Consider the following 143,655-nt stretch of genomic DNA (forward strand, 5'->3'; position numbering starts at 1 on the left):
ATCTGGAGAAGGCTTATGATCGAGTGAAGTGGGAGTTTCTCGAGTCCTCGTTGGTAAAGTTTGGTTTCCCTACTATAACAATTCGTTTAATTATGTGGGGTGTGAGGAATCCATCACTGACATTACTATGGAATGGGGGTGCCCTACCTTCTTTTCTCCCTGGCCATGGTTTGTGGCAAGGAGACCCATTGTCTTTGTATCTCTTTGTGTTTTGTATGGAAAGATTTGCATTGCGAATCGCGGAGTTAGCGCGTGAGGGGGTCTGGAACCCTCTACGTATTTCGCATGGTGGTTTGTCACTCACACATCTACTTTTTGCAGATGATATTATGTTGTTTGGTAAAGCTTCTGTCTCTCAGGTTAAGCTTTGTGGCAGAGGTATTAAGAGAGTTCTCTGATGCATCAGGTTTAAAGGTGAACTAGGGGAAGTCCAAGTTTGTGGTCTCAAGGAAGGTAACCCCATCGGCCATTGTTGAGTTTGAGAACATATTGGGGCTGGAGCATATGATGGAGTTTCAGAAGTATCTTGGCATCCCTCTAGTGCAAGGTCGGGTGAAGGCAGCACACTTTCATTCTATGGCAGATAAGATTAAGTCTCGGCTCGCGTCATGGAAGGGGAAGTTACTAAATAAGGCTGGTAAACTCTGTCTTATTAAATTCACAGTTACCTCGATTCTGACATACTGCATGCAAGTATTCATTGGCTCTCGCAAGCCATTTGTAATCAGGTGGACCGTGCCTGTTGCTCTCTTTTATGGTCAAAGAGTGGGGAATCCAGGTTTTGGGCTTTAGTTGATTGGGAGACTGATGGAAAACTTGTTGGAGAATCCGGGTTGATGTGGAACTCCCTTCAATTTCCCCCCTAGATCTTCGGCTCCTTGATTCTTTTTAAGCTTTCCTAAGGTCTCCAATGGAAGAGGAGACCTTAAAGTGAGCCTCCTTGGATAAACCTTCCTAAATAGGCCCAATGATCTTCAAGTGTGAGCCTCCTTGGATCTACCTTCACCCTTCTTGGTCTTACCTCTTCCAAAGGGATTCTTGGGGATTAGATTTCCATCAGAGACCATCTCATTACCTAAGGATGATGGGGGATTAGGCATTCGCGATGCTCGTAGAATGAACATAGCTTTGCTTGGCAAATTAATTTGGGATTTTGTGCAATACCTGGATAAGCCATGGGTGGTACTATGTCGACAAAAATACTTAGTTGACGAATCCATTTTTAGTGCTACTAAGGCTGTGGGGTCTTCTCCAGTGTGGTCAAGTATCATGAAGGCTGTTGAGGTACTTTGTGAGGGCTATAAGCCTCACTTGGCAGATAGGAGGTCCTCCATGTGGTTTGATGATTGGCTAGGCATAGGAAAGCTTAGTAATTTTGTTCAATTTGTGCACGTTAGTGACTCAGACAAGTGTGTCAATCACTTTTGGGATCAGGGCACGTGGAATTGGTCGCTCCTCCAAGTACTACAGATAATATTCAACAGGTACAGCTTTCGTTTTCTAGGGCTGGAGTGGACTCTTTTGCTTGGAGGGGTGATCCTTCTGGTTGCTATACCGTTGTGTTGGGGTACAAATTCTTGAGGTCTCAGGTTGGGTTAGTACATGAGGGTGTCTGGAGGAAGGTTTAGAAATTGCAGGTCCCCGAGAAAGTTAAATTCTTCATTTGTCAGGGGTTGCATGGAGTGTTGCCAACAAATCAGCTCTGCGTGGCCTGCCACATGGGCTCCGAGGCAGCATGCACCCGTTGTGACTGCCCACAGGAGACCATTCTGCATGTGTTGCGTGACTGCCCCACCTCACGTCAAGTTTGGTTAGAGTCAGGAATGGCCTAGATTGTTTCACTCTCAATCGCAGATGCTTTTGTTTGGCTACGTAGCATAATTTATCATAAGCAGGTCAGGTTTCTAGTTATGATTTTATGGTGGCTTTGGAGTTTTCTAATAACAGGAATTTTCAGGATACTAGTTGGTCCGTTAATTTCTTAAAGCGCCAGATTGCTACATCTAATGTTCAAAACGTGTTGTTAAATAGTAAGCGTAACCACTTGTCTACTGTTAGCGTTTGGTGCACCCCAAATGCTCCGTGTGTGAAGCTCAACGTTGATGGGAGTTGGCTACAACAACAACAGGCCATGGGTAGAGGTAGAGTTATTAGGGATGCTGCAGGGAGATGCAGGGGTGGTTTTTCTGCAGGTAATAGGGAGGGAGATGCCCTATGCGCGGAGCTTCTTGCATTAGAGGAAGGACTATTACTTTGCTGGGAAGAGGGGTTTAGGCACATCGTGTGTGAATCAGACTGTTTAGGGGCAGTCCAAGCTGTGCAAGGTAACTGGCGGGTTCAAGACAACTTACACAAGCACCGTGATAGTGTGAAGGACATGAGGACTTGGAATTGGGTCGTGGAGATTTCTTTAGTTCCCCGAGAATGTAACTCAATGGTGCACAATCTTGCTTGTTGGGGTGCTCGAAACTTGGTTGATATGGTAAAATAGAGGAATCCTCCTAATTTAGTGTTTATGGCCTTAGGAGTTGATTCCTTGTCAAGTCTGTAATCTCGTTTTCCTTTGTATTATCTTTCATTAATTTACCAAAAAAAATAAGATAATTAAGTTTGTAATAGAATTTGGATTAAATAGTTTTAATGAATGTGCAAAAGAATCTTATGTTAGAGGAATTATGTAATTTTTATCTTCTTGACTGAATTATTCATAAATTAATTTGAAAAAAAAAATTACACAATTATAAATGAGAATTAATATATATTTTCTATCTACTAAATTTCATGATATTATTTTTAGCATTATATATGTTTATCATTTTTTTTTATTTGTAGCATCATTTATTATTTTTATATCTTTAATTTCAATTATCTTTCAATTTATTTTATAATTGAGTCACATTTTTTAAACTCAAAAAACTAAAATCATAACAAAATTCAATGTCTTACCTATCTTCTTCTCCTAATTTCTCATCTTAAATATAATTATTATACATTTTTATTTTAATTTTTTAAAATATAATAATTTAATATAATTTAAATCTCTTTAAAATATAATATATACATTTCTTACTCGGGTCAACATCTAGTTAATATTTAATTTGGCAGAACACAATTAAAAATAAAAAGTAGTGGAAATGGGAATCAATATATAGCTACTATTCAACGTGCTTTTCAAGTCTTTGTAAAAGAAAGAAGTCACATCCTTTATGACCAAAACATTAATATTTAGTTTTTTTTTACAGGAGCATTAATATTCAATTAGTGTACAATTAATAATATAATGTATCAGATATGGACACATGTAATATACAGATAAATAAGCAAATTATTTAAATTTCGTTGGATTAAAAAATACTTTAAAATATATTATTTTAATATTTATTGTGTTAGTTTTGAACGCGATTTTTTAAATTACAATGTAAGCTTATATATGGGTCTTTGCAGCTTGTTTTTGGTTAAATTTAATTAAAACTCGTTCAACTTGATCTAAATTTTTAAGTTGGATTTTACAATTTTTTTAATTAAATTCAAATCAAATTAATTTGGTTATGAATGAGTTGAGTTGTGTCAAATTAATTTGATCATTTAATTATTTTTAATAGTTTGGAAATTGAAACCTTTTCTTCTTAATTTAATAATTCTAAAATACAATTAGAGAAGTATATATTGACCAATTAATTATTATTTTAATTTTAGGTAAGGCTTTAATCTCACAACAAATAAAAATGAATGAAAAATAGAAGTGACAATTTAAGTACCTTATTACAAGAAAAATAATATATGATATGGAGATTAAAGACACAGGTTTAGAAATTAACATGATAGCTTTTGCAATTATGTTTTATAAAAAACAAAATCATTAGTTATCCCAAATTGGTTATTCTTGCAGTTGCTGCAATTTTGTCTTATAGTTTTGTCACTTATGAGACAACAAATCTTGGTACCAGATACCAAGAAATTATTAGGTAATTTATGATATAGACCAGTTTTTATATGATATGTATTTCAAATTTTAAATTTATAAAAGATATTAATAACACTTAGTTGCTTCTATTTAGCGTATGTTTGGGTTGAGTGTTTAAGATATTAATAAAAATAAACATTTTTATAAAAAAAAGGTAAATCCAACAGTCGACAAGAAAAGCATTACTTTTACTTTTTCGTGGAAATGAGAATCAATTACTGTGCAAGTCTTTGGAAAATAGAAAAAGTAACGCGTCCTTATAACCAATATAATGATATTTAATTTGCTAGTGTCCAATTAATAGTAAAGAAATCAATAATTGAAATGGGAATCGGTAGCTAGTTTTCACTGTATTTTTCAAGTCTTTGAAAAAACTATTTTTTATAAATAGAAAAAAGTCACACGTCTTTTACAATCAATACATCAATCTTTAATTTGGTAGTGCACAATTAATTAACATTTTATAATACATAAATCAATGTAAAAGGAAGAAAAAGAAGATGCAATGTGGACTTGTTCCCCTCGAGTTGTTCATTTTATTTACGTAAACAAAACGAATGAGATTTGTAATAATTACAATTGTACTATCAAAATTCTTGGTCAGTCCTTGACCCTCCTTACAAAAAATAAACAAATATATAAGTTTGTAACTTTGCATTACGAATAATGGTGAACTTACACTATAACGAGGATATATAGATATATCTCTCGCTTTAATTAAATTATTAGTGTATATTTAAAAATATTATATTTTAAATTCTTAATTTTATATATTGAATTCAGTGATAATTATTTTTAATATTTTTATTTTATTCTTTATATATGTAATGATGATTATTAATTTTTATTTTTTTAAAAAAATTATTTCTATTAACTTCGAGTCTTGGATCCACCTATGATTGTGTCAATGGAAATCATGTCCAATTCATACATCTTGAAGAGCAAATTGGATCTACTTATTTTGCATGTTTCCATTCACATTCTGTAACTTCTAATTGCCCATTAAATCAGGTTTTAATATTTCATGTGTCAACTTGCAAAACTAATACAAAGTTTTGCAGTAAAAATGACAATGGTAAAATCAAGTTGGTAACTAGAACTTTCCACGATATTAAAGTTGTTGATACTGAATTCAGTATCTGAGACATAGAACTTGCATTGATATCTGATATACGTATGTGATTTCTAATATATATGCACATCAAAGAGATAAAAATTGCGTTGTCTACTTCAGATATAGATCTGTACTCTTTGTTTCTTTTCTTTTCTTTTTATAAAGAGGAAAATAAATACTCGAACAAATTGTTAAGAAAATGATATATGATAATATTCATAGCAAAAAATAAGCTTGCAACCGTGTGATGTGGAGAAAGAAATGAGATGAATTGAAATAAAAAAGGGAAATTTCTAACTAAAATCAGATAAAAAGACTGGATAAAATATAATGATGCATTTAATTCATTATTTAATTTCTATTTTAATGTAAATCTATCGATCATTATTGTTTTATTTTGTTGAGCTTTAATATTTTATTTCTTGTTAAAATTATTTTGTTATGAGATACATGTGAACTCTTTTACCATCAATGAATTAAATTCAAATTTTGACTGAATTTAATTTTATTTTAAGGTAGAAGAATGTTACACTTGATCATTTTAATTTCAATAGTTAAATTCTTTAAATTTGATATAAACATAAGTTATTATATGAAATAAGTTTAACTAAATTTATTTTAAAAATAAATAAATCTCTTCTCATATATATATATATATATATATAATTTAATTCTTCTCACTTTCTCTAATTCGAATTATATGTAGAACTAATAGCGATAGATGACAAGGATTCCAATTTACTTCTATCATTTGGGTCAAGTTAGAATCCTTTTTAAAGTAGTAATATATTATACTAAAGTATTACTTTGAGGATGGCCAAGACCAAATTATTACTTTAGTGGATCACTCTCCAAAAACTTTTTATAATGATAACATTTTACTTTATAACTAGTTTTTTTTTTTAATTTGTGTATAACATGTAATAAAATATGTCTTTATATAATTAAAATTTATAATAAATGTTTTAAATATAAATTCTATTATAATTATTCTTAATTAAAATTTATAATAAAAATAGTTGTATATAAATAAAGTAAATTATTATATACATGATTATTTATTTTTAATTACGGAAAATTTCTTTAAAAGATATTTAAATTTAATTTAAACATAGAAATGAAAGACAGTAAATTGAAAAAAAAAAAATCAACACAATAAAACATATAAATAAAGATAAAAGACGAACTACTTTTGGAATGATTACAACATTTATATTACCTTTAAAACTTGAAAATTTATATTATAAGATAATCTAATTATTTATATTTTAATATAAAAAATATATATTATGTCAATTTTTAGAGGTATTTAATAAATTTTTATCAATATAAATTTTTGTATATATTACTTAAGTAAAAAATAAATTTTAATTAATGCAACAATGAATTTTAAGAAAATATCATCTGATTAAAAATTATTGAATAATATAATAATTCATAAAATTTACATAGTATAATTTAATCTTTTTCATATGTAAGTGAATGACCAATTTTCATATATATATATATATATATATATATATATAAAAGAGAAGAGATCAAATCACACCAATATAACTATTACATCATTCAATAATTTAATATAAAAAAAACACACACCAATTTATAACATAATATAACATAACAGATAGTAAAGTCAAAATTTACTCATTTTTATAAGAATCAAAAATATTTTATAAAGACCAAATATAATATTTCTAAATTTTTAAAAGAGGAAAAATATAAAATATAAAATAATATTTATAAAAATCAAAATCAAAATTGTTGATTTTACATCAGACTTAAAACATTCTTAAGCTTAATTTTATCTCTCTTTTTGTAAATTGAGAATAAATGTGTTAAAAGAAAAAAGAGGCATAGTTAATAACTCAAATATTATTAATATTTTGGTTGTTTGATTTGATTTTCTGATTATATATTACATTTTTAGAGAGATATACGTTAATTATTAGTTTCTTTTTGAATATTAAAGTATAAATATTTCCTCAACCAATTGATTGATTTACTGAAAAAGGTCATGTTGGCGAATTGACTTTTAGGGTTTGTTTGTTAAAATTTTCTTTGATATAAAAGAATCACTTTATATACATTTCACAGTCACTTTTTTTATTTTTTATACATTTGTTTTTAGATTTTCAAAATAATCAGAAGTTAAAAAGAATATAAAATCTCATTAGAATTAGAAGTTATTTTGAAAAGTTTATAAAAAAACTTAGCTTCTTTAAAAAATATTTTTTAATTGTAAACAAACATAAATCGCCTACTTTAAACTTATTTTCTAGTTTTAAAAAACTAGCCCTTAATTTTAATTAAAAGGATTGTTTTTTAAATTGAGATGTTCTATATTGCGCTTTACAGTTAAACTTAGAAATCATAATTTTGTCCCAAAATAAATTTATTTAAAATATATTATATTATAAAAGTTTTTACATTATTTTTTAATCGCAAATTATAATTTATAATAAATTTATTAATTTTTATAATAATTATCACTTATTAAACACTTTTATAGGTCAGAAGTTTGATTTTCGGATAATAATTAATATGATTTTTTTTTTGGTAAAGAATGAAACATAAAACACTAGAAAGCTCAAGACACCGAGTCTCTTCCTAACTGTAACAGGATGAAATCAGGAGGACTCCTCCAGAATACAATGGAACTCGTGTTCCGCACCCCCCAATTGGCAAGCGTATGGGCTACTGAATTTATGTCACGAGGGATATGGCTAATGTAAACTACCCAGTCCCAGGCTAGCATGCACTGAATCCGGCGAATAACATCATAATGATTGTGCAAGTGGTCCCTTTCCGTTGACCTAGCTTGAAACAGCGAAACAGCTTCCAGACAATCACATTCACAACTCACCTTCCGAAACCCACTTGCCCAGCAAAGTGATAAGCCATCCTCCAAAGCCAACAGCTTAGCACGTAGCGCATCCCCAGTCGACGCTCCACGCGAGAAACCACCTCGCCACCTGCCTGTCCAATCGCGTATAACTCCACCCATCCCTATAGCAGAGATGTCACTCAAGCAACTCCCGTCCATGTTAAGTTTGGCCCACGGATGCTCCGGAGGACTCCATAGGGGTTGCTCCAGCCACAAACCTCGTTTAGCATTAAACACCTCGTTCTCCACCGTAGACAGTGTCACCTTCCGCCGGACCGCCGAGATCGTCCAAAGCTCACCGTTGAACAACATGTTATTCCTAAACCGCCAGATCCACCACAAGGTGAAGGATAGGGTAATAGCCTCCTTGTGCAAAATGATCCCCTTCAGCCACTGAAAACAATCCCTTTCCAAGAAGGACCACCCCGTACTAACCCCGCCAGCCATCAGCACCTCTCGCGAGTACGGACAATCCCGCAGAGCATGCAAAATGGTTTCATGGGGGCAAGAACATCGCGAACAGGCGCCGGACTCAGAGAGCCTCCTGTCAGCCCGTACCTGGTTCGTTGGAAGGGCTGAATGCAGACACTGCCACAGGAAGAACTTAACCTTCTCTGGAATCATTAGCTTCCAGACCCTCTTCCAAACTATATCCCCCTCTGTTGACAAACCCGGGGTCAGAAAACGATATCCAGAGGCCGCTGTGTAACAACCCGAGTTATCACCCCTCCAACCAAAGTGGTCCACTCCCAAAGAGGAATTGACGACCCGCAACCGTTGGACTGAACTAGTCAGCTCTGCCGGAAGAGCAGTATACAAATTATCAAAATTCCAAACTCCACTAACCCAGCAGTCAGCGACCGTTTTGTTGATGTCCGCAACATGAACGTACGGGACTCTCCCGCACCAAAGCCCAGTACCTGACCAATCCGTGTACCAAAGGGAGGAGGCACCCGACCCTAGCTGAGGCTCGAAACCTTCCCGAAGAGAAGGAAGAGCCTTAACTAGACTTGACCATATTGGAGAAGCACCTCGCCTGTTTTGAGCACATAAAACAGAGTTCCCGTGTAGATATAAACTCTTGAGGATTTGAACCCAAGGCCTCTGTGGAGCCGTCAGCAGATCCCATACTAACTTGCCAAGGAGAGAGACATTAACTCTTCGCGCCTCCCTAACCCCAAGCCCACCAAGCTCCTTAGGTTGAGTAACAACGGCCCAACTCACTGGGGACCAAAACCGTGTATTGTCAGATTTTGCCCAAAGCATACGTCGACAAGCCTGATCAATTTTATTGCACACTGCCTGAGGAAGCCACAAAGTTTGCATGCTATATACTGGAATAGAGGAGATGGTAGACTTCACCAGGCACAGCCTACCTGCCTTATTAAGGAGCCTGGACTTCCAAGCTGCAAGTCTCCCCTGGATCTTATCCATCACATCATGAAAATCAGCGCACCTTGGCTGTCCCTGAGTCATAGGAACCCCCAAATACTTTCCGATCTTAGCCGTGTGACCAATCCCGAGCAATCCCTCCAAAGCATCTATCCTCCGCTGTGACACCCTTCTGGAGCTCACAAACTTAGACTTGCGATTAAGTATTTGCGATTGAATTAATTCGCAGTTACTTTTTTTTTATATTTTATATATCTGCAATTAACAATTGGTTATTGACTTGACTCTTAATATGAGTAATCGATCAAAACGAAAGTTGCAAAAGCAACAGCATGTGATTCTTCTGCATTTACCAAACTCTATATAAAGCTCTGTAAGGAATAAAAATACCATCATCTATCTTCCAGCCTCCACTTATCAAAATGAAATATTTTTCTCTCATGTTTCTTGCATTTTGGTCTATATATTTCCACCTGTTTTCTCTCTTCACATTAAACTTATTATGGTTTGGTCCAAATATAGGTGTCTTTACATTAGAAAATGAGACCGATTATTTGGCACTACTCAAATTCAGGGAATCCATATTTACTGATCCATATGAAATATTCCTTTCTTGGAATACTTCTACTCACTTTTGTAACTGGCATGGAATCACATGCAATCCCATGCATCAAAGAGTTATAGAGTTGAACTTGCGAGGGTACAAGTTGAAGGGATCCATATCTCCTCACATAGGCAATCTCTCTTGTATGAGAATCTTGAGACTCTCAAACAACAGTTTTTTTGGGAATATCCCTCAAGAATTGGGACGGCTGTCACATCTGCAATATCTCAGTGTCGGAAATAACTCATTGGTAGGAAAAATTCCTACAAATTTGACATGTTGTACTCATCTTAAACACTTATTCTTATATGGGAACAATCTCATTGGCAGAATACCAAATGAAATTGGCTCACTTCGAAGGCTTCAAGAAATGTATGTTACTAGAAATCAGTTGACAGGAGGAGTCCCATCATTCATAGGGAATCTTTCATCTCTAACTGATCTCGTGGTCGTTGAAAACAACCTAGAGGGACATATTCCACAAGAAATATGTTGTCTTAAGAGCTTGACAATTCTATTACTGGATATCAACAAATTGGCTGGGGCATTTCCTTCTTGTCTTTATAATATGTCATCTCTTACTAGAATGTCGGCTGCAGAAAATATGTTAATAAATGGCTCTCTTCCCCACAACATGTTCCATACCCTCCCCAATCTCCAAACACTTTCAATTAGTCATAATCAATTCTCAGGCCAATTCCCATTTTCCATCACAAATGCGTCTAACCTTTCAAAACTTAATATCGGTCGAAACAATTTCGTCGGACAAATTCCAAGTCTGGGGAGGTTACAAGATCTTCAAAAACTTTCTTTGTCCTGGAACAATTTTGGCGACAATTCAATCAATGATTTGGAGTTTTTAAACTCATTGACAAACTGTAGTAAGTTGAAAGTCTTGTCTATATCTTACAACAATTTTAGTTGTCATCTACCAAATTCTTTGGGCAATTTATCCACCCAACTTCATCAATTATATCTAGGGGGAAATCAGTTTTCAGGTAAAATTCCAGCCGAGTTAGGGAATCTAAAAAACTTAATTTTGTTGACCATGGACAATAGCCATTTTAAAGGGATTATTCCGAGCTCATTTGGGAAATTTCAGAAGTTGCAAGTGTTAAGCTTAAGTGTAAACAAGTTGTCAGGACATATAGGAGCCTTCATAGGCAACCTTAGTCAATTGTTCTTTTTTAACATTGAAGAAAATATGTTAGAAGGAAATATTCCTCCAAGTATAGGAGACTGCCAAATGCTACAATACTTGTTTCTTTCAGGAAACAACTTTAAAGGAATCATACCTTTAGAGGTTTTGAATCTTTCCACTCTAATAAACTTGACTTTGTCAGAAAATTTATTGAGTGGCAGAATCCCGAAAGAAGTGGGCAATCTAAAAAATCTCAACTTCTTAGATATTTCTGAGAATCGCATGTTTGGTGACATTCCTATAACCATTGGAGAATGCATAATGTTGGAGCACCTTTATTTGCAAGGAAATTCTTTACATGGAATCATACCATCCTCTTTGGCATCTCTCAGAGGTCTTCAACGTTTAGACCTCTCAAGAAACTTTTTGTCTGGATTAATTCCTAAGGCTCTAGAGAACCTTTATTTCCTACAATATTTCAATGCATCTTTTAATATGTTGGATGGTGAGGTACCAACTGAAGGTGTCTTTCGAAATGCAAGTGAGTTAGTGGTGACTGGAAATACTAAGCTCTGTGGAGGTATTTCTGAACTGCATCTACCACTATGTCCTGTCAAAGTTAAGAAACTTATTGCCAAACCCCGCAAGTTCAAGTTGATTGCAGTAATAGTTAGTGTGGTTGCTTTTATTCTCGTTCTGTCGATTATTCTAACTATCTGTTGGATAAGGAAAAGGAATAAGAAACCATTTTTGGATTCCCCAACAATTGACCAGTTGGCTAAAGTTTCCTACCAAAGCCTATACAATGGAACCAATGGATTCTCAACTACAAACATGATAGGGTCTGGATATTTCAGTTCTGTCTACAAAGGAACTCTTCAGTTAGAAGACAAAATTGTTGCCATAAAGGTCCTAAACCTTCAAAGGAAAGGAGCTCACAAGAGTTTCATAACTGAATGCAATGCACTTAAAAATGTTAAACATCGAAATCTGGTACAAATTTTGACATGTTGCTCCAGCACAGGTTACAAAGGTCAAGAATTTAAAGCTCTAATTTTTGAGTACATGAGAAATGGAAGCTTAGAGCAATGGTTGCATCCTCTGACACTTGGTGCAGATCGCCCAATGATATTGAATCTTGATCAAAGATTAAATATCATGATTGATATTGCTTCTGCATTGCATTATCTTCACCATGAATGTGAGAAACTGATCATTCATTCTGATTTGAAGCCATCTAATGTCCTACTTGATGATGACATGACTGCTCATGTAAGTGATTTTGGCATAGCAAGACTTCTCTTAACAATCAATGGTACCACTTCTAAGCACACAAGTACAATTGGAATAATAGGGACTCTGGGCTATGCTCCCCCAGGTATGCTCTCAAATCTAGGTGTTTATATATTCTAATTCTCATTTTTTTTGTGTCAACTTGTTATTTATTAGTATTGTGTATATATTGAATTTTTTAGAGTATGGAATGGGTTTTGAGGTGTCAACTTGTGGAGACATGTACAGCTTTGGAATTCTTATGTTGGAAATGCTCACCGGAAAAAGACCGACGGATGAAATGTTTCAAGATGGTCAAAATCTTTGTAACTTTGTTGCAATTTCATTTCCTGATAATCTTTTGCAGATTTTGGACCCACACCTTATTCCAACACATGAAATGATTGCATTCAAAGGAAATGATTGGAATCTTAATCCAAATATTGAGAAGTGTTTAGTTTCACTTTTTAGGATTGGACTTGCTTGTTCTATGGAATCACCAAATGAAAGAATGAATGTGGTTGATGTCACTAGGGAGCTTAATCGAATTAGGAAGCTCTTTCTTGTTGGTGAGTAAATATAAATCTACTTAATTCTCCACATATAACTAGTCAACACACAATGGTTATTGTTGTAATTACTAGTTTTCCGTTGAAAAAAAAGTTTAATATATAGTTTATCTTTGTCTTTTATGGATTATTATTTATAAGTAAATGAAGTTTTCCTATTCAAAATTAATTAGTAAATTTGAGAATTTTTCGTGTTTTATCTGTATATGAATCTTCATAAAATAGACGTATTTTAGCACATGTATAGTTCAATGTAAAAAAAAATCATTTCATAATTTTTCTCATGACATGCATAATAATCTTTAAATAGATAATTAGATACACCTATAATAACTTATGATTACTAGCTTCAACTATTACCTGATTTTGTTTATATAGATAAATTTGATTTTTCTGACATATCTTGTACTATTTTTGAAAATTACAAATGTAATATAATATATTATTGAATTTCAGGTGTTGACACTTGAGCCACTTGAAAAGGATTACAGTTAGAATGAAATATCAGCTATTTTGGAAACAATTAAAGTGAATGCAATATGATGTGTTGCCAATAAAGTTAAATGGTGCAAAAATGCCTATTAATGTACCCGAATTTTCTATCATCTAAATAAACCAGTTCATCTTTCATGGAACATACATGTACTTAACAAATGTAATACTCCATCCAATTAGTAGTACTTTCATGTTTTTATTTCCTATGACTCGTAATTTTCCGAATTTTGTTGAAAAAACATAAAAATACTCTTGATCTAGCTATTTATCACCTATGTTGTACAATACCAATTTGTTTATTTTTCTTTTGGATTTGAGGGAGTCCAAAAACTCTTTAATAGTAAGTGTAGAAATGACTATCATTTAAGATTTTTTTCTTCTGACCTTAGTTTATGAGGTACTGAATTCGTAAAAGTTAATAAAATAAATTTATAAGAACTATGAATTTTACATTAATGATTACATCTAAAAAAAATTCAATGTATTTACTCTTATTTAATCCAACATAAGTATTCAATGTTTTCAATCCAATATAATTATGTCTGTTTTTGATAAGTTTTTCTCCAAACACTTATTGAAAAAGAAAATAATAAAGTAAAATAAATTAAATTTAGGTCATTCATAAATTAATTTATAAAAATTATCTCATTTAACTTCTTCAAAAATTGATTTAAATTTAAAAAAGAAGTTTTTTTTCTTCTAGAAGTGTTTATCAAGAAGTTTAATTCAAAAAGGTATTAGATACTCTTGCTTGTTAACTTTAGTACAGAGCCTCTCCAATATAAAACCACAATATATGACCATGGATTGTGTATAATTAAGTTAGTTATAAAACCAACAAAAATTATGGGAAAACAAACCTAAGTTTGGCCCCATAGTTACTGAGTATGTAGTAATAACAGTAACATTTACAAAAAGCAGCTAAACTAAAGCCACTACGGAAAATTCCATAAATGTTTGAGGAAGGTACTATCAACCTCTAACGTAGGATCCTTCACAAAAGACAACCATGAGGATTGAATTGGGGATTTGCCACTAATTAATTTGTTCTGCAATTTTCTATTTCTATGCGAATATATAGCAGCACAGTCTCAAGGCCATTATATGTCATCATATTAATGTGACTTATTGCAAGATTTGCTGACTAGAGTGTATGCTATATTTTCTTGCCAAAAGTCATACATTTGTTTATCTCCTAATGATATTTTAAGCACATGATAAGGTGATTAATTGCTGATAAACTTTTTTTATAGAATTTATATTCACTATATTTATATCCTGAAGAGTCTTAAAAAAATGCATGGTAGATCACGCAGCAACAAAGTGATAACATTAACACCTATTTGGTTTGCGCTTTGTGAGAAGGGCATAGCCTTCAATCAAATCTGTCGTAAAACTATTTTTTATGCAGACTTGCGGGTTGCCAGCATCTCAGTTCTTCAAAGGAAAAACTATTCAGGCTTTTCCATAGAATATTATATTATCCGTTCTCATACTTAAGTTTGAAAAAAAAAATTCTTACCTAATTTTATACATGCGTGATTTTAATAACTTTAATCCTCATTAATTAAGTGCATTTATATATTTTTTATCAATATTTTTTTTTAATAATAATAAGAAGGTTCAAACATAATGTCTTATAAATACAATTCACTAGACTGATTTCAGAAGTTGTTAAATGCACCTATGTATCTATATACACGTGTGATTACTTATATACCCAATCTGCCCCACTAATTACACCTTCATTAAGTGTATAGTCGTTAAAAAAGAAAGGTTAGACATGTTTTATATTCAATATTTAATTTAATATATTTATAAATTTTTATTTTATTTTTATTAACTATAAAATTATTTATTAAATTAAGTTTTATTATCAAATTAAAATTAAAGTTAAATCACATTAAGTTTTATCATATATTAAGTATTTATAACATTTTAGTATCAATGTATAAAAAGAAAATTTCATGTATGATTTTTTAAGGTATTTAACATAGTTGATATAAAATACAATTATAATTTTAATTTTACGCTACCAAAAACATTATTTTAATTTAAAAATTACGTTTAGTAATGAAAATAATTAAGACATTGTCAATAGTATTTTAAAAATAGTGCATATGTATCTAAAAATATATATTTTATATATAATTATATTTTTAGTGGAATATGAATTATTTATAAATTTTAATTTATATACAATGTGAGTGTAAAACTTTTTTTTTTGTTACATATATGTCTAATAAGCATAAAAAATATATTATAATAAAATTTGATTATTTGTATCTCTTAAATTCTTTAAAAATGAAAAATAAAATAAGAGATAATGGATACTATGCAAAAGTAAAAATAAGAATTAGGAGTAGAAGAATAACATCAAAAAATTTATGTGGAAAATCTTCTCAATGTGAGTGAGGACAAACTATAGGACCTAGTTCAAAAAAAACATCTCCACTATAAAAGTAAGATTACAAATAGTCTTTCTTGCTTAAGAGAATTATTGAAAAAATCTTACCTTTCTTAAATGATTATCTCTCAATTCTCACTGTGTGGTAGAATCAACATACTCTCAAAGAGGAATACAATAATTTTTTCACTCTATTTCACTCTTTCTCTCAAAAAAGGATTCTAGAATGGATTGAACTTTACTAATCTACTACCACTCCACAAGTCTATCCATTTACCGGGGATAGAATGACTGTTCCATTTCATGGATCTTCATTCATGATTTTTCATTCACAATTCTCCATTCATAACCCTTCATTTATGACTCTTCATTCATGACTCTCCATGAGATATTAATGAGTTTTTTAGAGAAGCACACCAAGTCACTATAGTATATAAAAGGAGTATGAGTTGTTAAATCTCACAGATTTGGAAGATATTTATAACTTCTACTATCCTAGTAAAAGCTTGAAATATAAAGATTCACAAATATTATAAACATGATGTTGTTCATAATTCAATATTGGAATTTGTTTACAGGGGAAATTGGTTTATGGATTCTTTATATTCGGACTAGCACGACAAATGTTTCAATTTAGGTATTTAGCACTTTTAAGAACAGAAGGCGAAGTAGAAAGAGTTAACAGTTACTAATTTCCAAATGTTCATCAATGATTATCAAAAAATAATGTTCATGCACATAAATACTAAGACGAACAGAATGAACAATGTATATATTTGCAATGCAAATCATGTTCAAGTTGCATAATATTCAAGCATTACAGTATTGAGATTCTATAACTGCGTGATTACAAGAAGAAAAGACAACTAAATGACTCCTAATTCTAAAAAGAGAAGAAAAATGGCCGAGAAGTGGTTATACCCAGAAACAGTTCCTTGCACGAAAGCCATATGCGCAAGCGGTGAGTACTTGAGAGTTCAAGTATGAGTTTTCTAACCTCGTGCATGAGGTTAAATACTTCTATTTATAAATCTAATCAATAGCGGTTGAATTTCAAGTTTGTGTGTTGTGGGGTTGTAACTGCTATCCACTATGCTTGACGTGGGTGTAAGTTATGCAACTTCTAGTAACCGTCTGTAATTTCTTCTAACCATTTTTCCCACGTATTCTATTTCCTTGACCTATGCTTTAATAACCACCCTGGTGCAACCATAAGGAATCTTCGATAACTTCCCTATTTCTGAAGACCGTATTTACTATACTTACTCGAAACAATTTCTTTTTGATCTCAAACACGAATGTATAAGAATTCTTCCCTATGCTTGGTAAGTGTAGGTGTTATCTTTATATTCTTTCGAGTAGTATCATATAAATTTTGACTCTTGTGATCTTCGAGTAGGCCTAACAGAATTATAAAAAGATAACAAATAAAGTAATAGTAAAACTGAAAGATAACAGTATGTAAAGTTGTTGAGATTGAGTTTTATCAATCTCACCTTAATGTTCTCCTAAAACTACATATATATGATTTCTATCATCAAATATCATTGAATTCATTAATATCATTTCAAATTAATTTCTTGCATTTAGAAATTCTAAGAAGTTTAACTCAATCGTTTCCTTCATTCATCTGGTTAGAAACCTTACATTAAGTTTGAAAACTTGTTCAACTAACAACTCTAAATCTATTCCTAATATTTAGAGTTATTAGGTGATTTGATTCAAAACAAGATGCAAAAAATGTTTCCCAACCAAAATCTAAATCAAAGATCAAAGATCAAAAATAAGTAATCAAATCACCTTATTATTAAGAACGGAATCAAAATTACTAACAATGAATAATAGATAATCATATATATATATATATATACATATATACATATATAATCAAAAGAAGTACATGATCTGATAGATTACATTCAATCTCAACTAAAAGAAAGGATCAGTCACTCATGATGATAAGAACCAATCCAAAATACATAAAAAAGAAAAAGTTGTAGAAGAAAGATCCCAGAATTTCCATTCCCAACTAATTCTTGAACTCCTTGCTTGCTCTATAATTTTCGCTCAAGTCTTTATGATAATCTCTTTATTTCTCCTCCCAATTCCTTATATAGGTGTAGCAAAATAAAATACAATATGAAGGAGAAAGAGTAAACCACTTAGCCCTTTCCAAATGACTGAATAATTTATAGAATTATTCATGGTGAAACAACTACATTAGTTGAGCCCTTGGGAATCTATTTAACTCCTGGGAAACCAAAATTCTACACCACTTTAGAGTCATTCCACTCGGTCATTTCCAAATGGTTGTGTGGTTTGACCTTTACTTCAAATCTTGTTCTCTGCCTTTGAAGGGCTCAACATCTTTTAAAATAGTTCAGTCTTTTGGAAACAACTCAACCCTTTTAAAAGGGTTCAAACCTTTTCCAAACATTTAAGCGAATTGAAATTTTTTGAGACATTAGATCTTCATTGAATCTTGCAAGACATAAAATAAAAGTTTTACTATTTCATCATCTCTATAAAGTAATTAATTTACGCAACTCTTTTGAATTTTGAAATATTTTAGAAATAAAACATATTTCTTTCAAATTATAGTTCAATAACAAAAGAATTAAGTTATTTAAATAAGATTGACACCTATCAAATATCACTTTTCACACAAATATTTATAAGATATAACTCTTCATGTAGTATTTCATTAATTAAGAGAGGAACCTCAACATATAATAAAGGGAAAAAAAAACGTGTAAGTAAAAGAAAAGATAAATAAACAAATGACTATCAGTATGAATGCATTGATCGAGTTAGAAAAGAAACACAGCATTATCTATAATTCCATTAGTCAAAACTACATTATATAAGTTGAGCAAATAGCTTATCGATAAGAAGGGATATAAAAAATAAAAATAAAAAGAAATAAAGTCATGTATCTAAAGTGCAACTTGCTCATATGAAAAATAAAAAAATAAAAAAAAATGTTTTCTAATAACATCTCAACCAGTCAACGATCGGTCAGCTGAGAGTAATCGAAGCCAGCTGGAACTTGGATCATTCATCACACATTCTCATATAGAAGATTCATGAAATAAAATAATATACTGTTCTTTTCCCCTTTGAACAAGCCATTTTTCTGTACTGACCCTATTTAAATATGACGCTAGCGCTAGCTCATGCATGTTTGACAAGATTTGACCTCAGTTGCAACTTGAGACAATTATGGCCTCTTTCATTTGGGACAATTTCAATCAAACAATACTTATATTATCAAAAATCATTTTGTATTTTTTTATAAGATTTAAACATGTTTAGTTTGTGTTAAATGAGTGAATTTTGTCTTTAGTTTTAAACTTTTAATAACATTTTTTTTTTGTTTTCCATATTTTTAAAATTTGAGTGTAAAATATTTTTTTTTATTTATTAAAAGTTGAAGTAATTATTTTTATTCTCTAATATTTTATTTTAAGGTGACAAATAATATTTTATAAAAAAATTAAGATAATTAAAAATAATAGAAGAGAAGAAAATATAAATAAAAAACGAATATATTTGTAAATTGTTTGGATTAAGGAAAACAAGAAAGAAAAATTAATGCATGGCATTTTTAATTAAAGTATGTTGGATGAAGTTATGTGTTTGGAAACGATTATAAATGAAGACTATAATCTAATTGATGAATAAACGCAGGTAATGTGAAGTGATATAGATTGAAACACAGTGCTGTAATGCATAGATGTTAAATAGGTAAAATCGCCTCAGCATGTAGGTAGGCCCTTGACCCACAAAAAATTGGCGGAATTTTTGACGGGTCGAATTACACATTTTATTTTATTTGGCATGTTTTGTCTAGTCTTTTCGACCAAATGATGGATTAGGGGTGGGGTTGATTTCTCGAATTCTCTAACAAATTAAATTAAATTTGTTATAATTTAATATATATTTTATTATTTAGATATATTAATTTATATGAATCTTTTAAGTATCGAAAAAAAATATATATTAAAAGAGGTACTAAAAATAAATATATATATATATATATATATATATATATATTTAATTTTTTTGACAGACTAATATGTCAATTTGTCAATTCACTCGTAGACGGACGAATCAAGACATTCAATCCATTTTTATTTGATAGATAAGTTTGACTTAACTTATTTTTGATAAACTGATTAAAATGGGTCATAACAAGTTGGACTGTCCCATTTTAACATATCTAATGTTAAAATTGGATCTAATTTATCAGATCAATCATTCTATCTGAAAATTGGTATGATGGTCAATTTGACAATTCTAAAATATAGGTGTTTTAGAACTAATATGATAATTCAGGAAAAAAAAATCAATTTTTAAAATTTAAATATTAAATATATTTAATAAAAAAATTATAAATTGTTTTATCATTTTTAATAATCTTCTTATAAAAATATAGTTTAATCATTATATTAATTTATAATTTTTTATATTTTATATTTAAATTTTATTTTATATTTATTTGAGATTTTTTACTCTAAATACAAATTGTTATTATTAATATATTGTTATATTTTATTAAAATTTAAATTTAATTTTTATATTTAGACTTTTATATTTTCTTTAAATATTAAAAATATATAAAATGATATTTATTTTAATTTTAGTATTATAAAATTATGATACTATTTTATGTTTTACTTAATTATCATTATTATATACACCTATATATAAAGGTGGTTTCCTAATTTTATGTACACATTATTTTTGATAATTCTAATCTATAGAAAAAAAATTATAAAAAATCACATACAAATTATTAATAAAAGTCATAAAATGAGCCACTAAAGTTAACTTAATGTGACTGCATATTGAAATAATATGTCCATAATCTTGCATTCGAATCTAATGTTATCATTATATAATTTTGATAAAAGTTACAAATGAATTTTGATATACACATTATATTTTGATAAAATTATGTTGTATAATAATTACGACACATTATTCTAATTGATGTATATTCAAAAGAAAGTACGAAGTATTTTTTTCATTATTTTATTAATACTTATTTAAATACAGTTTAATTATGATTAAACTATTAAAGTTTGAATTGGTCAGCTCAATATTTCACGTGAAGTGTTGGTCCAAAAATAGCAGCAAGCACATTAATATAGAGAGAGACGAAACGCAAAAGATAATTAAATGGAAAAGAAGTAAAGACAAATAAACCGCCAGAAGCACAACACCGCCATAATTTATTTGTTCTCTTTCATTTCATATGTCCATTTTTATTTTTCTTAGGTTCCGTATGCCATTTTACATTTCTTTTGATTAGTCCCCTCTCCCTGTCATCTGAATTTCACATGGATCTATATATGTGCTGTCATACATCTTCAATTCATTGAAACACATTATCAAATCAACAAAGCACAGAGACATTATTAATTTTATCCTACCATCCAACTTATTTTCCACCATTTCATCGACAGTAAACGTTAACTAATCCCAATAACTATGATCCAGATAGTTAAAGTCTATATCAGGATTCATGTGCCAACAACTTCTTACATAGAATACTTTAATTTGAATCTAATTTTGCTTAAAGAATTTTTTTTAATCTAATTTAATTTTATAAAATTAATTTATAAGATAAAAAATATTTTTTTATTTATATAAATATTTGATTATATTACTAGTCAACGTGAGATTTTTAAGATATTTTCTTCATATGAATATTAATCATCTTAAGTATGAAATTTATGAAAATGTATATTTATGAATGATTTAATAGTAACTTGATAAAATAACGATAATTATTAAAATAGACTTTGATATAATCTTAAAACAAGAGATTATGAATATAACTCAATTTTATAAAATTAATAATTACCTCCACTTATATATTTTATTTTAGTTATACTATTAGTCGATATGAAATTTTCGACAATACTCCTTCACGTTTTTAACTAATACTGGTTTGACGTGTGAATAAATAGTGTGTGATTCTTTTTAATGGATTTAAAATATTTAGAATTTTAATTTTTCTTAATACACTTTTCACACTTAATATTATTGACTTAATTAGTTTATGTATAAACGATGAATGGCAATTCTAAAATGAATATAGGATAATTTTGATACTACCTTAAAATGTGAGTCTAAACTTAACTCAATGCTATAAAATTGACATGTAAAGTAAGAATTATTCTCTACTTATGTATTTTATTTTGAGCATATATACTACTAATTCATTTGAGAAACACCTCATAAAAGGATTATAGGTTAAATTAGGTTTATAATTCACTCTTAAAATAATATCAAAAGAATAATTTTAAACAAAGTCGTAATCACCTAATGAGTATAAAACTAGCAATATAATATCCCACATGTGATAATGTTATGCATTTGACTCAACCATTGTCATATCGTTATATATATGCCTCTAAAAAGAATTCAATATATCAATGGTAAATAAAGTTGTCAAAATTAGTCACCTAACTCGATCCAACCCAATCCACCACAGGTTGATCAATAGGTAGGTCAACTCAATTCAACTTACCTTCCAATAAGCTTACAAAAAATAAACCAAACTTAACCTATCATGAGTTGGTGAATTAAACAGACTGACTCACTTAATTTTAGAAAATTAATAATAAAAATAAATGTCCAACAAGTCATAGTCATATTTTTTCTTTCTATTCTAATGTGCAATCAAAAGGCCCAAAACTATTTAAAATGTTTTTAGGTCACTAATTGATTTATGCGAAGGCTCATTCATATCAAAACAATGATTATATGTATTTGATTTGCTGCCAAACTTGTTGTTGTGGGAGTTTTTGATTTTTTTGTTTTTGAGTGAGACATGAGTGGATTGGTTGGGACTAGGGATGGCAACGGGGCGGGGCGGGTACGGGTTTCATGATACCCGTCCCCGTCCCCGCAAGTAAAACTCATCCCCATCCCCGTCCCCATACCCGTCGGGTATGGATTTTCATCCCCATCCCCATCCCCGTCGGGTATCGGGTATACCCGTACCCGTACCCGTACCCGTCAATTTTTTTATTTTTTATTTTCTTTTTAAAAATAATATTTTTAAATTATTATTTTTAATTATATTATAATTATAATTAGGTTATTTTTTATCTCACATTATAATAAATAATCATACAATTAATTTTTTTTAATATAATTAAATTAAAAGTGAATATTAAATTAAAAATGAGAACGGGGACGGGTACGGGTACGGGTACGGGGCGGGTAAGTACATACCCGTACCCGTACCCGTACCCGATTCAATATATCGGGTTTTACCCGTACCCGTACCCGTACCCGGTCAAACCGGGTATTCCCCGTCAAAGTCGGGACGGGTTCGGGTATTACCCACGGGTACGGGTATATTTGCCATCCCTAGTTGGGACCTCTTTTTTTTATTGGACTCCTGAATCAATTCAACTCACCACAGATTCAACTTGGATGAGTCAAATTCCTAATAAATTGGATTTAACTTTACCAATACTAAAATTTACAAGTTTATTTTAATATAATCCGACTCGAATTCATGGTTGGTGGCTGCTTAAGAAATAATAAAACTTGTGATTCAAATGAAGAGAGAAATGGAAATCAAAATCCAACCACATGATCTTTAATTGATCACTCTCTTAATTGAAATGGTGATTCCTCATATTGCATGTCACTTAAATGGAATGAATATGACAATGCTATCCCTCTTGTCCTAATGGGTCCTACACTTCACGTGCCCTTACTCATAGGGGACGCATTCTTATTTCGCGATATTTTGCAGCCCTTGCAATTAAACCACTAACCAGTGTTTTAAAACCTGGACTGACCCGGCCGGTCGGACCGGTTGGACCGGGAACCGGTGGTCCAGCCGGTCCGAATCTGAAGTTGGATCGGTTATGCAGTCGACCCGTTTCAAACCGGATTGAACCGGTCAATTTTCCGGTTCAACCGGTGAACCGGTGGGTCAAACCGGTTCAACCGGTGAACCGGTGGGTCAAACCGGTTCAACCACTTTTTTTTTTTTTAATTTTTTAAGGGACCATAAATCACAAAAATAATAATGAAAATTGAATCTCTTAATGAAAAAGCAATGAGTCTTATTAATTATAACAATGACTACTTGTTCTAATATATTTGTTTGCAATATATACAACTTAAATAACTTTTATAGTATATTATTAATTTTAAATTATATATTTAATAATGTAATATTTATGTAAATATTACATATATTATTTTTCTGATATTAATTGCAAGCATATTATATATGTACATATTATTTATATTTTTAATTTGTATTAATATACTGTTTAACATGTAATTTTTTATGTATTTTTTTACAAAATAAAAATAAAAATAATTTTAAATAAGATAGAAAAATTAAAATTTAAAATAAGATATGAATTTATTAAAATTTATAAGTATAAAATATATTTAATATGAATACTTTTTAATAAAAATAAATAAAAATCGAGTCATGCGGTTCAACTAGTGACCCACCGGTTCAATCTTTGACCCACTGACCCAATACCTTAACCGGTTCGATGACCGGTCCAATTTTTAAAACTATGCCACTAACACTAATTTGTTGCTTGCTACTACGCAACCATATAGGCCTCAACTTATTGGTTAATTCAAATAGTGAAGTCACTCTCACTCATCATAGGTTTATAGGTTGAAGTTAAGAATTAATAGTGAGGTCACTTTTACAAGTTAATTAACGTTAAGGCAATGCTTGATCCTTCTTCTTTTTTTTTTGTTATTTCTATTTCTTAAAAGGAGAAGACGAATATCTAACATATCTCTTAAAATATGAAAGAAAAATAAAAACAAATATTTTCTGAAAAAGAAGTACTTATGTGGTTTTTAGTATGAATTTTTATTTTAAAAAGGCAACTTCTCTTTCTCTTGCTTTCTCTCTACTCTATCTCTATCTTCTCTCTGCTTTCTCATTTTTCTTTGCCCAGTTTTTTCCATTACCTCTCGGGTCATATCTTCTAAATTAAAATGAATGAAATTTATTAAATAATTTATACTTGACTTCTAAACTTCTTATTTTAAGTTTTAACTTTAAAATAAATTTTAGGTAGAAAAAAAAAATTGAGAGCTAGAAATATAGTCTGTTTATTTGACTTTTTTACTAAATAAGTTTGGTTGATTTTTTTTAAAAGCTTATTTAATTATAAAAAAAATTCAAATCTCATACTACTAAAAAGAAAAGCTTTTAAATCTAACAAATAATCTTATTTAAGTAAAATAGAAGAAATATAATAATAATTTTATGTATACATAAGCTATTATTATTATTATTATTGATACATAAGGTTTATATATATAACAAATTTTAGTTTTAGTTTATTCATTTATATATCTGACCACTAATAAATGGATGTTATATGAGGAAATACACTTTATTTTCTCACGGATATGAAGGTTAGCCTCATGCTCCTAATATCCTTTTTTTTATGTTAAAATAATATTTAATCGATGTAAGTTATATTTTATAAATATAAATAAATATTTATTTGTCAGTTTTAGAATATGATGTGGATCATTTCCATAAAAAAAACACGAATACCTTAAATAAAATATACATTCGAGTATTATAGATAAAAAAATATAATTAAAAGAAAAAATTCTATTGAAAAAATTAATTTTTACACTAATAATGTAGATAAAAAAAATTAGGATAAAATACTTTTTAAGTCCCTATCATTTTACTTACTTTTATTTTTTAGTCTTTATAATTTAAAATAAATTTTTTAGTTCATATATTTTTTTTCTATCGCTTTTATTTACTATAGTTTAAGATAAATATTTTTAGTCTTTATAGTTGAATTTTTTAATTCATTTAGCCCTTGTCATCAGTTTTTTGTAACGTTATATCTTTTGTATTAATGTGACAAAGGTATTAAATCATTTTTGTGTGTCTAATATTAAATTTATTTTGTTAAAACTATTCTAAATTAAATTTCTTAACATTTTGTCTCTTTTATACTTTTACATGTAACATCATTGTTGAGACACCTTTTTTTTTATTTCCACAAAATTTAAAGTCTTTATCACATCAATGCAAAACTAACTTTACAAAAACAAAATTACAATAGGGACTAAAACAATTAAAAAATTATAAGCATAAAAATTAAAAATAAAATTTTAAAGATTAACAAAATTGAAAAAGAAAAATATAGAGAATAAAAATATATTTTTTTAATTATAGGAACTAAAAAATAAAATTAATGAAATTATAAGAAAAAATTAGTAATAACCAAAATCTATCCCTAACCTTAGGTGAGTCTCAATTTTTTGTCACCCATTTTCCTATGCCCTCTTCTCACGTCTCTTTCTATCACAATTTCTTATACTTGTCGGTTACTGGGTGTGACAAACCAAAGAGAGTGAAAAGATAAATATTGGCCTCAAAATCACACCTTCCCTCCGCGGCCCCCCCTATATAAAGCTCCTCATCATTACACATCTCAATTAGAATTCAGAAGAGAGTGAGAAAAAAGAGCACTCCTTTAGCTCCACAAAAACCATCTCCTAACACTAACCACATGGCTTCCCAATGCCAGAGACTAATGCACTGTGCAGCCTCTTATGGAGAAAGAGGGAGCCATTGCTCTCTATCTCATCGCCAAAGCTATGAATATCATCGAATCCAACCCCATGGTAACTTCAAAGAACATCACAACCTGGCACATGAAAAGGGTGCAAAACGTGCCACAAATTATAGAGGTAGACAACAAGCACAAAAGCTTCAAAGGTTGGGCTTCTCCTACCTTGCATCATCTTTTCTTTACATTGTCATAAAGGTTAAAGCCTTCTACAACGGTTTCCTTGGAGATGTTGCTGGTGAAACAAAAATGGGCATTGAAGCAACAATGAATGCTGAGCCATATTTCTCAGTGCCAGTTCTTCCAAATTAACAAAGCTCCTCCTTTCTAGCAGGGCAAACATGTTCTCATCATGTCTAGTTCACTAGTATATTGGAGTATATAAAGCAATAAATATCTTGAATGTTTATATTATTATTATTTAAATTGGGTAGAAGTTTGTAATTATGTTGCTGACTAGAGTTGTACTTCTATGCGCAGGTTTCTTGAGAAGTTCCCTGATAGCTTATGAAGTAAAATTACATCTTGGGGGAACTGAATTAACATGTAATGATGTAATAAATAAAAGTTTATCAAAATGTTATTCGTTCTACGTATTGGCGACCTCTTTTTTTTTTTTTTTTTTTTTTGCCAAAGGCTCCTGAAGTGCTAATTAATTTACTACATCAGTATATGTGCTAATCAAGATTAGCCAATTGCACTACTAAAACATAAGTTCAATTTTAACAAGTTTTGACCACGTAAAGTCGAGACATTAATTTTAAGAATCTTTTGAAGCCCAAAGAGCATCTCTTCTGATCAGTAAACGTATTCCAGAACATTCACATGTCTGAGTGGACACAAAAATGAAATAGTTCCAAACTAAATTAATGACACATTAATTCAATATGAGATTAGTTAACCCGCATACATTACATTCCTTTGTCAAAATAGATTCACTTGGATATATAGAAAATTCCAGAACTCAAATCAACGTATGTGCCAAAGTTCCCATTCTGAGATAAATCATGAATTTGTCACCACTCATCTTGATGGATTTGTTTGATTCTACACAGTGGCAGCTTTTTTCCAAGGACAGGGAAGCATGGCACCAAAAATTTAACAAATACTAATTTGTACCAGAAAGTCACATGGTTGATCCTATAGTGATCTTAGACCATATAATAATTTCCTCCCACCACCCCACAAAATGGGAAAGAAGACAATAGTGAGAGTGCAGGACTAAGAAACTTTTCGGATATAAATTTAAAAGTACTTTTTGAAAGTTTTTCTATTAAAAAATACAGCAGATGTGAAGCAGAGCACACAACAAAACATGAAACTGAAATGTGTGAATCATGAACATGTAAGGGAAGCTTAAACATTGGGTAATATGTTTACTGTATGCCTAGACTTAGGCCTGATAAGAAATTGGGATAAACTTATCTTTGTTTAAACTTAAAAGGTTCGTCTCTCGAGGATAGAATAATGAATTTGAGAAATTTTCAAGAATTTTCACGTGCATTAATTAGCACAACCTTTACTTAATCAAGATCCAGTAAGAAAAATAATTTCATAAACTGTGTCAAAATGTACTGAGCATTTATTTTGGATACCTCAAGAATTTAGTTCAAGCTCGAATCCGCTTCGTGGAAAAGTTAGTTGAAATGTCAAATATTTGATGTATCTCACGGGCCCCCAATTAAAGTTTTTGATGCTGACCCTGGGGATAAAGCCATAAAGTACCTTCCTGTACACTGTTTCCCAAGTCATAGGGAAAAATTACATTTACCTTCCACTGAAGACGGATATGCAAGGATCTTTAAACGCCATGTGCCCCACTTCCCCCACTTTCCTTTGGATCTGGTTCAAATTTTGGAGACAGGTAAATGATATCTAATGGCTTATATGACCATGTGATAATTTAATGTTTTAATGACCTCATTTTTGGCATTATATCGAAGCTTTTTTTTAATTTTGCATCAAGAAACTTTTGAAGATTTTACTAGGCATTATATCTAAGCATTAGATATGGCTTGTATATATAATCATGTTCTAGAACTTCTTTTAGAATAAAGCACTAGTTGATGCATCTAAAGCGTAACACATCTACACAGTTGACAGATTATATAGCTACCTTAATTGACAGTTTGACACGGAGCAAGATGCGTGGTTAACTACCAACCTTAAAAATATTAAAACTGCAAACAGGAATCTAAACCTACCCGTACCTGCCCAACTTGCAACTTGCAGCATTCGTGGTCCCACACTTGAAACGAATCCCTCCGATCATAACTGTGTGCGACATTCGTGAGGGCCCTGCTGCAGTCCAACGCTTTTATGATAACAGTAAAATGACCTAAGCATCAATCGAATAGATAGATGAGCGCCGTCCAACATTTAGATAATGCAGAGCAGAATTAGCTTTGGAACAACCTGTAATTCCAAGATTCCCTAGACTAGCAAAACCAGTAAATTGATTTCATTTCGCACCAACATTAAAAATAGGTAGTTAGCTACTGAAATTAGCAACTCCATACTGGATTCTGTTGTTTCCGTTCTTACATACGGTGACACACGGAATTTGATAGCAAATAGGAAGTGTATTCTCATATCATAAAGTAATGAGTTATGGGAAAAACAGTGATATACACAATCTGACAAGGGAATAGGCTAAGAACATTGACTTCTTAAATCAAGTGGTTAGTGTTTAACTGGCAGTCGTTATCGTAGGGCCATCAAATAGGGTCACAATCGTGATGATCATCAGATTTCTGTCTCGTTTGGGCAGCTTTATAACTCGCACCACAACCATGAAAAAATAATAACCACCAACCAAAAAGATGATGGTCATAATACTGAAGGGGGCAGTAAGTGATAGTGGCCTGAAAGAACATACCTGATGGGCAAAATTGATCACTTCAGATTCAAGATCAACAAAGAAAATTAGCGAAGATACTTTTTCCCCCCAGTTTGCCTTTGAAATAAATAATGTCATTTATTTACTCACAAAAATGTTATCTCCAAAAATAATACATAACAAAATATACTGTCTAAAATGAGATACATGTTTACCAAAATCAAAGAATAACACAATTTTTGAAACTATCGAGTCTGAGAATACAACATTAACAATTCTTTGAAAAGACTCGTGCAAATTTTGGAGGGTAAGTCAGTCAAACTCCATGAATTTTTCGACATAAAACAAAAATTCCCAAATAATCTTTGTTTTTTGGTGACTGTTCGGCCTTCTTGCCAAGTGCCTGTGTTAATATTATGACTTAATTCATTGTACACTTGCTCCCATAGCCTTGCTTTCATCTTCACAAAGGGGAGAGAATGAACATGAAACCTGATAACTCAAATAACACCTAACAAACAAGAACATTTATTCCTTGATGATTTCAAATTCAGCACCAATTGGTAGATGATCACTTGGATAACTGAAGTTTGGCAGTCCACCAACAATATCAGCTGTGTCGGAGTCTGGAAGCTCGAGAAAACTAATTAGTTTAATGCGATCAGTAGGGGAAAATAATATATAGTCGAGTGTTCCAGTGAAGCCAGGTGTGTAGTTTGTAAATGGTGGCTCTCCTCTTGTAGAAGCATAGACACTACATAAGGGAATAGGAGACTCCTCTAAACAGTTCGGCATCAAGTTTGATGAAGGATTGCCTGATACAAGGTACTGATAGACCTGTAAAACATGAGAGATTCAACAGATTAGTAAAACATTGCAGGAAATACAGCTTATATTTTGAAAGCACATCCAAAAACCAAAGCTATGAACAAGTACTCAAGCATGACTAAAAGCAAAACGGACAAACAAATTGATAAGAAAAGAGCTATGACAATACAAATTACTCACAGTATTGCAATTTTTCATTCTAATGCTGATCAAAAAAATCTCAAAAGATGCTATATTTTACATATAAAAATAAAAATACCTTTTGTTGTGTTAAATTGGTTTAGCTATTTATAGTCATACAAAGAGTTCTATATTTTATTTTTGAACAGAAATAAACAGATTTTAATCCATTGCTATCAACATTCAATTGTGTTCAAGATCTTTTGTCAAAATCCATAGAATTTGTACTTAAAGATTACTAGCACAGTTTGATCATCAATTAACTAGAAAAAATTATCTGCCATTTCCCCCCAAAAAGGAGGTAAAGTATGAAGCAGATTTTGTGACATCCCTGGACACATTTTGTGATTTCCCTTTGACAGAAACTACTTTTACGTCATTTTTATCCTTTCCTTTGAGTTTGAGGGTTAATCCATGGCCATGAGTTGGTGGCAGATTAATGCATCATGCAAGTATCTATGCAGGGATGGGGATATAACAAAAGAACAAGGATATCAGAAATCTAGACAAAAATAAGAAATAGGGAAGTTGAGATTTTAGGAATTATAGTACCATATCTCCTGGAGTAGAATTGAAATCACCAGCCACAATGACTTCAGGTATGCATCCATATCTATCTGATACCAGTGTTTTAAATTTTGCTAAGCGAGATAGAAGATATCTAGCTTGTGCAAGCTTGACATCAGCCCATTCAGGATCCCTGGGGCAGAAATTTATATGTAATTTATAAATTATAAATTCCACCACTAAAGTTAAGCAAAACACATATTACCATAACTGAATCCACTTTGAGACAAAATTTCAATAAAAGTCAAAAATGGAAAAAAATGAAGTAAAACACACATACACACTCACGAGTCACTACATTACCAATAAAGATGAGTGTTAGCCACAATAACAATATGACAAGAGGGACCTTTGAGTTTGAATGCAGCCATAATTCCAACACAATCACGCTTTAGTCTCACATGAGGATCATTGGGATCTCCACGATCTTCTGTATTCGATTTAGATCCTGGATCATATAATAAACAGATAGAACACTCTGTAATCTGTACAGGCATCCATGTAACTCCAATTTCTGTGTGTTAAAACAATGAATGCAGAAAAGAGCAGAAAATAAACTAAAAATAAAAACACAAGAAAATATATAGAGAATAAAGGGAAACAGGGGAACACAGCAGCAATCAAAATGAAGTAGCAGAAACAGAATTTTGAGCTTCCGCTAGTTTATCAGCAAGTTTATAACAACATCAAAAATATATGTTCACGAGTCAAGACATAGCAGTCTTTAATATTATTATTAAAAAGAAAATCTATATTTCAAACAGAATTATTTACTTTCATTTTGCATTTACCATTTTTGGGTACCACGTCCTTTTGTTTATCTGGCTGGACTGTCTGGATATTGGTGTGTTCATTATCATTTGAAGTGTTCCCATCGGGAACTGACTTCACAAGATCATTGTATTCAATTTTCTCCTCTAAAACCAACTCTGCACTAAACAACAAAAAGTAAGGATAAATTTGAACAGATAAAGGTACTACAGACTGAAAGAGCATCAATGAATATGTAATCACATCTATTAAATTTTTGGAGAAAAAAAAAATAACTAAACAATTAACCCCGAAATATGAGATGGGAAAGAGTGAAAAGAGTGATAAGAGATAAAAAGAACCATACTCATATAAATATTAATTAACAAATAACTAGCAGAGTACTAACATTGTTGGTTTTACGTTGGGGTTTTTGCATTATAAGCATATCATTAACTACATTTGCATCAGATCAATATTAAGAGTGTCCAAGGGTTTGCAAGTTTAAAGTTGGAATCCTTCCCAGCTATATACAGTAAAAATTACAAAACACTGACTTTGGACCTTGGATTAGCAAAGATGTTCAAGTTCTCCCCAACTCTATTAAAAAAAACTTGTATCCAGGTGCAAAATCCTAGCCACTCACTAGTTGCAAGTCCTGTAACTCTAGGAAAAATCTAATTATAAACCGCTCCCCTCCGTTCAAAGCTAAAAGTTGAGCGAGTTTTGCACAAAAGTTGAACATACCGGTCATGCTTGTAAAATAAACCACACCCATCACGCTTTTGACCACTTCTCTTCATATAAATAGAAGAATATCCTAGGTCCAGCATGTTTCCTTTGTAAAAGCTTTCAAATTCATCAACTTCCTGGAATGATTCATGATAAGATAAATAAGAAGAAACATATCATTTGATAATCAAGAAGCTGAAATGAAATATACTCCTATATTATAAAGAAATTAGAATAAACAAATTGGAGATTGAGACTCACTCGTCTCACTCTCTCAATTAGACATTCTCAATATTCTCCCCTTTGTATGTACATTTCACATCCTAACTAGCAACTGACCAAAAAATATCAGTCACGTCAAACTTCCAATATGTATAAATCTTGTTAATCACCCATCCCTTTCAATCATACTTCCTTTTATCTCTAAGTTAAATTTCAATAGGTTTATCAAAAGAAATCATCAATGGTTAAAATTATATCACAATGTAAATATTTTAATGTAAATCCAAAATATAATTTATATATTCAAATTATTATGAATCATAATCAAAATATAATTTGCATATTTCAAAATATTAATTTATTATAAATTTTAATTATACAAAAATAAACATGTATCTTGAGTATTGCACAATCTAAGATATTAGTGCAGACAACAATTTGGCAAGAAGAAATGGAAAAAAATAAAAATAAAAATAAAAACCTGTAAGCAGAAAATATCAGCTCCCAAGTTCTTGAGAACTGCCAAAATTGTGTTCGAACGAAGTTTCCATCTGCAGTAAGTAAATTAATCATGGCAAAAATCAAATTAGTGCAATTAATTATACTATTCTGATTCTCCTTTGCTGATACTTTAAGATACAAAGCACATTTATTACTTGAGAGACGAGGAAGGAGAGTGTGGGAACAACGCGCTCTTCACATAAGCCTACATTACAAATTAAAGTAAATAAACAAACAGTAATCGTATATTCGTCGTACAATATTCGAAACGGTTACAATTATCATACCTGAGCCAATATGTTATACGAGACAAGACTGAATCTGAAGCCTGAACAAAAATTCACAAGCAAGAGAGCGTAACTGAATCTGAATTGAATGTCGTGAAGTTCAAATGCAAAGAGAAACGCAAGGTTAGGGTTTTTTGTTTTTACCGTCAGGTTTACTTCTGGAATGAATATCGGCGCCTTCCACGGAAACGAACTTAGGAAATGCTGGTGTGGAACTCATTTTTCTTGCAACGCTTCATTCATTCATTCATTCACCACACACTGTCAAAAAGGGATTGAAACAGTTGAAATACATGTTAATGGAATTTGAATGCGTAAGCACGATACCTAGCGGGAGAGCTTGAGCATAACACTGCACGCGCAGCCACTGATTTTAGCATGTCTATCGTTTCGTTCGTGGATTTGCACTTGCAGTGCCATCAAAACGATGCGGCGGCGGTTTTTTTGTTTTTTGAACTCGGTTTCTGTAGCGTATCGATTCTCTCTGTTGGCCCAAACTAGTTCAAGATGGGCCACGGCCCAATTTGAATTTGTTTTCACTGGACTGGCCCAAACTAGACGCGGCCGAAAGTCCAAAACGAGGACCAGTTTTGTTTACTTTAACGAAGGATGTTAGGTTCACATTTAGCAAGTGATGTAGGATAAATCAATACCTAAAGATGGTGATTGTTGTGCAGGGGACACTATACATATACACATTGTCTGCTTTGGGTCAAGTTCTTACGATTTTGCTTTTGGACATCACATAAAAAGTCTCTCTACTAATGAAGACAACTGTGTATGTATAAACTTATATTCATCCTCTTATTTGAATAATGTGTGACTTTGTTTGCATTCCAACTGTGATAAATGAAAATAAATATCAACCAAACTATTTTGATAATTTGATTCATGACAGTGCACCCTCGTAAGCAATAGCTATTGCGGGACCAATGACGCCATAGTTTCTAGTCATTGAGGCAAATGAACGTGGATAAGCTGAAACTATTTGTCAATTCTTGTAGATAAGTTTCCACTTGCGTATCAAACTAGTCTTCAATTTTGGTTCAAGAGAGTGGACAATGTTATGCTTTTGTAAAATGGCAACAAATTCAGTGGACCTAATCATCGCTATCATGAAACATTTTTGTGCCAAATAAAACAGTGCGTTCAATCGAGGACTCAAATTTCTATTTGCAACGTTGATTTGTGGACGTTGATCTAGCATTATTTTTCTTCAATTGAGGGTTTAGATCAAGAACATGTTGTGTTTCCAATCAAATTGCATGAAAATGTCATCCACTATCGATATTCCATGTTGCAGTGTCCGATTACTAGCTACTTTACGTTGCATTGTTATCCATTAGGATAAGATCACATTAATGACGGCTACTATTTTAAGCTCTTCCATGGAATGTATTGTTTGAGTTTTGAGAATAATTTTAAATCTTCTAATTAATCCTTCTATTTTTGTTTTTTATATCTATGGCAACCACGGTGGACGCTATTAATTTATATCCAGAATATTATTAATGCATGATGGGCAGCAACCACAGAAATTCTGAGAAGCACGTTTCCTCTTTAATGTTAACAAACAGTTTCTTACTTTCTTACTGTTAAGACTTAAGATGATTCAATGCAAGCTATTAGGTAATAACTTGACAGGTGCAGTTGTTGGCTAGCTTCCTTGCTAGTAGTTAGTTAAACCAACTGAATAATGTGTGAATAAATTAAGTAACGACATTAACCTTGTTCAAACACAGTTAGGTTCACCTTCCTTATTATTTTTCCTATCACGGATTCTGATTGGTTCCTAATTATGAAATGCTTCAGATGTTATGCTATCCAAACAAAACAATGTCCTTTCAACTTTTCCTTTTCGCCTTCTCTCAAGTCTCAACTTCCGGTTGTTCCATATTAATTACATTTCGCCATCACATGCCCCATGCGATGCACTTAATTTTTCAGCTGCCACTATGTTCTTGCATATGGGTTGCCTCATATAATTTGCTTATCCTTATCTCTTCTATTTAGACAAATCATTAACATTGATTATTGCATCCAAGATTCTGAAGACCAATTAATCTATCATGTATTAGACTATAAAATTATGGGAAAAAAATTTGCAAAAATCTCTCTTGAGATCTTTTTAAATGACACAAACTTTTTTTATTATTTTTTAAGTCAACACTAAATTTTTTTATGTATTTATTTAAGTGACATATATAATATAACATCATTTTTACATTATTAAGAGAGAATAAATTATTAATATAAATGTCAATATATAATTAAATGAGACTTTGATGTTTTATTCAATTTTAACTTTCAAATTATATCATAAATATAATCTGTCTTGCAAAATTCATATATGAATATGAGACTGTCATTTTCCACTCGACCAACTCCTTGAGACATCATCTCTTGTTGACATCACTGGCCAAAAAGACAAGGCAAGGTGATGATTTCATCATAAATTCATAACTGCACTTGGATGTGGCCAATTTTATAGTCAAATACCTCATTGTTGGGGGTGATGGATGAATAACAGGACATAAATTAATGTAGTATATAGTATGTTGAATTGATTAACAAGTAATGTATTTATTGAGTTAATTGGAAAAGTTATGGTTTGCGGTTGTTAATTTGATTGGGACATAGTTTTGGTTTGAAGGGAGGGAAGGTATAAGAAGTAAGAAGGGAGTATTGGGTTAGGGTTTGGCGCACAAAGTTTGAAAGGAAAGGAAGGAAAAGGCATTGGATGACAGCTTTTAGAATAAGAAAAGATAGGTAGCGTTGGTGTTTAAGAAATCACCGTCAATCGCGTGCCAGTTGTGGTGGAAACTTTAACAAATTGCGAACTCCTGCCACATCAACTTTCTAATCCAATCATGCCCTTCACATTCCTTCTGTGGATAAAACTACGCTGTACCCACCTCCACCTTACTCTTCATCAACTTTGTTTTCTTCCCATTAACAATATTTAACTATATATATTATTAAAGACTTAATATATTTTTTATTTCTCAAATTTAAATTTAAGATAAATTTATTTTTAATTTCTCAAATTTAAAATTAATATTTTTAGTCTTTATAATTTTAAAAATGTTATTTAATCTTTTATACTCAATTTTTTAAAAGAATTTATCAAAATATTGTCATATAAAATCTATTTATTAGTATTTGTATTAGTGAAAATATAACATTAAATTCAGTTGATATTTTATAATCATCTCAATTTGTCAATTTGAGATGTGTTAGAGCATCTGCAATGGGAGTTGCTTATAAGCAACTCCCATTGCAGATGCTCTTATTAGTGACCTTGAAGAATTAAAATAAAATTTTTGAAAATTATAGAGACTAAAAAAAGTTGTTTAAAATTTGAGGGATTAAAAAAAATTTATCCTAGATTTAATAGGCTAAAAACATATTTAAGTTATTATTAAATTATACTTTTAGTTTTTAATTTTATTTTTTAGATTTAATTTAGTCTTTTATCTTTTAAAAATATAATTTAATCCTTTATATTTATAAAATAACTAAAAATGATATTTTTATTATGTTCCTAATGACCAATATTAAAATTTTCAGGTTGACGAATACACACTAGCATGGTTTTTAATACAAATAACATGACCGAAATAAAAATTCATAAAGGAAAAAAAATCAAGGAAGCAAAGACAATGAGTTATTGTATGTTTGCTAATGTTTCACAAACTATCTTTATTAAAATCATGTCTCTCAAAGCTATAAAAGTGGGATGACCTAAAGAAAAATTATGTAAGAGATGAAATGATTTGAAGCATAAAATTGTTGAATTTATAAAATTGTTGAATTTAATGAGAGAGTTTAAATTACAAATAATGAAGTAGTCTGAAACAATAAAATAATATTTAGATAAATTGTTTAACATTACTAATAAAGAACAACTAATAGGCACATAGTTTCTTATTCCAAAATTGTAGAAAAAATTATAGTAATGGTACCTAAAATATGGAAAACCTCTATAGGGACTTTTAAAAAAGCAAAAGATCTATGTAAGATTACTTTATCAAATATGTTGCATACATTAGAACAAAGAATGCTTGAGACTAGAAAGAATTGTGAATGGTGTATACTTTATCGAATAGGAGAACAATGATGACAAAAGTAAGAAGAAAGAATTGTTTCAAGAGGACGATCAAAATAATAATGCAATCTTTTTCATCATGTCCTTGTTATAAAAGACTAATAATTCAAAATAGAGATGTTAGTGGAGGTCTGACGCAAGATGTTACAAGTACAATCAATTGTAACTCAAAGAAAATATGCAAGTCTCATTAACAACAAAGAGGAAAAAAACAATTACTTTCAATCTCATACTTTACAAATCAATAATTTTACAAAGGCTTTTTGATAGCAAATATACAAATCATATGATTTATGACCAAGAATTCTTCACTTAATAAAACTGGTATTTTTTAAAGTTAGAATTGAGGAAAAGAACACATTTAAATAAAGATAAATGAACAATTGCTATTCAAAGTTATTCAAGTTTAAAATTAACATCCGATGTTTTATACATTCATTAAATTAATCAAAATCTTTTAAGTGTTATTTAGTTGTTGGAGAAAAGGTATAAAATGTTATTTGAAAGTAAAAAAAAAATTAATATCTGACTAAAAATACAAACAACATAGAAGTGATCAAAGTTTAGATAAAAAGGAAAGGAATTTTTCTTTAAATTTGATGAAGGATGAGTCAATTATGGATGAAGAAGATAAAGATGAAACATTAGAATCAACTGAAGAAACATACAAATGCATGTATTTTAAATAAAGTTGATGTTCAATAGGAGATGAAAATGATAAAAATTTATCTTCAAAGGAGAAGTCAAAGTCAAATGTTAAGTTAGTCCCACTTGAGAAAGAATGTGATAATATCTAAACAAATTAAAAAATAAAAAAATACACATCAAAATGAAGAAAGACAAATTTTGAAGCTAAAAGTCAAATTGGATAATAAATATATCAAGTTAAATAGGAGTGTTACAAACTGTCTAAATATTTATCAATATTGATTAACACAAGTGATAGTAATCTTAATCTTAATCTTAAGTATATAATAAATTATGTTAAAAGAAAAATATTCACTTCATATTTTTTTTCCTGAAAATTAGTCAATACTTCCAACTTCATAATAATAATAATAATATTACCCAAACAAAAACAAAGTTGTCAAAATATCTTGAATTTTTTTAAAATTAATTTTTATTTAAAAAATTTGGATTTAATTTATTTTAATTATTTTATGATTTGTCTTCTATTTTTTGGAAGCTGAACATATTATAAATATTTAGAATTTTTATTTTCATTTTACTTTAAGTATATAAAATTATAAATAAAATCAGATCATACTCCTTTTTAATAAAACAATATCACTTTACACATTATAAAATAAAATAAAATAAAATAAACATCACAATGCCCCTGTATCATGCAGATGCAAGTTTTATTTATTCAGTTCCTATGAAGATCAAAAGTCGAATGCATGCCGAGATGTCTCTCCCTGAGCAATCGTATACTTTGTGAGTCCATGAAACATATGAATGCATGTTTTCCCTTTATTACGCATACACAATCTTAGAACATTATCACGATCAAACAGAGGCATGCACACTTGCATCAAATCAGGTCCAAAAACTCGAATGATGTTTTTCACGGACACGGAATTAAGGAAGGTGTGGCAGAGACCACGTATGAAAGAGAATCATGGGATAAATGTGAATTAAGCAATTGTCTCACCTTTATGAAAATTTGTTTCCGAAGAAAGCACAAACCAAACATGAAAATATGAAATGGGCAATAGTCCAAAATCATAAGAACCCATTACATTAAAAACAATTGTTATAATTTGACGAAGAACGACGCAAATTACAAACAGTGACCTTTTCGGCGTTTTGTTGATAATAAAGAAAGGAATAAGTGGAAGGAGAGGCGAGCGCAGGGGCGTAAGAAAAAGAGCGGGCACAGGAGAGCGTGGCTCCAAAGTGGGGGGTTGCAATGCAACCTTTATTTAGTCGGCGCCAAAGCCAAGGTTTCACATTTGAACCACTCATTAATGTGGAAACGCTAAACATCGATAAGATTCGATGTTTTTTTTTATCAACACACATTCGGGTCGGACCCTGGAGCCCCAGACAGCATCAATCTTGTTATTTGCAAAATTAATATTTTAACATTTTTTTTTAATCTTCACACCGTTTAATTTTTATCTTTAGTTTTGATACAAATTTTTGGGACATTCTGAATCTGAGTTTGTTCTGTCGGATTGTCACTCCCAATTGTGTGTTTATTTGTAGTAATTTGTTTCTTATAAATAAGTAAGTGGACTATAAATTACAACACATTTTTTGGGTGTAGTTTTTTAGCCTTGAGTTGGAGTGTCGGCTCTGGAGTTCTCTGACGGAACTGAAAAACCATTGCACTCTCACTTTCACAGAACTGACCCCATCATTCGTTCACATAAAACCAAAAATTAAGAGCCAATTTGCCTTCCATACAACCATTTTCTGTCACAGAAAAAGACTTGTTAACCATCGTTAGTTACATTCTGTTTCTTCATTTTATAATATAAGCCATCATCACCCACAATTGGCATTCATTAACGAACCTCCTTCATTGTTACACCATCTCGTTTTCCCAATCCATTCTCCATCTCAGGTACACAAACTAATATTCCTAGTAATCCATTATGCAAAAAATGTCTTTTTTATTATTATTTATTATTCCTTATTAGTTTTGATCATATGTCTGCTTGTGGGGTTGGAATGAAGATTCTATTCTGCCTTTGGCCTTAGAATTTTGGATGAGTTATTGGATTGGAATGGGATCAGTGATTGTGATTCATTTTGTACCTCTTATAGGAGATATGTGCAGTGCAGATTGACGTTTTGGTTTTCCTTGTGTTGTATTATGATTTCTGGTTATAACTGATATTGATACATGGAAATCGAGGTTTTAGTAAACGGTTCATGACAGCAATTTTGGCCTCAAGGTTAAAGTTTTTGGTCAATGTGACAATAATTGCGGCTGCATTTGTTCGTATTTCCTGCAATAGCAAGGATCAAAATTTCGTAACGCGCGACTGCAATTTAAAAACCTTTGGTGAAAATGCAAGTTTATGGATTTTTCAGCGTGGAAACCAATAGAAATGGGGGCATTGGGATTTTCCACTGTGGAAACCAATGTTCACATATAATTCACAAATTTAAGTTATTTCTTCTATAGGAGATCAAACTTTTTGGTTCGATGAATTTGAAATAACAACAATAAAAATAGATTTTTTTATTTGGTCAGGTCGAAGTGAAAGATGATGTGATATGAATAATTCATTCATTCACCAGCGGAAGGGGTTTTTTATTATGATTTTTTTTTTTATATTTATCGATGGAAAGATCCTATTGTGATATTTCTACATATAAAGTACTCTGTTTTCCTCGTTCTCTATGCGTGTTTTTATCGTTTTCTATTTGTTGGATTTGTGCAGAATGGAGAGTGCAAGAATAAGCCAGTGGTTGAACCTTCTGGTGTGTGCATTGTTGTTGTTGATAGCTGAAGCTTCGTATGTGCCAATCACTTTTGTAAGGAACGCTGTAGCAAAAGGAGCTGGTTAGGAAATTTTGCTGTGTCTTTTCATATCTTAATCTTCTGCTTATTATTTTCAATGATGCTTACAATAATGGTGAAATTGAAATTTAAAATATTATGCAGTTTGTTTGGATGGGAGTCCACCTGCTTACCATTTTGATAAGGGATTTGGAACAGGGATTAACAGTTGGTTAGTTGCATTTGAGGTGTGTCCCTCTCTACAAATTTCCATCAATAATTACTAATTAGTCTTAAATATCAAATTAATTTGGTTCATTGTCTTACCTCACCCTTTTGGACAAATCATAGAACGTTTATCTTTATTGATTTTTTTTATTTTATAATTTTAATCTAATTCATTTCTACTAGGGAGGAGGATGGTGCAACAATGTCACTACTTGCCTTTCTCGCAAGACCTATCGTTTAGGTTCATCTAAGCAAATGGCCAGGCAAATTGGCTTTTCAGGAATTTTGAGTAACAGGAGACTGTTTAATCCAGGTCTTTCCCACTAGTTAACAATCTTTGTTTCTCTCATAATGAATCCAACATTTTGTTTAACTTTCTTATGAGTGTTGTAAATTACAGATTTCTACAACTGGAACAGAATCAAGGTTAGGTACTGTGATGGTTCATCATTTACCGGTGATGTGGAAGCAGTGAATCCAGTAAGTTTAGCAAAGTTCATAGGAATTTCGAAATCTAAATTTAAAATATTTGTTATTACTCATTAGTCTTTCTGATTAAACTTTAATATTTTGATGTGTAAATCAGGTAACGAAGTTGCACTTCAGAGGAGCAAGGATTTTCGCTGCTGTCATGGAGGATTTACTAGCAAAAGGAATGAAAAATGCTCAAAATGTAAGAGACATTGATGATGTGCCACTCTTTTTATTGTTTTTTCATTCACTCACCAGAACTTGTAACCACAGGCTATTATCTCTGGATGTTCAGCTGGAGGATTAACTTCAGTACTACATTGTGATCGATTCCGAGCTTTATTACCTACAGGGGCTAGAGTGAAATGCCTCTCAGATGCTGGTTACTTTATCAACGCGTAAGTTCATTTATTATGCATTTTACTTGGCCTTTTTATAAATATTAGAGTTACTTTGATCATTTCACGATTCAATATGTTACTGTTAACAGAAAGGATGTCTTGGGAGAACAACACATCGAACAATACTTCAGTCAAATTGTTGCCCTACATGTACTTGTCCTATCCTTTCTATCAGATCAATTTCAACTTTAGCATATGTTGTGTTCTACACCAAAAGAAAAAAACTACCTCTAATGTTTTCCCTTTTTTCATTTCAAAGATACGTTGTGAAACTTTTGTTCACGGAAGATCTAAAATATTCAAGTCTGATTTTTCTTTTCTTTCTTTTATTAGGGCTCTGCAAGGAATTTGCCTCAATCTTGCACTTCAAGACTTAGCCCAAGGCTGGTAAGTTTTTGAATTAGTTTACCTTTCTACCTTTGCAATCCCTTCTTTAGTGTTACTAATACTTCTGGTTTTTGAATCTGAACAATCTTGTAGTGCTTTTTCCCACAATATTTGGTGTCTCATATCACTACGCCAATCTTCTTTGTAAATGCGGCATACGACTCATGGCAGGTCAGATAATTCTATTGCTCAAGATATCAGTTTATTTGTAGAATTTATTATTGAATTGGTCACGCTACACCTATGATATTGACCTGGAATAAAAAGGGTAAAAACTTATTGTTTCAAATGCAAAATCATCTGGGATAGTATCATTCTACGTACTCTTCTTAAGATTTCCTGATTCGCTATGAACTTTATTCCCCCCCCCCCCCAAAAAAAAAGTAGCTCTAATAGGTTCTTGATAACTCTTCTCCATGATCAACTTATCATTTGAAGTTTTGCTACTAGCTCTTAATAACTGGTGAGATCTTTCTAGTACTTCCTCTGATCCTCAGGATGTTGCTTGATTCAGATTAAGAACATTTTGGCACCGGGTGTTGCTGATCCTCAAGGCCATTGGCACAGCTGCAAGCTTGATATAAACAACTGCTCACCTGATCAACTCGATCTAATGCAAGGTGAATATTGTTGCATTAATTATGTGTCTCTTGGAATTATGCCGAAATCCAAACTTAGAATTTTACTGAGTTTGTAATCACCCTCAGGATGATGTCTATAGTTTGTCATGCCTCTGTCAACGGTTGTTTATAGCCCTTAAAAATATTGGCATGAGAAAAACAGCTTACTAGGATCATAATATCATATATTGTCATATCCTTCTGAAGTTTGGTAAAGCTTTTAAGGGACCTACGACTATGAAATTCCTGACTTCAAGTTTATCACATCAGTTCTATGACCTCACTTTTATCCATGGGTTGATTTTCAGGCTTTAGGACAGAATTCTTAAGGGCTTTGACTGTGCTAGGCAACTCTTCATCTAAAGGAATGTTCATAGACTCTTGTTACACCCATTGCCAAACTGAAATGCAGGAGACATGGTTGAGAAGTGACTCTCCAGTGCTGGCCAAGACAGTAAGAAGCTGCATTATTTTTTTTAAATTCACCCCTCCCCCCCCCCCCTTTTTTTTTCCTAAAGAATATATAAATTACATTTAAATATCTTTGGCTTAATGTATTTTTTTTGTCATCCATGGTTCACAAATTTGTGAATTTTTCCACTCAACTTTAAAATTTACACATTATGTTATCCAACTTCTAAAATTTTGCACATTTTGTCATTTTATAAGTTAACTGTCTTATACAAATTGTGCACAATTTAAAAAGTTTGATGACAAAGTGTGTAAATTTGAAAGTTGAGAAACAAAATTTGTAAAATCAGGAAACATGGATTGCAAAAAATGCAATTGTCAATATCTTTTTCATCATTACATATATATCATTGTTTTACTTTTAGTTTCTTTAATTTCTTTATGATCATGTGACGCCTAGACCTAATCTGTCTCTCCCATCAGTCACAGTTACAAAATTGCTTACATAACTTTATCAAGCATTGTCACATGATAATGATAGGTTACAAGCACTTACATCATGTGTCAATGTCTGATGAAGCCATAAACAATTTTGTAATGGAGATTAATGAGAAGAACAAAATAGAATAGAAGGTTTAGACATTATCATAATTAAAAATGACATTAAAAGCAAACAAATAAAACTAGTATATTTTGTATGGACTAAAAACGATGTTTAAACCTATTTACATATCATGACTTGTGTAGTTTTGGTTTGGTATTGTCTTTCCTTGATATCATATCCTATCCATCAGAATAGCTTACTTTGTCTGCATAACATTCTGCAGACAATTGCAAAGGCCGTAGCAGACTGGTTTTATGAAAGAAGACCTTTCCATCAGATAGATTGCCCTTACCCTTGCAATCCCACTTGTCACAACCGCGTTCTCGATCCACCACAAGACCACCCAGATGTATAGATTCATTTCATCAAAATTTAGCACTCATTTATTCCCATCATTCTTATAAAACCACATTTATTAGTCATTGGTTAGCAATAGCATGGGATTGAATAAGAAAAAAAAATACGATTTCCAATTTCATTAGGCCCTCAAAATAAGGAAATGTCGCCACTGCACTGAACCTGTGTGCTGGGCGCACCTCCATCATTGTTTAATGTTACTCAATAAAAATTAGTAGTAGTAGTATATTCTTTCTATTACTTGATGTGAAAGAACTTTATATGTTGTGTGTGTGAATGTTAGAAAAATGTGACCACGAAAGGAACAACGTCAGATGCATCAGCCAGAAAGCCCAATTTTCCCAAACTAACAAACAAGGTGAGCTAAGCTAAGTTGCTGTGTTCTGCTATTAACCATTCCTTTTCGTCACACACCAACAACAATGCTCATAATTTCAAGTCAAATTTCATCTTCATAAGCAAGCAACTAATTTTAGGTGAAAACTTAAATATGTATTGTTTGTGCTGTTGTACAATTATAATTGAAAATTGTACCTGTATGATAAAATTGCTATTTAACGAAATTCTGTATTATACATGTTATCCAGATGAAAATTCTAATAGGACAATAATGGTGTAAGTTATGTCCCTAGTTTTATTTGAAGGTCACGTTTGGCAACTAGACACGGGGAAAAAACAAAATAAGACAATGCTAATTACTTCAATGTTCAATTATGATATTACAAAAAAATATTATTAACATGCGATTAATATTTAATAGTTATATATCTGACAAGTCAATTCGTCGTAAACATTAAACACGCGCTTTGAGCGATTGCTATTGTAATTTCTCAATTTTCGCCTCTCGAAATTCAATTCTCCGATCGCCGTCGTCTATCGCTGCCGCGAACTGAACTATCCTTCGCTGGAATCGTATCGTTTGAGGCGGCGTTTTGTAACGTGTCTCGTCGTTTATCTTCTTCACTCATGTCGTTTCTGCCTATTACAATGTCGTTTCACTTGGGACCAAAGTACGAACACAATCATGTCTGAATTGTGATGATTTGCATTTAAAGCACGCAAAAGGCTTAATATCTTCTGCAGTTATTATTCAATTCATTCAGACCATGTCCTATATACACAACACTTACATATGTATAATTCATTTATTTATTCATTTCTCAATTGCGATTCATTAACGAAAAATAAATTTTCCTGTACCAGACCTAACATGATGGGATTTCATTTTTTATTTTCGCTATATTATGCTCCATACCATCATGAATTACGATCTTGAACTTTGTTAATTTCCAGATAAACTGTATGTACGGTTAGACTTAAATGTTTCGTTTTGTTTTCATATTCCGTTGTTAGGCACGATGGATTGAACTTGTGTGCACTAAACGTGGGATCGGTGGGCTTCTACTAACGTTGGTTATTCTGGTAAGGGTAAATATTCAAAGCTGTTATTTTTAAAATTGTTAATTCATAAATTCTGCAGATGGGTGACATTTATATGGTCCTCGCATCTCATATAGGACATCCTATAAAAGCTGGTTTGCTTTGGTCATTGGTGATTAATTATGGCACAGCTGGACCATCTCTCTTATTGTCTTCCATGTAAGAAGGGTTAGTTATTTTATTTATGATTTATGAGTTGTGGCTGATATGATTTATGAATTTTGTTTTATTGTTGTTGTGTGACATGTTCTTGGCATAGTTTCCAAAGCTGATAGTGTCCTCTTACTTGCTCAGTAGCTAATATCATCACATTTCATTTCATGGGATGGGACCACATGCTTTCTCCTTGTTAGTGTCACAGTGTCCATGATTCTATTCAGCAAAGCTGCTATGCTCTTGTGCCTATTGTATGAGCCTCCAGTTTGTTATAACGTTGTAAAAATGTTTTTATCTGAATGAAATTGCTGGAACAATGTGTTTAATCTGCTTTTTGAGAGATTAAAGGTTTTGGGTTTTGTTTGAAATTAAATTTCCTTCCGGTACTATCAGTGGTTGAAGTATACTGTTTTTTCGGGGGACATTTTAAATGATGTCTGGTAAATTTCAGCTTGGCTTTGTTGAGGAACTGCTATTGAATTTTTGGGTTTTTCTTTTTGTTATTTAGAAATATTGGATTAATCAACTGGGTGCTGGCTGTGCAGAATAAGAAGGAATAAAAGCCAATCCCATTGAATTGAATTATTTTTTTGACTTCATACAGACTGCAACAAACTCCATACAGAAAGCTTCATAATTGGATCCAATCAGTGTAAGCTTGAACTTAACTGCAATTGCTTGGCCTAAATTATTATTTTCTGCTTTATTTATTTGTAAATTATTGAATTATTTCTGAATTATTAACTAAATTGTGTAGACATTCTTAATGTATTATCTCATCCACCATATTGGATTGATTTTGACTTTACGTATCTGTGCCTTTGATATTACTATTTGAATGTGGTGACACTAAAAAAATGTCCTCGTAGGGAAATCACAAAAAGAAAGGTTAATTTGATTAGTAAATTACTGATTTATTTCAGAATTTTTAAATAAATATCTACATTTTAAAATTTATAATTATTTTTCTAAACGTATACATCTTTTGTAATTAATTTTTATTTTCAAAGATTGACAAAACATTTTTAATTTCACTTGTAAATTCTAAAAATATAAATGTTTATTTAAAAATAGATAATATCATATAATGATGAAAATATATGAGAATACCCCATGCACAAATCTGTCATAACGTATCATTAGGTGTGTGGGAGTAGTGGGGGTTGTACCTCAACCATGGCGTGGTGGGTTGTAATTGACTAGCGAGGTGACACGACAAGTCTTAACAAGAGATAAGTCAATAGTTATATTTTTGGTTCGTGACTAGTCTCCTCGCTACGTTGGAGGCATAGCTGGCCCCAAGATTTAACGCAGCTGCATACACAAGGCAGGATTCGAACCCCTGACCTTGTTTAAGCGTGGATCAACCCCTACCGCTGAACCACACGCTTGGGGTTAGTCAATAGTTATATGAATATATTTAGAGTGAGCAGATGAATTAGTCTAATATTTGAAATCTATATTTTTAATAGATTAGATAAGCTCATTCTATTAAATAAATAGTTTCTTTTTTCTAATTCATATTTATTTTACGAAACTTGCGGTTAAATAAACAAGTTCATAGACTTAATATCAATATTGAAGAAGAAAAAATATTTTCCTCTTCTTTCTTGTTATACTATGAAAATATAAGTAAGCAATATATATAAAAAAATATTATATAAAAATATAAACATCAAATATCATAAAATTAAAATAAATTATGAAAGTCTTAATATATAAGGATTTGCATATTTAAATTAAAAATATTAAAATATTAAAATATCAAACTTGAATATTTAATCTAACACATTAAGGTAAAAATAAATACAATATCTTTTAAATTAAAATATATTAAATTCAATATTTATTATTTATACTTATTTATTAGTATAAAACTAAAGTTCCTCATATTTTAAAAGTTGGCACATAAAATTAGTGAAAATAATTATTCTCTTTTAATAAACAAGTTTGCAGGTTGATTAAGCTTATGAAATGGGCAAGTCTTGCAAATTTCACTTAATTTCTCCTTTAGTTTAAATTTTTGAAAAGAAAAAGACCTATTAAATATGTAATCTATAGATTTTGTTAGAAATATTAGTGAGTCGAATTAGGTTAGATTTGGATGAAAATTTAATTTAAACTAATTAAATTTAATTGGTTTGAATTTCATAATTTAATTGGTTATTAAACATTTAATGAATTTTTAAAAAAATTAAATTAATTTTCTTCTTTCAAATTAAATAAAATTTTCAACATTAACTAAATTAATATATTATAAAAAAATTAATTAAATTGGTTAATCTGCAATATAATTTTTCTTAATTTATTTTTTAATCTAATTAATAATTTTAAATACACTATAATATATAAAAAGAACACTCAATATATTATAATATAATTGTTCTTACTTTATTTATATATTTAAAAAATAATAATAAAATTTACATATTCTAATAAAAAACGTATTTCAAAATAATCAAAATATATATATATATATATATATATATATTATTAATGAAATAAAAAATATATAAATTAATTAATTTGATTTGAGTTAATTAAAAAATCTAACTCTCAAACCAATCAACGTTCCATTTAATAAGTTTGATTCGAGTTGAGAAAAAAAAAAAACTAATTTAACTAGATCATTCAAATGTTAGATTCATCATATTCATTGATTCGATAAACATTGCTTGCAGTCAATTTGCATATTTGAGTCCATATATCTGACCATATAACTACATCCTTATGCAGGTTGAAACCTGACCGAAGAGTACATAAATCTTCTACCTTTAGAGCACAAAGTGACATAAGATTATAAAGACATTCAAGTCGGACCCGAACAAAACGCTACACAAATCCTCCAACCCTCGACACAAAATGCGAGAAGAAGGCTGTGTGGACAGTCAAGTCGGAAGCTGAGTCGAAAGATACAATACGTGATACATTAAATATTTAAAAACAGATCAGTCACTGTATAAAAATTCAAATTTGTTTTTCATTTAATGTTTTTATCTGTTGTAACTATGTTTTGTAAGTGTGTGGTTTGAGAAAGAACAGGTTGGTGGTGGGAAATTCACTTGTTCGAAAAAAGAAAAAAGAAAAGAAAAGGCGACAGAAGATGGGAGTTGGACCAGCTCCTACCTGACTCCTGCCCATGTCAAATTGAATGCGATTGAAAGACCCGCGGCAGTCAGCCTACAACCAGACATCATTTTGAATCCCCAAAATCACACAAATATAATAAATAATGCCCTTTTCTTTTTTCTTTATCTATAAAATAGTGTGATTCAAGTTTCATACGTGATTAATTCATAGTGTAAAAATTAGTTTATATTAATTGAATTCTCATGATTTTAAAATAATAATAATAAAATTATGTATTATGTTTTTATGTTAAAAAAATTAATATAATCACCCCTTAGAAAATCTTCAATCAAAATTACTTACACATTTCTTAAACTTGAAAACCAGTTCTCCTATAGATTGACTATTAAAACAATGCTCACAATTATTGTACAATACAGTAATTGATATTTCTATAAAACTACTTTTGTATACTAATTCATATCATAATTACACAATTAAGAAAAAGAGAGAGAAAGAAATACAAAAAAGAAAAAAGAAAACGTTATCATAGAAGTTAATGTGTAAATAACACAACTCATATTTATATAAATTCTAAAGTTGTTTTACATATTAGTATTATTTATTAAATTAAAGTGCACAACTACATCTAAGTTTCTTTTTCTTTTGTTAATGTTCTCCTGCTCACTTTTCTTACAAAAAAAGCCTCCTTTCCCGTTTCCCTGCGAGTTGCTTTGTCTCATTCCCTCAGCTACTCCCAACCTCCTCCTCTTATTTCCACACACACTCCAAGCCACAACAATGCACCTCACCACCATTCTAATTTCCCCATCTCCCTAGATCTGATCTATAAAAAAAGCATTTTGATTTATGGGTCTTCCTCTTTGACTCATTGGGTATTCGGAAACTCATCCATTTTCCGCTTCTTCTTCTTCTTCTTCTTTTTCTTTCTCTTCGTTATGGGGTCCAGTGGAAGCAAAGCCACGTCATCGTCGTCGTCTTCGGGTAGTTTCAGGAAGGGTCGATCTAAGGGGCACAGAGGCTTCCCATCCTATTGCCTCGGAACAACCTCTGGATCTCGTGACATTGATTGTGACGACCAGGTAACTCGCCGTGTTCTTCGGAGAGTTTTGTAATGTAACAACTTCCTCTTTTTTTTCAACTTGCTTCGCATCCTTTTCAATGTTACGTCAATTAGATTATACAAATTGATAATTATCTTTAAGATTTTCGTTTATTTATTTTTTAAAATTTTTAAATCGAGTATGGAAGACTTTTTTTTCCCCCGTTATATGGATGCAGTAGTGTTAGTTAAACTGTGTTGTTTATATTCCGTGCTTAAATTTCCCGTTACTTTTAAATGTGTTTGATTTAATACAAAGGAGTTGCTTACTATGGAATTATTGCACTGATGCTTGGTGTCTATACATTTATAATAAAATCTGAAATATGGAGAGTGAAAGCTAATGATTTTCTTTCGGTACATTCCTTGACATTTACCATTTCAGTGGATGTTTCTTGCTTTGTAATTTAGTGCTGAAACACTCATTAGGTTGATTCTTAAAGGAGGAAATGACATGATTTAACAAGCTTAAAATCAGGCATCGACTAAGGGTAATGAAAGGAATCTTAGTCTTTAATAAAAATTCAACAGTTGATATTCGACACATCCATGATTTGTTATGATTTGTTATGCATGTGCACTTAATATCAACCATTGATTTTTTTTTTCTTTATTAATGGCTAAGATTACTTACTTTATACCCTTTAAAGTGAGTTACCCACTTTAGAGGAGCTACATTGAGTTACTGTTACAAATTACAAATTTTAGAGATTTTGGTATGGTGGTGTACTAGGACTTTCTTAACACTATACTTCTGTCCTATTGTTAGCCTCATTGTCCTGTCAGGCCTTGTTTTGTTTTTAAGCTATGACATGCCCTTAAGGTTGTTTTGAAAATAATACGTATAATGGAACATTTTCTCTTTCCTGTTTGTTCTCATATATTTGTTTCCGTGTATAACTGTCATGTATTGAAACAGTTTGGAATTGGTCAAGGTTTTTTTGGTACTAACTGCCTAACTGTAGTTTGAAACACATGCTTTAGGTTTGTGATCAGAGTAAAGTAAATGGAGATGATGAGACATACACCAGTGGCAATGAAATAGACTCGGATGAAGGGAAGACTGAGTCTTTTAGAAAGGTTAAATCTGATGAAGTGCCTTGTGTGCCTTCTAACATTGACCTTGAGGAGTGGGGTCCCACTGCATCCAGAACTGGCAGCAGCTCTGCTCATTCTTCTTCAAATCGGTCCTTGAATACTTCAAACGGATTCCTTTCTCGCTTTAGCCTTGTTCCTGGTAATATAAGCTTCAGACTTAGCAGAACCACAAGTTTGGGGTCATCTAGGCCTTGCCCTGTATCTTCAGCGGGTCTCTCAATTTTCAACAATGAAGATGAGCTTAATCTGCATCAAAGGCCTGCTAGTGGCTTGATTAATAGAAATGAAACTCAGCACCGTAGCAACTTGCTTAATTCATCTTTTGTTAGCCAAGTGCCTATACAGTGCCATGAAGAAGGATCTAATAATTTAAGACCTAACACCCCAGCATTGGTTTCACCAGGCAACTTGCTTAGCAGTCGCACACGTTCTTCTGTCCAAGATGTGGTTAGAGATGGTGATGGTACAAGAGAAGTGCCGGATGTGAACTTCTATTCTCCAAGAATTCATACTGATACAGAAAATTTTGAGACTAGACATACCGATAGACGAAATGGAGCCCGAGAACCTGTTGAACGTAATGTACGATTTAGCCGAACTTTAAGTGTTGGAAGGCTCCGTGACAGAGTTCTCCGCCGATCAACATTATCAGACTTCACCATTTGCCCTCTGCAACGAGAGAGAGAAGTAAGAGATGCTAGTCAAGATAATGGAAGACGAGCAGGGGAGAGAGACACCAGAGTGTCACCATCTGGTCGTAATGCTGCAAATTCTTCAACACCTAGATATCCTCAACCCAGTACACCTAGCTCCTTGTTTGGCATCCAAGACTATGAAGTTGAGACTTCACGATCTAGAGAAACTAGGTATCAGGATTTACTGGAACATAGATCTAATTTCCTTGAAAGGAGAAGAAGAATACGATCTCAGGTTTGTGTATTTTATGATTATTTTTATTAATAACTGATCTGATAGTATGTTTCATTTCCAAACCAAAAGCATACCCTTATAATAGAAGAAGAAAAATGAAAAAATATGGCCAAGATGTTCTGCTTGCCATAAATAATTGAATCGAGGCTTTTGAAACAAACAAAAAAAAAACTCAGAAGACTTGTAGTTTCTTCTTTGGAAACATCTGTAAAATGTTCTCTTTCTCCATCGCTGGATTTTATTCATGTTGATGATGTATGTTTAAAATGGTTTAGGTCCGTGCTCTTCAGCGGTTGGGTAGTCGGTTTGAAAATCTTTCTGGACATGACAGATCATGTATCTTGTCTGGTCAACATAGAAATGGTCGTTGTGCATGCCGAATCGGTAGTCGTGATACCAATTCAAATGATGATACCAATGCTAGAGCTAGCATATCAAGAATTGTTATGCTAGCTGAAGCCTTATTTGAGGTAAGTTTAATTTGCTGTGTTAGCTGTTCTGGTGGCCATTCATTTTATAATTATACAAGTTGAATATTTGTACATATTTTAATTAGGTTCTGGATGAAATTCACCAGCAATCTGTAGTTTTATCTTCTCGCCCTTCTGTGTCATCTATCGGTTCTGTTCCTGCACCTAATGAAGTTGTGGAATCCCTGCCTGTCAAATTATACACAAAGTTGCACAAACATCAAGAAGATCCTGTGCAGTAAGTATTCAGGCTCACCCTCCTCAGAGTGTTCGTTCTCTCAAATGCCTTTGGATTTTTCTTTTCCACTTTCATGTCCATTTCTTTAATATAAATCTTTTTCTCTTGCATCTCTTTTTAGTGACATGTCAAACCAACTTGTATCCTGCGACTTTTCCAAAATAAAAGTTAAAAACAGGAATGAAAACGATGAATAACACTCTTCAGTCATGTCTTTCAAGACTGCACTGGCTTTGTTTTACATGATGGCATGAAAATGCTACCTGATAGCGATACCATATACCTTGAAACTTTACCTCCCACCTCCGTAACCAGTTGTTGTCATCGTCACTTACTGCATATTTTGCTTTAACGATTCATAATTTCAGGTTTTAATTTTTATGTACCTATTCAGATTTTCATGAATGTTTTTTTTTTTTTTTTTGTCACGGAGTGAGGCCTCTGCCCTTGTTTACTTCTTTTAGTATGCTGATGCACATTTTATTTTTTAAATTTATTTAGTACTATTAAACTTAAAACTAGTTTAGACATTTCTCTAATTGGAATATACTAAACATTTTTTTTTGCCTTTGTTAATCCTTTAATTTTGTAGATGTTATATATGCCTTGTGGAGTATGAGGATGGAGACAGCATGCGAGTTCTGCCTTGTCATCATGAATTTCATACAACATGTATAGACAAGTGGCTGAAGGAGATTCACAGGTACATGGCTAAAAAGTTCGAAGTTATATACAATTGTTTCTTGCTAATTTACTGCTATGGTGTTGGTGTATCTATGCATATCTTGGACTGTGGAACCTATCTAGTAAATGGGACAGAAGAATAAAGAACATAGACGATGAGTGGATTTTGCATCTATTTTTTAAACTAGCAGCACTTCAATAAGTAAATTGTAAAGTAATGCTGGTAAACACTAGAAATTTGCATAACTGTATAATGGTAAATTCTGGAGATTGGAAAAACTGACTGAATGTTTTGCCATCTTGTGAGCTTCTGCCCTATTATTTTGAGCTCATTCAACCTGTGGTCCAACCACCATGATATTTTGAGATGGATAACGAAAGATTTTAATGCCCTTCTGACATCATGATTTTGCGGACTTTTCCTGTTTTTAAATCTTGGCAATTCATAAGACCCTACTGTAATAATTGATTTAATTCCTCTGCATCATTAAATTGAGCTATATATGTCCCGATGTACCTTGTTGTCCTCTATTCATATGATCATTATGTTAATATCTTTACTTGCAAACTCATGTGCTAAAGATGCTGGGGAATGTGTGATCTCTTTAACTTTAATATATTATACACAGGGTGTGCCCACTATGTCGAGGGGATATCTGTGTATCTGATTCACTGCCGACAGAGAACTAAGGTGGCCAATTGTTAATCAACATCTCAGAGATACTCATGGCTCCTTTGATCATTCATTGCACATAAGCTCATGTGACACCAACAGAAGAAGCACTTTCATTGTTGCCAATGATTATTTACTCCAATTTCTTAATAAACATCAAACCATAGTAGAAATAGACTGATCTACTAGCTCACCCTTTATCACCAAGTGAAACAGGTGACCAAAAAAGGTGGGTAGGGGTATTGTTTATGGAGAAATTTCCCAACATGTTTCAGAAAAAGGTTCTCTTGTGATGCATCCAACACCCTTTTCTTTTGCCCCACTTCTTGTTAAACATATACACCATTTGGCAAAAAGCATCAGTCAAAGGAGCACTTTTGGTCATCCATGAAACTGCAGATTGGCACAGCATCTTTGACCGAGTCATTCTCTTTATCTGTAGACCGGTCAACCAATTGGCTTCAAACATTACAGTCTTGCATGCGTGTGATGATACCCTTTTCACTTTTCAGAGGAAAAAGGGAAAAGAAACATTTCAATTGCAGTGTAAATTGAGGGAGACAAGTGGTAGTTGTCTCCTAACAGGCCTGAAAGACCACCAGCTACACTGATTTGTTGTACTATTTGGTCTGCATTGTGTTCTTCCAATGCATGATCATGATGCAGGGATGGTTATAGCATGATTTGCTTGAGATCTGGATCACCCACTTATCTTTATTCATTTGATCTGTCAATTTTTTTTTTAATATTTGCTTAATATTTTTATATCATTGCCTATTGATGGAGGAACCTTGTACGTTTTCCATGTTGTCGTGCCACTCACTGTCGCCTTGTTAGATCATTTTATTGTTATTATTATTATTTAAGTACAAAATTAATGCTTCTAGATTTATATATGTGAAAAAATGCTTTATTTCTTTTTTATTTAAATATAAGTAAATTTCAACAAATCAGTGTTATTTAATATTTTTGAAAGATATTTTTAAATAATAAATGGAATTAAGGATATTTTAGTAAATATAGCATATATTTTATAATAAAAATTAAATATATTTAACTTTGTTTCTTAATTTGTAAGTAATTACTTTTTTTTCTTATATATCGGTAATTAGAATATTACTATTATATTACAAATATCTTGATTTTCAATAAAAATGATTTGCTGATTTTAGTGTCTTTGGGATAATTGTGGGGAAAAGGTATTATTATGAATAGTTGCAAACGAGTGCGCCGGCCGACCTAAGGATAAGAGCTTTTAAAACTTAAACTTTAGGCTTACAAATAAAAAGAAATGTTTGATATTAGTTTTTATAAACAAAAGAAAAATTCACTTACGTTAGTTACAACTTTTATATTTTTATCATATAATTAAGATTTGCTTATCTTACTCATAAATCATAATAGAAGTTCTCACGTGATATGCTTCCTTATGTACGTATTAAAAAAATCAAAGTGAGTGGCATAATCATTTGCAATAATGGATATCATACTAATTTCTTAATGTTCAAACAACGAAATTGCTTAGATAGATGATCATGCAAAGGATACTATGTCAAGTAAGTAATTCACATGGCCTAAAGCACATGTATTTGGATCTGTAATGAGCATGAGTTTGACTCGTGAACTGATAGTTGCTTGCTGCCATCCATAGGTACAACACAGCACACTATTGGTCTCAAATCACATGCAGAGGTGACACATATTTCATGCATGTCAGCCAGAAGTCCAGAACCTTTGTTTTAATGATATATTAAGAAATCCAATTTCAATCAGATAGGGAGTAGTATAAGACGAGCCTAATAAAAAATGTATCAAGTTATTATCACGTAGAAGATGCTATATTATTGGAGTGACTACTATTTTATTACATTCTAATTTTATAAAACAAACTTTCAAATGATACAACACAACACTATATTTAAAGACAAAGCACAAAAAAGGGGTGTGGTGTTGTCTCTTGGTTGGAACAAGGGAATGTAGGAGAAAAAGTAAAGAAACGAGTGCAATGAAATGAAAGAGTAAAAAAATGAAAATAAAAGAAAGAAAGGGAGACAGAGAGAGACATAATCATCATGAAAAGATAATGAAACAAAAAGCTTTATATTTCCCATACAAGGATAAAAAAATCCGTCTCGAAATATTTTTCATTTTCTTCCAAACCAAACAAATAAATGAAACTTAAACTCTTTTTTTTCTTTATTCCAACAAACTAAAAAATTTGTCTACTACTTTTTTGTAATATTTTCTTTCTTCTTCTTTTTATCTTACTTATTTCTCTATTATTTCGTAAACACCTTTTAATTTACGTGGCACTATTCTATAATCCCAACAAAATTGTTTAATTTACTTCCCACTCCCCCCAAAACAACGTATATATTTGATTCGTGGAAATTGAAATGAAATTACAATAATACAAAATAAAACAAGAATTTTTTTTTTTAAAGATCAGAAAGATTACAAAAATAGTTGTAACGAGAATTGAATTTAAGTTCTCATACTTCTAACTATCCGAACTCCTTCCGACCTAACTACTCCCCACCCAATCACTAAACTAACCATAATGATCAAATAAAACAAGAACTTTGATTCACTATAACATTTTTTTTTACTGAAATATATGTTATATCATTTAGTCTACGTTTGACTAACTATGGTATTTTTTTAAAATTTTAATACATAAATAAAAAATAAAAATACTTTCAGTTAATGAAGTCTCTCTCTTAATTTACTTTTTTTTTATACAAGATTCAAATTTAAAATATTATATAAAGAGACGAACACTACACCAGAAGTGGCAATAGATAGCACTATTTAGATAGCGCTTAATTAATAAGTGTTGTGTTTTAAAACATGAAACGTTAAAAAAACGCTTAATTAAATAAGCGCTATAATATAGTTTTATATAGAGAGCGCTTAATAAAAAAAATGATATCTTTGTGTTATTTTATTTATAAAAAAATATGTTATAGCGCTTTTATTAAAAAATGCTTTCTAAAAGTGGCATTAGATAGCACTATTGAGATAGCGCTTAATTAATAAGTGTTGTGTTTTAAAACATGAAATGTTAAAAAAGCGCTTAATTAAATAAGCGTTATAATATAGTTTTATATAGAGAGCGCTTAATAAAAAAAATGCTATCTTTGTGTTATTTTATTTATAAAAAAATATGTTATAGTGCTTTTATTAAAAAGTGATTTCTACAAGTGGCAATAGATAGCACTATTTAGATAGCGCTTAATTAATAAGTGTTGTGTTTTAAAACATGAAACTTTAAAAAAGCGCTTAATTCAATAAGTGCTATAATATAGTTTTATATAGAGAGTGCTTAATAAAAAAAATGCTATCTTTGTGTTATTTTATTTATAAAAAAATATGTTATAGCGCTTTTATTAAAAAGTGCTTTCTAAAAGTGGTAATAGATAGCACTATTTAGTTAACGCTTAATTAATAAGTGCTGTGTTTTAAAACATGAAACGTTAAAAGAGCGCTTAATTAAATAAGAGCTATAAAAAGGTTTTATATAGAGAGCGCTTAATAAAAAAAATGTTATCTTTATATTATTTTATTTATAAAAAATAATGTTATAGTGCTTTTCTAAAAAAGTGCTTTCTAAAAGAAAATAAATAGATAGCGCGTGTAAATAGAAGCGCCATTTATAAAATTTTATGAATTGATTATTTTTTTTAAAAATTATTATGGCACTCATTGAAAACATTTTAAAAAAAATAACTGCGAAGTACTTATTAAAAAAACCTTTTCTATTGGTTTATAAAAAAATATGTTATAGAACTTTTCTAAAAAAGTGCTTTTTAAATAATATAAATAAAAAGATTTATAAAATTTTATAAATTAACTATTTTTTTAAAAAAATTATTATGGCACTCATTGAAAAATAATATTTTCAGAAAAATAATTGTAAAACGCTTATTAAAAAAATGCTTTCTATTGGTCTTTTGTTTAATGGGCCGATTCACTTCATGCATTTGTGTATTCACTGTCCTCATAACTCACGGTTCTTTGTTTTCCTTCACACCCACGTTAACATTTAGTATCCTATCACTCCCGCGCTCCTTATCACTCCCGGCCATAGTCATCCTTTGAAATCTTCCTTTACCATCATTCACAACATTTATATCCTTGTTCGTAAAGTGTATCTCAAGCTACCTCTGCTTAGCATTCACATCATTAACTCGTATTCCAGGTTTTTATTATTAGGTATTTCTTTTTTTTGTTCCTTATTGAATATTTTTTTTTCATTAATGCTTAACTTTGATTCAAGAAACAAATATTAAATTCCTTTTCTTTTACTTTTTCTTTGATCAATAGAAGAAAGCACTACGACAACTGCGACATCCGTTGAGAAATCTAGGTCTTTTTTTTTTGCAAGATTCATCCTTGAAAAGTTACGTTCTTTTCTTCTTATAAGAAAAGAAAAAAGGTGAGAAGAAAAGAAAAAAGGTGAGTTCTCATATATGTGATTACCTTCTTTTAGTCAAATATTGCATTTATTTTTTATTTTTATATTTACTATTTTTATCTTTTGTTGCGAATGATGTATGATGATTTGTGTTGTTTTGAAATTTTAATAATTAAACAAGATTATCTAAACTCAGATTATGAGTTATGCAACTCAACATAGGTTCAAGAAATGAATATAGGAAACAATACATATATGTAGAAAACATGAGAAGAAGGTGCAGATTTTTAAGGTAGTGTTTTTTTACCATTTTATCTAAGAGCATTACTTTCAATTACCATCTTTTTGTGAAATTTATAGGAGCGTGACATGCTAAAGTCAATGCACAACACACAAATATGAGATCCAATCTTGTCTACGCACGTGTAATAAGATTAAATATTGTACATAGAAAAGACATCACATGGATGGCTATAATAAAGTGCAATGCAAAGACAAAAATTGGAAAACTGGATTCAATTACATTCAATACACTCGTAAACATAGCTTTTTCCTAAGCGAATAACATCCCATAGCATAAGTTATGTTAATTTCTGGACCTAAACAACCAGGGAACGACATAGATATATACTTGGCTCCTTTGATCGAAGACTTAAAGTATATGTGGAATGAAGGTGTAGAGGTGTATGATGGGTATAAGGAAGAAAATTTTAAACTGCAGGCAATGTTGTTTGGAACTATTAATGATTTTCCAGCATACGGTAATTTATCAGGATATAGTATCAAAGGAAAGTGTGCATGCCCTATATGTGGGAGTAATACAAATTGGATGTGGCTAGAGCATGGTAAGAAAAATGTATTTCTTGGCCACCGTAGATTTTTACCTTCAAAACATCGTTATCAAGGGTGGAGAAAAGCGTTTAATGGGAGATTAGAAGAAGGTAGAGCCCCTGAATTGTTGTATGGTGATAAAGTTTTTGAAAAGGTTAAGGATATAACCAATAAATTTGGTAAACCTTTTGCGGCAAATCTAGTAACTAGTGGATGGAAGAAAAGGTCAATTTTTTTTTATTTGCCATATTGGAAGTCCTTATATGTAAGACATTTCCTTGATGTGATGCATATTGAAAAAAATGTTTGTGATAGTGTGATTGGTACACTACTGAATGTGCCAGGAAAGTCTAAGGATGGCATCAATTCCAGGTTAGACTTACTCAATATGGGAATTAGAATAGAATTAGGACCAATAAAGAAAGGTAAACTCTAATATCTACCTCCAGCAGCTTTTACTCTATCTAGAAAGGAGAAAATTATATTTTGTAAGTTTCTAGAAGGAGTTAAAGTTCCAGAGGGGTATTCTTCAAACATTAGGAACCTGGTATCTACGAGGGATTTAAAGCTAAAAGGGTTAAAGTCTCATGATTGTCATGTTCTCATGGAGCATTTACTACCAATAGGTATACGCTCCATTTTGCCTAAAAAAGTGCGATGGACCATAACTAAATTGTGTTACTTCTTTAGAGCCATTTGTAGCAAAGTGATTGACCCTGGAAAATTGCAAGCATTAGAAAGAGAAATTATTTTAACTTTGTGTGAGCTTGAGATGTATTTTGCACCTTCTTTCTTTGACATAATGGTTCATCTTACCATTCACCTAGTTAAAGAGACACAATATTGTGGGCCAGCTTATATGAGATGGATGTATCCAATGGAGCGTTATATGAAGATATTAAAGGGGTATGTGAAAAATCGAAGTCGACCAGAGGGTTGTATTGTGGAACGATACATACTTGAAGAAGCTGTTGAATTTTGTACTGATTACCTCTCTAATGCTGAATCAATAGGGCTTCCAAAGTCTCGACACAATGGGAGAATTGAAGGAGAAGGTATTATTGGAAATACAATATTGACCATATCGAGGAAAGATTGGGAGCAAGCACAATTGTATGTTCTACACAATGACGATGAAGTCCAACCATATGTTGAGAGGCATAAAGACATGCTTAAGAGGTTGAACCCAACTAGGAATGACAATTGGATAATAAGAGAACACAATAGAAATTTTATACAGTGGCTAAAAAATCACATTTTTGCAGAGCATAATGCAAATTCCTCTTTAATTTCTGATAGATTGAGATGGTTAGCAAATGGTCCAACTTTTCAAGTCTTCTCGTACACTGCATATATGATTAATGGGTATACATTTTATACAAAAGAACGAGATGATAAGAGTACCATGCAAAATAGTGGTGTCACTTTGGTTGCTGAATCTATGCATATCTCAAGTGCTAAAGATAGAACCCCTATCTATGCGAATATGTCATATTTTGGGGTGATTGAACATATATGGGAGTTGGATTACAAGACATTTCAGGTTCTCATATTTGGTTGCAAGTGGGTTGATAACAATAATGAAGTTCGACAAGATGAGACAGGGTTTATGCAAGTGAACTTTAATAAGGTGGGGTACAAAGATGAGCCATTTATCTTAGCATCACAAGCTCAACAAGTTTTTTATGTCACTGATCCTATTGATGCCAATTGGTCAATTATGTTGTTAACCAATAAAATAATTGATCACCAAAATGAAGATATAGAGGATGAAGATACAAATGTTGAGGATGACCCATTGTATGTGATATCACATATACTTGACGATGATCCGACGGTAGATGATATCCTACATAGGAGAGATGACCATGATGAGGGGATTTGGATCAATCCATCATTTTGTGTCCATAAGAAACAAAAAAGTTTTAATTTGACTAGGAAGATTGGTGTTTATATGTCATTAAAAAATGCTTGTAGGTTAGTATGTTCTGCTATAGCATTTTTAGGCCATGCCACTTTTCTTTTATGCTATTTTTATAATCTTTATACATTTTTTTTTATATTGTATCTAGTTGGTGACTTATAATTTTTCTTTTCTTTGTAGAACCAATGGGCTGTGGAATATTCTAAGAGAGAGAACTACATGATATTGGACAAGCATTGATTATATGTTACTGTCGAGTTAATGTCAAATAACTAAATGTAATATGTTAGGTCTATATACATTTCCTTTTTTTTATTTGAGTCTAAGACTAGGAGTTGCATGGTAATGGACAAGCATTGATTGTGTTTAGATATATGTAACTATTATTGCAACAAACTAAATGTAATACATGTTAGGTTTATATAAACTAATCTTTTAATTTTAATGTATTACATTATACATTATATTTTTGAATCAAATTTGGCTACATTGTTGATTGATTGTTATAGTTCTGTCTTGGGATTTATTTTTGCATGCATAGCAAAATCAACAAGTGTCAATGATGTAAAAAAATTATTAAAAAAAAATTAAACATATAGATAGCGTTTATATAAGGAAGTGCTTTCTATTGGCTAGAATATAGAGACATAGATAGCGCACTTAAAAGGAAGTACTTTCTATTTGCATATACATAGTTAGCGCACTTAAAAGGAAGTGCTTTCTATTTGCATATACATAGATAACGTTTTTTTAGAAGCGCTATCTATTAATAAACATCGTTCAAATAGAGAGCGCTTTTTAAGCATTAAAATAAATGTCATCTATTGATGTTTTTGAGGTAGTGGAATTTACTTTTTTTTTTATATACAAGATTCAAATTCAAAATATTATTTAAGAAGACAAATTTACTTTTTTTTTATATAAGATTTAAATTCAAAATATTATTTAAGGAGATGAATAACTAACAAGTTGATGTAATTTGATAACACCTATTTGATATTATTATATTTACATGCAAGTCTCATGACTATTAGCAAATTCTTATGATTTTAAATTATTATTTTTTTTAGTTCAAATATTGTGTTACTCTTGAATTTTTAAAATACAAGAGTTTTTCTTAATTATTATTATTCATAAAATATATTTTCACGTAACCAAATTTAAAAAGGTAAAATGCACGAAGACACATATTAATATAATATTAAAAAAATTTATTTCTTATATATTACTAATTGATTAATTTATTAAATATTATATAATTATCTTTAGTTTTGGTTAGAGAGGTTTGAGGAATGGAGGCCCAAGAAGGCACGAAGCAGAGCAGGTGGCAGGAGGGGTCGTTTACGTTGGGCCAGTTCATTTCAGAAACAGAAAACGGCGTTGAGTTTAGTTATCAGTCTATGAAGAAGGGAGAAGAAGAAGAAGCGTGAATTGTGAATTGTGAAGATGAAGAGCATAAACGACGACGGTTCAGCACAAGATCTCGACCCTCAGAGCGACCACAGCTCCGATTACTTAGCCCACCCTAACACTCACCCCCAACCTCACCCTCAGCCTCGCCGTCCGCGCGGCTTCGCGGCGGCGACGGCGTCCGGCGCCAATTCCGCCGCCAAGGGGAAGAAGGAGAGAGAAAAGGAGAAGGAGCGCACGAAGCTCCGCGAGCGACACCGCCGAGCCATCACCAGCCGCATGCTCGCCGGCCTCCGCCAGTACGGCAATTTCCCCCTCCCGGCGCGTGCCGACATGAACGACGTACTCGCCGCGCTCGCGCGTGAGGCTGGCTGGGTCGTCGACGCCGATGGCACCACCTACCGCCACTGCCCCCCTCCTTCTCACATGGTTCCCTTCAATTCTACTACAATTTCCCGTTTGCGCTTTAATTCACTGTTGCTTATTGTAGAATACTCCAATTTGTTGATGGTTTATGGAGTGTGGAAGTTGAGATGCGACTTGTTGTGGCAATGTGCTTGAGTTTAGTTAGTTGCTTGTTACTCATATTGATTAAAAGAATAAATATTACACTATATATGCATTTTACACCATATTCGTAAGTTTGTTGACTTTTGTAATAGCTGCTATAGAAATCGTACGAACGATGATTTCTGATTGATTGACTGTTGAAAAACTAAACAACTAGAGTGCATGCCTATGGAGCCTGAGATGTAATAAGAAGATGAAATGTTGGGCTGGGTAATGATTTTTTATGTTGATTCTTTACGTTTATGCTGTATAGTATGTTATGCAGGGGTCACTTGCGGCTAGGTCAGTTGAAAGTCAACTCTCTGGTGGTTCTTTGAGAAATTGCTCGGTTAAGGAAACGATTGAGAATCAGACATCTGTGCTTAGAATTGATGAATGTTTGTCGCCTGCTTCCATTGATTCAGTTGTAATTGCAGAAAGGGACTCAAAGAATGAAAAATATACAAATGCTACCCCCATCAATACAGTTGACTGCTTGGAGGCTGATCAGGTGATTAATTATTCTGGAGTATTTGTATCATATTTGATGTTGACTCTGATTTATATGAGCTACAGTTTTATTTCTCCTTGCTTTTTTCTTGTTTGCGATTATCTGAAATCCGTACAATTAACTATATATAATGACTATAATGTAATGTTACAGTTACACTATAGTGTTTTCTTGATATATCATGGGTTGAAGATTGTTAATTAGACATTCTTATACAAAACTTTTCTAATGGGCCAAAGTCACACTCAAATTGCATAAAGTTTATTTCATTTTGTTTTTTTTCTGGACCCGAGTGGTGGGATTAAATTTATGTAACATGGTTGTGGAGCAGTACCTGAAGCCAAATGATTGTTGTTCTTGATAAAGCATTGTATCGTTTGTTTGTTAGCAAAATTCACTGAGGGTGAGGCTTGCACGACTTCCGTTTCTTTTGACAGAGTCGCCAAATGATCTATTAAGTCACAGTGTGCAGTTTGCATAAATGAAAGTTTTCATTGTGTGTCAAGTTAGCATATGAGGCACTCATACTTCAATTTGCTTCACATGTCTGATACCAATACTCTTGAATACTTTCATCAATATGCATGAGTGAAGTATCCAAGCCTGTAAAAGAATTTATGAAAAATCCAATAGTTACATGAGACATATAAACATGTATAATGTAGAAACTTGGAAGTATTGTCCATTGATAAACCAAAAATAAAAATTGTCCTCTTTACAGATGATTTCAAGAAAGAAATTAGATTGATGGTACTATTCCTATTTGTCAATAATAGGAAGAGGCTCACATGCCTTTTTAGTGCAAGCGTGTGAGAATGACATGCCAGAAAAAAGTGGTGCATGTGGCGGCCAGCATCAGGCCAGGTGGTGTGGTGGTCGCTGGAGGAAGGCGGTCCTGATCATGTGGTTGTGCCAGAGAAATGGTGGCTCGACAGAGGTCAAAGGAGGTCTACAGTGCAGTGGGTACTGTTCCCCATGAGAAAATGCATGCACTGAGGCAGGAAAAAAGAAAAAGAGAATCCTAAAACATCAATTCCATATAAGATTACAAGAATTGTGTGTACTGATCCACACACGTTCATCTTTATTAATAATCAAGTAATGAATTACAATTAACCAAATAAGGAAAGAAAATAAAGAACATCCCTAATTTCTAGCTTTACATAATTCTTTATTTACATAGATGCAACCCATATGTTTAACAATGTTGATAATGATTTACAATTTTTTTTTTAGTAATGATCAAGAATTATGTTCTTAATTTGGATTTGCAGAATTGCAATTATATATTTGTTATATTTATGTTTTATGAATCTTATGCATACATAGATATGTAATTTTACACGTATTGTATTTTATATAATTTTAGAATAATTGTATCATTGTAATATATGTATCATTGTAATATATGTATCGTATATGTGCATCATAGTTGTTTACCAGATACACTTAGTATTTGAAATATGTTCTCCTTGGTTTGGAAGTATTATTGCTTGATATATTGGTGTGTGGAGCCCACAACCATCAGGGACAAACTGAGTATCAAGATAAACATGATTCATAGGAAAAAAAAATTGACAATGACAATGCTGATATAGAATGATATAAAAACTGAATATTTTACTGAACTGAAACTGATGCTAATTGTGTAAATCTCGCTTCCTCAATGGCTTTATGTTGGTTCCTAGTAAACTTGATAGTTTGTGATTGAAACTTAAGCATTCTCTGGAATAAGTTCTCTTTAACTTTTGCATCTATACCCATTACTGGCTTTATGTTGGACCAGCTGACTGTGTAATTTATTGATGCAGCTTATGCAAGATATTCATTCTGGGGTGCATGAAAATGACTTCACTGGCACACCTTATGTTCCTGTTTATGCAAAGCTTCCGGTATGTGTCCTCTATTTGCTGCTTGCTAAATAACTAGCATTAAACCTGGGTGATTTGTCGGTTATAGACAACAAATTACACATTTACAGCTTTCACTTTCGTGTGTCCTTTCTAGTAATGTGTTTGCCTAGTATTTGATTATAGGGTTTCAAAACTTGGTCTTTTATTGCAGGCTGGTATTATTAACAAATTTTGCCAGTTGATTGATCCTGAAGGCATTAAGCAGGAGCTAATCCATATCAAGACTTTAAATATAGATGGTGTTGTTGTGGATTGTTGGTGGGGCATTGTTGAAGCCTGGAGCTCACAGAAATATGTGTGGTCTGGTTATAGGGAGCTTTTTAACATGATTAGAGAATTCAAACTGAAGTTACAGGTATAATTTTAATTGCTCATATAATCTTATACCTGCATTGATGTCCTTTAAAAAGAAATTATATCAAACACAAGTTAGTTTTTGCTATCTGTAATATGTGGCGTGTGTCTGGGGTTTCAGTAATAGTCCCAGTCATTTATTTTCTATTATGGACGTGCTTTTTCTGATTTGGACTTTTGGATAGAAGTGCTGCCTACCTATTAAATGCTTGCAACTAGTAATAAACATGAAGGACATAATATGGAACAGAGCGTTTCAGAATGAGCTGATGTTGTCAACTCTGTATGGCGTATCTGTTTTTGATATGGAAACTTAGACATAATAACTAGCAGATGATTTTCAGTTGTATTATTTGTCAAAAATATGTTTCTTCACTGTATTACATAAAATCATTTCCCTAGCTTGCATAATATTTGAAAAATCATATTATTTTAAAATGTCAGTGGTTTCTCTAATTGGATGTGTATTTTTGTGTTGGAAATTGGGAAGCATCTTTGACATTGGAGAACCTTTCTTGATTCTTATTTCAAATTCTGAAGGTTGTTATGGCATTTCATGAATGTGGAGGGAATGATTCTAGTGATGCATTGATCTCCCTCCCACAATGGGTTTTGGATATTGGAAAAGACAATCAGGATATATTCTTCACAGATCGTGAAGGACGGAGGAATACTGAATGCCTTTCGTGGGGGATTGACAAAGAGAGAGTTCTCAAGGGAAGAACTGGAATTGAGGTATGGAAATGTTTAACATATCACTCCTAGATTCAAAGATTTTATATCCACTTTATTGTCAAATGTCTGTTAGTTATATTTACATACTAATTTCCAGTGTACTTCTGCATTTTATCTTTAAGAAAAACATTTCTGTTTTATGTGTGCAGTTCTACGTGGTTATATGTTCTATTCTTTGAATCATTCCTCCGTTGAAATTTACATGCGTTTTCATTTGTTGAGTGTTTGTTACTGATTTGCCTTCTCTAAACATTTACAGGTCTATTTTGATATGATGAGAAGCTTTCGGACAGAGTTTGATGACCTGTTCGCAGAAGGTCTGATTTCTGCTGTAGAAATTGGTCTTGGAGCATCTGGGGAGCTGAAATATCCTTCTTTCTCAGAAAGAATGGGATGGAGGTATCCTGGTATCGGTGAGTTTCAGGTACCTGATATTGTGGCCCCATTGCAAAATTGTTTGCATTATTCTGTAACGTAAATAGTATGTATGCCATCATATATTATTTGTTAATAAATAAGTCTTGTTTTCTTTCTCATCTTCTATGGGCAGTGCTATGACAAATATCTACAACATAGTCTGCGCAGAGCAGCCAAATTACGGGGTCACTCTTTCTGGGCTAGAGGACCTGATAATGCTGGACATTACAATTCTATGCCACATGAAACTGGATTCTTTTGTGAGCGAGGTGATTATGACAACTATTATGGACGCTTCTTCTTACATTGGTACTCCAAGACATTAATAGACCATGCAGATAATGTTTTGTCTCTTGCAACCCTTGCTTTTGAGGAAACAAAAATAATTGTCAAGGTAGTGTTCCTGGCAAATCAGCTTTTACTATAGTAGTTTCATCTCACAGTTGTATGAGTAAATTTGGATGATATTAGTTATTGCCAGCATTGAGTGTATTCATGGTTGATATTATTTGAAGTCAGTTTGGTATCCCCTTAATCTGAGGTTGCTTTTAATACACATTTTAAATTTAAGAGAGAAACTTTTCTTGCAATAACTGTTAATGCTGTATAATTCTTTACCCATAAAATTATAAAGTGGTACATAAAATAGCAAGCATGGTCATTATATCTCCTGAAAAATCATATCCTGCAGTCAAAAGTATAAGTAGACGGACTGAAATCATGTCATTTTCTATAAATTAATTAATAAATGTCTTAGACAATGATATCTTGTAGGTTCCTGCTGTATACTGGTGGTATAAAACTCCTAGTCATGCAGCAGAGTTGACAGCAGGATATCACAATCCAACAAATCAGGATGGATACTCTCCCTTGTTTGAGGTTCTGAGAAAGCATGCGGTCACCATGAAATTTGTCTGCTTAGGATTTCATCTTTCCAGCCAGGAAGCTAATGAATCATTAATTGACCCAGAGGGTTTGAGTTGGCAGGTAATTTGATTTTCCTACATTATTAACCTTCACGAGAATATTTCTTCTGATAAGTTTTGCCGCCTTAAATCCAGTTTTGATGTTTCTTGCATGAAGGCGGGAGTTATGCTTGTTTAGATAGTTTCCATAACTTGTTTCGGTCAACTTGGACCCATGGATGTTTTATGTTAAAACAGGTGCTAAACTCAGCTTGGGATCGTGGATTGATGGCTGTTGGAGAGAATGCACTCCTTTGCTATGATAGAGAAGGGTACAAGAGATTAGTTGAGATGGCAAAGCCCAGAAATGATCCCGATCGACGACACTTCTCATTCTTTGTTTATCAGCAACCATCTTTGCTGCAGGCAAATGTTTGCTTGTCCGAATTGGACTTCTTCATCAAATGCATGCATGGTAAGAATCCTAGGAATTTACTCTGATCTATGTGAAAAGTATTCTTTTTTTCGTGGTTTTTTGCACAAAACGTGGTGTTCTACAAGATCATTGCACTAATTATTTTTTTCCTCTTGTTTGCACGGCAATGCCTAACTTTCGCTCAGGTTATCGTGTATAGTCTGATAGAATTTCTATGTTCGATACAGATTATGCTTGAAGCATTGGTTTTCTTTAACTATATTATTGAAACTGGTTTGTTTTCAAGCGGGCTTCATAATTTCAAAACATTGTTACCAAGTTTATTATTTATTTTTTCAGAAAATATTTTCCATCTAATGTTAATTATAGTTAAATATTCTTGCAGGTGAGATGACAGATCTGTAATAGCTGCAAATTATACGTTTAAATTGTAGGCCATTTTCATGGGGCGTAATGACCTTAGGGCAGTGCAACGCCATTTTTAACAATGTCATCTATATATAACATATGTAGCCTTCAAGAGGTGGCCTAGTCCCCAAGCAGCGCCATACCATAGTAGATCAGTGCCTTTTGCAAGCTTGGTAATGCCGGGGGTTAAGTTCTACGGGATTCCAACTTCTAATCTAACCGATAAAACTTGCAATTATGAAATGTGATTATGATGGCGATATTTTGTGAAAAAATTGTTAGAGAAAATAAAAAGGCATATAAGGCCATTTGTAATTTGCTAGACTGTTATTCAAAATGTATTCGGTTGGTTCAGTATCTAATCAGCCACTGAACTGAATCTCTAAAGCGATGGAGTACACGTCTAGACCTCCAAACATGGGGTGAGTGTAACCAGAGATTCCTCTCTCTCTACATTTTTAACGCGTTGGAGCTTGAATTATAACCATTTAAGTTCTCTGCACCAAAGGTTAAGATTCAGTATAAAACTACTACCACGTTTATTCTAATCATAGATGAACCTTGCATGGGAAAGGCAACGATAAGATGCTTTCAATTATCTGAAAGTTAAATATTGCAAGCAAATTCACAAAATTGATCTAAAATAGAATATGAAATCTTAGCAAATAAGCTATAAATTTGATCCTTTGAAGCCACCTGGGCTACAACTGAAAAAAGATAGGACCACTAGGATGCGACACCTTCAACCAAAAAAATAACGAAATAAGAAACGGCAGTTAGCTTAAGTATCTGTCTTCCCACTATAACTGCCCGTCTCGTTATTTATCACCTTCATTGTCATCTTGCATGTTCACCTGCATAATGACTACAAAAGAAAACTTATGTAAACAATTGGGTGTACTGGTACAACATGAAACAATGGCCATCAGACACCATATCCTATGTGTGTCTACTATAATATCATGAAACAAACAAATGCAGAACAAACCTCAAGTTTTACTCGGTGCAATTCTCAATGAAAGATATTTGATGCATTACAATATAAACCTTCTCCTTATCTTTGAGAATCACAATACTGAGGAAATTCACATTTGCACAAACCTGCTCTAGCCTGGTACACACAAAAAAGTTATTTTTAACACGAGAATATTCAGACACTAAAGGAAATTTTGGAACAAACAATTAGTTAGCAGTGCGTAAAAGTCTACATTTATTGCATCATGTAAACATAGTAACTAGGAAAATGCATCCTTGTATTTGATTACATTCTTTATAAAATATCAAACCTGTGGTGCAGTTGACACTTGAAACACAAGTAGTATCACAATTATAATTAAGTGGTTAAGGTTTTTTATTGTTATCAATCCAGAGGGAATGTTAGACTTACAAAATCATTCACGTGATTTCATCTTAAAACTAAAGCTTTTATTTTAGGATAGTTGGTTCGAGACAAACACTAAACCAAGGACATACAAATCGTAAAGCGTTTTTAAAGCATTTTCATAATTCAAACCAGCTAATTATTGGATTTAAAGGAATATTGTACAGGAAAATTACAGTCTATATCAACCAATCATATCAACCAAAATAGAAAAGAACGAAAAAAATACTGAAAAGTATATATGAAAAGCCTTAATATCAAAAGGATTTCCTGAGAGCAGGTGTGGCAACTGATGAAATAATTGCATAACCAATAACATTTTTTTCCTCTTGTGCTGAACAACTAGATACTGAACCACTAACAATAAAATGTACTAAGGGGTTTAATGTTGTGTTTATAGAAATAACAAGAAAAAAAAAACAAAAGAAAAAAAAGACCATGACATCCACACACCTTACGTAATGTAAAAGATACCCTTCTTGAAGCCCTTCTGATGACTCTGCCATTCACTTTGTCTATCTGTGGGCAAAGAAAATATATTTAGTAGCAAAAATATATTATCGCGACACACCTAAATGCACTTAAGCCAAGGATCATACCTTGTGGTGTGGAATGTAATGATGCCATGCATAACGTGCTTCTCCAGACAAGAGTAGCAAAGATCGAGGGGGAAGATAGATAGCCCTCCTTATAAAATTTGAATGATCTTCTGGATTTTCTATTCTTGCATCAGCACTTGAGGCAACTCTGGGAAGCCAGTCACCATTTTCATATTGTCTGAACTCCATAATACAAGGCCCTGATAATGAAAGGCTGAAAATTAAATCTTCAAATGCAGAGTGAGTGTCTATATGGGGGGACAGGCCCACGCCAGGTGGGTACTCATTTACCTGTAACATAGCAATATTTAAACTCGGAACATCATAAACAATGCTTACATCTAAAAGTATCAAACAATGTTCAAAATAACTCATTTTTTCCCTCATGAATGTGCTAACAAAAACAATAATAACATTTTATAATTGGATTAAAAGTTCATGGAGTACAGCAGTAAGTTTGCATACCGTAAGTTGGTCCAAAACTATATTTTGAACATTCCCAAAAGTTGGACATGAAGAGATTCTTTCAAGTATTGGAGAAACAAATGGAGGAAGTTCACCTAAGCAATGTCTTGTATTAACGTTTCTAATCTGCAAAGCCAAATAAAGCAGAAAGAAGAATCTAGATTAATCAATCTTCTCACAATACTTAGCATCCTGTTTGTTATATAACACATTTTGGACTAGTTTCGAATAAGATCGTTAATTTAAAAAAAAATAACTATTTAGTTGGCTGGGAAAAGGTTGGATTCCCACTAATTTTGGGCATAACAGGAAGGAACAAAAGATAGCTAGAAAAACCCAAATAATCCTTGAAAGTTGAAACTCACATCATAACGAAATTCATAACCATAGTGTTGAACCCTTCTTTTTGAAAGACTGTTCCAAGGCCGACAGTCTACAGCTTGAAGCAACTCCTGAGAAGAGAAGACAGAAAAGGCCAAAATTTGCACAAGAAGCACCAAAATAAGTAAAAAATGTTTTGAAACACAAAAATGCAAAAATGGTAGGCTAAGCAATGTAGCATTGATACAGAAAGAAAACTCATAACCTCTTCTTCTTTTGCACTAATGAAGTCATGCACTAGATAAAGGCCTGGAATGCTCACATCTGATGCTGTGATAGATACAGGAACAAAGTCACTAGCTTGATCCTAAACAGACATGTAAACTCGTAAGTACTAACACTAACATATGGGATAATTCAATCGACCACCATAGCTTGTTTAGACAATTACACCAGCTTCCTCACTTTGTCATTTTGAACTAATTTTAAGAAACTTATGGGTCCGTACATGGAAGTAGGGAAGTATAATTTTCTAAATACTCAACTAAGGTGTCAACATATGTTACAAGAATAAAAATTGAATTGAAATACACGAACAGTGTATAGAATTTTTTACATTATTATGTAATCATGAATTCTCATATATTTTAAAAAGAAAAAAAGATTGAAAGTGTATTAAAACTAAACTCTCTTAGATTAACACACAAAATAAGTAAAGTAGACATAGTCTTCAACTAAAGATTCAATTAAAATACATAGATAGCGTAAAGGTTTTACATTATCATCCAATAACAAATTGTCAAGTATGATAAGATTGTTCATTTATGTATTTTGAATCAATTTTTGACTAATTCTAGACATGAAACTTATAATATTAGATTCATTTATATTAAAACTATGAAATGTAATTACCATTTAAATTCAAAAGAACTATAAATATATTGAAAATCATGTGAAAAATATATCACATGAACAAAAAAAATAATATGAAATTAGAATTTTTTGGAAATTTTCAACTTTCACCATGTTTTTAACACATTTGGTCTGAAATTCAATTCCATTCAATAGTTTTCATATAAGTAAATTTTATGAGACAAATTCCAAGTCTTGAATAAGTCAAAAAAATTTCAAAGAACTAAATTAACCTGAATTTAGGAGATAAAGGAAAATGAACATTTTAAAAGATAAGGGATAAATTGAATCTAAAAAATAAGATGAAGGACCAAAAGTATAATTTAGTCATTTAACTACTTACCGCCAATTTAGTCTATGAATATATATCAATATTATTTCTTTAGTCATGCATTTTTTTGAATTTTGGACAAATGATTGTCAATTTGTATTTTTAGATACTTATTTTAAAATTTCTTAGCTTCTAGGACTAATAAATTCAGGAACTAAAGTAGATGTTTACTCATAAAAGTTCAACTCCATATTCTTATCAAATTGGATGTAAATGTAATGTAACTAGAGCTATGTACATATAACAGTCCTGATCCTAAAAATAAAAATGAACCATTTTAGTGAAATGAGTGGTAGTAGAATACCTGTGGAGTTGGCTGAAGCACAGAATAACGGATATGCAAGGATCGACCTCCAAGTTGAGGACATGGGCGTCCATGTAAAGCCTTTAAAGCAGCTTGTGCAGAACTCTCTTCAACGTAAGCCACAATGACACGTGTCCCACTCTCATCTGCTGCATAAACTCCCTTCAACTCTCCGAATTTGCAGAACGCAGATGCAATGTCATCATCAGAAAGCCCCACTGCGGGCCCACAATTGGCCACGAAAAGGTTCGAACTCGATTCACCATCATTCTTGGGACGCCCAAACCTTGGCAAACCCATCGCAATGCCCCAAACGATGCTGCATAATCAAATAAGACGAAGTTTATTAGAGTCTCGAAGTTTATGGTTTTGGTTCGACCCAGTTGAGGATCAGTGAAAACTATTATGGAATAACACGAAAACGCACTTCCACTGTTGAGGGTAGGAATCAAGTTTCAATTTTACCCATCTACAAGTGCTTTGTGCTGCACAATTAAACTCACATCACAACATTGAAGGATTTTGATCCTCTACAGTAATCACGGCCCACTCCAAAACCAAATCAAAGTATATGTGTTGGGTTGGGTCAATAGGAATTGTGTGTTTTGGACCCAAAGAAGAAGACCAACTTTGTTGGGTCTCACACGAACCCAAAGAAGAAAATAAATCACTATGTTTTTCAAATTGTATTTTTTTATTTGCCAAAAAATATTTCTTTTTTAAATTCAATTCTTATGTACCAAAGTTGTTAGTTTAATTAATTTGGCATTTGTGAATTATTAGGATTGACTTAATAGTAAAGGAGGAGGGTTGAAGAAAAATTTACATGATCTTAAATTCATTCTAACCATAGTACTATCATTATAATTTTAAACTATTAAAAATAATAATAATAATTTGTATCTCTCTTAACCATAGATTAAGGTTGGATCTTTGCGGTATATTCACAGCGTGATATTTGTTAAATTTTGATCACAATTAATACCATCAATTTTATATTTTTAGTTTCTCACAAGTACCGTAATGGTTTGAGTTCCATTACCAGTTACTAGGGACATCTTTATTAAATATTAATTTGATGGGATGTTTATTTTGATACATATTTAGTAGGATATTTAGGAGTACATTATGATAAATTAAAATATAATAAATATTTTTAATTGATTCATTAAAAAAATAACATCGTCACCCTTGTAATTTTTTTAGGTATAAAGATGGAAAGATAATCTTTTTCAAAATAATAACAATGTGATTTAAATATTTTGTAATCTCTATAAAATTCTTGGATTCTTGTTTTAGTTACTATAAAATATTTCAAAATTTATAATTTTTTTAATAAGGAGATATATTTTTTTTCTTCTATCAAATTGATTTTTATAAAAGTAAAGTGGTATTTTTAATCTTGACTTTATACCTAAGTCAAAAATTAAAAATTCTATAATTTCCATTCGTACAAATTGTTTGGAAGAATTGTCACACCCTAAGAAGCAATTTTTTTAAACTATAAATTTTTTATATTAGAGAGGGGGTAATATATATATATAATTATTTAAGAATTTAATTAATAAAGTCATGCATCGATCTTATGTAATATTATCATACACATGTTATGAAGGTGATTTTCATAAGGAATCTTATACAAAAGTGTAATCGAATACATAAATCATTTTCAAAAACTAGCCGATGCAGAAATAAGTATATAGAACATAAATATCTTTTAGGTAGTATTTAAGACTTAGATCAATAATCAACTTAGTCAAAATAATGAATCAATGGTTGAACTGTATCAATTGATAAATAATTAAATATATAATTTTAAATTAAACATATACAATAAAAAATAAATAAATAAACTCGGGTTCAAGACTTCAAGTCCCATATAACGCAATGCACATTTCCACATTAGGCAGCATGGTGATGGGAGGTATATCTATGAGTGTTAGTACATGTCTATGCATATGATATGGCCTTCTACTTATATATTCATTTTTGTATATAAAAATGATATTATGTAAGTTGTTGTATAATTTTTGTTGTATGTATAGGATTACATTTTTCTTTAGAATAATGTTACATGTATAATAAAAATACAATTTGTAAAATGCTAGAAAGGACATGATATTCCAAGGTTCTCGAGCCTAGTGTAGACATGGTCGTGCTTAGAAGGCTAAACCATAGTACTTCGTGCATAAGTAATGAAGTTAAACGCCGTCGTATAGTGATTCCAAACATAATATTAGAAAGTCTCATATTGAGTGCAACAAGGGTCACTCTTAGTGAGATTTAGGGTGCGGGAAAACAAATATTTTCTCTAACATTTTTTATAATTTACTTTTATGTTCTCACATGTTACATTGCATGCCACTCATGTTTGTTTGGAAGGCCTTATTTAGGCTTATAACTATTTGAGCGACTGTTTGAAAATTTATGGTAAAAATATCATAAATTTATAAATTATTTTCAATTTATTATTTCGATAAATTTTTTGTGATAACATGTGAAAACTTTTTTATAATTTTTACACGCATACATACATATGTGTGTGTGAAAATAATTTAATTATATTTCCTTTTCAATTATAAAATAATTTACATATAAATGTTTATACAAATACAAAATCAATCACTTAATTGTAATATGGAGTTTAGCTCAGTAGATGAAGAAGATGTGTAAATGTTGTAAATTTCTTAGTATCAAGTTCAATTCCTACTAATTAAAAACATCGCTTAATTAAAATTTATACGTTAATCACTTTAGTAGAATCTTTTCTTTCAACCTTTTTTTTTTCATTTATAAAATTTGAACAAAAAATATTATTTTAGAGGACTAAGTCTTGTACTACTTGAATCAACAATTTTTATGTAGTTTAACCTTATTTAATTTTCAATTATAATTTATTTAACAATCACTTAATGAGTTGTTAATTTACCTAAATAGATGTTTATAATTTGAGTGGTGAAGTGGTGCTATTTTTTTTATCATATTTAAATATGATGTATTAAAATTTTGTTGATCATTAATTTTTATCAAATAAATTAAATGAGGAAAAATATGTTAATTAAAGAAACACGCTTTAATTTGGAATATGATGGAATTTTCTTTTAAGGAAAAAAAAAATATAAGTGTGTCCAAAAGTTACAACAGTTAAAGTAGCACATATATTAAAATTGAAAGTTTAATAGAATGGATTCCCTTTTCCCCCCTAAAAGGTAAATGTGATACATATGTGTTTCAAAATGCGGTACGGTTAAAATAATGCACGCCTGTAGCATTGGCGTGAAGAACTTCAATGACCCAATACTTTAATTTAATAAAATAGAACTCAATCTCTAATTCCACTTTTATAATTATGTATTGTTAAAATAAATTATCTATTAATTTAATTATTGCAACTGGAAATTTTTTAATACGTGCTTATTTACAACTCTTGGAGAAGTTGATTTGGCACAATCCAACTTCTCAATGTCACTATTAATTTTGTATTAGACAAAATTATCACGCCAACGAGTGATAATGATAACGGTGCTAATTGGTTCCAATTAAGTGTTTATTGCCACGATTTTTGGGTAAGTGATCTTAACATTGGAAGTCACTATGATTGTTCTTGTGTTTTCTTCCAAAGAATTGAATATTTTTGGTTGTTAAGAGTTGTATTATTATTTATACAATAAACTTTTTATAATATTACTAATATTTCCAATGGAGTTGTTCGGTCGGATGAAATAATGAGAAGAGAAATAAAATATTGATGAATTCCACTTCAGAATATTTCCATGTTTCCACCTCTGAATTCTAAGGTTCACACTGAAAATCATTTCCTATCTAGGAGACAAGAATTCAAAAAAATTGAAAAGAATGTTACTTGAGAAGTCCGTTTAAAATAATGACTTGTTACTTGATATAATCACATTATGAATATCTTAAGTTGAGTAATTTAATGATAAAGAAGAAAAAATATCCTTAAACAAATGTAGTCGAACGTGTGTGTAAAGGACGTTTAAAATGAGGAAATGTAACTTATTTGGATATTAATTAATTAAAAATTGGTGGTTAAAATTAAAATTTAATTATAAATATTTTTTTAAATTATATTGTTATTTTTATTATCATTATTATTGTTATCATTAATGTTATTTACACCATGTAACAACAATAATAAAGGTGATGTTGACAAATATAAAGACAATAATAAACTCATAAAATATATACAATTAGGTTTTTAGTTTAAACTACAATTTTTAAATTATAATTCAATAAATTACAAAAAAAAAAAACTCAAGTTTTTTAGTGTAAGAATTTTTCTTCTGAAACGCGCCTTTTATATACAATTTATATGTATATACATATAAGATATATCATTCATATAAACGAGTTTATTTGAATTATTTAAAATAGTATATACGATGTTTAAAATTTGAACTTCATTATTATCATCGTAATTTTTATAGTTAAAAAAAACTAATCGTTTGGATGAAGGTTTCTTTTTCTTGTTAATTTGTCTTTTGCAGCATGTTAGTGTCCTGTTATTGGATTGGAAAAATAATTGAAAAGGGATCAATGGAAGAAAATGAAAGTAATATGAGGGTTGTGCTATCTGCCTAGCTATCTCCTTGTCAATGCTCACGAGGTTGGGTCTGTTATTTAAAAATGATTGCCAACTCCTATTTTGCTTTTTGTCTTCTTTTAGATATTATTGGTCGGTTGAATATGAACTTGTAGATAGATATAGTTAACTTAGCAACTTAGATACATTCCTTGTTCACTATAGTTCTATGATTACGTTTGTGTTAGTGGCTGATTTCTTCCATTTTATGGAATACATGTTTGTTTTGGGATTGGAGTGAAGAATATAATACATGCAACACGATCTGATTTGATTAGTATTGAAACATGATTATTAGAATATATACTTTGCTATAGTGGAAACTTGCTTGAATTGTAATTCTTTATGTATGACACTGGCGATTCCTTTGATTCCTAAGAAAATGATAATAGCCTGGAAAATACGAGGTTGAAAATGACACCTTTTGTTGACAAATTGTTTAAATAATATATGTAGAACACTAGTTATCACACATGTATTTACTTAATCCTATAGGTCACTAAAATTCAAATTAATTAATTGCTAACATGCCATAACTGTACTATTTAAATTCATCCTGTATCAGAGGCAATTATCAAACCAATATACCCTTGTCTAGCCAAAGGCAATTATTTTGATCATCCAAGATATCTACCTACTCAAAGCATTTCTACGATCTAACACCCTTGCAATCTCAATCAAACTAATGAATACTTTTTTTCTCTTATTACCTTCATTTTGGTCTGTAGTATGCTTTCACATGCTTGTTTTCTCTATTATCAACTCACACTTGTGTGCCCCAGTCATAGCTGCCTCTATTTTAGGAAACCAGACCGATCAGTTGGTGTTGCTCAAATTCAAGGAATCAATAAATGACCCGGATAAAAGCTTGGTTTCTTGGAATAGTTCCAACCATTTTTGCAAGTGGCGTGGAGTTACATGCAATCACATGCATCAAAGAGTCATCGAGTTGAACCTCGAAGGAAACAACTTGCATGGAATCATATCTCCTCATGTAGGCAATCTCTCTTTTCTAACAAGTCTTAACCTTGGAAATAACAGCTTTTTTGGAAAAATTCCACAAGAATTGGGTCAGTTATTGCATTTACAATACTTATCTCTCACCAATAACTCGTTAGAAGGAGAAATTCCTACAAACTTGACAAGTTGTTCTAAGATCAAAGAGTTGCACTTATTTCATAACAATTTGATTGGCAAAATACCAATTGAAATTGGCTTTCTTAAAAAGCTTCAAAAGATGAGCCTTACAGAAAACAATTTAGCAGGGACAATCCCATCTTCTATAGGCAATCTTTCATCCCTTACTTCTCTTGCAATGGGTCTTAATTACTTCGAGGGAAACATTCCAAAAGAAATTTGTAACCTCAAAAACTTGGCAATGATATCAGTTCATGTCAATATATTGATAGGTACATTTCCTTCTTGTCTTTACAATATGTCATCTCTTAGAATAATCTCAGCAGCAGGTAATCAATTTAATGACTCTCTTCCTCCAAACATGTTTCACACCCTCCCTAATCTCCAAGAATTCCTAGTTGCTAGCAATGATATCTCAGGTTCAATCCCAATTTCCATTACAAATGCATCTGTCCTCCAAACACTTGACGTTGCTAAAAATCATTTGGTGGGCCATGTGTCAAGTCTAGGAAAGCTACAAGACCTTTGGTTCCTAAATTTTAAAAGCAATAACTTAGGTGACAATTCAACAAAGGACTTAGAGTTTTTCATATCATTGGCAAATTGTAGTAAGTTGCAAGTAATTTCTATTTCCTATAATAATTTTGGAGGTAGTTTGCCAAATTCTATTGGAAATTTATCCACTCAACTCAACCAACTATATCTTGGAGGTAATCAAATATCAGGAAAAATTGTTACAGAATTGGGAAATCTAGTTAGCTTAACTATTTTGACCATGGAAGATAACCACTTTGGAGGAATTATTCCATCTACTTTTGGGAAGTTACAAAAGTTACAAAAGTTGGAACTGAGTAAAAACAAATTGTCCGGAGATATTCCAAATTTTTTAGGCAACCTTACTCAATTATATTATTTGGGCATGGCAGAAAATATGTTAGAAGGAAAGATTCCTCCAAATATAGGAAACTGTCAAAAGTTACAATATCTTGACCTTGGGGAAAACAACCTTAGAGGAAGTATACCTTTAGAGGTTTTTAGCCTTTTCTCTTTAACAAACTTATTGGACTTGTCACATAATTCATTGAGTGGCAGTCTACCTGTTGAAGTGGGTCGGTTAACAAATATTGAAAAAATATATGTATTTGAAAATCATTTGTCTGGTGGCATTCCTGAAAGCATTGGAGAATGCATAAGCTTGGAGTACCTTTTACTGCAAGAGAATTCCTTTCATGGAATCATTCCCACCTCTTTGACTTCACTCAAAGGTCTACAAATATTAGACATGTCAGGAAATCAGTTGATTGGATCAATTCCAAAGGATCTTCAAAATATTCCTTTCTTGGAATACTTCAATGTATCTTTTAACATGTTAGAGGGTGAAGTACCAACAGGAGGTGTCTTTCGAAATGTTAGTCAATTAATCCTGGTTGGAAACAATAAGCTTTGTGGGGGTGTTTCAGAGCTGCATCTACCACCATGCATTATGAAAGGTGAGAAACTTGCCAAGCACCTGAATTTCATGTTCATAGCAATGATGATAGTTAGTGTGGTTGCTTTTCTTCTCATTCTGCCATTTATTCTTTCTATCTACTTGATGAGGCAGAGAAATAAGAAAAAATCACCATCACATTTGCCAATAATTGACCAATTGGGTAAGGTTTCATACCAAAACCTACACCATGGAACTAGTGGGTTCTCAATTAAAAACTTGATAGGATCTGGAAATTTTGGCTCTGTATACAAAGGGACTATTGAGATAGAAGGAAACAATGTTGTTGCCATAAAGGTCCTAAACCTTCAAAAGAAAGGAGCCCAAAAGAGTTTCATTGCGGAATGTAATGCATTAAAAAATATTAGGCACAGAAACTTGGTTAGGATTTTAACATGTTGTTCTAGCATAGATCACAAGGGCCAAGAATTCAAAGCTCTAGTTTTTGAATACATGACAAATGGAAGCTTAGAAAGATGGTTGCATCCACCGACAAAAATGGCAAATCAACCTGTTGGGTCATTGAACTTTGATCAAAGATTAAATATTATCATTGATGTTGCTTCTGCATTTCATTATCTTCACTATGAATGTGAGCATGTTATCATTCATTGTGATTTGAAGCCAAGCAATGTTCTTCTTGATGACTACATGGTAGCTCATGTGACTGACTTTGGTTTATCTAGAATACTCTCATCTATTTCAATTCCTCCAAAACAAACTAGCACTATTGAAATAAAAGGGACAATTGGTTATACTCCTCCAGGTATACTAGTTAAGTTGTGCAATATTTTAAGTTTAAGCTTTTATTTTTTGGACATTATTTAATTTTTTGATTATTACTTTAGATACTAATCAATATGCATTATGCTTCAGAATATGGAATGGGATTAGAGGTGTCTATAGAAGGCGACGTGTACAGCTTTGGAATTCTTGTTTTGGAAATGCTAACTGGAATAAGTCCCACAGATGAAATGTTTGAAGATGGTCTTAATCTCCATAACTACGTCAAAATTTCAATTCCAAATAACCTTTCCCAAATTGTGGACTTGACTATTCTTCCTAGGGAATTAAATCAGGTTGCTAATTACCAAAACCTGACCTCGATGCATCCTAACATAGAGAAATGTTTACTTTCCCTTTTCAGGATTGCACTTGCTTGTTCAATGGAGTCACCAAAAGAAAGAATGAATATGGTTGATGTCACTAGAGAGCTTAATATGATCAAAAACTCATTTTTTTTCATGAATGGTGAATAGAGGTTGGCTACATGACAACCACAAAATACAAAATGTAAATGCATAATTATACACTACCATATTGTTACCAACTAATGCGGGAAGATGTTTTCTATCTTTTCCTTTTTCTGCCATGTCATTTTTTTAATGTTTCTGTGTATAGTTTTTTTTTTAATGCATGTGAGCATGGAGAGAATGATACAATGAATACAAAATACAAAATGGAAATAATAGTAATGAGTCTAATGACCAAAAAAAAGGAAAGAAGGTGCAGCAGCTATTATGAGTATGATACAAAGTTTCTTTCTCCTTTGGCCTCTTTCACTTTCCATTTCTTCTCCCAACACAGTACATACCCTCTAGCTTCATTGCAGCAAGAAACCAACCACTATTCAACAAGGCACAGAACTCTCAGAAGAGTTGGCACTGCAAAGATAGCCTTATCCCTGTCTAAAAGGAATAGATTAACACTCACACATGTTATAGTACTCATTATTTTTCATCATCTCATTCTCACATATTGATACTCCCAGCCTTCACAATTCCTTCATCACTATATTCTAGAGTAACAACAGACCAAGTTCGACTTTCTTTCTTAATCTCGTGTTTTCATCCAAATCTCAACTAGCTGTCAAATGTGAACTAGCTTCTTTTCCTTTCTCTATGACTGCATTATACATATCATGTTCCCTGCCTCAGGCTAGCAATAACCATTTTTTCCTTTATAATAATATCATAATAATAACAAAGAAAATTGAGATAAAATGATAATGAATCAATCCAGGAGAAGAATTGAAATGATTATGACTAAGTATTATTTGAAGTTGAGCTAAGGGTAGCAAATTAGTAATGTAATGCATGACCGTAAACTTTAGTCTCATAATGCTTTGCTTGGCACTCAGTCAAGTCATGGGTCCAATTGGAGCTAAAATGGGATTCGGGCCATATTTAGGTCCACCAGAGTAGCATTTAAAAGTGGGCTCTCTAGAATTAGAACAAAAAGCACAGAAGAAATTTTTTTTTTCTTATTTGTTTGGTAGGGCATTCAGATAGGATTTTTATTTTGGGCACCAAAATTTTTTCGGCTCTTTTAGGGGTGCTAGCGGGGAATATAAATGAATGCAAAATAAATAATAATAATAATAATATATAAACATAATAAATAAAAATTTATATTTTAAATTTATAATAAACAATTTATACTATAACTTAAGATTATTTTTAACAATTGATAATTTATTTCAAAATTTTAAAATTTGATTTATAAATAAATTATTGGAGAAGTAACACTTCATGTCTCAACATACTTATTTAAATAAATAAAAATAATAAGATAAAAAGGAAAGTTACATGAGTAATAAGTAATGAGTGTGAGTATGTATAGAGATAACTCTTGATTTGAAAGAATGGATGAAAGTGAGATAAAAAGTTACCGAAATAAAAGAGAGAAAAATAATAAAAAATAGATATTTGCAATGTAATTTGAAAGTTGAATGATCTCTATAAAATAGAGATAAGAAATAGTTGAGGAGAAAAATATCTCTTTATTTATTTATTAGTAGAAAAGGAGGCATTTGTGTCTCAATATATTATTTTTGAAATAAGATAATTGTTAAATTTAAGGGTAATAGTATTCAATACAAAAAATGAAATCAAAAGGGTGATTACTAAAATCTATCCTTGCAGCAGAAGCATGACTTCATTCGTGTGGTGGCAACGGAAGCGCGACCTCTTTCACGCGGTGGTAGTGCGAAGGTGTGGGCTCCTTCGCGCAGGTGGCAGCAGAAGCATGATTTCATTCGTGCAGTGACAGTGGAGATGCAACCTCCTTCTTTGCGCAGTAGCAACGGAGGCGTGAGCTCCTCTTCCTCGGCGCCACCGGCCTCATGTCCCTCCTTTGCCACTACGCCCCCTCCCTGTTATCCGTGACCTTCAACTAATTTATAAAATACAAAAATTTTCTTTTTCAAGTTATAAGTAAGAAATCTGAATCCTTGATTATTATATTATTAAATCCAACAATTAAAAATAATACTTCATCCATATATCACGTTTTATACTGCTTCATATTTGTTAAAATTTTCGTTGATTTTATTCAATTGTAAAAGACACGTAACATATATTCTTAATGAAATTTCTAAAGGACACCAATAAACATATATAATACTTTTATATGAAATTTCTAGTTCACTAATTCAGTATAATTCTTCACCCGTGAATCACTTTAATTTCGAAAACATGTTACATCAATACAATCATATCGTGGTAAAAAAAAAAAAAAAAAGCCTTGGACCACTATCGGTCTTGTCGTCTCGGATCACCACCAATGATAAGTGCAGGATACTTATCCTCACTAACATTTTATATATACATATTTTTTAATAAAAAATAATATATTTTAAAAAATAAAAGTTATATTCTAATAAAATAAATAAATATATATATATATATATTTTATTTAAATTATCATATATAAAATATAAATTTAAAAAAAGTGTTCATTTATTTGATATTTTTCAAATTTTTAAAAGAGATTAGTTCTTATATGTGATAAAAAATACTCTTTAATAATGAATAATTTTTTTAAAATTTTAATTATAATATATATATATATATATTAATGCTCATATACATAATATAATATATTAAAAAATAAATTTATGATAAAATAAAATTATATTTACCTTTTGTGCTTTTTATTTATTATATATGTTGATTAAAAAAATTAAAATAGTAAAGACTATAAGATTGTATATATTGATTAAAAAAAATTAAAACAAGAAAGATTTGATGATTTATGTTTTATTTAAAAATTTTATTATAAAATATTTTTTAAAATAAATTATCATCTAAAAATTTATATTAGATATTAAAAATATATTTCTATCATAAATAAATTAAATTTGATTTTTATACAATTTAACTTATTTAAATTTTTATATTTTTATTAGTGTTAAATTATTATAAATAAGTCTTGAGGATTGTAATTTTAACCAAATATTTAAAAAAATACCTATGATAAATAAATAAATCATATTTAGAATATTTATATTTTTAAAAAATTATATTTAAACTTATTAAATTATAATATAACCTAGTATGACCTAATTTATTTTTATCATTAATTATAATCATAAATATAATAAAAATAATTATGATATTTATATATTTAAAAATTATATATAAAATTTTAATATTACAAATATATAAATAAATATTCTTCTTATTATCTAAATTTTTTAGATCCATCACTCTCTCGATATATATAATATATCATCTCAAAGTTCAACATGGATCATCTTATGAAATTTATTTTGCACCGTATCTTGTTCCTATTAGTTGAATTCAATTTTATAAAATTAATTGTAAAATATGTATTTTTGGTGGTAATTATAAACAAAACCTAAATTTATATGAAGTCAAAACTAATAGTAAATATTTTTAAAAATTTCTAGTAGAATTAAGAATTGTTTATTTTATCTTTAACACAAATCTGCATGTAAAAATATAAAATATAAAATAAATTGAATTAATCTCTTAGGATTAACTAATATGAATGAAAGCACTTAATATTTATAAGTCTGTAACACTTTCATTTAGTCTTGAGGGATGTGCATGAGAAAGTTGTGAAAATTAATTTATTTCAATCATCGATTACATATATATATTTTTTATTATAATAAAGATAAATTTTTATTTGAGTAAATTTGCTAAAATAATGATTTTGAAAATTTTAATTCCATTTAAATATAACAAAAAAAAACCAAATTTTATGTAATAAATCATTTTTTTTAAATTCGTTAAAAAAATAATCATAGATTTCAAAATTTCAACTTCATGAAAAGAACTTTTTTTTTCAAAAAAGATTGATTATAAATTTCAAACAATCAATTTTTTTGAACAACTTTTCTTTTAAAACAGGAGTTATAAGGTGGTCTAAATGATTTGGATGAAAAGACATAGAAAATTTGAATTTCTCCACTAAAATAATAAGTAACAATTAAAATTTATCCATAAAAAAATCTTATTTAAACAGCTATCCCCAACTTCAGTGTGTTATGAAAGGAAACATACAAAATTTTATTCAGTTATTTCCAAGAGTATAAACTCCTTACTTGTGACTTTCTTTATCGTGTTCACCTAAAATTCACATGATGTCAGGAACAAGGTTTTCCGTGGTGCATGGTGAGCCTCAACTGGTGGTGCCAGCAGGACCAACTCCGCGAGAATTAAAAAGCCTCTCGGACATAGACGACCAAGAAGGGCTACGTGCGGTTTCTGCTTCCGGTGATAATGTTCTACAAAAAGAGTGCAGTTATGGAAGGAAAACACCCTGCAACAGTTATAAGACATGGTTTGGGTGAAGCACTTGTGCACTACTACCCACTTGCAGGTAGGTTGAGAGAAGGGCATAACAGAAAGCTAATGGTGGATTGCAGTGGTGAGGGCATCTTGTTTATTGAAGCTGAGGCTCATGTTTCTCTCCACCAGCTTGGGGGTTCCATTCTCAAAGACCTTCTTCTTCACGTTCCTGGATCACAACAAATCATTCCATGCCCTCTGCTGCTGCTTCAGGTAAAGCACCACGTCTCAGACCTTCAAAAATTGATAAACTGAATATTGGGAGCTTGAAAAATTAATAAACAAAGTGAGAGATATTTTACATCTATGACATGATTTAAGAAAACAGACTTGTTTTAGACAACATAAAATTTCTTTGTAAAAGTACATGTTTTAAAGCCATCATTGTATATATTTAATCATTTTATATTAATTAAAAAATACTTATAAGTACTTAATGTACACTGACCACAAATACACTGATTGAGTTTGTCTTGATTTGATGATTGAGTAGGTAACCCATCTAAGATGTGGAGGATTCGTTTTCGCCGCACGCATGAACCGAAATTTTTACTTAAATAATATTTTTTTTTTTTAAAATTATAAAAGTATCAACTGTGCAGGTTTATTTACAACTGTTTACTGTTCATGCTCAGAATTCGGTTCCCCGGGAACCGAATTCTGAGCTTCAAAATCTTATTTTTTTTGTTTTTTCAACTCAGAATTCGGTTCCCGGGGAACCGAATTCTGAGTTACTTTAAATTTTTTTTCTTTTTTTTTCGTGTTTCTGGTCCATTTTGGGCAAATTTTGGAAGTGGAACGGCCCGTTCCGAAATCAGAACGGGCCGTTCTGCTTAAAGACACAGAGGCCTTTTTTTTAAATTAAAACGGGCCCAGAACGGCCTGTTCCAGAGGCAAAATTTTAACATGTTTTTGAATCTGGAACGGCCATGAAACGTCCCGTTCCGGAGGACGTTTTCAGGAAGTAAACCTTGGTTTGGAACGGGCCGTTCTGGTTTTGGAACGGCCCGTTCTGAGCAAACAGTAAAAAAAGATTATATTTTTTATTTTTTATTTAAAAAAAAATAATAATAAAGCTAACAAAAATTATAATAATATCAATTAATCAGGATTCAATTTGATAGTGAAATGTGATAATTTGACCCTTAATTTTTTAAATTTAATTTATAATAAAATATATTATTTTAATAAAATTGATTGAATAGTTAAAATTTTATCCGATAATTATATTGTTGGAGAGAATATATTCCCTATAGTTCAGGGATAATTGTACGTTTTAAGCGCAAGATATTATCTTAAGTGATTGTTTAAATATATTATTTTAATAAAATTGATTGAATAGTTAAAATTTTATCCGATAATTATATTGTCGAAAAGAATATATTCCCTATAGTTCAGGGATAATTGTACGTTTTAAACGCAAGATATTATCTTAAGTGATTGTTTAAATATATTATTTTAATAAAATTGATTGAATAGTTAAAATTTTATCCGATAATTATAGTCGGAGAGAATATATTCCCTATAGTTTAGGGATATTTGTACGTTTTAAACGCAAGATATTATCTTAAGTGATTGTCTAAATATATTATTTTAATAAAATTGATTGAATAGTTAAAATTTTATCCGATAATTATAGTCGGAGAGAATATATTCCTTATAGTTCAGGGATAATTGTACGCTTTAAACGCAAGATATTATCTTAAGTGATTGTCTAAATATATTATTTTAATAAAATTGATTGAATAATTAAAATTTTATCCGATAATTATAGTCGGAGAGAATATATTCCCTATAGTTCAGGGATAATTGTACGTTTTAAACGCAAGATATTATCTTAAGTGATTGTCTAAATATATTATTTTAATAAAATTGATTGAATAGTTAAAGTTTTATCCGATAATTATAGTCGGAGAGAATATATTCCCTATAGTTCAGGGATAATTGTACGTTTTAAACGCCAGATATTATCTTAAGTGATTGTCTAAATATATTATTTATAGCTGATATTAAATGTTTTTTAACTTCTAAACATTAACATTAAATATTATTTCATGAATCCTGATTAATTGATATTATTATAATTTTTATGTTAATTTTATTATTTTTATTTAAAAAAAAATAAAAAATTTAATCTTTTTTTTACTGTTTGCCCAGAACGGGCCGTTCCAAAACCAGAACGGCCCGTTCCAAACCAAGGTCTACTTCCTGAAAACGTCCTCCGGAACGTGCCGTTGCATGGCCGTAAAAAGGCCTCTGTGTCTTTAAGCAGAACGGCCCGTTCTGCTTTCGGAACGGGCCGTTCCACTTCCAAAATTTGCCCAAAATGGGCCAGAAACACGAAAAAAAAAAATTTAAAGTAACTCAGAATTCGGTTCCCCGGGAACCGAATTCTGAGTTGAAAAAACAAAAAAAATAAGATTTTGAAGCTCAGGGAACCGAATTCTGAGCATGAACAGTAAACAGTTCTACATTGGTAAATAAACCTGCATAGTTGATATTTTTATAATTTTTTTTAAAAAAATATTATTTAAGTAAAAATTTCCGCATGAACCACACAATATGCGATTCACTCGGGCTTGTCCAATTTCTCACCATGGTCGGTGACATTGCAAGAGCTGCTCCTATTTCAAAGTTCCCTGTGTGGCAAAGAGAACTATTCAGTGCAAGGGACCCACCAAGAATCACTTTCCCACACCACGAATACGAGGATGAATCCCAACATTGCAACAAAGAAACATGGGACAGCCACGAAATGGCCCACGAGTCATTTTTGTTTGGGCCCAAAGAGATTGCATTCCTTCGGAATAATCACCTTCCTCACCACCTAAGGAAATGCTCCACTTTTGAGATACTCTCTGCTTGTTTGTGGAAATGTCGCACCATAGCACTTGGGATGAACCCAAATGAGACAGTGGGCTTGTCACCATTTATCACAGCTCGTGGGCAGATGATAAACACACCTTCACTCTCGTATAAACACATCCCCTTTTTAAAAAAAATATATATAAAATATCTAAATTACCCTTAAAAAAAATGAAATTCTTAAATTTACACTCCCTTCCCCGTACCCCCTTCCCGGCACCCCCCCTTCCCCGCACCCTGCATTCTTGGCTTATAACTCCAGATGCTCCAATTGCATGGTTAATCATAGTTATTACAGTCTTTAAGAACAAAACCAAAAATGTGATTGTAGAAACAAGTCAGGCAGAAGCATTTGTTTAACCTTTTTTCATATGGCAATTATAAACAATGCACTAATTGTTAAAAAAAATTATTATCATGAACTGACAGAGACAGTGTCTCATGGGAAAAATGCTGCATATAATATAACCATGTTAAATTGAAAACTATATAAATATTAATCTATATCTACAAGAATTCATTCATACCGTTGGACCTGCCAACAAAGAAGTCCTTGAGTCTGCAATGGCTGAACAACCATCAGCATAATATCCTGATAGACAATTAGATCAGGTTAGACCAAATAAATTGAAACTATAACGCATTAATGAAAATGCCAACAATACATCATGGGAAGAACAACTTGTCACTTCTGCTAACACATTTTCTACACATACCAGTGGGTTTACCGGCAATAAGTACATCTCCCATATCAAACTGAAAACAAAAATGAAAATTAACAAAGAGAAAAATGTAAATAAAAAAAATATTAAGAATTAAAAAAAAAGTATAACCTGCCAATATCCTTTTCTGGTCACAGGCACGTAAGTGTGCTTTCCCTTATAGTGAGCAGGATCAACACCACCAAAAACAATCTCACCCCCTTCCTCTTCCTCTGGGTTGCGGTTGAACCAGAATGAAAATATCGGTTCCTTAATGATACCTTATTGCGGGGGTGCGGGGAAGGGGGGTGTGGGGTGCGGGGAAGGGGGTGCGGGGAAAGGGAGTGCCGGAAAAGGGGTGTAAATTTAAGAATTTTTTTTAAGGGTAATTTAGATATTTTATATATTATTTTTAAAAAGAGGGTGTGTTTATACGAGAGTGGAGGTGTGTTTATCATCTACCCAGCTCGTGGTAAAGTGGGCCTGCAAGTGCCCAATGGGTACTACGGCAATGCCTTTGCCTTCCCGATGGCGATTTCCGAGGCAGGGCTTTTGTGTCAAAACCCGTTGGGGTATGCATTGGGCTTGATTAAAAAGGCCAAGGCCCAAATGAGTGCTGAGTACGCGAGTTCGATAGCGGATCTTATGGTTCTCAAGGGCCGGCCCATGTATAAAACAAGAGGAAACTACCTTATTGGGGACACTACTCATGTGGGGTTCTCTGATGTGGATTTTGGGTGGGGGAGTCCCATCTATGGAGGGCCTGCAGGGGCTATACCCTTTGTTAGCTTCTTTGGACGGTTTACAAACAGTGAAGGAGAAGATGGAATTGTGGTGCCAATTTTGTTGCCACACCATGTTATGAAGAGATTTCTCTATGAGTTGGTGAAGATTATAACTAAGGACCCAGTGGAAAAGTCTTGTAACAAATTGGCAAAAAGGTCCATGCTGTAACAATCTTGTTATGATAAAATGGTTCTCTTTCTCTACCAAAGATTGGTAGTTCAAAAAATAAGATTTAGTTTCAAACTTAGACATAAAATTGTGAGTAGAAGTACTACTTTATCTTTATAACTAACAGCTTAGTGGGAGGAAGTATACCTCCTAATAAAAAAATTGATTCTCTCTTTTTAACTTTTTATTTAGATAATTATATTCGTATGGTGGTTGACTAGGCCGAATACCTGAGTTTGTGGCTGACTAGGCCAAATACCCAAGTTCGTGGTCGACTAGGTCGAATACCCGAGTCCGTGGACGACCAGGTCGAATACCCGAGCCCACCGACCACTCACAATCTGAACGGAACGTGTCGGTGTGCTCGGCCAAGTCACGAATTTACGCCATAATAATTATAGAGAGGTTAATTTATGTAATGCACTGGATTAGCCCCCTAATTTCCCGAGGCCCAGTCCTTAATTGCGGCCCAATAAGAATCACTATAAATAGGACTCCAGCGAGGTATGTAACTAACTTTTCAACTACCGCATTTAATACGCCGAACACTTACTTGAGCGTTGGAGTGTCTTTGCAGGCACCCCCCCTCATTTCGGACTACTCGGAGAAGGACGAGAAGACCTAGACCCCGGACCCGACCCGCTACAACAAGGATAATTGGAGTGTGTATCCTAACACAGGAACAATTGATATTAAGTATCAATCAACTTTGTTCATAATTAATTAGAAAATCTCACTGATAATTTTTAATGAGATCCTTTCTCAATCATGTTTTTTTATCAATAAAATTCAAATATAAAATATTACTTAATAGAATTAAGTTGAATTTCACTCAAACGAACAACTTATAAGTTAAATTATCTAAATGACTTGGTGGTTAAATTACCTAAACTCTATATATTTATCCTTTGCTAATAATCATGCTGATTTAGAGCATGTAATTTGATGCGATATCACGACATAATTTTTCATGTCTTAAGTAAAATTACAAAAAAGGAGACTCTATGTCAATAACGTGATTTTATTATTAAACATGAATCACCAATGCACAATTAGATATACTTAGATCAGCTTAGTACATTATAATTTAATATATTATAATCAATTTGTTGTGGGACCATGAAATTTTAGTCTATAATGAACTATTAATTTGTGTTAAAAATATGTTAGTCTAACATAATGTTACGAGTAAAAGGATTAAAATTTTTTCCTTTTGGTGCATTTATAACCCACATGATTAATCAATTTTTTGGTGTTAGGTTGCTTTCTAAACCACATATTTCAAAACATTGTTTTAATGCTTTTGGTTCACAATTTCCCATTGCGAGTAACTTGAATATTTTGATGGAACTATGGAAGCTCCTAACCACATGTTGTTTGACACTAAAAATTATAATCTCTGTGCCATATTTGTGAAGGAAAACTGGAACCAGCGGCTCAATATACAGTTACTCTTCTGATTACTTGGTTGCGTGGTGGACCCGTATTTATTATTCCATAAGGATCGTATTTTTTTTTATAATGATTTACAATTTCTCTTTTACTCCAAAATGTTTGATATTTTACACACTAATATTAATTAACATGCTTTTCAAATATATCATTATTCAACAATTCTTATTCATATTTTATAATTATTTTTTTTGCATATGTTAAATGAGAATATTTTGGACTTAGCATACTAGTTTAAATATTTCTTAAAAAAAAAACCTTAAAATAGAAAAACTTAAAATATGTTATGTATTTGATTTATTTTATTATATGTAATTTGAGATTTTTGGTGCAATAAATTTGTTAAAAGAGTTATTGTTGTTGTTATTGTTATTATTATTTATTCTTTATTATTATTATTATTATTATTATTATTATTATTATTATTATTATTATAGTTATAGTTTTAGTAAATTTGAGATTTGTTGTATAGCAAATTAAACCAAATCTATTATAATTTGATATTTATTTTATTATTTAAGTATACTAATTTATGTAAGTCCTTTAGATAAGAGGTATCCAAAATAAATATCCAAAATTTTCTTCCTCATAATATTCTGATTCAATTTGAGTAATACTACCTGCGATCATGAAAAATTAAATATCTATATTTTTACGAAAAAATATTGAATATATAAAAGATAACAAATAATCCAATGAAAATATTAATTAAAAAAATACAAAATATTATTCACTTTAGATTATTATAAAATAAAGAATTAACAATTTTGAAATAGATAATTTAATGAAAGTTTAAATATGTTTTTAATCTCTTGAATAAGAGGTAAATTTATTTTTATTCTCTCAAATTTAAAATTAATTTTTTAATCCATGTAATTTGAAAAAAAAATATTTTTAACCTCTCAACTCTAATATTATTAGTGAATTTGTCAAATATTATTGCATATGATCTATTTACTAGTATTCTTGATAGTAAAAATAACATATTAAATTTAATTAATACTACATAATTTTTTAAATTTGTCATTATCAATTAAACTAGTAGTGGTCAAATGGACTAAAATAATATTTTTGAAATTTTAAAACTTAAAAAATTATTTTTAAATTTGAGGTATAAATTTTTTTCCCTAAATTTAAGAGATTAAAAACATATTTAAATATTCAATAAATATATTGACTTGTGGTTTATATTCAACATAAGATTATATTATTTTTTTATTTCTTTCTTGTACATTTTAAATCTTTAAAGAGAATAAGTATCACACTCCTTTCGATCTTACATATATTTATAGGACTTAAATGCTAAGAGCATGAATTCTCCCTAATATTAAGGGGCATTGCATTGTAGATGTAGTCTCTACTTGAAGGTCATATGAGAGAAACTCAAACACCCATTAAACCATGGTGTTTGATGTTATTTCACAAGTTAGATATTACAGCTGATTAATTAACATTAGGGAGGAAAATGTTTTGATTTAATAACGCATGGATAAGAAAAGGTTGTTACTTTAGTTGGGTGGGGGTTGTACTTGTACAATGGGTATTCCTATGTTCCATATTTTATTTTATCCCCTCGCATAGAAACATGACATCAAAATCCAAGAAGAGGCACCATAATCCCCATGTTCTTGTATGGGTGTTAATGTTATCCCCAGCACAAAATGCAGACAAAATGTAGTGGTAGCCTGGGCCTTCTTGGTGGGGTTCCCCATTAATTAATATATATGTGATGTACAGTTAGGCAACTTCTTAAGCTTTTTGTTTGTTTCTTAGCATAGTGATGATAGGAATAGGAGAGGCAAAGGCACCCTACTTTGGTGCCTCTTCCCAATAGGAGACAAATTACATACAGCCACTTCATAATCGATCCCAATATTCTTTATAGTTTGCATGGAATAGAATCAATGTTGCCCTTTCCTACTTTCTACTCGGTGGTCCTTACTAGAAAGACAGCATAACTATATTGAATTTTATTAGTTAATTTTTTTATACACATTTATAAATATAGATTTGATATTAAAAATATGTAAACTTAAAAAAATACCAATGTTTATTATGTTAACAAGATGTACTAAACATTCTGGACAACTTATTTCAAAATAATTACTAAATGAATAGATCAATTAGTGTAAAGTTGTACCTGTTTAGTAAGTAGCTTTGAATTCAAATCTTAAATATTCAGCTGCAGAGAAAAAAAAAAAAATAAGAGACAGCAGCCCTTAGTAGCGGCGGTTTTCATGGCACTGAAAGGGGGCATTAAGTGAAAATGTGTGGTTATGCCTAATGCCTGCATTGCACATAGGTTTTGACAACTATCCCTGCTATAGCATGTGTTAAGTTTGAAATTATCAACTTTTTAATTCTTCAGATTCGTTGCCAGTGTTTTATATAGGGAACAAATAATGACGTTAATTTCATAACGTCTAGTTTTATTTCTCACACGTGAATCTAGCTTGTTAATTTGTTTAATTATATCGCAAGTCAATAACTTGATTATTGAATCCGGCACGTGAACTTCTTAATAAGATGTCCTTAATTGTTTGAACTTCTTAGAATAAGAAGTAATAAATGTTATTTAGTAGCGTATTGTATAGATATTTGATGTAATTTTTTTTTTTTTTTTTTTTTATGTTTCAAAAAGTTATTACCTTCATTTAAATGATTTTGGAAAAATCTTCCTGGGATTAATTTAGTGCTTACTAAAATAGATATTTACCCTTTTTTTTCTTGGTCTTGGTAGTAGATATTTTACTTTGCAATGGTTTTCTTGACTTGGTCTCATTATTTTTTCTTTATAAATAACTATTTTACGCAATATCTCTGAGTTCAATAAATCTAGCTAGTTTTATTGTCTTAAGGTCTATTAAATCGACATGCGTTTCATGCTAATTTTTTTTCATGATTATTTAACTCATGAATATGAAAAACGAGTTGAGATTTATGATCATTCAAGTTAACCTGTAGGTTCTTATTTATTGAAGGATTGTGATTAAGAACAACATAACATATATTAACCGACTGAATCTAACATATTTAAATATGGAGGTTAAAAATACTCAAACGTGAAAATAGTAGTAATATGTTTATTTATTTATTATATCTAAGCAAAAGACAATAATTATATTTTTGGTATACAATAACAAGTGAAGAAAGATGGAGAAGAGCTGGGAAAAAAAAAAAACTAACTCATTTTTCTCTATCATTTAGTATGTATTTTAAAAAGCAAGTTTGGAACAATTCAACACGAGACACATAGTTAAACATGTTAAACATTATACTCATTATTTCTATAATCTTTACTTTTTTATACTTTATTCTTTATAAGAAAGTCATAAAATTATAAATCTATATCTTAGAATTATACACTAAAGGTCTTATAATCTATGACATGCTTAATCGTCAAAGATGAGATAAATATTTGAATTCATAATTGAGAAAGGGTGAAAGGATAATTTTTTTTTATGTGATTCAATATATTGAAGACTATAACCTTCTTACAATATGTTAAACCTAGAAGGGTTATTACTATCTTCTAATAAGTTAATATTGTCATTTATTTATTTAAGTTCATATAACTTAATTTAGTAATTTAATAGACTCACTTAATTTAATAAGTCCTTTCTAATGTTAAATAACACATTTATTTTATAATATTAACCGATAGTAATTAATGAAATATATAATTTTAACATTGTTAAGTAATTAATGAAATGTGAATTATTAATTTTCTCTCTCTTCATTTTCTCTATTTTATTATTATATTTTAATTATTTTGTATACATTTTTTATTCACTTTCTACAAAGTCAAATTTATTTATTTATTTTATTCAACTTACTGCTTTTCATTTCTTTTATTTCTTTCCACTTACTTTTCCAAATCAAATATACCTTTAGTTCTCACTTTTTTTTTTTATAATAATATAATGTTCAAATAAATAAATAAAAACCTTCCTCATAGAACAAATTAATATTAATGCAAACAGTTTTTTAGATTTTATAATAAGAAGAATATAATTAGATTGAAAATCAACGCATATAGTAAGAACAAGTTAATTATTTAGGATATTTGTAGATTTCATGGAAGGAAGAATATAATTAGATTTTAATTATATATATATATATATATCATTGTAATGTATCTATGATTATTGTTAGTATAATTGTCAGCACTATTAATTATCTCATTTTAAGTTAATATATCTCTCAAAATTAGCTTTATATTTCAAAAATTATTTAATTTTATATCTAAGATTTGAATTCAAAATCAATAATTAAGTACAACATAAAATATATTTTATCTTCTTTTAATTTTATATTTTTAATTTATTATTTTATTCTCTTATTACTAAATCTCCTAAAATTCAAGTTAAAAAGTAAAATATATTACAATTACAATTAAAATTACGTTTAACAAGCCTGAAAATAAGAGAAGAAACTTTAGTATTATAAAGAAAATACAAGAGAATTTCATAATAAAGAATAAAAAAATAATTTAAAGTTATGAATATAAATAGTTCAATATTTATGTCATCTAATTAAAATCTGAAATTTTATCCTATCTTAAATTTAGAGTCACGATTAAAATAATCACTTTATTTAAAAAAATAATCAATCTAACGAAAAAAAAGAAGAAAGAAAGTTATAACTCTGGAGTATTTAAAAAAAATGAAAAAGCATACTACTATAGTAAAATATAATTTAGGGTTAAAATAATAGAAAAGTGCATTTAGGTATAATGATTAGTGAGTGATGGAGTTGAATTTGAAACTTGAAATCGAAAATGTGGATTATGAAAAGATGAATTCCTTTCCAAGTTAAGGATGATATTGATAGGGCTTGGCCCCCACTTCTCCCGCTAATCCAAACCGTCCAAAGGGAGCCCAGGCCCACTCCATTCAACGGCCCAAAGTGGACCCTCTCTTTCTCTCTCTCTCTCTTTGCTCTATTAAATTCACGCACACCTTTTCCATTGCTATTTCTCTCTCTCTCTCTCTCTCTCTCTCTGCAACCTCACTCTTCTCCTCATTCTCTCACTTCTTGTACCGTGCCTATGCTCGCCATCGCCATTCACCATTCACCATTCACCATTCGCCATTCACCAAACAACAATGCTATAGCAGGTACGTTTTCTTCTCTTTGTTCTGTTTCCACTTTCAACTGTGAACCAAAACATTCCAATTAATTCTAGAACTCCTCTTTAGATCTTCCCCAATCCTCACTTCCGTTAAAGCAGCGTTTAGAAAATGAGATCTTTATGATTATGACACAGGAATAGGAATCTGCGTGCGTGACCCTTGCTTCACTTTTCAGACCACCCTCTTCACTTTTTTGACCATCGCTCCCCAAAGTTGCCATTAGTAACGCCTTTTACCTCAATCCAACATCTGATCTTCTATTACTTCCCCCTTATCATTATTTAATTATTCATTATTATTACTTAATAATTAAGTAATTATGCTCCACGTGGCATGTATTAATTCTATAATAGTTTCTGTAATCCTTGCCCATCAATTCGTTTCGACGGAGTGGAGTGGAGGATAGGTACATGTATGTAGGAGTCACACTCACACAGCAAAAAATATTTCTTTTATTTAAGTTTAAATATATATTTTTATTTTTTATTTTTTTAGTCTTAAAAATATTTTAGATAAAATTTACGGAATTATGGAATAAAAAAAGTATATACAGATATTAAAATTAAAATAAAAGATATAATTTATAAATTAAAATGGTATTTAAACATTTTATTTATTTATTTATTTTTAATTCAATTCATCGTCTTTTATTTATTTTTATTAAATATACTTGTCAATACCGCTATCCGTGCTTTTTGCTTTTATTGAAAGACGTACCAAATTTTAAAAGAAAGAATATGGAAGAAGTGTAACTAGCATTTCTGTTCATGTTAATAGCATAATGTGTTGTTTTTGAAAATTGGGAAGTTATTTCAAGCGTGACTTGGTACGTACCAAATTTAATGTTTAGGAACGGTGGGAGTGACATTGGTGGCCCATGGTGTCCTCACATCACATGCATTAATCTAAAAATATGATCATGTGTGGGTATGATATATCTGTTGAAAATTGGCTTAGAATAATAGTTTGGTGGCATTGTTGGTGAAGGAGTGTGAGATCGAGAGTTATTGAAGCCACAGTGAGTCAGTGACCTTTCTTTGGCTCAAGCCTTTGTCTGACACAGTGGAGTGGAGAGGCAAGAAATTGAAGGATATGTTGAATATGAGAAAGAGACTAGCATGCTGTTCAAGGGACTCCAAAATTAGCATCGATCTTGATGAGCAAGAGAGTAAGTTCATACTCTCAAACTCCCCATCTATCTGCAGTTTATTTATTATTAAATTTAAATTCATCAAGCTCAATAAGTATTTTTTTTTAAAAAAAAAAAGACTAAAACTAAGAAAATTAACTCCAACAATTATGGTTTTATCATCACATTATTTTTTCATAATTAATCCGTACTAGACTCTGACTCTTTGAGCATTATGAGCATTAGTAGTTTTCTTTATATTTTTCTTTGTTAAATCTAACTTAAAATCAGGGTCCTACCCGTAGGAATTTTAATACCGTTCATCTGATCTAAATATCTCAATCCTGAGATTTGGCATTTGAAATCTATACCTACTTTTCCTTGCTAATGGTACTGTTTACTGTACTACAGTGCATTACAATCAAAATTTCATTTACTAATGTGCTACAGAACATTACTAGGTTGGATAATGAAATTAATCAATAACCCCTTCGTTAGGGGCACATTATTCTTATCCAATACTTAGACTCACATAAATATTAAATAGCCATCTTAACTAACTTCGCTAATTTTTTTGCCACAACATACCAGCTGCGTGAACCTGGCTATTAGAAAACATAGCTGGCCCATTCCAAAAGATTAAAATTTATTTTTATTTGCAATTTTTTTGACAATTCGAATTTCTTGTTTCGACAAATGAATTATATGCCGACTTAAAAGTTTGGGGCTTGATGTGTGGGGTCTTTTATTGATTAGATCATTAGACTGTAAAAATTGCGTGAAACTACTTTACGTCAATCATCTCATAACGCTATTAACCAAATAAATAAATAAATAATCTCCTTAGTATTAGCATAATTTGCCATTGGATCTAAGTAAATGCTAGTGTTATAAAATTTTGACAAGAAACTTATAATTAATTGTACAATTGATTAATTTACATGTTATATATATATATGTATATTCATCAATTTTACAATTATATATATATATATATATATATTAATTTACATGTTATATATAGATATATTAAAAATTAATGTGACTAACATACAATGAATTTTTGTAAAGGAAATTTCGTATCCTATTTCATCCTCTACTCCAACCGTGAACAGTAAAACTCATTTTCAGAGTAGGTGGTTATTTTCTGGTTTTTGTGTGGACTTGTGGTCTTGTGGACCAACGAAAAGCACTTCCACAATTTCAAAATTTGTATACTGATCAATTATTGCCACGTTCTTGCAAATGTTACAAGCTAAACGATAAACAGTGATCTTCACTTGCTCCATTTGAATTGTGAGCATCAATTATTTATTGTTAATCCAAAGATTTCTGTCAAGCTTAGCACATTGAGCTCTGAAAATCTCAATATTTTCCCACAATTTGTGAGATAAATAAGACTGTTATGTATACAAAACTTGACAAGTGGGGACCAACTGATATTCCTACAATGTTGAGCTTTCCCAGTCATTTTATTTTCTCCTTTACCTAAACAAGATGGTGGAATCCCACAAATTGTCTCGTTCCATTTTAGATGTGACATGGGTCTTGTTGTTTTAGTTTTGAGCTAGGAGGATGTAAGAATTAAGAATGGAAGGGGAATAATGTTAAGTTTTGGGGTTTGATAAGGTGACAGAAATTGTGGTGGTTAATATTTCTGAATCTGAATTCTTAAATCTGAAACTAAAGAACAACTTTGACCGACATTGGTTGATCCAGGGCCACAGGGAGTGTTGTTATTAATCGTAACTGCTAGCTGTGCCAGTGCCACTCTAGGTGCTGACAAATTGAAGTAAATGGTGCAGAGTGGGGATGCACCATTCATTGCCATACTTTGGTCCTCAAAACTAAAATATGTTTTTTTTCTTACTATTTAGATGGGATTCTTTTGTGGGGATTCTCTTCTCATTTTTGAGGCATTTTTGTCCTTAGCTTTTCTCTGGCTTTGATTCGATGTTCTGTCCCTTCATGGCCATAGCCTCCGAAGCTTTTCTGTTCGGTTCGAATCTTCGCCGTGCAAACTGTGGCTGATAATATTGAACACCCTTTTTCAGTTTTCACCCTTTTATCATCTCAATTTTCATGGTCAGTTGGGAAGTACAGATATAATACAAAATATTGACATGGTTATACATGGATACATGAATATAACGAATTTTTTAAATTAAAGGACCTGGTTATCTTCTGTACCTATATATAAATCTATATCTATATAGATATAAAATAGATACATTAATTTCTAGCATTTTACCTTTAATTTTTTTTAACGATTTTACTCTTTATAACTAATAAAAATGATATTAGAATTTATCATAACTACTATAATAAGTTAATTATTTCTAACTATTCAAATCCTCATTTTTAAACCATTTTCATTACTAAATCTCAATTTTTATTTATTTTTAGTTTTAAATAAAATATAGACATGAAATGTCTCAACTTCATTAATATATATAAATGAAATAAATTAACTAATTTTATTTATATTATGTCACGTGGATTAACTATTCATAGATTTATAATTGTTTTTTGTTTACACATTTTTATATCTTTTTATCCTCAAATCTTTAAATATTAAACAGTAATATTAGAAATTAATCAACCATATAATCATTTAAATAAGTGAATTATCTCTAACCATTCAAATTCTTAAACACTTTTATTATTGAATCTCAATTTTTATTCTATTTAAAAAAATTAAATAAAAATATAGAGACACTTGCAATGACACCATTACTAATTTATAAAATTAAGTGTTAAGGGTCTCCAAAAATATTCTGCTTCAATATCATTATTCTAATTAGTAAGTTCGAAACGTGCTTTATAAATTTTATTTAAATAAGAAATTATTTTATTTAAATAGAGTTTAGACACATATAATCATAAAAAAAATAGAAATGCAAGTAATTTAAAATTTTGGAATTAAAAAAAAAATGAAAATATCAACAAGAAAAATAGTGAAACTACTCCAAATTTTGCAGAGAGCGTGTAAAAGTTGAAACAAAATGTAAAAAAAGAGAAAACAAATAAAAAATGACCAATAGTAATGTTTCTATAAAAAATGAGTGGTGTGCGGTTGCTTAAAAAAAAGTAAAACTAATAAAATTTGTCATACTATTACTCAAAAAGAAATGTTGATCAGAAAAAATTAAGTATAAATTATAAAGAATAATGAGAGAACTTCGTATATTATATAAAGATAAAGAAGTAAAAAAAATTGACATCAAAACATGATATACTTTTATTAATGTTCTAAAAACAGGGTATACTTCTATTAATGTTATAGATAATTTATATAGAGAATGGATTAAAGTTACATGCAATAAATCCAATCATCATAAACATAAATTAGATACACAAAAATAATTTTTTTTAAAAGGGATAAGATTGAAGGCTGTACTAGCGCCTATTAAATTCACATCCATTTCCCATCGGACTAATTCAGTGTTTTTTTTTTCCCCTTATGTGGTATATATTGCATTGAAAGCAAGGCTATGGCCAAAAGCTAAAATGAAAACGAAGAAAAAAAAGGTTCGCTGTTGACTATTAGTTTATCATTATTTATTTGTATGTTTATATTTTAAATTATTTAATTTTAAAATAAATAATATACAATTATATATATATATATATATATATATATAAAAACACGAATCTATCTATTACACGATAAAGTTTTTAGGGATTTTTTTTATGAGAGGATTTTTTGAAGTTTTTTTTAACTTTTTATCATTATATCAACTAGGAAGTAAACGATACCCGTGACAGAGATACCATTGAATGTCAATTATTCATTCTCCGTGATACTATTAATTCTTAACCATTAGCCATAGCCTTTTTTTGCTCGAATACCTAGAGTATTTATGCATTACATTTTTAGATATGTTGAGTGGAGCAAATAATTTATATTTCTCTTTCTGATGTAGCCTGTATTAGCATATCCGTATACATATGGGAAACTTTGAAAAAGCTACGTGCTTTTACTTTTGTATTTTTACTTAATTGAAGTCATGTACCAAAGTGATAATTTATATTAGGGTTTTAATTGTACATATGCTTTTTATTCATGTTACTTTTGGATGTTTGCCTGCACCGGTGATTTGTCTAACATCAGAGAGAATATATTCCTGCATCATTTTGAAAATGACATCCATGTTTCTCATGATTATTTGGTTACATGTAATATTGTTAAATTTAAGTATAGCACCTTTTGAAATTATATTTTGACAAATGTGCAATAATGGAAATTTTCTGGGATTATGACATATGATTATTTGGTTACATGTGATATTGTTAAATTTAACTATAACACCTTTTGAAATCATATTTTTATGAATGTACAATAATGGAATGTTTCAGGGATTATGACATATAATGGCCTTGAGAGTTGCATGCTAAACAACCAGTCTTACGAAGAGGAAAGTAGAACAAGTAGAGGAGATGAATGTATAACTGATTCATTTGATGACGACTACTCCAGCTGTTCCTCCAGCAAAGATGCTTTTGGATCATTCTCTTCAAAATGTTTGACAATGAAAAGGGATGATAAAGGAGTGGAAGAATGGGAACTCTCAGAAAGTCCTCAACGTTTTTGTGTCAAAGAGAAGCCTTATGCTATCCAACATTCAGATATAGAAGCCATGAAGGAAAAATTTTCAAAGCTTTTGCTAGGTGAAGATGTTACAGGAGGAACTAAGGGCCTCAATACAGCTTTGGCTCTATCTAATGCCATCACAAACCTAGCAGGTTTGCTCTGGCTCCATTCTACTATTATTTATGTCTTAGTTCCTTTAAAATTACATGCTGATGGTGATGTTTATCACAAAAAAAGGGATGGCTCGTAATGCTTCTATGTCACTCTTTTAAAGCTTATATACAATCATAGTATTTTACTTGCAAGAGTACATTGGTCGTTTCTTATTCATTATTCTCTTTTCTTTGGTTTTATTTTTAAGGGATCTAATCTAAGTCCTTAATGATCTTAATGCAGTGACAGTTTTTGGTGAGCTGTGGAAATTGGAACCACTATCTGAAGAAAGGAAGAGAAAATGGAAAAGAGAAATGGAATGGTTTTTGTCTCCTACCAACTATATGGTCGAGCTAGTTCCTTCTAAGCAAAGCAGTTCCAATGGTGGGATCTTTGAGGTATTTTTCATTTGAGCTATAAGATAGGAAAGGATGGACTATTTTAAACATCACATTGCAATAAAATAAGATAGTCATCTTCTTCTAACAGATAATGACCCCAAAAGCTCGTGCAGACATTCACGTGAATCTTCCAGCACTTCAGAAGTTGGACTCTATGCTCATTGTATGTCATTGTGAATTTGTGATCTCTTTATTCTCATATGCTTGGAACATTGTTTCAAGTTTCAACGGACTTACTAGGCTACTACATCATGACAGGAGGCACTAGATTCGATGGTGAAAACGGAGTTTTGGTATGCTGAGGGAGGAAGCTGGGCAGAAGGGAGGAACACAAATACACAGCATAGCAAAAGATGGTGGCTTCCATCACCCCAAGTACCAAAAAGTGGTCTTTCTGACACTGAAAGAAAGAGGCTGCTTCATCAGGGTAGGGTGGTACGTCAAGTATTCAAGGCTGCCAAATCTATCCATGAAAGTGTGTTGCTTGAAATGCCTGTGCCAGATATTATTAAAGCTGCATTTGCAAAGGTGAATTTAAACTATGTACATTTTATCTTGCTAGGGAAACTTCAATGTAGCTAAAGCATTTGATTGTTGACACTGAATATAAGCTTAAGTTTTGGAACTAGAAATTGCATCCTTTGATAACCTCACATGAGGAGCTTTTCATTCTTGGCTAAATAACTCTATAGAAATCATAATCAAAGGGTACATTTTGATGAAATAGATTGTGATCTTCATTGCATCATTACTAAATCTGTTTCTATGTTGCAGTCTGGAAAGGCAAATCTTGGTCAGGAACTTCACAAGGTTTTGACGGCTGAATCAAGCTCTGGAGATGATATGCTTAAATCTCTCAACTTGAAATCTGAACATATTGTCCTTGAGACTGTTAACAGACTGGAAGCTGCTATATTCTCATGGAAAGAGAGAATTGCAGAACACATTAATGGCAAATCCCCGGTTCGATCCTCATGGCCGTCTTTTGTAAAGGGTCCTATGTCAGAGGTTGATAAAATGGAGTTATTATTGGATCGAGCAGAAACACTTCTACAGCTTCTCAAAATCAGATACCCAAACCTTCCTCAAACATTTCTGGATGCTACCAAAGTTCAATATGGCAAGGTGAGTTTTATTGTAATGCATTTCATTGAATTTTATGACTGAGAAAAGTGGGAGATGTTTTTTCAGTCTCTTCTGATTTTTTCAAGATTTCAAGGGACAACTTTTTAGAAAACAAAATGCGCTCATGGGACTAACACTTTCAAATATGCCAAGAGGACAGACAAATTTTAGAAGATAGAAAACTGTTTTTGAAAAAGTTAGCAAACAAGGCCTAAATCTTTTTGTTTCATCTGCTTCATTTACCCCCAAAAGACTGAAAAAATCTTGTTATATTCAGTTTCAAACCAAAGAAAATGTGATTTGTTTCTGTTTCTGTAGGATATTGGGCATTCCATTTTGGAGGCATATTCAAGAGTTCTAGGAAATTTAGCATTCAGCATATTGTCTAGAATAGGAGATATATTGCAGGAGGATTATTTAAGCAACCCTAATTCACCTGTCCCAATAAATTGCTCTCCTGGCATAAATATCTCTGAGACTTGGGTAGTTGGTTCACATATCAGGCAGTCCTTACTTGATAAGATGAACAAGGCAGGTGGAAAATGCCGTGATTCTAGTTGTTATAGCACTTCTGATTTAGAACTTTCATCTATGGATGCCAAATCCAGCTCTGTAATTAGTAGAGTTTTCTACTAGTATGTCTCCTTAAAATTCCTCATATTGGCTTTTGTTTAGCCACATTTGTAAATGTTTAGCCCATAGTGGCTATTGATATTACTACATGACATGCTTAGTAAGAATAGAAGCAAACTGATAGGTTTGCCTTCCCATAAATTTTTGTTGGTTTTATAACTAACTTAACTATACACAATCATTGGTCATGTATTCTGGTTTTATATTGCGGGAGGTTTTGTAGTAAGGAATTAACAAACAATAGTGAATATAGTTTGATGTTACCACACGTTTTAAGAAGCTCAAACTGAGAAGCTACAATCGGAAGCTGCGGGGCAAACGAGAAAACTGACACATACCAAATGTTTTTCATACCTTAGTTTCCAAAATTACAAAATGAGTAATTGACTTGAGCTTCAGCATTTGATATGTTTCAACACAATATAACACCCGATGACGTAGAAGTAGAAGAAAAGAAACAACTCAAAGAAAACAAAGATTGAGGTTCTGGACAATGATAAATTGCTTATCAGAGCATGACATTGTAACTATGTTAAATCGTCTCCGTTAAAGGAGGCCATAAAAAATGAAAGTCATTAATTCAAATGATTTAAGACTTATGCTTTTTAAATAATGTTGGAATTTGATCCTCATTGTGATGTCGCGATTGTGGATATCATTTTATTCTTATATAGGTTAATATGATGGAAAAGAATTATACCTCTTTATTAGAATAAAAAAGATGATCAACAAAATTCTCTCAACACATACCAATCATTAATGGAGCAAGCATGTTTATAAAAAAAATCACAATAACAATAATTAATATAACGTTACTTAATTAAAAGAAGCATATAAAATTCTCCTCTTTCCCTTCAGCAGTAAATATAGAGAAAAAATTAAATTCATGATTACATTAATTAATGTAAGTTAAATTACAATACAAGAAAAAATTCTCCTTTTTACCCTTGACCTTAAACAGAAAAAATAGTATGTGTTACAATACAAGAAATTTAGTGATTTTATATTAAATTAACACACACACATATATATACACATATATATATATATATATGACAACAATGAAATAAAAAATTGTTTAAAGGTGTGAGTTTTACATGATATTGGCATTAGTTTTAAGGAAATTAATAAGAAATTGAATCAATAATAAGAATTTCATGTAATGGATGATTTTGTTGTTTTTATTTCAAAGTTTCATGAATTATTTATTTGAATATTGTTAAAGACATGGAAAAAGTTACGTCAAGAGCAAAGAAAAAATGTGAAATTTTGCAGACAGGAGCAGTGCCCCTGATGCCAATTAGAGCTACATTCGAAGCCAACACGAAACTAAATTTTCGAAGAAGTGACGCACAACACCACTTTAACCCCACGCATAATAAATTTTCTGCTCTTAGTATTAAATATATCATGAATTGTCAAAATTTAATATAAAACATGAGTTATTAAATAGAGTAAGTATAAATAATTTTATTATTGGCATAAACAGATCTATTCTTTTATATATATATGAAAGTGACTTTTGGATTGCTGAAAAATTTTATGTAGCATCTATTTTAATTTTATTGTGCACGTAATTATTTTATTATATTTAGTTATTAATTTTAATTTCATGACCAATTAATAGTTAATTGTTACAATATATAATTTTTTCCCTAATTGATACAAGACATATATAAACTAAGTAAAATTAGATACATGATAAAATAAGGTTTAATTTTTAATTTAATTTAAAAATAAATTACGCTTGAATCAATTATTTCTTTTCATTCTCATTCTTATATTTCATTTTACCCATGAAATTAATCTATGCGAGATACGAAACTCATTTTTACAAGATAAAGGGTTTGAGATATTGTTTAAGAGAAACGTCAATGAATAATGTTGGAGTAGTGAAAAGAAAAAAAATTTCCTAAATTTTTATTTGTTCATGAAACCCTCAACAAAGTCATGCTTTTCGATAAGAAAAATGATTATTATCCTTATATTTCCCATTTCTACTAGAGAAATTTCACAATTTATTAAACATAGTCGAAATATCCATATTCGATAATTTAGGGATTACAATTCTCAACCTAATTAAGGTTGACTAAGATAAAAAAGTTCAACTGTAAGAAAATCTTACAAAACTTAACAATAACTTTCCATTTTAATTAGACTCATGGTCAAAATATTTAAATATGATAAAATATCTGTTACTAATTGAAAAATACTAAAATCATGCATTATGATTCATATCAGGTGATTAAGAGAAAAATAGTCAATTATAAAAGAAAATAAGTTGTAACCTCACACATAACTACTGCTTGTTTAAGAAATTAATAGAGTTAGTAATTAAGCATATATAATGAAAGGACTAACTTACATAGTAAAATTAAAATTTACTAACCTAAATACCACAAATTTTTTTTCATGAATCTATTAATTATCTCTATCATCTTTTAAATATCAAATTGAGTGTTTATTTATATTTTTTATAGGAAAAATTAAAAAATCATAAATAAAAAATAAAGATAGGAAGTACAATAGGTCTACTAATTGGATGGAGTATTGCATACTTTTAAGTATAAGATATCTCTATATCTCTTAAGTCCATTTCGAGGTGACTTTTTGGATATATTTTTACACGTGTCAACTGCATAAGCATCTTGGCAAAATTTGCTTTCCAAATTTTTTTCCATTTTGGGACATCAGTTCTGAGCTGAACACAAAATGAATTGGGATAACTAATTTTAGATTTTAAAAACTTCTCGGTCAAAAAAAGAAAAGGTTAAAACCCTTATTTGGTCTCTTATAATATTTTTTTGTTTTAATTTAGTTCTACTTTAATTTTTTGTTTCAATTTGGTCCCCAATAATTTAAATTATTACAATTTGGGACTTTCCTCTAAATGATTTAAATAGAGTTAACTGTTGGTCACGTGGATGCTAGGTGGATGTCACGTAGATGCCACGTAGATGTGTAGGTGGATGCCAAATTTCTTGAATACACCTGGAACCAGAACGGCCCGTTCTGGTTGCACTCTGGGTTTTAGTTGCAAAATTAACACACCAATATTGTAAATCCAGAATGGCCCGTTCTTAAACTAGAACGGTCTGCTCTGGTTTCAGAACGGTCCGTTCTGATGCACTCATGGTGTGTTAAAGTTACATTTGGAACGTCTCGTTCCAGTTACAAAATTAACACATAACATGTGTACTCAGAACGGACCGTTCTGCTTTCAGAACAGACCGTTCTACTTTCAGAACGGGCCGTTCTTCTTTCAGAACGGGCCGTTCTAGTTCCAGGTGTATTCATGAAATTTGGCATCCCCTATGCATCTACGTGGCATCCACCTGACATCCACGTGACTAACAGTTAACTCCGTTTAAATCATTTGGACGGAAGTCCCAAATTACAATAATTTAAATTATTGGGGACCAAATTGAAACCCAAAATTAAAATAGAACTAAATTAAAATAAAAAAAATATTATAAGGGACCAAACAAGGGTTTTAACAAAAAGAAAACGTGAAGTTGCCCAACACCTGAACCCAATATACCATGTTTGGAAAGCAAAAATATATGTAAACATTATACATGAACTTTCTTTACATGCCATTGGTCCAACATGTATGTTTAGAATTTTTTATTTATTTTTGAATCTGTTATATTTAATTCAAATTTACATTTCTGAATTTTGAATTGTGAGATCACAGGTGATCGAAGTTTGAGAACTCATCCACGCTTGCAGAGTCTGGTGTTAGTTGTTTTGAACTATTTTATGCAATCTATCTAATTGTGCACCTTTAAATGAAGCTACATATCCTGCAATCCTGAAACTTTGGGGGCAAATGCTATTGAGCTTCGTATGCCATCCCCCATAAAAATTGAGTAGGGAAATAAAGACAACAGAGGATGGAGAAACATGAATAGTGCAATCAATGAAATTTGTTGCATCTCTTAGTTGTTGGAATGAGAATACTACAAGCTCTAGCTTTGCTGGTTTCAATTCAATATAATTCAATATAGATTACTGTTAACATGTGTATTCTAATAATTAATATATTAAATCATGACCAAGTGTGATTAAATAGAATAGGTTATAGTTCACACGTGTATTTTAATAATCAATGCATTAATTCATGAACTTCTCAAAAGGTACATAACAATAATAAGTGTACACAAATCAACAGTTTCAAGACTTGAATATAAAAAAAAATAAAAAATAAAGAATATAACAAGAAAGTAAGTAATAAATATTTTTAAAAACTAAAATATTTATTATTTTTTTAAGTCCCGTGAAAAACCTTAAACGACTATGGAAAAAAACGAGGAAAGGTTTATATTGCATTTTAAGCTTTCAAAGGGACTATCAAAACTACTGATTTTAATTTAATCCTATTGTCCATCCATCATCCATTCATTGCTGATTGCTATTGATGAAAAAAGTTGGTACTTGTCTATTTTAACATCAAGCTCAGCTATATATGTCCCTACCAAGTGACGACTAAACTGATTTTAATTTAATCCTATTGATGAAAGTTGGTACCTGTCTAATCTGGAACACCAGGTTTTTTTTTTAATGCTATGTGAACAAACTCACCTTGCTACACCATGTATCAATTCCAAACTTTGACACTAGAGGAAGTGGGAACAAAGAAGATTAAAGGTGTATTTACTTTAAAATAAATATAAACCCTGAATCTATCAACATTAATGTATATGCATGCGATAACTTGAGAATTACAAGCACCAATTATAGAGAAAAGCAACCAGAATTTTACACAATATGATCATGATCATACTTTTATAGATAACGGAAAAAAATTTGTACGTGGAAAAAGTCTAGAATGGTTAGCATTGTTATTGTCAATTTTTTTCATCAAGAATTATTCCAATGAATATTGTTTATCTTGATCCTTAGTTTTCCATTAATAGTTGGGTAGTTAAATGCACTTATGCACTGGAATGTCACCACCGACAATACTTTAAAAACAATGGGGACATTCTGAATACAAAACGTGATTTACATATCAATATGTCAACTACTCTCCAAGACTTTTATTTTGTAAAGGACAAAATTTTACTAAATTGGTTAGTTGGTGAGAGTGGTGACAAATGGAACAACAATTCTGCAAAGTGCAAACATAAGATGCAGTTACTTATCAAGAAGAAGATAAATCAAATGGTTACAAATTTACAATTACCATTACAAATCTAAATACAGAGCTGTTTTATGTAAATAACATAGGGATGAGTTGCGAAAAATATTTTGTCACACTTACTTTCTCTCTCAAACGGACATAGAATATATAATGTGTATGCACTTGTTTATTTATTTATTTTTTAATGATATTATCAATATAAAATATTCACTAATTTTATCATTAACTAATTTTTGTTCAAAATTTAATTGATTGTTTTTAATTGAGTATCCTTTTCAAACTACAAGATCTTATTTAAAAAATTGAATCTAGTTTTGCAATTACTAATATGATCTATGCACTTTGTGTTTATACTTGTATATTAATTTCATATGGAAGTTTTTATTTCACCATATTTCACTTCTCATAAACCTAACAGAGAAATCCATGCTATTTAAGCCCTTAATATTAAAAGACAAGTTTATGGATCTGTAAAATAAAATAAAATAAAATTTTTGCATGGTGAATATGAATTTAGCTTGAAAGCATTTTGATTCCCTCCATTAAAATTTGGAAAATCATAAAAAATAAAAGAAAAGAAGTACAACAAGTCTATCATCACTTAATTAAATGGAGTATTACATTCATTAAAGCACACCATATATAAACATCTATTTCTGAAATAGTCTCAGCTCTTAGCATTTGATCTCAGCTTTGATTAGTCCAGTGTATTCACCTGAAATAAGAGAAGAAGCAGTTACCTTATTAGTTTTGGAATTTTGAAAATACATAATAAAATGAAATTGTAACAACATAAGCAACTAATCAAGAGACGTAGCAGCATATGAAATTAAACATCTATAAATCTCAATTGTCTTATATTTATGTTTTTACTCCTTTAAATTTGGAGTAACTATTTTTTAGTTTTCTAGATTTAGAACTCATGATTTTACTTATTGTAATTTAAAAAATATTATTTTAATTTCTATATATATATTTTAAAACTTTTTCAAATTTAGAAAACAAGTTTTTAATCTCCAGAATATAAAATTATTATTTTAGTCTCTCAAATTTAAAATATTTTTTTAGTCTTATAATTTCAAAAAACAAATGTTATAGTTCCTGATCATTATTAACATAATTAACAATAATATATTAAGACAATTATACAATATTACTTGATTTAATAATATAAATTGACAGTAATATTTTTATCGACAATAATACTAATAAAAAAATTCTGTTCGACAAGTTTATTAATAACATTTGAATAAAGAAACTAAAATAATATATATATTCAATATTTTAAGGATTAAAAATACATGTCAAAATAATAATTTTTAAAATTTTAAGAACTAAAAACACAAATTATAAGTTTTAGAAACCAAAAAAATATATAGCGAAAATTTAGAAGACTAAAAACATAATCATAATTTTATTATATTGTTGTTTGAAAATGAAAACTAATGTATGAAATAATCCAAAACATATTAAAAAAAATTATTAATAATTATAAATGAAATAAAGTTTGGCATAAAAGGCAGTGAATACACTTACATTTCTTCTTTTATAACATGCTAAGAATCGAGTCATTTTCCATTTACCTTATCGGCAAGAAAAGCATTTCTGATTTTGTTGAGTTCCTTGCCAACATCTGTCATATTCATTCTTTCTTTTGCTGATTCTACTGAACAAGCAAGTCCAATATTAAATAGTGAACGTAAGCATTGTTCAACGGTTGGAGTAAGATTTTGACTATTTTCTATTTCTGTCGGGACAAGTGTTGGGTCCAAAATCTGTAAAAGATTATCAGGAAATGATTTTTCCACAAAGTTATGCAAATTTTTATCATCTCCAAAAATTTCATCTGTGGGTTTTCTTCCAGTAAACATTTCCAACACAAGAATTCCGAAACTGTACAAGTCACCATTCACAGACACTTCAGAACCCATTCCATACTCTGAAATATATATAAAAAAATTGTCAATACACTACTATATTTTAATTCTTTAGCAATATTTTCTTATTTATATTTATTAAAATATTATTATATATTAAATAAATAGGTTATTTTGCAACACTCTTTAAAAAAATGTCATTATAGATAGAGTAACATTTTTTTTATTTCAATATTATTCTTTCTAATTGTTTTCAAAATCAAAATCCCATATCGAATAAAAAAATTTCACATAAGTTATTTTGCAACATTTTTTTGAAAAATGTTACTATAATTGCTTCTAAAATCAAAGTTCCACATCGAGTAAAAAAAAATATTTATCTTATATCTAATTGTTACTCATAATTAAAGTCTCACATTAAATAGATTAATGACTCATAAAGAGTATATATAACCATATAGTTATACTTTAGATAAATAAAATTTGATATTTTATATATAATTAGTGGTAACTAATTAAGAATTAAGAATGTGTTCTCCTAAAAAATAATTAAGAATGTCTTTAACCTTCTCTCCTAGAATTCTTAGGAGTTTAAGAGACATAAAACTATATCTAAATTAAAATTAATTATCATTTTATAAAATTAACAAAATATTGGCAACATCATTAAAATGTTACAAAAATATTACTTTGATAACATTTGAAAAATGTTGTCTAATTATATAAAAATGTTATTAAAAGCTTTTATGTTACTAAAACAAATTAGTAACATTTATACATAATTAAGTAATATTTTTCAAATGTTGCTAAAAATTATTTGTGTTATAGTGATACTTTGCAATTAGTAAATATCAAGCTTCAATAAAAGAAAGATAAATTCAAAGAAACACTTATTCAAGAGTTTAGAACATACCCGGAGGAGCATAACCAACGGTCCCCTTTACTCCAATTGTACTTGTTTGCTTAAAAGTAGAACCATTGATTGTTGAGAGAAGTCTTGCTATGCCAAAATCACTCACATGAGCAATCATGTCATCATCAAGTAGAACATTGCTTGGCTTTAAATCACAATGAATGATTGATTGCTCACATTCATGATGCAAATAATGTAATGCAGAAGCAACATCAATCACGATGTTTAATCTTTGAAGAAGATTCAAGGTTATAGGATGCTTTGCATTTACTGTCATAGGATGCAACCATTTCTCTAAGCTTCCATTGCTCATGTACTCAAAAATTAGAGCTTTAAATTCTTGACCTTTGTAATCTGTGCTGGAACAACATGTCAAAATTTGTACTAGATTTCGATGTTTAATATTTTTAAGTGCATTGCATTCAGCAATGAAACTCTTGTGTGCTCCTTTTTTTTGAAGGTTTAGGACCTTTATGGCAACAATTTTGTCTTCAAACTCAAGAGTTGCTCTGTAGACAAAACTAAAATTCCCAGATCCTATCAAGTTTGCATTTGAGAATCCATCAGTTGCATTATGTAGGCTTTGGTATGAAACTTTAGCCAATTGGTCAATTGTTGGTGAATCCAAAGATGGTTCCTTACTCCGTTTCCTCATCCAGTAGATAGTTAGAATAATTGATATTATGAGAAGACACGCAATCACACTAACTATCACTGCTATCAATCTTAACTTGTGATGTTTTGCAAGTTTTTTACCTTTGACAAGGCAAGGCGGTAGATGCAGTTCTGAAACACCTCCACAAAGCTTACTATTTCCAGTCACCACTAACCCTCTTGCATTTCGAAAGACACCTTCCGTTGGCACCTCACCATCCAACATGTTAAAAGCTACATTGAAATATTGTAAGAAAGAAAGATTTTGCAAAACATTAGGAATTGATCCAGACAAGCGATTTAGTGACAGGTCTAAATATTGAAGACCTTTGAGTGATGAAAAGGAGGATGGTATGATTCCTTGTAAAAAATTCCCTTGCAAAGAAAGGTTCTCCAACATAATGCATTCTCCAATAGTTCCAGGAATGTGACCGGACAAAAGATTTTCAGACAAATCTATAAAACCAATATTTTTTAGGTTGCCCACTTCTTCCGGTATACTACCACTCAATGAGTTTTGTGACAAAGACAACAAGTTTGTTAAAGAGAAAATTTTAAAAATCTCCAAGGGTATGGTTCCTGTAAGGTTGTTATTGGCAAGATTTAAGCTTTGCAACTTTTGGCACATTCCTATACTTGGAGGAATATTTCCTTCTAACATATTTTCTCCCAAATCCAGATAAAACAATTGGCTGAGGTTCCCCACAAAGGCTCCAATCTCTCCTAACAGCTTGTTTCCACTTAAGCGTAAGCGTTGCATCTTTTGAAACTTCCTAAAAGTTGTTGGGATATTCCCATCAATATTGTTATCTTCCATTGTCAAAAGAGTTAAGCTAATTAAATTTCCTAATGTAGCAGGGATTTCTCCCAATATATGGTTACCTCCTAGAAATAGTTGACTAAGTTGGGTAGATAAATTGCCCAATGAATTTGGCAAATAACCCCCAAAATTATTGTAGGATATAGATAATAGTTGCAACTTACTACAGTTTGTCAATGATTTTAAAAACTCCAAATCATTACTTGAATTGTTACCTAGATTGTTCCAAGACAGAGATATGATATCAAGATATTGTAGCTTCCCTAAGCTCGGAATTTGTCCCATGAGATTGTTTCGACTAGCTTCAAGTGCTAAAAAGAACATAGATGCATTTGTGATGGAGGGTGGGATTGGACCAGAAATTTGATTTTCACCGATATAAAGTTCTTGGAGATTAGGGAGGGTATGGAACATGTTGGGTGGAAGAGAACCATTAAATCGGTTTGTTGTAGCTGAGATCATAGTGAGAGATGACATATTATAAAGACAAGAAGGAATTGTACCAGTTAACTTGTTCTGAGAAAATGATAAAAATGTCAAGGTTTTGAGACGACATGTTTCTTGTGGAATATCCCCTTCTAAGTTGTTTCCACCTATTGAGAGAAAAGTTAGGGATGAGAGATTACCAATGCAGGATGGGATTCTTCCTCTTAACTGGTTTTTAGCAACAGTCAAAACTTGAAGCTTCCGAAATAACGAGCCAATTTCAATCGGTATTTTTCCAACCAAATTGTTCTGCCTCAAGTTTAAGGTTTTGAGTTCAGTACAACCAGTCAAGTTTGTAGGAATGTTTCCTGCCAATGAGTTATTTCTGAGATTGAGTTGTTGCAGATGTGACAACCGTCCCAATTCTTGTGGGATTTTGCCGTAGATATTGTTGTCTGCGAGGCTGAAGTTTCTCATATAAGAGAGATTGCCTATGTGAGGTGATATGAATCCCTTCAAATTGTATCCATCCAAGTTCAATTCTATAACTCTTTGAAGCATGGTATTACATGTGATTCCATGCCAGTTACAAAAATGATTGGAAGTATTCCACGAGAGAAAGATTCCATATGGGTCGGTGGATATGGATTCCTTGAATTTGAGTAGTACCAAATGATCACTCTCATTTCCTGATGGCAAGACAGTTATGATTGGGCCAAGCCATAGAGAATTTATAATAAAAAGAGAAAACAAGTGCGCATATATAGACCAAAACGCAGGTAACATGGGCAAAAAATGTTTCATTTTGATGAGGAATTTGAGACTAGTAGATGGTAGTATTTCTGTTGTATAGCTTTATATTGAGTTTGAGAATTGGATACAAGGGATCAGAAAAGAAGTGCATGTGGTTCAGATCAACTCAATAGCCAAGTGATAATTGCTGATAATTAATCCATGTGGCAAGAAAATAAATTCAACAAATATAGTAGGGGACCTGGTTTCTGTGAATTTTTTTCAAAAGCATTATCAAAAAATTAAAGAAGAACCCAAACACGCATTTAAGTTATATAGATATCTATAACCATCGCATTAATATTTATAGAAAATGATTGGTAAGCGAAATTAATTTCATTTATCTATTACTGTAAACAAAAATTGATCCATAATATATGCTTTAAATTAATACTAAAGTAAAATTAGACAAAATATCAAATCCAATTAACCTTTTATATATATTTTCATCCTCTTACAAAAATAAAAGGGAGGAGATGCAAAATACATTTTTGAATGTATAATTTTTAACCTCTAAAATATCAAATCAATTATAATGATCCGTGATTATGATTATAAATTTTTAACCTCTTATATGTTTGTACTATGAAAATTACAACTATAAAATTTCTATCAGATTCTCATGTAAAGATGGATTGAGTATGCCTTAATTCTTTTAAAGAAAAAGAATTAAAAAAGAAAAGAGTGATGCAATAAGAAAACAAAATAAAAATAAAAAAAGAAAAGAAAAGATTTTGAAATATACTTGACAAAACAGATGAAAACATAAGTCTCGTTGGAATTTTAAGTATTCATTGATTTTCAATAACATTTGATTTTACAGAAAACAAATATTTATATATCAATTGTAACAAATCATAAAAAAAAATTAATTTCATAGTAAAAAAAATATTATTTCGTTAATTTATAGAATAAGTTATCAAATTTCAAAATTATATGAGTGAAATTAAAAATTGCTTCCTTTGATAACCTCACATGAGAAACTTTTCATTCTTGGCTTAAGAACTTTATAAAAATCATAATCAAAGTTACCTCACATGATAAAATACTTGTACGAATTACATATGTCTATCTTTTAAATATATTAATTTACTATTCATTGTGGATTTTATGTGCATATTTCCACACGTGCACTAGTTAAAATTATCCATTTTCTGACTGTAGATTCTATCCACGTATATTCGTGGCTTTTTTTTTCCTTGGTCACGATTTTTTCTTCATTTATTAATTACTTATCTCTCATTTCCATTTTTTAACCATGTCTCCTTTTTTTAACTCACAATTCTCTTACAAAAATATTACATTTTGTTTGTTCTAACAAATGAAAGTAAAATATGTGACCTCTAAAATCTGAGCTTTGAAGTACAAATTCATGTTTCAGTAAAGTAAAAAATAAAAAAAAAAATTACAATTTCATGTTAGAGATCGAAGACAAGTAATATATGTGAGAGGAATGTTGGAGAATAAGTTTCACTTTAGAGAGTTCATAACAAATATAAATAAGAAAGTAATTATGAGTATAAAATTTTACGAAAACTTTTGAAAAATAAGTCACTCAAACTAAAAGTATATTATCTCACACTCATTCTCTTAGACGATTTGAACGGGACTTCCCTACACACAAATTTCACGTGTTTGTCTAAATTTAATTTGATGATTTTATATTAAATTTTTATTTTAAAAATATTTTAAATAAAAATTATCAAGCATAAGTTTATGTATTTCAAATTTATTTTAATTAAAAAATTTATAAAATCAAAATCATGTAAATTAAAATGAAAATTTATTTAATTTAAACAGAAACGTGGTTGACAAATTTTATTTCATTGCCACCTACTAAAGTTGGTAACTATCCATCTTAGTGAAGACTTGACAAATTTAATAAATTCCACTAAGTGAAGAAAAATTGTATACATAGTGAAGACTTAACGATTTTTAATTTATTGTCTTTGACAAGTTTCTATCAAGTGAAGACTTATTCTGAAAAAAAATAAATAATAATAATGATAAAAAAGTGAAGACTTAAAAAGATTTAATATGTTCCCACCAAGTTAAGACATATTCTGTAACTCTCTTGACTTTTCAGTGAGATATAGGGGGTTTTGGCTTTCGTTTTTATATATATTTTTTAATTTTCTAAAATCTAGAATTGTTTTTATATATTTGTTTTGAATTTCTAAAATCTAGAATCGTTTTTATATATATTTTTTAATTTTTAAAATCTAGAATTAATTTTTAGTCTCTGGTATTATAAAATTATTTTTAATTATTTATTTATTCATTAAAAAATTAAATAATTATCTATTATGTATAGACAAGAACAGACCTACCTTGTCGTTCTCTAACCTTTACATAGTTTTAATAATTAGAAGAATCGTTTATATTTAAAGATTTGTAATAAAAATTGTTTATATTTGGGAGTTCAGCTTTTGAGAGAAAAATATTTAAGTTTTATTTTTTTTCTACATTTTACATTTTTTTTATATAGGGATACAATTGAACCTCATAGAAGTGAAGTAAGATACATATACTTCTCTTATCTATTAAAAATTTGTCTTGTATTCGCCTTATATCCACATGAGTATTTGTTAAACGAATACATGTGAATTTTATAAATATTCGTTAATATTCATTGATATCTATTTTATGATTTTTTTAAAAATTAAAAAAATTATAAATAATTTTAAATTTTTTGAAATATCAAAAATAAACAATTGATATTTTTGAATTTGCAATTAATGATAACTTTTTTAAAATATTAAAAATAATATAAAAAATATAAAAAAAATATGAATATTTAAATAATATTATTTAGTGAATATCCGCAATTCATAAGAAAAAAATTCATACTCATTATTCACAAATATTTATTTAAATTACTCATTTATTATTTATAACAAATTTTATGCATGGATATTCATAAATACAGATAATTTTGTCACCTTCATTTTTATAACATTTACGATGAAAATAATGACATATGATTATATTTCTGATTCATTGACGTTATTCTTAAATTATTTTAAAAATACATAATTATAAACATTTTACATAAAATTTAATAATTATATTTTATAAGTTTATTCATAAATTTTAATTTTGAAAATTCCCTCCCACCCCAAGGTTATCTTCCTGCCCATCGTTAGTTATACACAATTATTAGTAATACTATATTAATATATAATATTTTTAAAAATAAATTTAGGTCATTAAAATAAAAATTATTTATTTATTTTAAAATAAGATCAAAATATTTTAAAGGAAACAAAATTAAAATTTACTCTATTTATAATAATTAAAATATAAGTCGGTTGTATTTTACTGAGGCCAATTTAATATGTCTCTATTAAATGAAATCTTTTGCTATTTACACTCTTCTTATTTTTTTAAGTACATCCCCTTTTTTATTAGTGAAAAAGATAAAATAAAAATAAAAGATAAAAAAAATTATGACACTAGAGAAAAAACAGTAAAAAGGTAATAATGGTTGGTTTTTCAAAAGAATGAATGAGTATATAAAAAGTGAAATTAAAGGTAAAAATGTCTATAAGAAAATAAAGATTAAATGAAGTTGTTAAACTCATTTCTTTCTTCTCAAAATCTTTTGACTCAAAAATCACATTATGCAAAATAAAACAAAACATCAAAAAATTGATTTTAAAATATAAAAATATTGTTTCACTTGTCAAAATATGTGAGAGGAAATAATTTAAAAATATAGTGAGAAAAAAAAAAACTATCTTGTATCTATATATTAACTCTCTCAATTTCTTGAATATACTTATATGCATAGTTTTAAAAATCGGACCGGTCATTAAACCGGTTAAGGTACTGGGTCAGTGGGTCAAAGGTTGAACCAATGGTCACTAGTTGAACTGCATGACTCAATTATTATTATTTTTTAAAAAAATATTCATGTTAAATATATTTTATACTTATAAATTTTAATAAATTCATATCTTATTTTAAATTTCAATTTTTTTATCTTATTTAAAATTATTTTTATTTTTATTTTGCAAAAAAATACATAAAAAAGTTACATGTTAAACTGTATATTAATACAAATTTAAAATATAAATAATATGTACATATATAATATGCTTGCAATTGATATCACAAAATAATATATGTAATATTTACATAGATATTATATTATTAAATATATAATTTAAAATTAATAATATACTATAAAAGTTATTTAAGTTGTATATATTACAAACAAATACATTAGAACAAGTAGTCATTGTTGTATTTAATAAGACTCTTTCTCTTCTATTAAGAGATTCAATTTTCATTATTATTTTTGTGGTTTATGGTCTCTTAAAAAAAAGTGTGGTTAAACCAATTTGACCCACCGATTTACCGGTTGAACCAGAAAATTGTCCGGTTCAATCCGGTTTGAAATGGATTGACTGTATAACTGATCCAATTTAAGATACGGACCAGCTGACCACCGATTTCCGGTCCAACCGGTCTGACCGGCCGGTTCGATCTGATTTTTAAAATACTGCTTATATGTTTGTACTATCAAAAATCACAACTATAAAGTCTCTATCAAATTCTCATGTAAAGATGGATTGGGTATGCCTTAATTCTTTTAAGGAAAAAGAATTAAAAAGAAAAGAGCGATGTGATAAGAAAAAAAAAAGATTTTGAAACAAACTTATTTTGACAAAACAGATGAAAATATAAGTCTTGTAGGAACTTTAAGTATTCATTAATTTTCAATCACATTTAATTTTACAGAAAATAAATATTTATATATCAATTATAACAAATCATAAAAAAAAATATTTCATAGTAAAAAAATATTATTTCGTTAATTTATAAAAGAAGTTATCAAATCCCAAAATTATATGAGTGAAATTAAAAATTAAACTTTTCATTCTTGGCTTAAGAACTTTATAGAAATCATAATCAAAGGTTACCTCACATGATAAAATACTTGTACGAATTACATATGTCTATCCTTTAAATATATTAATTTAGTATTTGTTGTGGATTTTATGTGCACTAGTTAAAATTATCGATTTTCTGACAGCAGATTTTATCCACGTTTATTCGTGGCTTTTGTTTTTTTTTTTTTTTTTTTTTTTTTCTGAAAGTAATAATGTTGGTTTTTCGAAAGAATGAATGAGTATATAAAAAGTAAAATTAAAGGTAAAAATGTCTATAAGAAAATAAAGATTAAAGGAAGTTATATATTAAACTCTTTTCTTTCTTTTCAAAATTTTTTGACTCAAAAATCACATTATGTAATATGCAACATACATCATGTACTACTATTAATCTATGATGAGCCTAAATTATACTTGTTTTTATACAAGATTTAATGATCAAATTATTCCATTCTTTGTATCATTGCATTTTAATTGTTCTCATTTTGGTTTCTTTTGTATATGCAGGTATTCAAGTAGAGAATTGAGGATAAAAAGGCCATTGGAGTGGAAACTCAAAGAATTAAGGAGCAGAGAAGGCTACCGCGCTGAGCGCGCCAGAACACGCGCCGAGCGGGCACAAAACAGAGAGAACTCTCAGCCTTTGGAGCTTCACGCTGAGCGCGCAAGTAAAACGCGCCGAGAGCGCTCGAGGCCGAGAGCAATTGGAGCATCAGGGAAAGCACCCGCGCTGAGCGCGCAGCTTAACGCGCTGAGCGCGTAAAACCTAATCTGTCTCCCCAAATGCGTATAAAAGGCAAATTTTGAGGGTTTTCTCCCTCATTCACTCAGGGGCGCCTCCAGGAGCTGTGGAAGGGATTCCCAGAGCTTGGGAACGGCCATGGTGGATCATTCCTTCGGTTCTTCCTTTCCTCTTCCATCTCTATTTTATTTTTCCCCTCTTTGTTTTGAGAGGTTCTATCCTTTGTATTGGGGTTCTGATGTAACCAACAAACTTTATTGTAATCCTTTTGTGTTAATGATATATATATGTTTTGTTTCATTCTTTGTTGTGTATGATTCCATGCTTAATGCTTGCTTTGGCTTGATCACCCTTTGCATGATTTAAGGTTTCATTGAGTATTGGGAAATATCCTTGAAATTAGTTCTGAACATATGCCTAGTGGGAATTGTACCTAGGGATAGGGCTTGACCCATTAGTAGTCTTAAAACCCTAACCGGTAATGCGGGTGGAGGTATTGAGTACTCAAGGGATTGATATTCAATATTTTGCACCTAGGCTCTTTCTCTAAGGAATTAGGTCTGAGTAAATTTATGGTTGACTGAACAATGAATGTAACAAGAGACATAGGATTCACTAGTGTTTGTTTGGTGGAATCAAACCCCCACAACTTCAAGTGTCCATTTTACCATTTCTCACCCCATTTCATTTCTAATTCATTTATTTGTGTTTTAACAATTCCAGTAGTTTTGTTCTTAAATTCATATTCATATTTATTGGGATTGTTCTCAAGTCACAAGTAGCCAATGAATGCTTAGTTTACCTTCTAATCCCTGTGGATACGATATTTTTACTACTTGTACGGCCGGTACACTTGCCGTGTTTGAGTCCGTTGAGGGAAGTAACCTAATCTATAATTATAATAAAAAGTACTTCAACGGAAATCTCAACAATCTACCACTTCAAAAATATTTTCAATCAAACTTTTAAAATACAATTCAAACAATTTCAATAACAACATCCAATCATAAACAATCAACTACTTCAAGATTCAACCTTAAAACATCAAATTTATCAATAAGTATAATAAAAAATAATATCAATTGACCTAAGGTTTCATGCATCAAAACTTATAAATAATGACCAGGACTTACTCTACAACTATATAGACATGAATAAAATTAAACATCTAACTCATACCTATTTTTCCAAGCTTGTTAGTTTTCTCCTATTTTCCTTGATTTCTTCTTTTTCTTCCTCCTATCTTCCTCCCATCTTTCTGCTTTCTTCCTCTCTTCTTGATATTTTAGTTGTTTACTCCTTGTTTTCCTCCTTGATTGTGGCAAAGATGGAATTTTTTTGGTGTTTATTTGCCTTGATTTATGTCTTGTTGTTAGGGCATCTCCAATGGAAGCAACTCATTTGAGTTGCTTCATGTATTAATATTAAGCAACTCAAACACAAATTTACTCCAATGATAAGAAACTTTAAGAAATTCAACTTTTAGAATTTCTTTTCTAATCATTTATGAACCGATTTTAAATTTTTATTAAAAAGGATAATTGCACTATAATGAAAGAAAATAAATTACGAGAAAAAAATACACAATAAGTAGATATTAAAAATAAAATAAAGCAATAATAATATACGAAATTAATTTTTATCATTATTATTTCTGAAACGTTCCCAAATATGTTCAATAAGATCTGCTTGAAATCTGGTAAGGAACAGTTGCTTGAGGAAGCAACTCTCTTTCTTCTTCAAGCAACTCATGTTGTCACGTCACAGTCCTCCAATAGTAAGAAACCGGGGCTTGAGTTGCTTCATGGGATAAGCAACTCCCATTGGAGTTGCTCTTAAGGTTTGTTGATGAGCTTTTTAGTATGGTTTATACTATTTATATTAGTCTCCACCCCTATTCTCAAATCTTTTAGATTTGTAGATATTTTTTTAAGATATTTTAATCACATGGTGATGAGATGTCTGCTTTCTAGAATTTTGTAGTTATTTGATTATCTTAATATATGGTTAAATTTTAAATTATTTAATCACATGGTGATATTGGGTGTCCTTTTTTTTGTAGAATTTTATAGAACATCCTAGAATTTTGTAGAATTATTTAAATATCTTAATGGTTAGGCTTTCAATCTATTCTAGATTTCTATTTTGTAGAATTTTATAGGAATTTCTAGAATTTTTTTTAAGTATCTTAAGAGTTAAGTTTCCAACCCATTTAATCATTTGGTGATTAGGTATCTACTTTATAGAATTTTAGCGAACTTTCTAGAATATTGTAGAATTACTAAAATATCTTACAAATTAATTATAATTTTGAGGAACTAATATCATCATTAGAATCTTCACCATTAAAAACATAAAATTTGGTCTCTTAGATCATCTCTAAATTATGCTAATTAATATTAATTAAATTAATTAGAATTTATTTATGTGTCATAATTTGATTGATTGAGACTTTTTTTTTAAGTTAGAAAATTTTATTAATTATCTTTAATATACTACAATTAAGACAAAATCCTATATGTCATTTTGAACATTTTTTAATAATTTTCTAACTTAATACTTTAGTAGAATAAATTTCTTAAGTTAAATCCTTACAAAATTTCTATAAATTCTAATTTAGAGATGTTCTTCCTTAAATGTATATATTCTTAATCTATTCTCAATAAACTATCATTTAAGTTATAAATTACTTAAATTTTCTTAAATCAAGCTTTTTATATTTTATAGCATGGTCACAATGTTGTTTGAGAAAGAGTCAAAGTAGATAATAAAATTGTGTGTCACTAATTTTAGAAATTTTCCTCAATGATACAACATAAATTGCATTCACAATAAACTTACGTAATATTTAATGCATATTTATCACAATAAAACATATAATAATTTACATAAATTATAAAGATAAATAATTACAAAAAAAAATATGTTACAAGTTTTCTATACTTAGCACTCTATGAAGCCTACATTATCTATACCTAACCTGATTGAGATAGGTCAAACATTGTAATTTGATAGGATCTAATCACTTAAACTGTTTATCTCCATTGTAAGAGATTTTCGTAGAGAATATATATGACGATGCATTAGTTGAATATTGTTATATGATGATCATGTTGTTGTAATGAAGTTGTTGAGTTGTTTTATGTGCAAATTGTCTGTGTAGTATTGTTAGCAAGTCGGATGTGAAATTGTTATTCATGTTGCTTAAATGTATGGTGGTGTTATAAAAATGTGTTGTTTTTATTATATATGCTTACCCTTACATGTTTTTCATGAAGTTTAAAACTACAATAATCATATTTGTTATGAGAGTAAATAAAGGATAGATTTTATTGAGGTGTACCAATGGAGACCATTGGACAGATGGTGCTTGTTGTTGTATTTTGGTGCTACTTTTGAGTAACTTTTGTATAGTTGTGATTGATCATCACTTAAGTTATATATTTTGTAATTGCAAAATTATTATATATATATATGTTCATATTTGAATAGTCGTATTTCACACTGTTATGAATGTTAAATAGTATATATTCAAGTAGTTGTGAATGTATAATTCTAAGTAATTTAGTTCCACTACTAGTTGAAGATTCGTAAATGTGATGAGAAGGGGATTATTACATCCTTGATTGACTTTGAAAATTTTTATCAAATTTGACGAATTACACGAAAGTTGGATAGTGATGGTTAACTATTAATATACTACGACCAAAAATGTGCGTTTAAACATAATGACAATGATATGGTTACACCAATAATATCCTAAATTAGGCATTGCATACCAAAATTTCAAACTATAAAGGAGATATTTGGTAGGCAATTTTTTTTACTTGTTTAGTTAAATTGTGAGTCTTAATTTTTCATGCTTGGTAGCTATTTAAAAATAAAAGATTTTTAAGAAATATAGTTTTTTTGAAAATTATTTTTACCCCACTTTTTCACAAAAACATTTTCATAAGGGTGAGAATCCAACTTTTCAAGTTAAGAAAAAAAATTATGTATATAAAAAAATCACAATATCATTTTTTAAATTGAAATCTTAATTGATATATTTTTATCCATTATCACTTGAACAAAAAACACCAAAATATATTAATTTTATTAACTAGTTAAAATATAAATTAAATTAAATAATTCATTAAACATATTACTTTTTATCACTTTTAATTATATTGTATTTTAATAAAATAAAATTGGTGTAATGTTTCATGTATAAACTTTTAATAAATTATTTTATATTGTGTTTTTTATTACAAAGTATTTTATTGTTATTTGGTAGAAAAACTATTTATTTTATCACTTTTCTCCTTAATTTAATAATAAGATTAAATAATTATATAATTTTCATAAGATATGATATTTATAATTATTTAAAAAAATTTAATTATAAAAATAGATTGTTAATTTCTTATTACAATTTTTAACTTCTAAATTTAATAAATTATTTAAACAAAATAACATTATATATGTTTTTTATTATTATTTTTTAGCTTATCTATATTTTTAATTTAATGGCTATTTTATTATTAATTTAATTTTTTTCTTTCTTATGATAAACTATGAAAGTTGTATTTTACACTTTAATGTATTGTAATTTTATGTATAATTTAATTATATGTAAATTATTGATTTATTATTTTAAGCTAGATATTTTTTATATATGTTAAATTATGACACGGTTACATCCAATAAGGTATAAGGAGAAAGAAACTCAGTTTTTGTAAATGATATTTTTGTAAAAAAATATTTATATAGTCAAGAAAATAATATTATAATCAAACATAAAAATCTTTATTTTTTCGAAAACATATATTAATATTTTCATAAATCTTTATAAGTAATCAAAGGGATTTTAGTCACTCTTAAGAATCATAATTTCCAGGATTTGTAATTCACATAAATCATGATTTCTAAAAATTACAAATCTCGAAAATCATGATTCTTAAGTGACTAAAATTCGTTTAGTTACTTATAAAACTTCTTGAAAATATTAATATGTTTGATTGCAATGGTATATTTTTGGGTACATAAATATTTTTTTACAAAAATATCATTTATTAAAATAATCTCTTTAGATATACTTATTTACTCAAATCTTATTATAGATATGACATCAAATTATTCTATAAGTGTGAAACCCTTTTTCCTTTCCTTTTCTTTTCTTCCCCAAACCCCACCTTCACTCACTTTGGCTGATTCACTTTCTCTTCTCAACTCACTTTCACTAAACCCTCATACTCTCTCTTTTATCACTATCTCTTGTTGATCCTTTTCCTTGGTGGTGGCCGAATTGATTCATAGGTGCGGAGTAGGTGATTGTTTTGAAGCTGTGCGGAGCCTTCTCAAGCCTCTCATTCTTCCCTTTTCTTCTCCTCCTTTATTGTCATCTTCCTTCCCGAAGCTCGGAGCCGTTGAACCAAGGTAAGGGAAGCTAGCTTTCTTCACTATTTTTGGATGTCATGGAGTTCAAGTAAACTCAATAGTTGTGGAATGGGTTGATTCTTGGATGTGATTGAAGAAGAATTTTTGTTTTCGGGTTTCTGGGGTATGGGTGAAAATCTTGGGGATCTCACTTGTTGATGGTTGCATGTTGGAAATGAAGTGTTTTTCTTAATACTTGATGAAAATGCTGTCTTTTGCTTCGTTTGCATGTTAGTTTCCTGGTTGTTTGCAGGGTTGGGTGAAATTTTCGAACTTACTGGTGGTGTTGCTGAGCTTCGCGCTGAGGGCAGTTCTTCGCGCTGGGCGCGTGGCCACCAGGGGACTCCATTTAGGCAAGCCCGCCGGGCGCACTTGCGAATGTGGGTCTCTGGCTGGTCCGCGCTGGGCGTGACTTGGACCGCGTTGAGCGCGATACCAGTTGTAACACATTTTGAAATGTTTGGTTTGGCGCTGAGCGCGACCCTTGTCGCGCTGGGCGTGAGACTCATTGAGAGTCTCTGCCTTGTGGGCGTTGGACGCAATTTGTATTGCGCTGGGCGCGAGACCTTGGGGAGGTCTCTGCCTTCCCCACGCTGGGCGCGGGTTTGGGCTCGCCGGGCGCGTGAGACTTCTTGGAGTCTCTGCCTGGCATGCGCTGGGCGCAATTGGTTATTGCGCCAGGTGCGTGAGAGCCTTGGACTCTCTGGTTGAGTCTCGCCGGGCGCGAGCATGCTTGCGCTGGGCGCGATGGCCCCCTGGTGCCCTCGGGTTGCACTGCGCTAGGCGCAACCACGAGTGCGCCGGGCGCGGAGATGAGGTTTTACTATATGTTGGTTAATATTGTTCTATGCTGAGTTAAGTTAAAATGGATAAATATGATGTGATGACTAGTAGATAATGTTGTTGATGACGTTGAGCTGTATTCGATGAATATTGTTGTAAGATGTGTTGATGTGTTGTACTGTGTTGTATGTTGGCTGAGATGCTGTAGGCCGTGATGGCTGAGTTGTTGTAGGTCGTAATGGCTGAGTTGTTGTAGGTCGTAATGGCTGAGTTATTGTAGGCCGTAATGGCTGAGTTGTTGTAGGCCGAAAGGCTGAGTGTTGTAAGAGATCTCCGAGTTGATATGCGTGACGACGCATTGTATGCTTATTGATGATCATGTTGAAAAACCAACGGGATGTATGTTGATGAAGTGTTGATAGTTGTAGTTGTTTATATTACTTAAATCTTTCTATATGTTTTTTCTTTCTATGCTAGTGTTGAGATTTCCGTTGAAGTACTTTTGTTAATAATTGTAAATTCGTTTAATTCTATCAACGGTCTCAAACACGGCAAGTATACCGGCCGTTCAAGTAGTAAAAATATCATATCCACAAGGATTAGAAGGTAATATAAGCATTTATTGACTATTCGTGACTAAAGAATAATTCCAATTTCATAGTTTGTGCAGTGAATTCAAAGTTGTGACTATTGGAATGAAAGCTGTAAATAAATATTGTTTTGTAAGTGGAAAAGGTAAGGAATGGTATTGTGGTATTGTGAGGTTGTGGGGGTCAGATTTCACCAAACGTAACACTAATGTATCCTTAATCTCTTGTTGAATTCATTGCTTAGTCAACCCAAGAGTTTACTCAAACCTAATCCCTTAGAGAAAGAGCCTAGGTGCGGATATTGAATATCAATCCCTTGAGTACCCAATATCTACACTCGCATTACGGGCTAGGGTTTAAGACTACTAATGAGTCAAGCTCTATCCCTAGATACAATCACCACTAGGCATATATTTCAGAACTAGTTTCAAAGGTTATTTTCCAATACCCATGGAACCTTAAATCATGCAAAGGGTGATCAATCCAAAGCAAGCATTAAGAATAGAAACAAACACAACAAAGAATAAAACAACATGTATATATATATCATTAAAATCGTAAAGATTACAATAGAGTACGTTGGTTACATCTAACCCCACAAAATGGGTGAAACCACTCAACAAAGAGGGAAATACAAAATAGAGATGAAAGGAGGATGAAGAACCGAAGGAAAGATCCGCACACGGACGATCCCAAGCCCTGGGAATCCCTTCCGCAGCTCCTGGAGGCGCCCAATGTGAGAAATGGAGAGAAAGATCCCCGAAAATGGCTTCAAATACGAGCCAGGGAGATCAGATTAGGGTTCCGCGCCCGGCGCGCAATTCTTCGCGCCCGGCGCAATTTCTTCCAGAGGAGTCAAGCACTCTCTGTCTCAACACAAGCCCGGCGCAATTCCTTTTGCGCCCGGCGCAATATAACTGGCAGAGATGAAATACTCTATTTTTGTCACGCCCAGCGCGGGTTATATTGAGCCCGGCGCAGAACCTCTTCTCTGCTCCTTAGCTTCTTAGGTTTCCAATCCTAAGAGTCTTCAACTTTCCACTCTTCCTCAATACCTGCACAAAAAATGAGGTGGATTAAGGTATTGTTAGATGAATTTGGGTTAGTTATATCTGCACACAAAATGAACCAAAAAGAGAACAATTATATTGCAATGGTTCAAAGGATGAGTGGAATTTGTTCAATAAGTCTCATCCAAAAAGAGGTAAAATTGAGACTTAACAGCTAGCTTACCCTTTTGTTGTTTCCATGTGGTTGGACTGTAATGATCATACTCTGTATGGGAGCAGAGCAGGGATAGGTGGTGTATCTGTAGCTGGCAGGTGGAGCTGACTCCTTTTGATGTTTTGTTTGTTTCAGCCACTTGGTATAGTGGCTTTGGATGTATTTTTGTATTGTACGCCCTAACTCTAGTCGAATTGGGACATTTGTATATATTTATATTCTAGATTCTATATTTATATACTCGTTCTATTCTGTCTAGTGTTTCCGGTGTGCTGTGATTGCGAGTGTAGTGGCCTGTCGGGTCGTTACAATAAGGTTGAGAACTTATAGTTGAAATTATTTAAATACATAATTCAACAAAGAAATAAACAAAGAAAAATGTTATCTTATAATTAAAAAGGATAAAAAAAATATATTATTTCATTTCATTCAAAAAGTAAAATAATTTTTTTAACAAATACAATTAAACTATAGAAATAATTTTTTTAATAATATTATTAAATTGATAAGGTCAAAATATAATAAGATACAAAGACGAGAGAGAAATAATGATATGGGAGGAGAAGAGAGAGGGAGAGAGAGAAGAAGAGAGATAGTGGGAGTGAGAGAGACTACTAGAGAGAGAAAAATAGAATGAGAGAGATATTTTAAAAATATGAATCCCTATATATATTTTTTGTTTTAAAAAGGATAAAACTTTCTTCCTAATTCAATAAAGTTAGATTCTCAATCTCATGAAAATGTTTTTGTGAAAAAGTTGAATAAAAATAACTATTGAAAAACTATATCTCTTAATAATATTTTTTTAAATGACTATTAAATATGGAAAATCAAAATTTTTAATTTAAGATTTTCAACAAAATAAAAATATTTTACATACTAAACACCATAGTTTTAAAAACCGAACCGGTCATCGAACCGGTTAAGGTATTGGGTCAGTGGGTCAAAGGTTGAACCGGTGGGTCACTGGTTGAACAGCATGACTCGATTTTTATTTATTTTTATTAAAAAATATTCATATTAAATATATTTATACTTATAAATTTTAATAAATTCATATCTTATTTTAAATTTAAATTCTTTTATCTTATTTAAAATTATTTTTATTTTTATTTTGTAAAAAAATATATAAAAAAATTACATGTTAAACGGTATATTAATACAAATTAAAAATATAAATAATATGTACATATATAATATGCTTGCAATTAATATCACAAAATAATATATGTAATATTTACATAGATATTGAATCATTAAATATATAATTTAAAATTAATAATATATTATAAAAGTTATTTAAGTTGTATATATTGCAAACAAATATATTAGAACAAGTAGTCATTGTTATATTTAATAAGACTCCTTGCTTTTTCATTAAGAGATTCAATTTTCATTATTATTTATGTGATTTATGGTCCCTTAAAATTTAAAAAAAAAAAAAAAAAAAAAAAGTGGTTGAACCGGTTTGACCCACCGGTTCACCGGTTGAACCGGAAAATTGACCGATTCAATCCGGTTTGAAACGAGTCGACTGCATAACCGATCCAACTTCAGATTCGGACCGGCTGGACCACCGGTTCCCGGTCCGACCGGTCCGACCGGCCGGGTCGGTCCGGGTTTTAAAACACTGCTAAACACCCCCAATATCATTAGAATAAAACTGAATTAAATTAATTTATCTATAAATTAATTTATAAAATTTATTTTATATAACTTCTTTAAAAAAATTATAAAATAAATTTACATAAAAACTTATTCTATTATTATTCATGATTTTTATTTCAAAAGTATTTTAAAAAGTTTTCCTAAACAGATAAGATATGTAATATCAACCATTTACATTGTCGTCACATCATGTATCGAAACTAACGTTAAACGAGTAACAAAATAAAAGTGGTGTGAACGAACATGAATTATATGAAACAAGGTGTACAGATTGGATTTTATTATTTTGGACTAGATTGGATTAAATAAGAGTAATTACTTCAATGAAATTGTTTTAGGTAATTATTAATTAATGTATCTTTTTGGACATTACAAATTTAATGCCTCCTTAATTAAAGGTAGAAAATAAATTTATCAACCAGTTATTTCTGCACTCTGTTGAAGAGTTTGTGGACTCCCTCCAGCCAAAAAGAACATTCATTATGTTATATATTTCTAATTAAAATTATCAAACTACTTTTCCCTACCAAATTAACAGCGATTTTAGTATTTAGAAATTGTAGAATAATTGATTTTCTCATCGTTTAATGTAATATTAATTTTATTTTTATTTTTTTTATTAATTATCTAATGATTACTATTAAAAGTAATACAATTATTAAAAGAGTAGAATTATTATAATAAAAATGTATAAAAAAAAATATTTATTATTATTTCTGATCTATGTTTAGAAACCTTAAAATATAATCATTGTAGAACACAAGTACATATAAAACATGGAAGAATCTCAATTTACTATATTATCATTTTTGAAGAGAAAAAATCGTAGAATAATTCATTAAAAATAAAGGGCAAGAAAATATATGGTGAAATATTGAAACGTAAAACTATTATTAGAAAGCATGTAGTCTTATAGTTATATGTGGGAAATTAAGTAGATTCACATTCTCTCACCAACAGTAAAGGCTTTTCTGATTCGATTAAGCTCTCCGGTAACACTAACCACATCCATTCTTTCTTTTGGTGATTCCATAGAACAAGCAAGTCCAACCCTAAAAAGTGAAACTAAGCACTTCTCAACATTTGGATCAAGACTCCAATTGTTTCCTTCCAATACTGCAGCTTCATCACATGGAATAAGTCGTGGGTCCAAAATCTGCAAAAGATTATCAAGAAAAGAAATTGCAACAAAGTTACGGAGATTTTGACCATCTTCAAACATTTCCTCTATAGGTCTTCTTCCGGTGAGCATTTCTAACATAAGAATTCCAAAGCTATACATGTCACCATAAGTTGATACCTCAGAGCCCACTCCATACTCTAAAAAATATATATCAAAATTTGTCAATGTACAATACTAATAAATAGCATATTGACTAAAAAAATGAGAGTTAAAAGAAACACTGACAATTTGAAAACATAAAAATATACCTGGAGGAGCATAGCCAACAGTCCCCTTTATTCCAATTGTACTTGTTTGCTTAGAAGTGGTTCCATTGATGGTTGAGAGAAGTCTTGCTATGCCAAAATCACTCACATGAGCAATCATGTCATCATCAAGAAGAACATTGCTTGGCTTTAGATCACAGTGAATGATCGATTGCTCACATTCGTGATGAAGATAATGCAATGCAGAAGCAACATCAATCATGATATTTAATCTTTGATCAAGGCTCAATGTTCTTGGATGCTCTACACTTTGTTTCATGGGATGCAACCATTGCTCTAAGCTTCCATTTCTCATGTACTCAAAAATTAAAGCTTTAAATTCTTGACCTTTGTAATCCGTGCTCGAACAACATGTCAAAATTTGAACCAAATTTCGATGTTTAATATTTTTAAGTGCATTGCATTCAGTAATGAAACTTTTGTGAGCTCCTTTTTTATGCAATTTTAAGACCTTTATGGCAACAACTTTGTCTTCTAACTCAATAGATCCTTTGTAGACAAAGCTAAAGTTTCCAGACCCTATCAGGTTTGTAGTTGAGAACCCATCAGTTCCATTGTGTAGGCTTTGGTACGAAACTTTAGCCAGCTGGTCAATTGTTGGTGATTCTAAAGATGGGTTCTTACTTCTTTTCTTCATTAAGAGAATAGTCAGAACAATTGACATTATAACAAGAAAAGAAACCACACCAATTATCACTATTATCAACCTGAACTTGTGTTTTGCATGTTTTTTATTGTTGACAGGGCATGGTGGTAGATGCAATTCTGAAATACCTCCACAAAGCTTATTATTTCCAGTCACTATAAACTCACTTGCATTTCGAAAGACACCTTCAGTTGGGACTTCACCATCCAACATGTTAAAAGATACATTGAAATATTGCAAGAAAGAATTATTCTGCAGAACATTAGGAATTGATCCAGACAAGTGATTTCGTGACAAGTCTAACCGTTGAAGACCTTTGATTGATACCAAAGAGGTTGGTATGATTCCTTGTAAAGAATTCCCTTGCAAAAAGAGGTACTCCAACATTATGCATCCTCCGATACTTCTAGGAATATCACCAGACAAATAATTCTCAGACACATCTAGGAAATCAATGTTTTTTAAGTTGCCCACTTCTTCCGGTATACTGCCACTCAATGAGTTCCATGACAAAGTCAACACAGTTGTAAGGGAGGATAGATTAAAAACCTCTAAGGGTATAGTTCCTCTAAGGTTATTCTTCCAAAGATCTAGATGTTGTAATTGATTGCAGTTTCCTAAACTTGAAGGAATATTTCCTTGTAACATATTTTCTCCAAGATTCAAATAAAACAATTGACTAAGGTTGCCCATGAAGGCTCCTATCTCTCCTGACAACTTGTTTGCACTTAAGTCTAAGAATTGCATCTTCTGAAACTTGCCAAAAGTTTTTGGAATAATTCCATTAATGTTGTTAAAGTCCAACATTAATTGAGTTAAGCCAATTAGATTTCCTAATGTCGTAGGAATTTCACCTGTTATCTGATTACCTCTGAGAATTATTTGACTGAGTTGGATGGATAAATTACCCAAGGAATTTGGCAAATGACCTCCAAAATTATTGTAGGGCATATATATAATTTTCAATGTACTACAGTTGGTCAATGATTTTAAAAAATCCAAATCATTAGTTGAATTTTCACCTAGATTGTTCCGACCCATAGCTAGTCCAAAAAGATGGTGTAGATTCCTCAAATTTGGAACTTGTCCCGTGAAATTGTTATCACTAATATCAAGTTTAGAAAGCATAGATGCATTTGTGATGGAAGGTGGGATTGAACCTGAGATATGATTCTTACCAATAAGAAAATCTTGGAGGTTGGGGAGGGTGTGGAACATGTTGGGTGGAAGAGAGCCACTAATTTGATTTAATGAAGCTGAGACTACAACAAGAGATGAAATATTATAAAGACAAGAAGGAAATGTTCCTGTCAACTGATTGCTATCCAATGCGAGAAACCTCAAGCTTCTGAGACGACAAATTTCTTGTGGAATATCTCCCTCTAAATTGTTAGCACTCACCGAGAGATCGGTCAAGGATGAAAGATTCCCTATGAATGACGGGATTCCTCCAGTTAAATTGTTATTGTAAACGTACAACTGTTGAAGCTTCCAAAGTGAGCCAAATTCAAATGGTATGTTGCCAATCAGATGATTCCCACCTAAAAATAAGATTTTTAGATGAGTGCAACCAATCAAGTTTGTAGGAATTTTTCCTACCAATGAGTTATTTGAGACAGAGAGGAATTGCAATTGTGACAACCGTCCCAACTCTTGTGGGATTATCCCATAGAAGTTGTTGTTTCCGAGGTTGAAGCTTCTCATATAAGAGAGATTGCCTACGTAGGGAGATATGGATCCCTTCAATCGGTATCTTTCCAAATTCAATTCTGTAACTCTTTGGTGCTTGGAATTGCATGTGATTCCAAACCAGTTACAAAAGTGAGTAGAAGTATTCCAAGAAAGGAAAATTTCATATGGGTCACTGGATATAGATTCCTTGAATTTGAGTAATGCCAAATTATCGATTTCATTCGTTGAAGCAAAAGCAGATATTTTTGGTGTAAAGCATAGCAAGTTCAATGCAAAGAGAGAAAATAAGTGGAGATGTGTGGGTCGAAATGCAAGCGAAGTGGGAGAAAAATGTTTCATTTTTGATAAGGAATTGGAAGCTGGTAGATGGTGGTGTATCTATTATCAGATAACTTTATATAGAGTTTGGTAAATTGGATGGGATATGGAAGAAGCGCATGTTGTTCAAGTCAAGTGAGTAAGACAATAACCAATTGGCAAATGCATATCATTCACACGGCAAGAAAATAAATCCAAGAAATGTAGGACCTAGTTCCGGACAAATTTGCAAAATTAGTGTATATAACCAAAGCGACTTCTTATTCTTATTCCCAATTTGTCATTAAGAATGTGCCTTAAATTAATAAATACAATAAACGTGTTTTACTGTATTTACATGGGGCAATTAATCCGGTATGAGGACTGTATTTACATGAGTTTGAGCTGTCACAGAAGCAGAAATGTTATACTGATCAGTTATTGATCGATCTATTTGTTGAAATAGCATACATCACACAGGAGCTAAATTAAATTTATGTAGTTTAAATAATTCCACAGCAATTTATCATAAATTTAAATAGTTGAATCAATTAATAAAAAAAATACAAAGAATTTTTCTTTGTTTTTAAGGAATAAAATTTGGCCTTCTCTCACTTTTCAGTCTTCATCTCTCCTTTTTTTTGTGTTACGGATTGGTTGTAGTATATCTGGATTTGCAAGCCAAACAAATGATAAATCAATGCAAAATTGTGCCATAAGGGAAAAATATTCAAGATTTTTCTAACAATAAGTGATTTTGCGTTTTGGTTAGAATTAAGGTGCGTTTGATATATTTCCATTGGGCATTCACAAAGAATTATGGCATAGATATGTTACATATATAACTAAATAGTGAAAATTGGTACCGACATATATGCATAATATATATATATATATATATATATAACATTCGAGTTAATCTAATGGATGAGAAGTTGGAAAAATTTATGAAGGATTCTAGATTTAAATTTGATCATCTTCATTATAATTTTAATGGATAACAAAATATTTTTTATAGGTCTTAACATTATAAAGAATTAAACTACCTTACAATAAACACAATTCTATTTATCAATTGAATTTTTATTAATCAAATATAAAAAAAATTATATTTATTTTATTTAATATTATAGTTTTTAATTAAGTAATTTTTTTATTAAAAATATATCAATATTTTATATTTGTGACCAATGCCCCATCTCCAAATTTTCTTAAAAATAAAATTTTAAATATATTTTTATTCTTTAAATTTAGGATAAATTGATTTTTTATCTCTCAAATTTAAAATTATTATTTTTAATCTATGTGATTTTTAAAAGTCTTGTTTTACTCCTCAAGTCACTAATAACATATTTAAAATTAACTTATTGAGAAAGTGACTTATTGTGACAGTAATGTAATATTAGTTGGATTTAATGTCACCAATAATACATTTGAACGTGATTTATTAAGATAATTATATAATATTAGTTCAATTTAATGTGATGTATTCATTAAAGACACCTAGTCGATAGATTTTATATAACAATATTTAATAAGTTCTCTAATAAAATTTGAATATAAAAATAAAATATTTTAAAAAAAATTATAAGAACTAAAAAAACTATTTTAAATTTAAGAAATTAAAAATAAATATAAGAAAATAAAAATATATTTAAATAAACGAAGGTGTGTGTAAATATTATAAAACCTTCAATAATTTGGTCTTCTCAAAATATGGTCAACATCCCCAGCTGTTAGTAACGTGTAATCCTAGTTGTTTCTAATTAATGTAAGACATTTTATCTACTACACCCCGTCAAGTCCAGTCGTCTTGGACTAATTCTAAAGATTCGTTTAGATAATTTTTTGTATAAATATTTGTAAAAAAAATTAAAATTAAATATTTTTTGAAATTAAAATTAATTAACTTATAAATTATTTTACAAATTATTTTTATATTAACTTTTCTAGAATATGATTTTTAATTTATGTATAAGTTGATTTAAGATTCACTTAAAAGAAATAATTTTAATTTATAAAAAAGTTGGTGTCAAAATATAAAATTATAAAAAATTTATTTATTTTTATTTTTTTAAATTACTTATGAAGAAATTTATTATTTCATAACATACATTTTGGCCTTGATATTATAGTTTTCATGGGTTTGTCTTATTTTACCAATTATTTTTGCTTTTCTCTTCTTTTAATTGTGTCCCCCTTTCTTATAGACTTATAATTCTCTTAACTAAATTAAATTCATGGGTTTGTCTTATTTTCATGGGTTGATTAATATTCTTTTTTTAAGTTTAAATATGTTTTTAATTCCTCAAATTTAAGATAAATTTGATTTTATTTTCTTAAATTTAAAAGTGTTATTTTTAGTCCTGTAATTTTCAAAAATTTTATTTTAATCTTTATAGTCAAATTTTGTTAAAAAATTTATCAAATGTTATTGCATAAAATCTATCTATTAGTGTCTTTATGAGTAAAAATATTATATTAAATTCAGTTTATATTGTATAACTGTTTTAATTTGTTACTTTCATACATGTTATTAGTGATTTGACACACTAAAACAAGATTTTTAAAAATTATAGAGACTAAAAACAACAATTTTAAATTTAAGAGATCAAAAATAAATTTATCTTAAATTTGAAGGACTAAAAATATATTTAAATCTGTCTTTTTATTTGTTTCTAATAATAATAATAATAATAATAATAATAATAATAATAAAGATAAAGTAAAACATGTGACCTCGGAAACCAAAGCTTTGAACTACAAGTTCAAGTTAGAGATCGAAGACAGGTGATATATCATGTATGTCATACGAGTGTTGGGGAAAGTATAATTTATTTGAATAAATTTCTCAAGAAATAAATTTAATAATATAAAAAATAAAATAAAATAAAAATTTACAAAAATTAGAATTGTTTTATGCATAAATTAGTTTGAAAATGTTGTTTCATATTAATTTTTTAAAATTATTTTTAGTTTATGTATAAACTAAATTTAACTAATAAAAAAGCTATTTTTTTATTTTTTATTTCTTCTTCTATAAGCGTTTACAAACTAATTTATCAAAATAAACCCTAAATTTTAATTTAGAGAGATTGTAATAACAATGTGAATTTAGATGTTTAATATGATTATTCTTCTATAAGCGTTTACAAACTAATTTATCAAAATAAACCCTAAATTTTAATTTAGAGAGATTGTAATAACAATGTGAATTTAGATGTTTAATATGATTAATTGTATGATTTATGATATTTAGTCATTAATTGTTATTGAGAACTCTAGTAGTTAAGGGGATCGTAAAGAGTTAAGTTAACCTCTAAGATAGTTGAATCAAAGTAAAGTTGTCTCTGAGTCAATTATAATTAGAGTTAGTTACATCAATTGGGATAAAAGTATATAAGAATTTTTTTTTAAGATGTGAACCTCATAAATTTATATTTTAAGGAAAACTAGAGAGAACCCAGAGAGAGGTTCTCTGAAAATCCAAAAATATCTTCAAAAATCCCACATTCCCATATTCATCTCCATCTTTACCTATAGTTGTTTAAGGTAGATTAGTGTGATTCGAAGCTTGAGGAGCTAAGAATTTCAACCATGGGTGCTTCTATCTTGTTCACATTGGGTGCAAGATTGGTGACATTAGGCATGAGGAGAGAGAATTACCTTAGGTTGAAATGGTGTAAGCGTGTTTTGAATGGTGTCAAATGTGAAGAGAGAAAATCATCTTTGCTTGAATCCACATTAAGCGCTAGTGTAGTGGTACCAAGTGTAAAATAGAGGTCATTTACCTTATTGAGGCAGAGAGTGAACTTTTGTAATGCTAGGCGCGAGAGTGTGGGAAGCTCTCTACCTTAGCCATGTTGGGTATGGTTAGTTTAGCGTCAGGCATGGACAAGTCAAGAAAACCCTTATCTCAATGGCGTTGGATGTTCATGGGATGGCATCGAATGCAGATTGTTTATTATCAAATTAAGTTGTTAAAAGGTTTTCTATGAGACCTGAAATTGTCTATACTTGACCTAATTATGATAAGACAAATGTTGTGATTCAATAGAGTTTAACTACTTAAACTGGTCACTTTTATTGTAGGAGATCTTCTAAGTTGATATGTGTAACAAAGCATTAGTTGTTTATGGATGTTTATGTTGAATTTGTTGTTAAGTTGAAGTTGATTAATGTTGATGTTAAGTATGAGATGTGTTGAAGTTACTATAAGTTGTTTGACGTTGCAAGTTGTATGTTTAGCTAAATGATGTTATTTAGTTGATTCAAGTTGGTACTCAATGTTGTATTATATGTTAATTCTTTTTACAAGTTTACCATTCTTTTAGTGATTGGAACTGCAATCATCATAATTGATATGAGGGAAGGAAATGATTAGCTAGATGGTTTCATTGGTTAGGTGAAGAGTCACGCTGATGGTGACTCATTTCGTTGAAACTACTTTGTTACAACTAGGTCTTGTATAGTCATTTGACCGATGAGTAAGGTTATTTATATATTCTCATATATTGGGGATATAGGTTGTTTACGTGTACATGTTATGTTTTATTTATTTATTCTATACCTTATACATATATCAATGTATATGATAACTCTATATTAGTTAAATATTGTTTTTTTTTTCACTATGTATAATAAGTGTAAAATTTGTCGGATTGTTACAAATTCAAACACAAAATATAGATAAAAAATTCATGAGCCTAAAATATTATGGCATTTTTTTAATAAATAAGTCATTCAAACTAAAAATATACTGACTCATACCAATAGATTTAAAATATTTTAAATGTACATTTAACTAAATTTAGTTTGGTGATTTTTTTATTAAATTTGTATTTCAAAAATATTTTTAAAAAAATTATCAAGCGTAAGTTTTTAATTTCAAATTTATTTAATTAAAAGTGCATTTTATAAAATGAAAATCACCTAAAAGAAAACTTATTTAATTTAAACAGAGACATGGTAGACATGTCCCGGTTTATACGTTGGTTCCAAGTGTTGAAAAATTATGTTGTATTTGCTATGGTAGACCACGACTCATTTCTTAAATCCGCAATTTGTGGATAGATTGGAATCCTGGTTGGCCACTTTGTTGGTATTCAGGACTAGTTGTTTCCCATATCACCAAAAACAAAATAAGTTAGTGTTTGTCTATTTTAGTGAAGACTTGACAAATGTAATATGTCCCTACCAAGCAAGAAAAATTATATACATATACATTCCTATTAAATGAAGACTTTTTCAACGTGACTAGTACGAGTCTACTTTTGTCAAAGGTATTAATATTTCTTTTTTCAATTCTAAAACGTATTTCCCATAACTTAATATATTCGCTATCCTGGAAATTAATATAAAAATTATTTTTTATTTCTGAAATATAAATAACAAAACAATATATCGGAAAAAGTACTTTTCGAAATTCAATTTAAAAAGAACTTTTCAAAATGTGATTTTATTGAGTTTCAAAAAGTGTTTTTTGAGATTTATTTTATTTCTAAAAAAATATTTCATAGCTTTTTTATTTTTGTTAGTTTATGTTAGTATTAGTAAGACGTGAGGAAGGGGACAAAAGCAGCTAGAGCAATAGATTGATCCAAAAGGGGGAACAAAGAGAGTATGGTGAAAGAGTAGACTTTGAAAAGGAAAGTGTTGAGGGTGAAGAAAATGTTTGATAGAGGAAGGTTTTTTTTAAGCAAATTTGCTTCTTTTTTTTTTTTTTTTTTTCAAATGAAAGAGGAGTGTACTTAGCAAACAGGTGAAGTGTATATAACAAAAGCTTAAGCGATTCTTGACAAAGGACTTGTTTAAACAAATTTCTTTTAGAAAAATTTGTAGGGGAGAAAAATAAGAAGAAATAAGTTAATTTGTAAAAAAAAGTAATTATATTAGTTTCACCAAATCGTATTTTTAATTGATGAATAAGTTACTTTTAGCTCATAAAGAAATTTAGTTCAAATTTTTATCTTGTTTCTCTCTTTTATAAGTGTTTCTAGAAAAATTTGTCTAAACAAATCTAAATTTTTGTTTATTGCTTTGATAAATATCTTATCTATTTTTACATGACTAGTATTATATTGAGAGTAACTCAACTTTCAAGAATAAATTAAACAGGGGCAAAGTTAGAACATTATGTTAAGGGGAGTAATTTTTTTTTTTTTAACATTTATACCTAAATATTCTAACATCTTAAATAATTTATCATTATTTATACTTTCTTTTATCTCTCTTTTTATCATATTTAATATAAATCTTACATATATTTTTCTTATTTTTTTTTATAAATGTAAATTAACACAATAATCTTTATCTATCAATCTATAATTTTTTGATAACCTCACATGATAAACTTTTCATTCTTGACTTAAGAACTTTATAAAAATCATAATCAAAAGTTACCTCACAGTATAAAATACTTGTACGAATTACATATGTCTATCCTTTAAATATATTAATTTACTATTTATTGTGGATTTTATGTGCATATTTCCATACGTGCACTAGTTAAAATTATCCATTTTCTGACAGCAGATTTTATCCACGTTTATTCGTGGCTTTTTTTTTTGTTTTTTTTCTTTGGTCACGAGTTTTTCTTCATTTGTTAATAACTTATCTCTCTCATTTCTATTTTTTTAACCATGTCTCCTTTTTTTTTAACTCACAACTCTCTTACATAAATATTACATTTTGTTTTGTGTCTAACAAATGAAAGTAAAATATGTGACCTCTGAGACCTAAGCTTTGAAGTACAAATTCATGTTTCAGTAAAATAAAAAATAAAAAAATTACAATTTCATGTTACAGATCGAAGACAAATAATATATGTGAGAGGAATGTTGGAGAATAAGTTTCACTTTAGAGAGTTCATAACAAATATAAATAAGAAAGTTATGGGTATAAAATTTTAGGGAAACTTTTGAAAAATAAGTCACTCAAACTAAAAATATATTATGTCACACTCATTCTCTTACTCGATTTGAACGGGACTTCTCTACACACAAATTCCATGTTTTTATCTAAATTTAATTTGATGATTTAATATTAAATTTTATTTTAAAAATATTTTAAATAAAAATTATCAAGCATAAATTTATGTATTTCAAATTTATTTTAATTAAAAAATTTATAAAATCAAAATCATGTAAATTAAAATAAAAATTTATTTAATTTAAACAGAGACGTGATTGACAAATTTTATTTCATTGTCATTGACTAAAGTTGGTAATTATCCATTTTAGTGAAGACTTGACAAATTTAATACATCCCACTAAGTGAAGAAAAATTGTACACATTCCTATTAAGTGAAGACTTAATGATTTTTAATTTGTTGTCTTTGACAAGTTCCTATCAAGTGAAGACTTGATTCTGTAAAAAAAAAGAAAAAAAAAAGTGAAGACTTAGAAAGATTTAATATGTTCCTAGCTACCAAGTTAAGACTTACTCTGTAACTCTCTTGACTTTCAGTGATATAGGGAGTTTGGCTTTCGTTTTTATATATATTTTTTTAATTTTCTAAAATCTAGAATTAATTTTTAGTCCCTATTATTATAAAACTATTTTTAATTACTTATTTATTAAAAAATTAAGTAATTATCTATTATGTATACACAAGAACAGACCTACCTTGTTTACATAGTTTTAATAATTAGAAAATTCGTTTATATTTAAAGATTTGTAATAAAAATTGTTTATTTTTAGGAGGTTAGCTATTGAGAGAAAAATATTTAAGTTTTTTTCTTCTTTTCTACATTTTACTTTATTCTATTTTATATAGGGATGACAATTAAACATCGTATAAGTGAATAGTAACATACATATACTTGTCCTGTCTATTAAAATTTTTTCTCGTATCCGTCTTATATCTATATGGGTATTTGTTAAGCGAAGACTTGTCAATTTTATAAATATCCATTGATATTTATGGATATTCATAAATACTTGTGATTTTTTTAAAATTAAAAAATTATAGATAATTTTAAACTTATTGAAATATCAAAGATAAATAATTAATATTTTTGAATTTGTAATTAATGATATTTTTTTGAAATATTAAAAATAATTTAAAAAATATAAGAAAAAATATGAATATTTAAATAATATTATTATCATATTTGCTCTATGACATATTTTATTATCCACAAGTAGAAAAACCCATACTCATTATCCACAAATATCTATTTAAACTACTTATTTATTATCTATGACAGATTTTGTCTGTGGATATTAAT

The 143,655-nt window shown here is 30.4% G+C and overlaps 12 protein-coding genes and 2 long non-coding RNA genes across 27 annotated transcripts; 9 read left to right on the forward strand and 5 right to left on the reverse strand.

Annotated features, from left to right (window-relative positions):
- Positions 1-9,428: 9,428 nt before the first annotated feature.
- LOC109815796 (uncharacterized) lies at positions 9,429-14,685 on the forward strand. The gene is made up of 3 exons (XM_083066983.1): positions 9,429-12,480; positions 12,578-12,943; positions 13,400-14,685. Exons 1-3 carry the CDS (start codon positions 9,780-9,782, stop codon positions 13,411-13,413), a joined length of 3,081 nt encoding a protein of 1,026 aa, XP_082923109.1. The 5' UTR covers positions 9,429-9,779; the 3' UTR covers positions 13,414-14,685.
- Positions 14,686-26,479: 11,794 nt separating this feature from the next.
- LOC114917025 (uncharacterized) lies at positions 26,480-27,056 on the forward strand. The gene is made up of 2 exons (XR_003805750.2): positions 26,480-26,613; positions 26,945-27,056. It is a non-coding gene; the product is annotated as an uncharacterized LOC114917025 (long non-coding RNA).
- Positions 27,057-29,421: 2,365 nt separating this feature from the next.
- Positions 29,422-33,932, reverse strand: LOC109815820 (DNAse I-like superfamily protein). 2 transcript variants are annotated; one of them, XM_020380624.3, is made up of 10 exons: positions 33,698-33,932; positions 33,515-33,603; positions 33,371-33,411; positions 33,239-33,288; positions 33,064-33,133; positions 32,376-32,497; positions 31,670-31,812; positions 31,182-31,326; positions 30,864-31,011; positions 29,422-30,140 (listed from the first exon to the last, which is right to left on the reverse strand). In XM_020380624.3, exons 1-10 carry the CDS (start codon positions 33,748-33,750, stop codon positions 29,832-29,834), a joined length of 1,170 nt encoding a protein of 389 aa, XP_020236213.1. In that variant the 5' UTR covers positions 33,751-33,932; the 3' UTR covers positions 29,422-29,831. The 2 variants fall into 2 exon arrangements, with proteins under 2 accessions (XP_020236213.1, XP_020236214.1); XM_020380625.3 differs by having other exon boundaries at positions 33,515-33,631; positions 33,698-33,835.
- A 5,500-nt stretch (positions 33,933-39,432) lies between these two features.
- On the forward strand, positions 39,433-49,294 carry LOC109815805 (pectin acetylesterase 8). Of its 7 annotated transcripts, none has more exons than XM_083066935.1 (18): positions 39,433-40,050; positions 40,877-40,998; positions 41,101-41,183; positions 41,347-41,476; positions 41,564-41,643; positions 41,750-41,836; positions 41,908-42,032; positions 42,125-42,185; positions 42,369-42,422; positions 42,516-42,593; positions 42,937-43,042; positions 43,351-43,496; positions 44,281-44,406; positions 44,698-44,772; positions 45,768-45,836; positions 45,932-46,013; positions 46,519-46,662; positions 48,747-49,294. In XM_083066935.1, exons 2-16 carry the CDS (start codon positions 40,878-40,880, stop codon positions 45,941-45,943), a joined length of 1,353 nt encoding a protein of 450 aa, XP_082923061.1. In that variant the 5' UTR covers positions 39,433-40,050; position 40,877; the 3' UTR covers positions 45,944-46,013; positions 46,519-46,662; positions 48,747-49,294. The 7 variants fall into 7 exon arrangements, with proteins under 7 accessions (XP_082923061.1, XP_082923063.1, XP_082923064.1 ...); XM_083066937.1 differs by having other exon boundaries at positions 46,615-46,662; XM_083066934.1 differs by having other exon boundaries at positions 39,434-40,050; positions 45,932-46,022.
- A 151-nt stretch (positions 49,295-49,445) lies between these two features.
- Positions 49,446-54,998, forward strand: LOC109815812 (RING/U-box superfamily protein). Its single transcript, XM_020380612.3, has 6 exons — positions 49,446-50,182; positions 51,187-52,230; positions 52,506-52,700; positions 52,787-52,938; positions 53,531-53,641; positions 54,252-54,998. Exons 1-6 carry the CDS (start codon positions 50,039-50,041, stop codon positions 54,310-54,312), a joined length of 1,707 nt encoding a protein of 568 aa, XP_020236201.1. The 5' UTR covers positions 49,446-50,038; the 3' UTR covers positions 54,313-54,998.
- A 4,375-nt stretch (positions 54,999-59,373) lies between these two features.
- Positions 59,374-61,707, forward strand: LOC109792356 (uncharacterized). The gene is made up of 4 exons (XM_083067494.1): positions 59,374-59,768; positions 59,859-59,915; positions 60,012-61,380; positions 61,648-61,707. Exons 1-4 carry the CDS (start codon positions 59,374-59,376, stop codon positions 61,705-61,707), a joined length of 1,881 nt encoding a protein of 626 aa, XP_082923620.1.
- Positions 61,708-62,736: 1,029 nt separating this feature from the next.
- BMY2 (beta-amylase 2) lies at positions 62,737-69,420 on the forward strand. 3 transcript variants are annotated; one of them, XM_083066262.1, is made up of 10 exons: positions 62,738-63,306; positions 63,713-63,937; positions 65,749-65,829; positions 66,002-66,205; positions 66,745-66,939; positions 67,199-67,363; positions 67,490-67,750; positions 68,131-68,343; positions 68,520-68,736; positions 69,067-69,420. In XM_083066262.1, exons 1-10 carry the CDS (start codon positions 62,914-62,916, stop codon positions 69,084-69,086), a joined length of 1,974 nt encoding a protein of 657 aa, XP_082922388.1. In that variant the 5' UTR covers positions 62,738-62,913; the 3' UTR covers positions 69,087-69,420. The 3 variants fall into 3 exon arrangements, with proteins under 3 accessions (XP_082922389.1, XP_082922388.1, XP_020236208.1); XM_020380619.3 differs by having other exon boundaries at positions 62,739-63,306; positions 69,083-69,420; XM_083066263.1 differs by lacking the exons at positions 68,520-68,736; positions 69,067-69,420 and having other exon boundaries at positions 62,737-63,306; positions 68,114-68,236.
- Positions 69,421-69,666: 246 nt separating this feature from the next.
- LOC109815811 (RNA-binding (RRM/RBD/RNP motifs) family protein) lies at positions 69,667-73,959 on the reverse strand. Of its 2 annotated transcripts, XM_020380611.3 has the most exons (9): positions 73,846-73,959; positions 73,419-73,737; positions 72,137-72,238; positions 71,916-72,002; positions 71,551-71,676; positions 71,086-71,376; positions 70,940-71,005; positions 70,094-70,216; positions 69,667-69,970 (listed from the first exon to the last, which is right to left on the reverse strand). In XM_020380611.3, the coding sequence occupies exons 2-8, from the start codon at positions 73,716-73,718 to the stop codon at positions 70,160-70,162; spliced, it is 1,029 nt and encodes a 342-aa protein (XP_020236200.2). In that variant the 5' UTR covers positions 73,719-73,737; positions 73,846-73,959; the 3' UTR covers positions 69,667-69,970; positions 70,094-70,159. The 2 variants fall into 2 exon arrangements, with proteins under 2 accessions (XP_020236200.2, XP_082922390.1); XM_083066264.1 differs by lacking the exon at positions 73,846-73,959 and having other exon boundaries at positions 73,419-73,828.
- Positions 73,960-76,606: 2,647 nt separating this feature from the next.
- LOC109815795 (LRR receptor-like serine/threonine-protein kinase EFR) lies at positions 76,607-82,034 on the forward strand. The gene is made up of 2 exons (XM_083067088.1): positions 76,607-81,413; positions 81,524-82,034. Exons 1-2 carry the CDS (start codon positions 78,707-78,709, stop codon positions 81,904-81,906), a joined length of 3,090 nt encoding a protein of 1,029 aa, XP_082923214.1. The 5' UTR covers positions 76,607-78,706; the 3' UTR covers positions 81,907-82,034.
- Positions 82,035-89,345: 7,311 nt separating this feature from the next.
- On the reverse strand, positions 89,346-90,104 carry LOC114917024 (uncharacterized). The gene is made up of 4 exons (XR_014430783.1): positions 89,946-90,104; positions 89,829-89,868; positions 89,640-89,704; positions 89,346-89,411 (listed from the first exon to the last, which is right to left on the reverse strand). It is a non-coding gene; the product is annotated as an uncharacterized LOC114917024 (long non-coding RNA).
- Positions 90,105-90,341: 237 nt separating this feature from the next.
- Positions 90,342-90,767, forward strand: LOC109815802 (alcohol acyl transferase 1 allele GSc). The gene has a single exon (XM_020380600.2). The coding sequence runs from the start codon at positions 90,342-90,344 to the stop codon at positions 90,765-90,767; it is 426 nt and encodes a 141-aa protein (XP_020236189.2).
- Positions 90,768-97,184: 6,417 nt separating this feature from the next.
- Positions 97,185-105,530, forward strand: ROPGEF14 (RHO guanyl-nucleotide exchange factor 14). 3 transcript variants are annotated; one of them, XM_020380623.3, is made up of 9 exons: positions 97,207-97,339; positions 97,489-97,576; positions 98,342-98,522; positions 102,843-103,229; positions 103,474-103,628; positions 103,720-103,794; positions 103,890-104,159; positions 104,406-104,756; positions 105,075-105,530. In XM_020380623.3, the coding sequence occupies exons 3-9, from the start codon at positions 98,447-98,449 to the stop codon at positions 105,390-105,392; spliced, it is 1,632 nt and encodes a 543-aa protein (XP_020236212.1). In that variant the 5' UTR covers positions 97,207-97,339; positions 97,489-97,576; positions 98,342-98,446; the 3' UTR covers positions 105,393-105,530. The 3 variants fall into 3 exon arrangements, with proteins under 3 accessions (XP_020236211.1, XP_082922715.1, XP_020236212.1); XM_020380622.3 differs by lacking the exon at positions 97,489-97,576 and having other exon boundaries at positions 97,185-97,339; XM_083066589.1 differs by lacking the exons at positions 97,489-97,576; positions 98,342-98,522 and having other exon boundaries at positions 97,192-97,339.
- A 5,464-nt stretch (positions 105,531-110,994) lies between these two features.
- On the reverse strand, positions 110,995-116,152 carry LOC109815814 (receptor kinase-like protein Xa21). Of its 2 annotated transcripts, none has more exons than XM_020380615.3 (3): positions 113,326-116,152; positions 112,072-112,474; positions 110,995-111,250 (listed from the first exon to the last, which is right to left on the reverse strand). In XM_020380615.3, exons 1-2 carry the CDS (start codon positions 116,027-116,029, stop codon positions 112,104-112,106), a joined length of 3,075 nt encoding a protein of 1,024 aa, XP_020236204.2. In that variant the 5' UTR covers positions 116,030-116,152; the 3' UTR covers positions 110,995-111,250; positions 112,072-112,103. The 2 variants fall into 2 exon arrangements, with proteins under 2 accessions (XP_020236204.2, XP_020236203.2); XM_020380614.3 differs by having other exon boundaries at positions 112,119-112,474; positions 113,326-116,148.
- Positions 116,153-132,207: 16,055 nt separating this feature from the next.
- Positions 132,208-135,508, reverse strand: LOC145953167 (putative receptor-like protein kinase At3g47110). Its single transcript, XM_083066931.1, has 2 exons — positions 132,772-135,508; positions 132,208-132,660 (listed from the first exon to the last, which is right to left on the reverse strand). The coding sequence occupies exons 1-2, from the start codon at positions 135,464-135,466 to the stop codon at positions 132,281-132,283; spliced, it is 3,075 nt and encodes a 1,024-aa protein (XP_082923057.1). The 5' UTR covers positions 135,467-135,508; the 3' UTR covers positions 132,208-132,280.
- Between the last annotated feature and the right edge of the window lie 8,147 nt (positions 135,509-143,655).

Source organism: Cajanus cajan, chromosome 11 (assembly GCF_000230855.2).
Source record: "Cajanus cajan strain Asha chromosome 11, NIPB_CcT2T_4, whole genome shotgun sequence".
Lineage (NCBI taxonomy): Eukaryota > Viridiplantae > Streptophyta > Magnoliopsida > Fabales > Fabaceae > Cajanus > Cajanus cajan.

Bases quoted from the DNA above. Each gene is read 5' to 3' on its own strand.
- LOC109815796 (XM_083066983.1), top strand. From the start codon at position 9,780: ATGAAATATTTTTCTCTCATGTTTCTTGCATTTTGGTCTATATATTTC. The intron at 12,481-12,577 runs GTATGCTCTCAA...TGAATTTTTTAG, and splicing joins TCTGGGCTATGCTCCCCCAG to AGTATGGAATGGGTTTTGAG.
- LOC109815820 (XM_020380624.3), bottom strand. From the start codon at position 33,750: ATGCTAAAATCAGTGGCTGCGCGTGCAGTGTTATGCTCAAGCTCTCCC. The intron at 33,289-33,370 runs GTATGATAATTG...TTTGTAATGTAG, and splicing joins CGTATAACATATTGGCTCAG to GCTTATGTGAAGAGCGCGTT. The intron at 30,141-30,863 runs GTACTATAATTC...CATGTTTTACAG, and splicing joins ATTCTACTCCAGGAGATATG to GTCTATCAGTACCTTGTATC.
- LOC109815805 (XM_083066935.1), top strand. From the start codon at position 40,878: ATGGAGAGTGCAAGAATAAGCCAGTGGTTGAACCTTCTGGTGTGTGCA. The intron at 41,477-41,563 runs GTCTTTCCCACT...TGTAAATTACAG, and splicing joins CAGGAGACTGTTTAATCCAG to ATTTCTACAACTGGAACAGA. The intron at 42,033-42,124 runs GTAAGTTCATTT...TACTGTTAACAG, and splicing joins GCTGGTTACTTTATCAACGC to AAAGGATGTCTTGGGAGAAC.
- LOC109815812 (XM_020380612.3), top strand. From the start codon at position 50,039: ATGGGGTCCAGTGGAAGCAAAGCCACGTCATCGTCGTCGTCTTCGGGT. The intron at 52,701-52,786 runs GTAAGTTTAATT...TATTTTAATTAG, and splicing joins TAGCTGAAGCCTTATTTGAG to GTTCTGGATGAAATTCACCA. The intron at 53,642-54,251 runs GTACATGGCTAA...TATTATACACAG, and splicing joins TGGCTGAAGGAGATTCACAG to GGTGTGCCCACTATGTCGAG.
- LOC109792356 (XM_083067494.1), top strand. From the start codon at position 59,374: ATGTGGAATGAAGGTGTAGAGGTGTATGATGGGTATAAGGAAGAAAAT. The intron at 59,769-59,858 runs GTCAATTTTTTT...TGTTTGTGATAG, and splicing joins ACTAGTGGATGGAAGAAAAG to TGTGATTGGTACACTACTGA. The intron at 59,916-60,011 runs GTTAGACTTACT...TACTCTATCTAG, and splicing joins AAGGATGGCATCAATTCCAG to AAAGGAGAAAATTATATTTT.
- BMY2 (XM_083066262.1), top strand. From the start codon at position 62,914: ATGAAGAGCATAAACGACGACGGTTCAGCACAAGATCTCGACCCTCAG. The intron at 65,830-66,001 runs GTATGTGTCCTC...CTTTTATTGCAG, and splicing joins CTGTTTATGCAAAGCTTCCG to GCTGGTATTATTAACAAATT. The intron at 68,344-68,519 runs GTAATTTGATTT...ATGTTAAAACAG, and splicing joins CAGAGGGTTTGAGTTGGCAG to GTGCTAAACTCAGCTTGGGA.
- LOC109815811 (XM_020380611.3), bottom strand. From the start codon at position 73,718: ATGGGTTTGCCAAGGTTTGGGCGTCCCAAGAATGATGGTGAATCGAGT. The intron at 72,003-72,136 runs GTTATGAGTTTT...TTCTCTTCTCAG, and splicing joins TTAGTGCAAAAGAAGAAGAG to GAGTTGCTTCAAGCTGTAGA. The intron at 71,377-71,550 runs GTATGCAAACTT...GCTATGTTACAG, and splicing joins TAGTTTTGGACCAACTTACG to GTAAATGAGTACCCACCTGG.
- LOC109815795 (XM_083067088.1), top strand. From the start codon at position 78,707: ATGAATACTTTTTTTCTCTTATTACCTTCATTTTGGTCTGTAGTATGC. The intron at 81,414-81,523 runs GTATACTAGTTA...ATTATGCTTCAG, and splicing joins AATTGGTTATACTCCTCCAG to AATATGGAATGGGATTAGAG.
- LOC109815802 (XM_020380600.2), top strand. From the start codon at position 90,342: ATGGCGATTTCCGAGGCAGGGCTTTTGTGTCAAAACCCGTTGGGGTAT.
- ROPGEF14 (XM_020380622.3), top strand. From the start codon at position 98,447: ATGTTGAATATGAGAAAGAGACTAGCATGCTGTTCAAGGGACTCCAAA. The intron at 98,523-102,842 runs GTAAGTTCATAC...GGAATGTTTCAG, and splicing joins CGATCTTGATGAGCAAGAGA to GGATTATGACATATAATGGC. The intron at 103,795-103,889 runs GTATGTCATTGT...ACATCATGACAG, and splicing joins AGTTGGACTCTATGCTCATT to GAGGCACTAGATTCGATGGT.
- LOC109815814 (XM_020380614.3), bottom strand. From the start codon at position 116,029: ATGAAACATTTTTTGCCCATGTTACCTGCGTTTTGGTCTATATATGCG. The intron at 112,475-113,325 runs GTATGTTCTAAA...TATATATTTCAG, and splicing joins CGTTGGTTATGCTCCTCCGG to AGTATGGAATGGGTTCTGAA.
- LOC145953167 (XM_083066931.1), bottom strand. From the start codon at position 135,466: ATGAAACATTTTTCTCCCACTTCGCTTGCATTTCGACCCACACATCTC. The intron at 132,661-132,771 runs GTATATTTTTAT...TATATTTTTTAG, and splicing joins TGTTGGCTATGCTCCTCCAG to AGTATGGAGTGGGCTCTGAG.